Here is a 139,135-nt window from a genome sequence, read left to right on the forward strand (position 1 = left end):
AGCCTCATACAATGACATTAAAAATTCCCTGTCTGCCTCAGAAATCCTTCTCATCCTAAGATAGCATTTGCTTGTTTTCTCACCTGCATCCCAGAGGAGGCTGATGGTTGTACCTGCTGATCACAGGATGACTAATACTCTGGTCCTTTCCCCCTTCTGTCATTTCCAATGTATAGCTTTAGTTATTCTGGCACATAGCAGAAATTGTCATGTTAATCTCAAGAATGGAACCTTTCACTCAATGCTACCCAGTTTCATCTTCTTGCTATTATCCTCAAGGTCATCCAATGCTTCCATCATGATATCTCTTTTGTCTACTAAGTTCCTCAGTTTTGTTTCTCCAGCTAATTTCATCTGCACACTCCTTCGCAATTTTATTCCTAATCCTTGTCTTCTCCAGACTTCAGTAGTAATTTCCCATGTGGTATCATCTTTCTGAAGTCCAAAATAAATGAGGTTTGACACGAGTTGGATTTTTTCCCTCTCTAGAAAGCTGGTTTTCTTCCTCCAAGGAAAGTACCTGGCAGGTCCATTTTGGCAAGGTTGGACTGCATTTGGCTTGCTTAACTCAAGGGCTGTAATTATTTTTACCTTCATAACTTCCTTTGGTCCTTTGAAAAATAGGTCTACACAGATACAGATATCTGCACAGTGGTTAAACAAAAAAAAAAAAAAAAAAGAAAAAGCAACAACAACAAAAAAAAGCAGAATAATTTTAAAAGCAGAAGACAATTGAAAACAAAACAAATTATTTTCAAACTGGATCAGGGTATTTCTCTCTCTCTCTCTCTCTCTCTCTCTTTTGTTTTTAATCTTTACTCTTTTGGTTATTGCTTCATCCCTCTTTCCCACCCTCTAAGTCTGAGGAATCCTTATGATGATTCAACATAGATAAATAATTTCCCACTTCTCTCTAAATAATACTCCACACTGTTATCCTGGCACTGCTGTAAAACCTTCAGAGGTTCACAAAAGAGCCCTTAAGCAGATAGACATTGTTCATCCAAGAAGGCTGCTGGAGAGGGCCAGTTTTGAGGGGTATGCATTGTTGGTCAGGAAAGGGCGAAGGGAGGTGGCTTATCTGCATACAGCAGGTATTCCCATCTCCTTTGAAACAGTGGGAATCCACATGCTTCATATGAGCCAGGAGTGTGTTCTCACAAATAATGACTTGCATTAATAATGTTGTCAGCCCCCAAGTGCTGGTGGCCTCTTTCCAGGTGCTAGTGACTGAATTCAAAAGGGCTGATTCACATAAGGACTGGAAAATAAAAATCAAGAGGCTTATCAGAAGCTTTACCAACCCTCTTCAGTAAACTCATTAAGCTAGCCAAAGGAAAATGTTTTAAATCCTAGCTGCCACTGGAGTCATGTAAAATCAACAACACAGAGGTGAACAGGATTCAAAAAACCAAGAGTATGTACCCTGAAAGGGACAAACAGGATGAAACGCCCTAGCCCTGAAACTAATGCATCCATGCGTTAATTAATTAAACCCTAAATTCCAGACAAGACCCAGAGGGCATCACCCACTGGTGAATGCCCCATTCATGTGTAATGCTGTGCTGGGCAATGAGGACTGAAAGATAAACCTTCAAGGTAAACTCTGCAGTATAACCGCTGCACTCTTGTGCATCCTGCCAGCACAAGCTCTCCTTACTCTGCCATATGAAAGATCTTAAATCATTCCCCACCAGAAGAAATGGATGATGAAAAATTACCTTGCTCATTTGCAAACAGCACCTATTTCTGCTGAATTTTGTCATGATTTTCTTTAGCTCACATGATCATTCTCTCTGTCTGAGTCTCTCCTAAGAGCCATTAAGCCAGATTCAATACGGTTTGGCAGAGGAACACAAGTCTCAAAGATACTAAGCTCTGAACAGTTAAAAGACCCTACTGGGGCAGAGGGTTGGACTAGATGATGTCCAGAGGTCACTTCCAACCTCTACCATTCTGTGATTCTGTGTAGAAAGCTGGATGGGTGAAGAAGGGCCTTTTAATGTCTTAATGGACAAAACACTAGAAGACTTGCATCAAGATTCAGTCTTGAGAAAGGAATCTGCAAAAGAATAAGCTTCCTTGTTTGCACAGTGTATTGGAAATTAATAACTGGCTATGAATTGTGAATATTAATTTATGTAAGACTATTAATTATAGTATTAATATTCAAAATTTCAGGAAAATTCACAGAATCTCAGAATTTCTTAGGGCGGAAAAGACCTTCGAGTCCAGTCATTAGTTTCACACTGACAAGTCCTTGACTAAACCAAATCCCTCAGCACAGCATCTCACCACTAGGAATCGCTAGGGTTGGGAAGGACCACCAGCATCATCCAGTTCAACCTTCATCCCAGCATCCTTCATCACTAGACCATAGCTTCAAGATCCACATCCACTCTCTTTTTAAACACTGCCAGGGATGGTGACTCCACCACCTCCCTGGGCAGCCTGTTCCAGTGCCTGACCACCTGCTCAGTGAGGAACTTCCTCCCAACAGCCAACCTAAACCTTCCCTGACACAACTTGATTCCCTGAGATTCTTTGGATTTTCTCTCAAAAGGAAGTAGTTGCACAGAATGAAACAATTTAAACAACCAGAAACTGGTAAACAGTAACATGAAAACAGGAAAAATTCTAACTATGCTATGGAGTCTTGGCATTCACTCCAGCAGATGTACTCACAATGGTTTTTGGTCCCTGAGTAAGTCTCCTGTATCAAAGATGCTTTCAAACTCGTGAATGATGATCCTAGGGTAAAACACAAAATATTCCAGGCAGAGAGAAGAGATGCTGCTGAGCTGCTAGTGCTAGTTGCATACACATGGCTACCTTGATTCCTGGTTAGCAAGCCACAAATGCGGAACAGCAGAGAGGTTCAGTGCAGAAAGGATGAATGCAGAAAGGTGGTTTCTAAATTACTCCTCTTTAAATACTTCAGTTTGAAAATCAAACTGGTCAATAGGCACTAGCACCTGGCCAATGAATTGACAGAAACAGAATCAGCCTGGTTGGAAGAGACCTCCAAGATCATCCAGTCCAACCTATCACTCAGCCCTGTCCAATCAACTAGACCACAGCACTAAATGCCTCAGCCAGTCTTCTCGAACACTTCCAGGGATGTTGACGCCACCACCTCCCTGGGCAGCTCATTCCAATGCCAATCACTCTCTGGCAACAACTTCCTCCTAACACCCAGCCTACATCTCCCCCGGCATAACTTGAGACTGTGTTCCCTTGTTCTGTTGCTGGTTGCCTGGCAAAAGAGACCAACCCCCACCTGGCTACAGCTTCCCTTCAGGTAGTTGCAGACAGCAATTAGGTCAATCCTAAGCCTCCTCTTCTGCAGGCTGCACACCCCCAGCTCCCTCAGCCTCTCGTCACAGGGCTGTGTCCCAGGCCTCTCACCAGCTTCGTTGCCCTTCTCCGGACACGCTCCACGTCACTACTTCTGCCTTTTTATACCCATATGTATATAGAGTTTTAAGTTGGATACTATAGGACAGAGAACCATTTTCCACAAACCCTCATGTAAAAGATTCACTGGGTTGCCAAAAATTTTGCTGTCAAAATACTCCATGGAAATGTGCTGATGGAGTTGCCACAAGTTTGGTCTTCAGACTAGAGACTTCATGACACAGACATTTCACTGGACTTGAAGTGAATCTTATCCTTAATTCCTAGCTTCAGCCTATTTCAGTCCTCCTTGCAGCCAGAAGGTGCACAAAAGACCCTACCATTGAAAGAAAAATGTCTCTGTATCCATGCTATATGGCTCAATCCTAGAATCATAGAATCAGCCAGGTTGGAAAAGGCTTCCAACATCATCCAGTCCAACCTAGCACCCAGCCCTATTCAGTCAACTAGACCATGGCACTAAGTGCCTCAGCCAGGCTTTGCTTCAACACCTCCAGGGACAGCGACTCCACCACCTCCCTGGGCAGCCCATTCCAATGGCAAATCATTCTCTCTGTAAAGAAAGTCCTGGAGTCAAATGAAAACAAATGGGCCCTGATTTACCTAAATGCTACCCTGACTGCTGCTAGTTCTTCTCAGCTTCCCACAGACACCTTACTTTTTCTACCTGCCCTTTTTCCTAAATAAGTATTGGCAAAATCACACTTAATTTCAAGAGCTACTTAACATCTTGGTGAAAGGAAAATCTTAAAGAATTCACATCTGTATCCTGCAATGCTTACAGTAAATATCCTTGAGGCTTTTCTGCACTGAAATGGGGTAATACAAGCCAGAACACCTCTGACATTTGTAAATATTTGCTCACACTAGCATAGGCATTGCTTTAATACAGGGAAAAAAGCAGATCAGCCCCTTAAGGCAGGCTCATTTGCTATTTGCATACAAGTAATAGTCCAGTTTGACTAAGCTATGCAGCTTTCCAGCACTTTCATGTTAGTGTGACTGCATCCAGGCTAAGGGTGGCTGATAAAACAGCATAAAATCACTTTTCTAAATGAACAATTAGAAATGGACACAAAATTTGCATACAGATAGCAAGCTAGGGAGACATGAAACCCTTCTCCCTTTTGGGTTATCCTTGTACAGCAAGAAAATGAAAATTGTTTCTAATGCTTGTACAATTCTATAGGCAGGCGAAGTGGTATAAAGGTACTACCAAAAATGCAGGTATCAGTGTTAAGATTGTGGTACATAAATTAAGGGGAAAAACACTTTGTCATGTCAGGTGTTGTGTAAAGCAAGAGCCATCCTGAGAGCCGAAGTGGAGAGGCACTCATTGGAGTGAAGCTGGATTCTGTTTCTACTCTGATAATTTCCTTCCTTATTCAAAGAGATTGTTTCTGCCTCTCATTTGCATAAGCACTTTGCTCATTAACATGCTGCAAAAGGAAAAAAAAATGAGCAGGGGGTGGGGAGAAGGAATAGACCACTGATAGAATAAAATCCATTTCAAACCAGGGAAGCAAGAAGATCACATCAACCTCAGGATGATAAAAGCTGAGGTCAGTTAAGGCCATGCCACTACACTGTCAAAATCACTCAGAAATAAAAGGAGATGGAGCTGTTGCTCATTTGTCATTCTCCTATACACACAACTGTCTCTTCTCTCTAGCTCTCCTTCCCTCTCCTGATACCCCTTACCACTTTCTCTCTGTGCTGCTGCCTCATTTAAGCCAGAGCCATTTGGCCCAGTTCTGCTCTCATCCCAGCTGGTTTCCATGTGCTGAGTCCCTGCTCATCTCCCCCATCAGAAAAAGAACCATCCTGCTAGGCTTACTGGTCTTAAAGGACAAACCCACAGCTGGTGTAAAGTGGAGCTGAGGATCCACACCCAATATAGCTCCCACAGGGTGGCACAAAAGAGGCAGTTTGATCTGAAACAGCCGCTCTGCTGTGGTATTGTGCCAGATTTGTCACTGCAATGGCAAGTGTGCCCAAGGCAGTAGAAGACAACAGAAGCTTCTGCCTGATGCTGCAGGCAGGACACATGGACAGCTCACACTCTCAGCCAGTGGATATTGGCTCATGTCACTGGCTTGAGACAACATCTGGCTTCCTCACTCTTGCTCCTTGCCACTGGCTCTCTCCTATTACAAGGACAGCTTGCTGCTAACATGGCTTCAGCCCAGGAAATAACTCCATTTTCAGGGCTGGCCAGGCTCAGGCTGAACAGCAAGGAAGCAATAAAGGAAGAAGAGGGAAAAAAATGAATCATAGACTCTTTTTTGTTGGAAAAGATCTTTAACATCGAGTCCAACTTCTACCAAGACTGATGTTAAAACATGTCTTTTAAACATCTCCAGGGATTGGGATTCAACCTGGGGAACCTGTTTGAGTGTTTGATAACTCTTTCAGTGAAATTACTTCTGATATCCAATCTAAATCTCCTTTGGTGAGCTTGAGGCTATTTCCTCTCATTCTATCAATTGCTACTAGGGAGAAAAGACCAATGCCTATCTGGTTCCAGCCTCCTATCAGGGAGTTGCTGAGAGTGGGAAGGTCTCCCCTCAGCTCCTTTTCTCCAGACTAAACTCCACTTTCCTCAGCTGCTCCTCATAAGACCCTTTCTCCAGACTCTTCACCAATAATAATAAATAGGTAAATGGGATAACACACCCTGTAGTGCTGGAAAGGACATCACAAGATCATATTCCTTTCCAGTGTCTTAACCATTCTTGCCACACTTGTGTAACTGTGCTAGTTTGAAGCTAACTGGGATATTTTGGTGAGAAGAATTAGATTATAGGCCATGAAAAGGAAAAATTGGTGATGTCTACTGCACTCAGAGGCTTGCTGAGATGTGTGAAAACAAGAACACAAACACAGATAACAGAGTTGATCTCTGGCTCTGGCTGCCTCACTTCTCTCCCTAACCTGCTGTTTGTGTAACTAATCCTTCTGCTTCCTACCCCCCCTTGCTGACCCTCCAAACTCACCTTGAATGTAAGGCAAAGTCTGGGGTAAGGTAGAGGGGTGAAAGAAGGTGGAAGGGTGGTTGGGAGCCCATTCTGGAGACTCTGGTTTCTGGGAGGGCTGTTGTGATGCTGTATTACTTTTTAACTTGTGTATTTCTGTCTATAGCTGTATGTATTGTAAATACCTGCTTGTCTATTGTGCTGAGCTGTAAAGATAAAGCTTCAATCTTAGATTCCATCTTGGCTGAGTCTATTCTGGGTGATTTCATAAGAGTGTGGGGGTGTAGGGGGTGGGTAACACCCAAACTGTCACAGTAACCATGTTAAGAAAACACCAGCATGGAGATTGCTCTCTACCTACCCTACCTACCCAATCTACTACAAGGAGTCTCTGCCCTTATCATTGGAGAAACTATGCCAGCACATCTCTCCTGTAATAACAATCTGCTATTTTTCTGTCCTTATTAATAGGACAGGGAGAAGATGAATGTCTTTGGATTTACAGCACCTTTCATCATTTTGGGTAATGATTTCCACTAGTGTTGACATGTATTAACAGAATAAGATTGCTAATTGTAGTTTAGACAGGACTAATTGGTCAGATAAGTGCAATTGACAGCAAATACTTGAGAGAGAAACACATAATCATATATAGTTTACATTAGACTATTAAAAGGAGTACCAAAGTGCTAGTGTGTTAGACAGTACATAGTGAGAAAATACTCATAAACACTTTAGAATCATAGAATCAACCAGGTTGGAAGAGACATCCAAGATCATCCAGTCCAACCTAGCACCCAGCTCTATCCAACCAGCTCTCCTTACAGGGCTGTGTTCCAGGCCCCTCACCAGCTTCATGGCCCTTCTCTGGACAGATTCCAATATCTCAACATCTCTCTTGAATTGAGAAGCCCAGAACTGGACACAGCACTCAAGGTGTATATAAATGATGCATATAGAGGATGGGGAGCCTAAAACTACTGTTACCTCTCCTCTCTGCCTTTCCTACATGTTTTGGGCCCTTTATTCTTCTGCTGGAATCACAGGCTGGTAGGGATTGCAAGGGGCCTCTGAGGATGATCTAGTCCAACCTCCCTGCTAAAGCAGGATCCCTTAGAGAAAACCACGCAGAAACACATCCAGGCAGGTTTTGGATGCCTCTGGACAAGGAGACACCACAGCGTCCCTGAGCAGCCTGTTCCAGTGCATTGCCACCCTCAAAAATGAAGATTTTTTTTTTCCTTACAGTTACAAGGAACTCAGCAAGCGAGACAAGTCAGGTGAATGCTCTTGATCTGATATCTCATCAATTTTTCGATCATAATAGGAATGAAGAAAGATCCCACTCCAACCACCACAAAGCAGCAACTTCTAGAATTCAGCAAAAATCTCCAATACAGGTAGACTTCCAAATTGTGTGAATAATGGCTTCCTGTCACACACAGAAACGTAACATTTCAATGGTTAAGTCAGGAGATACTCAAAAGAATGTGGCTCACATCTTTGAGACTCACACTATTAGCCTAAACATAGCAGTGATGGTTCCCACCTCTAAGTGCTTTACAAGTCAGAGCAAACAAAATTTGGCTCAGTTGTCAGCATGTCACCTATACACTCTCCAAACCTTGCAACTTTGAGCCTAGATTGCAGAAAAATGGTGATTTTGGCCTTCAACTAACTAACATAGTCCACACAAGGTGTGAAACGACAGAAAAATATTCACCTCCAGTATTGTTATCTCAACTATGCTCTGTGGTAGGTGTGATTAGGCCAGCACTGCATCATTAAAAGTGTAACAGCATGTACAGACATGCTGATGTTAGCTTTTAATGAACAACAAAGCCAGCACAACATGGAGCTGACTGACAGCCAAGCATCCCAGGGAATCATAGAATCATAGGATCAAGCAGGTTGGAAGACACCTCCAAGATCATCCACTCCAACCTAGCATCCAGCCCTGGCCAAGCAACCAGACCATGGCACTAAGTGCCTCAGCCAGACTTTGCTTGAACACCTCCAGGGATGGAGACTCCACCACCTCCCTGGGCAGCCCATTCCAATGCAAATCACTCTCTCTGCCAACAACTTCCTCCTAACACCCAGCCTAGACCTCCCACACCACAATTTGAGACTCTGTCCCCTTGTTCTGCTGTTGGTTGCCTGGCAGAAGAGACCAACCCCACCTGGCTACAGTCTCCCTTCAGGTTGTTGTAGACAGCAATGAGGTCACCCCTGAGCCTCCTCTTCTCCAGCCTAAACACCCCCAGCTCCCTCAGCCTCTCCTCACAGGGCTGTGCTCCAGGCCCCTCACCAGCTGTGTTGCCCTTCTCTGGACACGTTCCAGTATCTCAACATCTCTCTTGAATTGAGGAGCCCAGAAGTGGACACAATACTCAAGGTGTGGCCTGACCAGTGTTGAGTACAGGGGAAGAATAAACTCCCTTGTCCTACTGACCACACTCTTCCTGGTCCAGGCCAGGATGCCATTGGGCTCTCTTGGGCACACTGCTGGCTCATGTTCAGCTACTATTTGCCAGTACCCCCAGGTCCCTTTCTTCCTGGCTTCTCTCCAGCCACTCTGTCCTCAGCCTGTAGCATGCCCTAAAACATCCAGACAGACATGCATCAGTTAAAATGCCTCAGGCTCCTGGGTGATGACTAAAAGCTAAGATATTCACCTTCCCATCTCTGTATTGAGAAGACAGCACTGAAGACTATGCTGTACTATGACTGTTGATGTTAAAGAGAGTATGGCAATGAGCAGAGCTAACTATGCAGCAGTCAGATCCCTGTGGACAGAGAGAAACTTTGCAACTTTCAGATAAACTGATGCAAGAGAACAAGGGGACACCAGTCTCAAGTTGTGCTGGGGGAGGTCTAGGCTGGATGTTGGGCAGAAATTCTTCACAGAGACAATGATTTGCCTTTGGAATGGGCTGCCCATGGAGGTGGTGGAGTTGCTGTCCTTGGAGGTGTTCAAGAAAAGCCTAGAGGAGGCACTTAGTGCCATGGTCTGGTTGATTGGACAGGGCTGGGTGCTAGGTTGGACTGGATAATCTTGGAGGTCTCTTCCAACTTAGCTGATTCTGTGAACTTCTCATGGCTTTGGAAACCGATGCCCACATCATTCAACTGGGCAAAGCTCCACTGGGCTCAACAGAGTTACATTATTTGCAGCGAAAACCCAGCCTGTGCTGGAGGATTAAAGAGAGATATTTATTGAGCAATGTGAAGGAAGGAGCATCATCCTCCAGTAGACAAAGAATTACTTCATTTCTATAGGCCACATTATTATGCAAATAATCATCTTTGCTGCCATAAAACATGATGGATCAGGACATAAAATTTAGGTGGCGATGAGCTTAGCATGCTATTTGCTCTAAGTGCAGGTGTAGCTAGTGTGCCTGTGCTTTGTCAAGGCCATGAGGACTGTGCTCATAAGACTTTCTGTGCTGCCCTGCAGCTTTGGTTTTTGGACACTCAGGTTTGTTTTGGAGAGAGTCAGCAGCATGCTATGCTCACAACAGCTGCCTTTAGGCAGCCCTTCACCACAGTGCTGCTGATGTTTCAGACCAGGTGCTTTAAAGATAAGGTAGTGTTTTTATGGGGTGTTGATATTCCCATGTAGTTGACTTTCCCAGTGACCCGGGAAAGGTGCAGCCTCAACACAAGGGGGAACTTCTTTCCTGTAAGGGTCACAGAGCACTGGAACAGGCTGCCCAGATAGGTCATGGGGTCTCCTTCTCTGGAGACTTTCAAGGCCTTTCTGGATGTGTTCCTCTGTGATCTGTGTTAGATAGTATTGTCCTGCTCCAGCAGGGGGGCTGGACTCGATGATCTCCTTGGATCCCTTCCACCCCCTAACATCCTGTGAGCCTGTGAATGAACTGAGTTGTTTTACTAGACACTACCAGTTGTGCCGGAGATGCTGCCTAAATCTTCAGAAGTATTCAATTGTAGAGAAATTTTATTTGGCATGTAGTCAATAGTTCTGTGAAAGAATAGAGTATTGCCCAGCAACATCCCTAGAGGCACCTGGCACATGTAACAGAGGCTGGGGATAATAAAAAAACCCTCCCCAACATGGGTTTTCAGAATGCTAATCAGGTTTACATTTTACTGGAGGAAAAAACAATGCTTTCTGGTTTGGTCTGTTTCCCAGAGTTGTTCACAGAGCCATGGAATCATTAAGGCTGAAAAAGACCTTTAACACCATCGAGTCCAACTGTAACCCAACTATCATGACCACGAAACCATATCCTGAAGCACCATATCTACATGCTTCTTAACCACCTCCAGGGATGACAGCTCCACCACTTCCCGGGCAGCCTGTTCCAACGCCTGACGACCCTCTCAGTAAAGAAATTCTTCCTAATATCTCATGGCAGAACTTAAACCCACTTCCTCTCATTCTATCACTAGTTACTTGGGAGACCAACATCCACTTCTCTACGAGCCCCTTTCAGGTAGTTATAGAGAGCAGTAAGATTTCCCCTTAGACTTTTCCTCTCCAGACAGCCCAGCTGCTTCTCATATGACTTGCCCTCCAAACCCTTCACCAGTCTCATTGCTCTTCTCTGGACGTGCTACAGGACCTCAATGTCTTTCCTGTACTGTAGTGCCCAGAACTGAACAGAGTACTCAAGCTGTGGCCTCACAAGGACCAAGTACAAGGGCACAGTCACTTCTCTACTCCTGCTGGACCCACTGGTTTTGATGCAGAGCACGATGCCATTAGCCTTCTTGGCCACCTAAGCACACTGCTGGCTCATGTTGAGCCCTCAGATCCTTTTATACTGGGCTGCTTTCCAGTCACTCTTCTCCAAGCCTGTAGCATTGCTTGGGGTTGTTGTGGCCAAAGTACAGGACCCAGCACTTGGTCCTGTTAAATCTCTTTCTGTCAACTTCAGCCCATCAATTTAACCTGTCCATATCCCTCCTACCCTCAACCAGATCAGTGTTCCCACTCAATGTTGTCTGCAAGCTTGCTAATAGTGTCCTTGATCCTCTCATCCAAATCATTAATAAAGATATTAAACAGAACTGGCTCCAGTACTGAGCCCTAAAGGACACCATATGTGACTGGCCATCAGCTGGATTTAACTCCATTTGTCACAGCTCTTTGAGTCTAGCCCTCCAGGCAGATTTTAGTCCAGCAAAGACTCCACCTGTCTATGGCATAGGCCACAAGTTTCTAATGGAGAATGCTGTAGGAGACAGCATCAAAGGCTTTACTGAAGTCCAAGTAGACAACATCCACATCCTTTTTGTCATCCACTAGGCAGATCATGTGGTCATAGAAGGAGATGAAGTTGGTCAAAGCAGGACCTGCCTTCCATGCACTCATGCTGGCTGGGCCTGATTCCACCATTATCCTGCACTCAAGATGGACCAACCACTCTATAATCTTCCTTGGTACTTATGTGGGATAAAGGGATAGAGAACGTAGATTGTGGAAACCTAGTTAAATCATGAACTATGCGAGCACTGATATAAAGCATCATCAACCAGATAAACACAAAGGAGGTGGGTTAAGCTTGAGAGGGTCTTGAAGCACTCTCATGGAGAAGAAGAATACTACATTCAAAGATGAGAACATTGGAAACTCCAGCCAAGAATGTGGTCCACAACTGATGCCAGGTGGATGAAAGGTAGAGAGGTCAGACTGAGGAAGACATTGTCCTTCCTCCCAAAGACCCCAAAAGACAACCACCATATGGCAATGAGCATGTGTAAAGAGGTGGGACAGTATGGAAATGAGTTCCAAGAACTGATTGTAATAACTCCACCTATTCCTAGAACTATTTGTAATAACCCTACCCCTGTACTGAATATGTCTGGTTTTGTATCATAAATATTTCACCTGAACAAGGTGAGGTGTGCAAGGGCTTTGGAGGATGACCTCCCCTTGTCACCCAGCACTGATCAAACATGCCTTACCTTATAACACTTTGCGTGTTGTGAGGTCTCATTTTCCCTAAGTCCGTACTGAGGTCAGGCTGACAGGCATGGAGCTTCCTGGATTCTTCTTTCAGCTCTTTTTGTAGATGGGGGTTGCACTGACAATCCTCCAATCATCTGGCACCTCCCCTGTTAACCAGGACAGACGATAGATGATGGAGAACAGTTTGGCAAGCTGCTCTGCCAGCTCCCTCAGCACTCTTGGGTGAATCCCATCTGGCCCCACAGACTTGTGAGTGTTCAGGTGGCGTAACAAATCCTTAACTGCTTCCACCTGAATTATGGGGAGATGCTGCTGCTTTTCATCCCTATCAGAATCTGACTGTTAAAGACTGAGGCAAAGGAGGCATTAAGTACCTCATCCTTTTCTTCACCCCTGTTAGCAATGTTCCTCCCCTGCATCCAATAAAGGTGGACATTTTCCTTGGTTTACTTTTTGTTGATAATGTATTTGTAAAAACCCTTTTTGTAGCCAGGTGGGGGTTGGTCTCTTCTGCCAGGCAACCAGCAACAGAACAAGGGGACACAGTCTCAAGTTCTGCCAGGAAAGGTCTAGGCTGGATGTTAGGAGGAACTTGTTGGCAGAGAGAGTGATTGGCATTGGAATGGGCTGCCCAAGGAGGTGGTGGAGTCGCTGTCCCTGGAGGTGTTGAAGCAAAGCCTGGGTGAGGCATTTAGTGCCATGGTCTAGTTGATTGGTCCAGGCTGGCTGCTAGGTTGGACTGGATGAACTTGGAGGTCTCTTCCAACCTGTTTGATTCTATGATCCTTTGCAACAGCAGGCAGGTTGAGTTCTAGCTGGTTTTCTACCTTTCTGGTGTCCTCTCTGCTTGGCCAAGCTAGATCCCTGCACTCTTCTTGAATTGCCTGCCCCTCTTTCCAAAGGTGGTAAACTATTTTTTTCTATTTTTTTTCCCTGAGCCTCTGCAAGAGTTTCTTGTTCATCCAGGTCTGTTCAGGCACTGAGACACACAGAATCTGTTAGATGGCTACAACAAATTAATTGAGAAGAGTGATGTTGCAGAGGAAGGAATTTATCCTATGTTGGTCAGAAAAACCACAATTTTAGGGATGAGACAAACTCCTCAAGTGGAGCTAAACAGTATGGAGTACCTGTTCAATGTGCTCAACAATGTCTGACACAGTTAGCCCATAAACTATCAACCCCTGGAGGCCAGAAGCACATCCCAAAGAAATACTTGCTCTGTATTTGCCTGTTTTTCATATGCTTCCTGGAAAAGTCTGCTACCAGCTTATTTATCTGTTTGGGTTTTTTCCTGTTCAGAGATACCTTATTTTAGTATGTTGTGCTTCAATTTGTCCCATTTCAGGTCCTTAGCTGAAGGACCTGGACAAATTGGCCTGTGCTTAAATGAATGATTGCTGTTGTGTCTTGAAAAGACAATTCCTGAAGAGTCTCTGGTTTATTGCTAGATTAGTTGTAGCTAAAAAATAATGAAGTCACTTTTGTTCATAGCTTTCTAAAATACCTGGATCAAGTCACAAGAACATACTTACTGACATTCCCAGAGCATAGCAGCTTTAGGGTTTATAGAGTTGGTACCAGTTTCCAAAGAGCATCGCGTACATACACATCAACTCTTGCCCAGCTGCAATATCTCGCAAGTGTGAATCTGTTGGAGGGTAGGAGAGCCCTGCAGAGGGACCTTGACAGGCTGTATGGGTGGGCAAAGGCCAAAGGGATGAGATTTAACAAGGCCAAGTGCAAGGTTGTGCACTTGGCCACAACAATCCCAAGCAACACTACAGGCTGGAGACAGAGTGGCTGAAGAGCAGCCAGGAATAAAGGGACCTGAGGGTACTGGTAAAGAGTAGCTGAAGATGAGCCAGCAGTGTGCCCAGGTGACCAGGAGAGCCAATGGCATCCTGGCCTGTATCAGGAAGAGTGTGGCCAGTAGGACAAGGGAGGTTATTCTTCCCCTGGACTCAGAACTGCTCAGGCCACACCTTGAGTGCTGTGTCCAGTTCTGGGCTCCTCAATTCAAGAGAGATGTTGAGATACTGGAAGGTGTCCAGAGAAGGGCAACGAAGCTGGTGAGGGGCCTGGAGCACAGCCCTGTGAGGAGAGGCTGAGGAAGCTGGGCTAAGTGCCTCATCCAGACTTTTTTAACACCACCAGGGACAGCAACTCCACCACCTCCCTGGGCAGCCCATTCCAATGCCAATCACTCTCTCTGCCTGTGGGAAGCTTTCTCCTGCAACGAGGTATGGAATGTAAACATCAGGCCCTGTGATGGGAAGTGTCCTTGAGTCTTACTGATTCCCAGGGGTCTAAGCTGGGAACCATGAGCAACCCACGCACAGCTGTCAGGGGGTGGAATCTGCCAGCCCCCGGGGCGGACGCAGCCCCAAGGGGGGCTGACCCTGGCCAGCCCCCCTGGGTGGTACTCACAGGTTGTTTACCACAGGTAACCTATCTCTGCCTTACACATAACTTGAGGTCAATCTGTACTGTCCACTTCTGCCAGCCCCAGGCTGGCTGGAAACACCTCCTCGGAGACACTATATAAGCCATTGCACTACCCTAATAAAGTTGTACTGATGCACAGATGCCTAGAAGCTGCTGTCTCGAGTCGTCAGTACCCCGATCTCGCCTCTCGCCAGCCTCCGTACCCCAACATCTGCCAACAACTTCCTCCTAACATCCAGCCTAGACCTCCTCTGGCACAACTTGAGACTGTGTCCCCTTGTTCTCTTGCTGGTTGCTTTGCAGAAGAGACCAACCCCCACCTGGCTACAGCCTCCCTTCAGGGAGTTGCAGACATCAGTGAGGTCTGCCTTGAGCCACCTCTTCTTCAGGCTAAACAAACGCATCTCTCTCAGCCTTTCCTCACAGCCCCCTCACCAGCTTTGTTGTCCTTCTCTGGACACCTTCCAGTATCTCAACATCTCTCTTGAATTGAGGAGCCCAGAACTGGACACAGAACTCAAGGTGTGGCCTGAGCAGTTCTGAGTCCAGGGGAAGAATAACCTCCCTTGTCCTACTGGCCACACTGATACTGATCCAGGCCAGGATGTCATTGGCTCTCCTGCCCACTTGGGCACACTGCTGGCTCATTTTCAGCCTATCTACCAGTACCCCCAGATCCCTTTCTGCCTGGATGCTCTCCAGACACTCTGTCCCCATGCAGACATTGAAGAAGCTTAAAAAAATATTTCCCATTGGTTCCTTTTCTTTGTTCCCTGGGGAGGTCCTTTCCATTTCTAACTTGTGTTGTGGTTTGATGCTCACTGGGCAGTGCCTCAAGGCATCCAGGGAAGTAATCTTTCTAACAAAATATTCCCTTCTGGATACAGAAGGTGTCAGAAATTTAAAGAATAAGACAGAAAAGGAGAAGGAAAAAAAAAAAAAAAAAAAAAGAAAGGAAGAGAATAATCTCAAAATCAACTTTCAACTGGTAAAGAACAGAAAGGTCAGGTTCTTCTCAGCATAGCCAGTATTTGCTTTCATATTCACACCTCATTTCTTCACATCAAGAATAAGAAGTGAAAAACTAGTCTCATGGACCAACAAGCGTCACCTGCCATGGAAGAAGTTTCTGGGATAGGAGTCCAAATCTCTGAGCCAAGACAGTTGGGTTACCAACTGCATCTGTCACTGACTTGTAAATCACCTTCCCTAGCAATGTCATGAGTTTTCAAGCTCTGAGACAGATTCAGCAATGCTTAGCAAGCTCATGAAGCAAATGCTAGTTGCAGGAAGCAGAACTAAGAGCTTGGGATGGCTTCAGCATCCAGCTCCATCAAGCAATGCACCTCTAGAATCTCAGTACCTTTTTATAACCTTCTGGAAAGGCGTGGTTAAACAGCTCTGGGCAGCAAGAGAGACAGAAGGAGCAGCAAACTGGTTAGAGCATAAGTTCCTGCAGGTCTCAAGGCAGTGACTCTGCGAGTTATCTTCTGATTTTTGCCCAAGGCTTCCAGTTTCAAATGGAAACTATGAAGAGCAACTTTTTCTGGAAATCAGACACGGAGTGCCTCAAGTTAGAGATGTGCTGCCTCCACCCACCCACCACCTCTAAATGAAAATGTCAGCCTTAATTCATGAACAGTTTTTTTAAATCCTTTGATGGAAAGGACTTGAAAAGCAGCAGGTATTATCACAAGCGCTCAGCGCCGGTATCAGGCGTCTGGCTATTTTATGAGCGTGCGGCGCTCTCCCGCATCCACCCCTCCCTGGGAAGTTAGAATCTATCTCTGGGGCAGGCTGATATTTGCACTTTGTTGGCACCCAATAAATAATAATCCAAATATTTGCACACATGGAATATTTTGTGGCATTATAGAGCTGACAGACCCTGATTATTCGGGAGCTGCTTTGTGCACAGAGCTCCCATTGGTTTCAAAGTAAGTGCAGAGTTCAGAAAAGCTGCAGCGTAAGACCCATGACATTTATGTTTATGAAATAGGAGAGACCTTATCATTCACTGGTTCTGTAGTCACAAAGCCAGAATAGCTGATGAGGGGCCTTTGCTGCTATCTTCAGTATAATCACAGTGTACACAAGTGAAGTGACTTGGCAAGCCTTAAGCGAGCTAGGGAAAACAAAAGGAGATTAGCAAAGGGTGCTGCAAGGCAGGAGAAGGGCACTGGCAGAGATGGTCAGTAGAGGCCCCAGCTGGAGGAGCTGTGGGGGATGGGATACCTAAGAGAACACTGGCAGTGATGTCATGGGGAAGCCCTACTCCGCTGGGAGATGTTAGGAGGCTATAAGTCAGGAGAAGGCACTGGAAGAGCTTCTATGAGGCTTTGGATGCAAACAGCAGGACTGCCTTGTGGGGGGCACTGACACAGCCAGTGTAGAAGCTAGCAGAGCTCGTATGCCATCTGCTGCTATGCTCTTAACTGCTATTAGTCACTGAGCATCACGAGCATGAAATTTCCTTATTTGCTGAAAAGGAAGGAGAAAAGCCTAGAATGTGGCTTAACTTTGATTAAGCACCAACAAATTTGGGACAATTTAAACAAGAGGGATTCCAAACATCTCATTGAAGCATGCTGCAAAATTCCTTCCTTGCCTGGGGCGAGGTATACACACCGAGTAGACCCCATTATACTTCTTCTTCCACAGCACTTTTGTCAGCAAGATAAGGGGAAAGCATTTGCATGTGGTTAGGAAAGGAGCTATGGATTTGCTAAACGGATTTGTATCCTGTTCGGTTCGAGTGATATGGTTCAGCACGTTCCAAAAGAGATGGAAGTAGACAGTAGTACGAATAGAAACAGCTTTCTCAATTATGCTAGTTAAGATAGATGTTGGCAGACTTATTAATCCTCATGCTTCAGGGCTTTTGCCGATCAGGAAGAAACATCCTACACCTTGTCATGGAGTAATGCCACACAATGAGAATTGATGTCTCCTGCTCACCCACTAGCTTTGGCTATTTGCTGGGGTAGGACATGGGGCCTCTTGTGACCACAGAAGGGCTGGTTCAGCTCCCAAAACTGCTCTGCTGATATAAAGGCTACCTTCTGGAAAGACAAATGTAAAATGGAGATGTTGATTTTCTGTGAGCACTCACCCTGCAAGCCAGACTTACGCTCCTCCAGCTGAGTGAGGAGGGAAATGGAGGATGGGAGAAAAAGCAACCTAATGTGACTGTCGCCCAGCCACAACACAGTGACATGTTTCTATTTAAACAGCAGGCTAGAGAACTAATGTATTTGCAGATAAAGACTGAAGGCACTGCTTTGAGAAAATTATAATCTCCTTCCTCAGACAGAGAGAGAAGTGAAATGCATCTGCCAGATTATTAGCTGTGAACGATTTGCTCAATCTTACTGAGCACACAGCACATATAGCAAGATTTGGCCACAACGCAGGACCAATCAGCATCCAGCAGTCATATGCAAGCAGCAGGCCAGAAGTTGGTGACAGCCACACCAGCCATCATGAGTGCCAGGCACTGAAAACAAACTCTTCCATGCACATGGGAGTCTAAGGATAAGGTTGGACTATACAGTAAATCTGATCCTGGGGCTATCAGAACTGGATCAAAGGCTCTGCAGCCATGTCAGAGGAACTGATGAGCTGGTCTAAATTTAGTCTGTTGGAAGAAATTTGTCCAGAGCATTTTGATGAGGTAAGTTTGTGCTCAAATAGCTCTCCAGACCTGTCCGCCTTGTCCCTCCATTCGGGATCGGGCTCCCTTTGCCTGGCAGCAAGGCATGGAGTGAGGCAAGTGGGAATTCAGGCTTTCTCAACTAACCAAATCCCAGCCGAGCCAGTAAAGGAAGCTGTTCTCTCTTCATGACCATACATTATAGCCATTGTTAGTCAGTCATTGTAAAGTGCTCTTGGAGCAGTGGCAGATGTCCTATTACACCGAGAAAAGTAAGACACCTGGGTTCGTTACCACCTAATTAGGTTCTCCATGTGATTAACTACTTGTGCTGCAGACAAAGAAGCAAACTACCCAAATGAATGCCAACAGAAGACAAGCTGGCATGGCAGCAGCAGGCACCTGACAGGCACAGGCAGATCTGTAACTCATCTGGCTTCCTGATGGATAGGGAAGGATGTTTAGTAAAAGTTGTATAACTATAATCAGAAACTCTGATAGCTTATGTCTCGTCTGAGTCACAGCTAGGTGCTTTGTGACTTCCACAGACCTGTGTCATCTCGCACACAGAATCCATCTTGATACCTACTTCTGGCCTATCTGACCTACCTAAACCTTTATGACTCCTTGGCTGCTTCTATACACCTCAACGTCTCTGTCTCAGAGCCACCTTCACCTTCCCAGAAGGAGACATTTCACTATATCTTTCTCTACACCTCTTACAGGCTCACAGGATGTTATGAGTTGGAAGGGACCCAAGGAAATCGTCGAGCCCAACCTCCCTGCCAGAGCAGGACAATACTATCTAACACAGATCACACAGGAACACATCCAGACAGGCCTTGAAAGGCTCCAGAGAAGAAGACCCCACAACCTCTCTGGGAAGCCTGTTCCAGTGCTCTGTGACCCTTACAGGAAAGAAGTTCGCCCTTGTGTTGAGGTGGAACCTCTTTTGCTGCAATTTACACCCATTGCTCCTTATCCTATCCCAGGGAGCAAGTGAGCTGAGCCTGTCCCCCACTCCTGGCCAGCCTTCAGGGTACTTATAAACATTTATCAAATCCCCTCTCAGTCTTCTCTTTTCCAGACTAAACATCCTCAGGTCCCTCAGCCTCTACTCATAAGCCATGCCCTCCAGTCCCCTAATCATCCTCATAGCCCTCTGCTGGACCCTCTCCAGCAGATCCCTTTCCCTCTTAAACTGGGGAACCCAAAATGGAACACAGTATTCAAGATGGGGCCTCACCAGGGCAGAGTAGAGGGGGAGGGGAACCTCCCTTGATCTGCTGGATGCAGCAGATCTCTCCTCTAAGCCTGTGCTGTCCGTCTGCAAAAGACTGTTTTTTTTTACCTTTGTCCACTAAGAAAATCTTCCGTTGCAGAAGTCCATTTGGCTAGTCCTGAGATTTGGCTGTCTTGCTCTTCCTCCCATTGCATTAAAGTCAGCAAGGTAACAAAGGAAGTCTGTAAAAGCATCTCTCTTTGTTGAGAGCCTCCAAGGCAGCTACAGCTGAGGCTGCAATATTCCTGCACAACCCTGAAGGCAGCAGGCTGGATTTCCTCTTGAGTGCCTGATCCAGCCCAAATACAGATCCACATTCAAACTGTCTGAAGCCTCCAATCAATCAGTGAATTGCACTGAATGCCCTTAGGAAAAAAAAAAAAACAAAAAAAAAAAAACACAAGGATCTTTGATGAGGCTTTGCTGCTAGCAACCAATCCAAATCCATTAGCTTTCACATCTGGAGTTCCAATGAACAATAAAAATGAACTAGATGGCCTCAATCTTGTCCTCATTTTTCAGCATCACAATAACCTGGCTCCACTAAACACAATTCAGCATGATTGCCTGACTCTGCTCAGACTTTGGGGATACCCAGAACCACTCTAGCTGCCAGAGAAGGTCAGGACAGAGAGTGCTTTGGCAAATCTCTGCTTGTTTGTGCACCTATGCATATTAAGGAAACATAAGATGGACTGGAAATGGACAGGATGCTCCAGGGTAGGATCAGGGGTATTGGCAGAGCTTTAGGATAGAAATCCACTTGGTATTTTCTCACTCATACATGGGCATCTGTGCAGGACTATCTCTTTTACAATGAAGCCAGCTCTCACCCAATTTCAGCCATCTTTTGAAGAGTAATTGTTACTTCCTCGCCTGTGAACACTGCTGCTATTCGCTCATAAGATCACTCAAGCCTGTATCTCAACCCCTTCACAACGGAGGGCCTTATCTGCGTGTGAGGAAGGAGGGCTTGCTCTGCCTCTGGCAGGGAGGAGTCAGCTCATTCTAGGTGATCTGAAATGTGAGGACGCAGCAACACAGCAGATGAAGGCTGGGATGATTGTGTGATTTGTGCTCTGATGAAAGCTATTCCAACACCTGCTGGACCACACAGGCCTGGACTAGTCCCAGTGCTGCAAAGAGACCAGCATGACCCTGCAGCTGCCAAGCCAGTTGCCTGGCACGTGGTCTAGAGTACCAGCTTTTAGATGCTTCTCTTGGTTTCTCCAGGAGCTTCCTATACTGCAAATAGTTATTCTGGCTAACATTTTTTTAGTTGCATTTCTGAGGTGATATTGGTGACAAAGTGAGGTGGAGAATCTGATGGCAGCCATTATATGAGGGACTCATGTCCTTCCACTGCTGTGTGAGCAACCAGCCCTGACTCAAGATCATAGAACCATTAGGGCTAAGATCATCAAGTCCAACTGCCAACCCAACACTGCTTTGACCTAAGATCATAGAACCATCAAGGCTGAAAAAGCCTTCTAAGATTATCAACTTGAACTACTAACCCAACTCTGCACTGACTGAAGATCACAGAATCATCAAGGCTGAAAACAACTTCTAAGATTATCAACTTGAACTACTAACCCAACTCTGGCTGACTTAAGATCATAGAATCATTAAGGCTGAAAACGACTTCTAAGATCAAGTCCAACTGTCAACCCAACACTGCCATGGCCATTAAACCATGTCCCAAAGTGCCATGTCTACCTGTTTTTTGAGCACATCCAGGGATGGTGACTCCACCATCTCCCTGGGCAGCCTGCTCCATTACCTGACCACTCTTTCTGTAAATAACTTTTTCCTAATACTCAAAGATTTACCTGGTTTGGGACAGTTTTACTTGCAATTACCTTGCAATTACACTCAAACCCTCCTAGAGCCCTCTCTCTTGTATTTGAAGGGCGGCTGGTAGAGGCAGAGGCTTTTTTCTCCTTCCTTATTTCATACTGCAGCCCTGGTCTAGGCTCTCTAACCTCACCACTCTTTCCTTGATTTTTACAAAGAAGGAGCCCCATGCTGAGACCTCTGCTTGAAACCATCAACAGCATCTGCTAATGGGCAGCCTAATAGTAATTTAATGGGCCTGGTAAAGCTAATAGATTTATAGAGAAAATATGAGCATCAGTAGCCAAAAAGGAGTGCTCAAAAGCAGGCAAAACTGGCAAGGTATTTTCCACTTGGCCTCAAGTAGCTAAAGCAGTGCCTGCAGCCAGGCAGGAGCTTTGCTAGCTTTCCAAAGCTACTACACACTCCTGGGAAAGAGATTTCATTCAAGAATGACACTGTCTGCCTGCTCTTCAAGGTCACATGAAGGATTCCCAGGTGGCTTGTAAACAGCTCTGCCAGGTGCTGCTACCTCTGGAGTGGTGCAGACCTGACAGGAACGAGGTCAACCTCCTCTAGGCTGAGAAGCAGGTCACTGCTGGAGTCACCACTTTTAATAGACTCAACAGTGCAAAGAATTGTCTGTTGAGGCCTCATCCCACAGACTTCTCTTTCCCAAACTAGCAGAGTCTACCTACTGGATTTATCTGATCCTGCCAGAATTTATACTAAATCTTTTAATACTTATTTTCCTCACGTGTAGCCAATGTTTTATGAGACCCACTAACTTCTGCTCAGCAAACAGACTATATATTTTTAAGGGTATTGTGTCTAGCTGGACATAGCATATAAATTCCCTTTGCCACCCAGGTGCCCACTTTTACTTGTAGAGCCACTGTGGAGTTAAGACTGGTTCATCTCTCCCTGGAGCTCCTCTAAAGACCCTTATCACTCTGCACATATGCTGCCTGTGCAGGATGCCCACGCTTAGAAGTAAAAGCTGAGCTGAAATGAGTCAGGTTATTGTCAGATGATCTTGCTGTTTTGGTGACAGTGTTAGTGGCACTGCCAGAATAAGGATATGTATGATCTTCACAGACATGTCTGGAAGATATCTGGGGTCAAGAAAAGAGCCATATGGTTCAGCTTGAGGACAGCCTGCCCTGGTGCTAGGAGATGGGATGTCTTGGCACTGCAGACTGCCTGGGCTATTATTCAAGCGGTGTGTGCAGCAGTGGCAAGAGATATGCTCACACCACACCAGCACATCCATCTGAAACATGAACCAGAATTTGCCAGACTGTCAGGTACTCTTTCAGTGCAGCATCATGGTTATTATTCACACGTATAACCTTGACTCTCCACCTGCTCCCCCATCCCAGTCCATCCCAGGGCCAGCCCTCTTCCAAAATGAGACATGTGAAAGGCAGGCTGTGCTTCCTCTCACCTTTCCCTGCCCAGTGGCTCTTCATCCTCTCTCCAGGCAAGTTCAGTAGCACTGCAGAACCATCTGTCCAGAAATAGTGTGGCCTCACGCACTCTGATCCTGGAACAGGTACAAGTAAAGACATGAGATAAGGATACCATCCCTCACAGCATAAAGCATTTTTCACTCCTTTTCATCACAACGTGAAATTTCTGAAAGACAGGTCCAAGCCCTCAGCAACATCAAATTGATTTCCACATGGGGACTTATTGACAAGAGAGAAGAAAAAAAATCTCTCTCCTTTTGCTGCATCCTAAAAGCTCACCAAGTCCTTATCCAAGAGGTGTGGAAACACAGCGATGGTGTGACAGATGTGACAGCTTGGCCTGCTACTAACAAGCATGCACACTGGAGGTGATTGCATTTCCCTTGGTATCTAAATTTAGTGAACTGCCCTCTGGTTAAAATAACATTTTACTGCTTTAAGGAGTGAAAGCTGGAGCCCCCATTTCAAGAAGGATGTGGACATTCTGTAGCATGTCCAAAGAAGGGCCACTGGGATGCTCAGAGGGCTGGAGCAGCTCAGCTGTGAGGACAGACTGAAAGAGTTGGGGCTGTTCAGGCTGGAGAAGAGGAGGCTCCCAGGTGACCTTCTTGTGGCCTTCCAGGATCTGAAGGGGGCCTCCAAAAAAGCTGGGGAGGGACTTTTTAGGCTATGAGGGAGTGACAGGACTAGGGGGAATGGAACAAAGCTGGAGGTGTGGAGATTCAGAGTGGATGTGAGGAGGAAGTTGTTGAGCATGAGAGTGGTGAGAGGCTGGAATGGGTTGCCCAGGAAGGTAGTTGTGGCCCCATGGCTGGAGGTGTTTGTGCTAGTTTGAAGCAAGCTGGAATGTTTTGGTACAAGAACTAGATAACAGGCAGTGAAATGAAAACAATTGATGTCAACTTCTCTCACAGTCTCGCTGAGAGCTCTGGGAAGAAGAAAGACTTTTTCTCCATTTTGTCTCTCACTCTTGCTTTTGCCTTAGACCTGATCACATCTCATTAACCCTGCTCCTACTAACCTTGCTCCCTAACCTCTTGGCTGCACCTCTCTTCTTCCTGAGAACTGGGGTAAGGTTGAGAGGGACCGGGGGGAGGTGTTGGGGTGGTTTGAGAGCCCCTCCTGGGGACTCAGGTTTCTTGGAGGGGAGTTGTGCTTTTGTATTGTTTATCCTTTGTATATTTCTGTATATAATTGTATATAACTGTATATATTGTAAATAGCTGCTTGTAAATTCTGCTAGCTGTAAATAAATTGCTTCATCTATATTCCCAGGGTCCGTCTGAGTTAGCTGGGGCAAATACAAAAGTGTGGGGGGGCGGGGTAACCCCCAAACCATCACATTTTTTTTAATTGGCTTTCTCAACGTGGGGCTAGAGATATATGGGAGTGATTGGAAATTAGCTCTGGGAATTAAGATGAAGCTAATCAAGCAGCTATTGTATTTGGTTGGTGCATTGCTCTGGTCTGGTTTTGTTTTCTTGGCATTTAGTTGGTTAAAAGGTCAAATTGTTGCTTATTTCATTGATCTGGCTTATAATAAGGCTAAAGCTAAGGTTTCAGATATGTTCTGGAGCTGGGGTGATTTGATTCTTGGTTATGCTGGTTTTAATATCTCTGAGAATATTACCAAGGACATTACAGGAGCTCTGGTCAATAATGTGACAATCAATGGAAATTCTGCTTTAAATATGGCTCTAATGAGAGTTAATATTTGCGTCATGATTTTAATATTCATATTAATTTTGGCATTATTGGTGAAAAATTCAAAACCAGTTTCTGTAAGAGCTAGGAAAAATTCTGTGTCTCAGAAGCAGTCTCTTTCACAGCAAAACAAGGGAACACAGTTATCGGCTTCCCCCTTGCCAGCCTCTGCCCCTCCTTCTCCAAGTGCTGGGAACACAGCCAATGTTCCCGCCACTAACGTAAACAATGATAAGGATAACCAAAACAATGGGCAGAGTTTAGCAGGAGCCCCAGGAGCACAGGCAAATACCCAAAATCAGAATGTTCCTAGCAAAAATGATAACACCTCAGGGTTGGCAGGCATCCCAGGAGGACAGGCAAATAATCCCACTAATGCTAATGCTAGTAACGCCAGCCTAGTCAGTCCAAATCCTGGGGCAAATACAAAGTGTGGGAGGGGTGGGGTAACCCCCAAACCATCACAGTGTTTAAGGCCAGGCTGGCTGAGGCTGTGGGCAGCCTGCTCTAGGGTAGGGTGTCCCTGGGCATGGCAGGGGGGTTGGAACTAGATGATCCTTGTGACCCCCTCCAACCCTGACTGATTCTAGGACTCTATGTTAAACTGGGGGTTTGGGGTTTGCTACTGACTTCAGCAGGCTACTTGCACCCGATTTCATCTTAGTGTTCTTGCAGATGTGATTTTGAGTTGCCGTTGTTAATATGAAATACATTGACCAAAGCAGATCCTACAGAGAGGATCACAGAGCCTGTGACTGACCAAGAGACCACTTGGACATCAATGTTTGAGGGAATACACCTCTTGTTGTAATGGTTTGGGTGTTATCTCCCCCTCCCCCCCCCCCCCCCCCCCCCACTTAGAAAATCACCCAGACTAGACTCAGCCAATCTGGAAATTGGAGAATGAAGCTTTGTATTTACAGCTTAGCACAATATACAAGCAGGTATTTATGAAATATACTAGTTAAAAAGAAATACAGAAACACAACAGCCCTCCCAGAAACCTGAGTCCCCAGGAGGGGCTCCCAGCCACCCTTCTACCTTCTCCTCACCTCTGTACCTTACCCTGGCCTTCACCTTATGCTCAAGGTGAGTTTGGAGGGTCTGCCAGGGGGGTTAGAAAGCAGAAGGATTAGTCACACGAATGGCAAGTCAGGTTAGAGAGAAGTTCATGCAGCCCCAGAGACAGAGACAGACTCTGTTATCTTTGTGTTTTTCTTCTTATCCATCTCAGCAAGCCTATGAGTGCAGCAGCCATCACCATTGTTTCCTTTTCACAGCCTATCATCTAATTCGTCTCACTAAAAGATCCCAGCTAGGCTCAAACTGGCACAGTTCTATACCTGTAATGCCCAACCCCAGTCAGCCTCTGCTGCACCCAGCTCAGGTGGAGTCAAGGCCCAGAGGACAAGCATCTGGAAGACAGGGAGCTGGCCTTCAGCAGCAAAGGCGAACACGGCACCAAGGGTGCACTTCTCCCGTGGAGAACCAGAGGCTACCTTTGCCTTGGCAACCATAAAGAAGACCAGGATTCATAACTGTAGGAGCTCCCTGCAGCCAGGAGTTTGAATAATTCACTTCCCAGCAAGAGCCATCAATCCTTTCTCCGCAAGCCCTTCCACCACCTCGTAAGATGTATGAAGGGAAGGCAGGAGGCATTTTTATTATTTTTATTTAGTTTGTGGATGTTTAGTGTTTCTGGCTATGGGCTATATTCAGTCCTCATGTGCATGGTATTCTCAAGACCTTTATCAGTTAACTATCCTTGCTTTAATTCCCCTCCCCCCCCCCCCCCTTCTCGCCCTTCCTTTTACCTCCTTATAAATTACAACATTCAGGCCTTTGCTGGCGGTAGAGAGCACTACATTGTTCTGGAATAAAATGGACTTTATTCCATTATAATGACTCCACTTCCAAAGGGGAGTAGTTATACTGGAATAAAAGTATTTTTTATGCTCCAGTCTGAAGCATAATTCAATCATAAATTACATCAGGAAAAAAAAAATAAAGCATTATAATAAAATGGCAGTTTGTGCATTGATTAAAGTGAAAACACTCTTCAGTCTGGAATATTCCACATATAAAGTGAAGTTAGTGTGCAATAAGCAGGGGGGTGATTTTTTTACAGCACACTAACTATCCTTCTTCCATTCCCTGATGGATTCCCTGCCAGAAAACACAAGTGCCTTTAGGAGAGGCAAGTTTGAAAGTGGAATAAACTATTGTACATTAATGTGCGCTAGGGCGATTCGTAAGGGAGCGTGAGGAAGTCACCAGCCAGCTGAAAATCTGCCACTAGCTGCTCCCCAAGTGACGCCCTCAGGGAAGATCAGGCAAGTCCCAAGGCTGGGACAGCTCTAGTGGAACATAATTCTTCATGGAGCAAAGCTGGAGATGGGTAGGTTCAGGCTGGCCGTGAGGAGGAAGTTGTTCAGCAGGAGAGTGGTGAGAGGCTGGAATGGGTTGCCCAGGGAGGTGGTTGAGGTCCCATCCCTGGAGGTGTTTAAGGCCAGGCTGGATGAGGCTGTGGGCAGCCTGCTCTAGGGTGGGGTGTCCCTGGGCATGGCAGGGGGGGCTGGAACTAGATGATCCTTGTGGTGCCTTCCAACCCTGACTGATTCTATGATTTCATGTTTTCCCAAGGCAGGAGGTTTTTCTAGGCCCATTGATCCTCACAATCAGGGTCTTGAAACAAGTCATGGGGCCTTGAGGAGTGAGGAATTTGAAGCTGTTTTGTTGTTGGGAATAAGGTTGTGTTGCCAGGGGATTTGCACTGCTGCTACCATCCCTCCTAACCCTGCATCAGGATGCAGAATATGTTTCAGGTCCCCCAGAGCAGCTGACCAGCCAACTCAATGAAGATAGAGCTTTGTATCTGCTCTGATACCCCAGAAGGCTCGAGCAGCTAACATCACACATATACAGCCAGGGGCTATACTTTGGGCAGTTTCTGTTCACTTCTCTTGTCAGACATTAACACAGCGTTTGTTCCCAGCACCAGTTTGTATCAGCCAAGAGCTCTTGATCAGACTTTAATGTAGCCCATAAAGCAATCGTTTGCAGGGAGCAAGGGAAGTGATCTCCTGGCTAGGAGACTTCCCAGGGAGTCTGTCGTTCTCTTTGATTCTGTTTTATATTTTTCTTTGTATGAATTTACAGACTATGAGTGTTAAAGAGTATCCACATTTGCTAGTTTCACCTAAAGAACAGAAATGTGCTATAAACGCTCCTCAGCTGATTTCCACTGAGATCTGCTAGACAATTATATCAGATATACTCAGCAGGGAACCAGGTGCCAAGCCCAGCTCTGCCAGGGAGGCACTGCCTGCTGCTCTCACAGCTGGAGAAAGAATGGGTTTGAGCACAGGAGAAAGCAAAGATCCTTCCAAGAATGGTCCTCTTTGGTTCCTAACAACACCGGAGTAAAATTTACATGTGGTCCAAATGCTTCTCAGCTGATTTCAACTAAGATCTGCTAGACAATTCGATAACATCTGAGTAAAATTTACATGTGGTCCAAATGCTTCTCAGCTGATTTCCACTGAGATCTGCTAGACAATTGTATCAGATATACTCAACAGGGTATCAGGTGCCAAGCCCACCTATGCCAGGGAGGCACTGCCTGCTGCTCTCACAGCTGGAGAAAGAATGGGTTTGAGCACAAGAGAATGTAAAGATCTTTCCAAGAATACTCCCCTTTGGTTCCTAACAACATCTGAGTAAAATTTACACGTGGTTCAAACGCTCCTCAGCTGATTTCTACTAAGATCTGCTAGGCAATTATATCAGATAGCAGGGAATCAGGTGCCAAGCCCACCTCTGCCAGGGAGGCACTGCCTGCTGCTCTCACAGCTGGAGAAAGAATGGGCCCAAGTGCAGGAGAAAATCAAGATCCTTCCAAGAATGGTACTGTTAGGTGCATAACAACATCTGAGTAACATTTATGCGTGGTTCAAAAATAGAATGGCCTTTCATTTGGGAAGCCTGAACATGCAAGACTTCTGTTACCCAAGACCTGGGCTTCCCACTAGAGCCCTGTCATTGCCTCAATCCTGCATCCCTCCATCTCTCACAGGTCAGGGCTTCCCGAAGCAGTTCTGCATTTTTTTGCTCAGAATACTAAATCACTTCCATACTGAGAGCTGACCTCAGCTGTGTCTCCACTGGTAAAAAAAATACCCCTCAAAATCTAATTACTTAACACATTTTCACTAATGTGATGTTCAAGTATCACTCAATGCCTCATACAGAGAAATGACATTCCAACACTTTAGCTACTCATAGCTAATATTAAGGTGCCTTGACAAAACAGCATATTCAGAAACACCACTACCCTTAATGTATGCTAAAGGGAACATTGCACAGACTTGGTAAGTAAGTGAGTGGTTGGACTGAAGGACCTTAAAGGTCTTTTTTTCCATCAAAGTGATTCTGTGGTTCTATGACTGCCTTTGAGATTGTGTTAGAACAGAAATCAAACTTCCATGGATTTCAGGAGGAGGCAGACACCCAGAAGACTGTGAGAAATCTCAGCTTCAAGGCATGGGCAAACAGAATCTTATGAATTTCTGTGTTATTGCCCTCTATGTTGAAAAGTAATTTAAGCTTTGCTAACTTCTTCTGCATTGAACGGGGTCAGGAGAGCTCACACATTTTCCTGCCAAAGCTCAGCTGTCAGGATGGTGACATTTAATAAAGGGTGGAGGGGACAGGGTGGTTAACACATTCAGCTTCCAAAATGGGTTCTCAAAAGCTTATGATCTTAAAGGTCTTTTCCAACCTTAATGATTTTATGATCTTTCTCATTCCCAGCATGTGATTTCTGGCATGGAGCACAAAATAAAATGTAACTCATGGAAACAGGACAGGGCTCCACAGGCAGATCAGCCTAAGGCCATAAATAGGTTTTTATAGTACTCAGACCAAAAGTTGAATCCCACACTACACACTGACTTGCTCACCACACTACTCAAGCCCCTTATCAAAAGGTTAGGGTGAAGCATTAAGTGAACATGGAATTTGAGATGTGGATTGTATCAACAATTACAATCTGGATCATAATTTAATTATAAATTAAATTTGAGTTAACAAAACAAAACAAACCCAAACCAAGCACCATAATAAAAGGGTGATTTGTGTGTTGATTGAAGTGAAAACATGCAGTCATTAGCCTGTGTTTAAATCTTGTTAGCTGTGAGAAGAGCTGCCTGTTGCAATAAACCTGGTGAGTGCCTGGGGGGATCTAACACTTCTCTAGGTGTTTGTTTAAAGCAGAGTTGTGCCATCAGGACAGCTGCTGCCCTCCAGGTCATCAACAATGGAGGTCAGACAGGAGAGTGGTATTTATTGCTAATAATAATCATCATTCCCACTGCACATTCTGCAATGTCTTGTAGACATCTGTTTTCATAGAATCATGGAATTGTTGTAGTTGGAAAAGATCTCTAAGATCATCAGGTCCAGCTGTCAACCTAATACCACCATGTCCATTAAATTATATCCCAGAGTGCCAGGTCTACACAGTTTTTTAATACCTCTGGGAAAGGTGACTCCCTCACCTCCCAAGGCCACCTATTCAAATGTGTGGCCTCACCAATGCTGGGTATAGAGCCATGATCATTTCTCTGTTCCTGATTTCTTTGCACTGTGGTACAAGCCAGGGTATCTTTTGCCTTCTAGGCCAACTGTTTGACATTCAGCCAGCCATGGACCAACACGCCCAGGTCTTTATCTGCTCTCTTTCTCAAGACCACAAGCACTGCATGTGGTTGTTGTAACCCAAGTGCATGACTTGGATTTACTGAACCTCATACAACCGACCTCAGTCCATTGATCAAGCCTGTTTGGATCCCTATGCAGAGCCTTCCTATATCTGAGGAGATCAATGCTCCCATCTAATTTGGTGTCATCTTCTCACAGGGCAAGACCTAGCACAAGATGGCTGGTAACAGCTCTCCAGCTGGACCTGGCACCATTGATCACCACTCTTTGAACTCTATCTTGTAAGATAGAGTTCAGAGCAGAGCGAAGGAGAAGCAAAAGGAAGCAATGTTCCTGAATGAAGTGGAACAAATTGTTTACATTTTGGCTTTCTCTCCCTCTCAGCAAACCAATGAATGATATAGACTTCATCATTATTTTCCTTTTTTACAATCAATGATCTAATTTCCCTCGTTATAATATTCCAAATAGCCTTAAACCAGCACAAGAACATTGAGGGATGCAGAAAGCCATATGTGCTCCTGACTCATGCCTCACAACCCTGGCAACTTCTTGTCATAGAATCAAGCAGGTTGGAAGAGACCTCCAAGATCATCCAGTCCAACCTAGCACCCAGCCCTGTGCAGTATGTGTCGTGGACAGGGCAGAGAGCTCAAAAGCAGGTCTTATGCATCCTAGACCTTCCTCACACTCACTGTTAAAACAACACACCTCCCTCCCACACAGTGCTGTACATCTTTCCTCACAGGAAGGCTTTCTCACCTCACTGGGTTCAGGAGCTTGTGACTTCCTTGAACATTTTGAATAACCTTCTCAGATAACCTTGATGGGACACACAAAAGCTCCTTGCAGGCCTTTCTTTCTCGTGTATTTCATAGCTCTCCAGAACCAGGCACAATGTGTTCCCATATTATAAGAGAATAATTGCTTTTCCCCAGCTCACACCCATACTATTTTTTTCCCTCCTCTGCTTTACAAACTGCTCTTGCAGAGAAATATGTCCCTGCACGAGAGCATTAGATCGAATTTTTAGATCAAATTATCCTTCTGCTCTGTAATAGTCTCTGTAATTACTCCCTGCAACTTTGCTTTTGCTGGTGATCTCAACCATCAGGCAATTTTCACACATCTCACCAATAGAATTCAAGTACAAGCAAATATTAGAGTGAGTGTGAATTTGTTTTTATTTATAAATTACTTAACACAGAAAAAAAAGAGAGAGAGAGAGAGGAAAAAAAAAGCTCTGAGCACTTAACAAATTACTGACTTGAAATAGATGTTGCAAAACTTCCTGTGCTATACTAATGTGGTGATGTTCCTGTACAGACTGCTCTTGGTGAACCTGTGTTAGCAGTGAGGCTGGAGCAGACGGTCTCCAGAAGTTCCTTCCACCCCATACCATGCTGTGATTCTGTGTTCCACAGTGTAAGGATGCATACAGAAGACTTGAGTTTTCAATGCAGATTCCTCAGCCCCTCATAAGCTTAGGCACAGAATCAAGATGCCTACCAGAGAAAGCCAAGCTCAGTATTTCATAGAATCACAGAATGACAGAGGTTGGAAGAGATCTCCAGGGACTATCTAGTCCAACCCCGCTACTCTCACAGGTTCACCTAGATCTGGTTGGACAGGAGCACATCCTGATGGGTCTTGAAAGCCTCCAGAGAAGGAGACTCCACAACCTCTCTGGACAGTGTGGTCCAGTGCTCTGGTACCCTCAAAGTAAAGAAGCTGTTTGTTACACTCATAGGATCACAGGATGTTAGGGGCTGGAAGGGACCCAAGGAGATCATCGAGTCCAACCCCCCTGCCAGACCAGGACAGTACTATTCTAACACAGGTCACAGAGGAACACATCCAGACAGGCCTTGAAAGTCTCCAGAGAAGGAGATGTCACAACCTCTTTGGGAAGCCTATTCCCATGCTCTTTGACCCTTACAGTAAAGAAGTTCCTCCTTGTGTTGAGGCAGAACCTCTTGTGCTGCAATTTACACCCATTGCTCCTTGTCCTATCCCAGGCAGCAAGTGAGCAGAGCCTGTCCCCCTTCTCCTGGCCAGCCCTCAGATACTTATAAAACATTTATCAAATCCCCTCTCAGTCTTCTTTTCTTCAGACTAAAAAGCCCCAGACCCTACAGCCTCAAGTGTATTCTCCTACTCTCTAGTTTGTACCTGTTGCCCCTTGTCCTATTACTGAGCACCACTGAAAAGAGCCCAGCCTTCCTTTAGATATTTTTATGCATTTATAAGATGATAGAATCACAGAATCAACCAGGTTGGAGGAGACCTGCAAGATCATCCACTCCAACCTAGCACCCAGCCCTGGCCAAGCAACTAGACCATGGCACTAAGTGCCTCACACAGGCTTCTCTTGAACACCCCCAGGGATGATGACTCCACCACCTCCCTGGGCAGCCCATTCGAATGCCAATCACTCTCTCTGACAACAACTTCCTCCTAACATCCAGCCTAGACCTCCCCCACAACAACTTGAGACTGTGCTGTTCTGTTGCTGGTTACCTGGCAGAGGAGACCAACCCCACCTGGCTACAGCCTCCCTTCAGGTAGTTGTAGACAGCAATGAGGTCAGCCCTGAGCCTACTATTCTCCTGGCTAAATACCCCCATCTCCCACAGCCTCTCCTCACAGGGCTGTGTTCCAGGTCCCTCACCAGCTTTGTTGCCCTTCTCTCGACACCTAGAATCCTCAACCTGTTCTACCCTTGGCAGGCCTAAGAATAGGCCAGAACTGCTCTCTCCAACCCCATTTTAGGCCTATAAGATCTCAGCAGGCTGCATGATGCAGCTCGACATTCCCTGCCAGCTAGAAGCCATATCCCACACAGATGCCATGAGATAAGAAACTACATGATCTGCCCAGAGAAAAGAAGTGAAGGGAGGAAAGACAGGGAGGGAAAGAGAAAGGTATCACCCAGGCACTTACTTAATAAGCTGTGATGCCAGAAAATGGAATGGAATAACAATATTACAACATCCTGGCACGGGTCTTGGTCTCTATAGTTTTCTTAGTGGACCCTGAGAGCCCTCAAACTATGCCACATTGCAGTGGGAAGACTAAACTGGCAGGAAAATGGCAGTACCTGTGTTTTCTGGGGGACAAGAATACTGGCTTGCAAGTAGGAAAAACTCAAGACCACCACAAAAGACTAAAATGCACAGGGTTTTGGGGTTTTGGTTTTTTGGTTTTGTGTTTATTTTTCTTTCTGATCAGGATTTTCCCAAGCCCAAGGTGAGCAGGAGCATAGATGTCTTAAATGGACTTCCCTTACGATCAACAACAAGCATCTTTCATTGCTTCATCCTTCATTGTCATGCAGTCCTTCATTATGGATTATTGCAGTTTGTCTGAGATTTGAACTGAGAAGTCATGGGGAGGTTGTAAGAAGCAGGGGTTTTGGCTAAGGGAAGAATCTCAGCAGTAAACTTTGCTGATGTTTAACATGAAAAAGAGATCGTGCTTGGTCACTTCTGGCAAGGCTTCTTCCAGCAACCAAGTTTCAGAACAAATCAGATTGTGAAATCTCCATTCTTAGAGGTTTTAAAGACTCAACTTGACACAGCTGTGTCTGACCTAATCAAGTGTTGGGCAGAGGTCTCAGGGAAGCTGGGTTATGATACCGCCAGAGGATCCTTCCAATTAGCCTTTCTGCATTTCTGTAGCAAAGGTATAGCCACATACAGGTTTCGTTCTCCATATAAATAGAAGAAGTATGGCTGAGTCTGCCTTGCTCACCAGACTTCCAAAGTAAAATCATAGGTTCAGAGATTAAATTGTGTGGGAAGGGACCACTGGAGATCATTTATAGAATCATAGAATCAGTCAGGGTTGGAAAAGACCACAAGGATCATCGAGTTCCAACCCCCCTGCCATGCCCAGGGACACCCTACCCTAGAGCAGGCTGCCCACAACCTCATCCAGCCTGGCCTTAAACACCTTCAGGGATGGGACCTCAAACAGCTCCCTGGGCAACCCATTCCACACTCTCACCACTCTCATGCTGAACAACTTCCTCCTCACATACAGTCTGAACCTACCCATCTCCAGCTTTGCTCCATTCCCCCTAGTCCTGTCACTCCCTGATAGCCTAAAAGGTCCCTTCCCAGGTTTTTTGTAGGTCCCCTTCAGCTACTGGAAGGCTACACTAAGGTCACCTGGGAGTCTTCTCTTCTCCAGACTGAACAGCCCCAACTCTTTTAAATCTGTCTTCATAGCAGAGGTGCTCCAGCAAAGCAAGGCCATCTTAAATCAGGTAACACCTCAACACACAGTGAAGACATCAGATACTATTTCCAAAGGCCCACCAGAAGCAACTAAGCAAGCCACCTTTATTCAGAAGGTTTAATTATGCTACTACCTGAGGGGTGGTTGTGGCCAGGAGGAGGTTGCTCTCTTCTCTCAGGTGGCCAGCACCAGAACGAGAGGACACAGCCTCAGGCTGCAGCAGGGGAAATTTAGGCTTGAGGTGAGGAGAAAGTTCTTCACTGAGAGAGTCATTGGACACTGGAATGGGCTGCCCGGGGAGGTGGTGGAGTCGCTGTCCCTGGAGCTGTTCAAGGCAAGATTGGATGTGGCACTTGGTGCCATGGTCTAGCCTTGAGCTCTGTGGTAAAGGGTTGGACTTGATGATCTATGAGGTGTCTTCCAACCCTGATAATACTGTGATACTGTGATAAACTGACTGCCAAACATGATGTTGCTAAAGGAGAACACCATCCCCCTGAAATATTTTTTAGGATCCCACAAATGAAAAAAAAAAAAAAATTAAAAAGAACTGCCATAGTTCTACTTCTAAGGGGACCCTCTGTGGTCATCAAGTATTAAAAACAGAGCTGGAAGGTATTTAGAAAGATATCTAGAATCTCCCTCTGTCCAGGGTCTGAATTCCCTGTAACCATGAACAGTTTAGGGAGAAATTGTCCTTTGAGCCCTGTGGAGACAGAGATGCCAATGGTACATACAAGCAGCCTCTCCAGTGCTTCATCCTCCCTCCTATCATAACGCTTCCTGGTGTTTAGAGTCATAGAATCAACCAGGTTGGAAGAGACCTCCAAGATCATCCAGTCCAACCTAGCACCCAGGCCTAGCCAGTCAACTAGACCATGGCACTAAGTGCCTCAGCCAGGCTTTGCTTCAACACCTCCAGGGACGTGACTCCACCACCTCCCTGGGCAGCCCATTCCAATGCCAATCACTCTCTCTGCCAACAACTTCCTCCTAACATCCAGCCTAGACCTCCCCTGGGGGCACAACTTGAGGGTGTGTGCCCTTGTTCTCTTTCTGGCTGTCCATGAGAAGAGACCAACCCCCACCTGGCTACAGCCTCCCTTCAGGTAGTTGTAGACAGCAACGAGGTCTGCTCTGAGCCTCCTCTTCTCCAGGCTGCACACCCCCAGCTCCCTCAGCCTCTCCTCACAGGGCTGTGCTCCAGGCCCCTCACCAGCTTCATTACCCTTCTCTGGACACATTCCAGTATCTCAACATCTCTCTTGAATTGAGGAGCCCAGAACTGGACACAGCACTCAAGGTGTGGCCTGACCAGTGCTGAGTACAGGGGAAGAATAACCTCCCTTGTCCTACTGGCCACACTGATACTGATCCAGGCCAGGATGCCATTGGCTCTCCTGGCCACCTGGGCACACTGCTGCCTCATCTTCAGCTACTACCTACCAGTATCCTCAGCTCCCTTTTTTCCTGGCTGCTCTCCAGCCACTCTGTCCCCAGCCTGTAGTGCTGCTTGGGGTTATTGTGGCCAAAGTGCAGAACCCTGCACTTGGCCTTGTTAAATCTCATCCCATTGGCCTCTGCCACCCATCCAGCCTGGCAAGATCCCTTCGCAGGGCTCTGTTGCCCTCCAACAGCTCCACAGCTGCTCCTAGCTTGGTGTCATCTGCAAACTTACTGATGCTGGACTCAATTGCCTGGTCCTGATGTTGAACAGGACCGGGCCTAGCACTGATACTTGGGGAGCACCACTAGTGACAGCTGCCAACCGGATGTGGCACCATTCAGCACCACTCTCTGGGCCCAGCCTTTGAAGTTAGCCTCACCTCCTGTGGTACAAAGGAATGGCATCTTTCCCTCTTCTTCACATGTCTTTGGTAGGTTACTGTCACATTCATCTGCTTGCCCTGCAAGGCAGGGCCACAGCCTCACAGAAACCTGTACAGCATCTAACACAACTGGGCACAAATCAGAGTTTTTTCCCTTTGTATAATATTTGTAGGACTCAACCTACACCAGTGGATGCATTGACCCTGTAAAGTAGGAAAGTGTCATCTCAGAGATCAGAAAATGAAGCAGAAAGATAGGCCACATAGCAGCATGCCAAAGTTCACACACAAAGCCTGTGCCATGCCTGGGAATCAGGTCTTAATCGAGCATCTTAATGTTCTCACCTCTCCTTTTGGCACTGCTGAGATATGAAATAATAATAATAATCACTAAATGTGCCCAGACACTAAGAAGATCATCACCTTAATGCAGGTAATAAGAGTAGCCAGCATCTGTGTAATGCAGAATCAGAATGGTTTATGATGGGGAGAACAAGATGTAGTTTTGAGTTTAAAAGCAATTAAAATTTCCTACCTGAGTTTTGCTTAATGTACTTCCAAAGCCACATTCATCTGCTTGCAAATGCGTGACCCTAGGAGTTCAGGTTTCAATGCAACAGAAGGGCATAGGCAACCGAATGACAGCTACTGAACGGCATCTCATCTGGATCCAAAAGCGCACAGAAAGGGAAACACTCATTATTCCAGAGGCTCAAAGACAATTTCGATCCATTTTAACTCTAACAGTTCCCCCTGTGGCCTCTTTAAACCTACTGAATTGGAGCAAAGTAGTGTAAGCGGCAGAGTTTCATCTTCAAAGGTGCAGTGAAAATATCCAGGTTGACAAGAGGGCTCAGTTCAGGAGGTTTTGAGGGGTTTCACCGTGGACTTTTAACGATGCTCTTCTGCAGCACCTTTTATCCAAGTCTGACTGATGTCTCACCACATTGCTTCTGTGAATGGTGTATTATTGTCTCCATTTAATTAAGAGGGAAACTGAGGCACTGATAAAGGGAGTGATTTGTTTGGAGTCTCACAGAGCACGAGTAAAAGAGCTAAGATTGTATATGAGCTCTCTTGATGTTTTAGGTTGCCCTACCCATTTTTCCTCCCTGTCCTGTTCCTGCTCACCTCTTCAGTAACAGTCCCCTCCCTAAGTCCTGAGCTGTCAGGAACTCTGGGGGATGCAAGAGATGTGCCGAGCTGGGCAGTGATGACAGCAAGACAAGTAGCAACCCTGCCTGCTCTTTCAGAGCAGTTCTAAGCACATATAGATAAATCTCACTGGCCCAGATGAGAAATCATAACTCAAACAGCCCTATCCTTAGTCTAGCAGTCATCATTTGCAAAGGTATACAATGAAGTGAAAGGAAAATTCCTCTTCCCTCTCCTGTTGCTCTAGTGCTGCACAGTGCAACAGCTGTGCTGCAGAAGTGTATTACTTACCCTGAAGTCAAGAAAAAAAAACATTTCTGAGGTCTAGACTGGAAGTTTGAGTCATAGTGGAAGCTCTTGGCATTCACTGTGCACCTCTACAGAACTATTTTCTTATCCCACAATCACACTCAGGTTGCAGCATCGCAGAATCATTAAGGTTGGAAAAGTCCTCTGAGATCCTCAAGTCCAACTACCAAGCCACCACCACCATGCCCACTAAACCATATCCTGAAGTACCATGTCTACATGTTTTTTTAACCCTGTCATACAAATGCCCTATTTATGCACATATGTGTGTGTGTATATATATTTATATACATGTTCCTGCCTATGTATGTGAGTATATATATATATATATATATATATATTGTTTCATCTGGTCATGACTGGCAAGAGTGCAACAGATGCGAAAATAAATATTGATTTGACTCTCCAGAGAACAGTCAAGGAGCAGCTCTGAGAACAGAGATTTACTGCTACCACCCACATAGGGTCTTCTGCTTAATACCCTGACATGCTTATTCAAATCTCAACGCTGTAAACTATGGTAAGATCAACATGTTGAAGTCCATATATCCCCCATGCCTGATGAGGCAGAAGCCAGCAGTCCTCCAGACATAGACTCATAGAATAGATCAGGTTGGAAGAGACTTCCAACATCATCCAGTCCAACCTAACACCCAGCCCTGTCCAATCAAGTAGACCATGGCACTAAGTGCCTTATCCAGTCTGTTCTTGAACACCTCCAGGGACGGTGACTCCACTACCTCCCTGGGCAGCCCACTCCAAAGGCAAATCACTCTCTCTGGTAAGATCTTCCTCCTAAGAGGTTACATTATTTTCTCTGTTGCTCGGTGCCCCACTTGCAGAAAATGATGGTTGCTATTTCAGATAGGACCAGTTCAGAGTTATTTCTGATTGCACTTGAACATATCGACATGCCTGCCCATGGGGAAAAGCGAGTGGAAGGAATATACCCTCAATTTACCTTTATCCCATTGTTCTCCTCATAGCATGTGAGGGATATAACTATCTTTAGGATGACAAGGGCCTGTAGTGGAGCCTGTACGGTACTTTCAGTACGGGAACTGATAAGATGTGACAGTATCCTTTTGAAGACATTCCAGGGCAGAGGCTGGGCAGCTCTAGCAAAAGAGCTCTGAAGAAACTGGATCTAAGCTGAGGTGAAGCAGAGGGTTAGAGTAGGGACAGTCTCATTGAAGTGGGCTGCCAAGTAGGGCATTATGGAGATCATAGGATCATAGAATGCTAGGGGCTAGAAAGGACCTATAGTGATCATCTAGTCCAATCCCCTTGCTAAAGCAGGTTTATCTGAAGCAAGTTGCACAGGAGCATATCCAGGCAAGTTTGAAAAGTCTTCAGGGAAAGAGACTCCACAAACTCTCTTGGCAGCTCAGTCCAGTGCTCTGACACGCTCAAGGTACAGAAGTTTCAAGTGAAACCTTCTAGTTTGTACTCGTTGCCCCTTCTCCCACCACTGGGCACTACTGAGAAGAGCCCAATGCTATTCTGATGACCTCTCCCCTTTAGATATTGATAAGCATCAATAAGACCCCCTCTTTTCCAGGCTAAAGAGGCCCAGGTCTCTCAGCCTGTCCTTGTATTAGAGATGTTTCAATGCCCTCATCATCCTCACTGCCCTCCATTGAGCTCTCTCCAGTAGTTCCCTTCTGCTATGATAGTGGCACAGTCTTAATAGACATCTAATGTAGAGGTGATTTGGAGGATTAAAGCCAGGAATTTACTCTTTCATTTTCATTACTGCAAAGATGAAAGCAGATGTCTCCAGCAGGGAATTCAGGAAGCAATTGCATAAATGTTTTGCAACCCACTAACAGGAAGCACAAATTAAAAGGTCATGTTTGAAAAGTACCTCTGTTTTTGTTTTGCTTCCTTAAGCAAAGCCAAACTCAAAGAGACTTTGATCCTATTCCAAGGTGTCCCACACAGGACTGCTTCTGAGGTAAGTCCAATTCCCTCACAAAGCTGGATGGGAGGTGGTGCCAGTGGACTGCTAAGACACTCCAGCTGCACTGGCACACTGTTTTGTGGTTAGACTCAATTTGTTAAACAGGATCCCTACACTGTCATAATTAATGCAGATGCTATGGGGTTTGGGGTTTTATAAGTGGCAGATGCCTGTTCTTTTGGAACAAGAGGACCTGAGTTATATCACTGGTGCTGCAATGAAAAGAGAAGTCACCATAGAATCACAGAATCATAGAATCAAGCAGGTTGGAAGAGACCTCCAAGATCATCCAGTCCAACCTAGCATCCAGCCCTAGACAATCAACTAGACTATGCCATTAAGTGCCTCAGCCAGGCTTTGATTCAACAGCTCCAGGGACACCACCTCCCTGGGCAGCCCATTCCAATGCCAATCACTCTCTCTGACAACAACTTCCTCCTAACATTCAGCCTAGATGTCCCCTGGCACAACTTGAGACTCTGTCCCCTTGTTCTGTTGCTGGTTGCCTGGCAGAAGAGACCAACCCCCACCTGGCTACAGCCTCCTTTCAGGTATTTGTAGACAGCAATGAGGTCACCTCTGAGCCTCCTCTTCTGCAAGCTGCACATCCCCAGCTCCCTCAGCCTCTAGAGACAACCAAAAATTATTCCTACAACTGTGAATTCATTGAATTACTTAACACTCTCACACAGAACTGCGGAGTTTAATAATGCTAATGGAGTACTTTGAGATCCAGATACAGAACTAAAGGAGGAAAATGCTCATTATGTTCACCCACTGTCATCCACAGGTTTCAAAATACATTGCAGTCCTTCAATAACCATCAGAATGCCCCACTAAGTCGGTGTTATTGCAATCATAAATGCTGGGAGACTGACTCTGCTCTCACTCACATGGATTCAGTCACAATATCACACCCCAGTCAGAGGACTATCTCCTGTATTTCAGATTTATGGGAACATCATGGCTTAGAAACTTCATTTCAGTGGTACCCAGTGATCAGACAAGGGAAACAGGCACACTCTAGAACACAGGAGGTTCCACCTAAACAAAAGGAAAAATTTATTTCTGTGAGGATACTGGAGCAGGCTGCCAAGAGAGGTTGTGAATCATAGAATCATAGAATCAACCAGGTTGGAAGAGACCTCCAAGATCATCCAGTCCAACCTATCACCCAGCCCTATCCAATCAACTAGACCATGGCACTAAGTGCCTCATCCAGTCTTTTCTTGAAGACCCCCAGGGACGGTGCCTCCACCACCTCCCTGGGCAGCCCATTCCAATGCCAATCACTCTCTCTGTGAAGAACTTCCTCCTAACATCCAGCCTATACCTACCCTGGCACAACTTGAGACTGTGTCCCCTTGTTCTATTGCTGGTTACCCGGGAGAAGAGGCCACCCCCCACCTGGCTACAATGTCCCTTCAGGTAGTTGTAGACAGTAATAAGAAGTTTCCTTCTAAGAAGACTTTCCAATTTTGCCTGGATGTGTCCCTGTGCAACCTGATTTTGGTGAACCTGATTTAGCAGAGGGGTTGGACTAGATGATTCCCAGAAGTCCTTTCCAACCCCTGCCATTCTGTGATTCGAGAAAATAAGCCAGGTTTGGACATAAGGGACTGGATTAGAGGACTGTAACATTGCTTCATGTACATAGCAAGTCTGGCCCACCAACTGCATTGCCTTCGTGATGTTTTGCAACACAGTTCCTGACTCAAAGGAGAAATTTGGTAACTTTAGGCACACCTATGAGTTTCTTTCAGGTAAGACCTTGAGAGCTGATCCTGAAGCTCCCATTTTAAGGCAGAACCAACCTATTTACGTCACTGCAAATGACAGCAAAATCCAAACAACTTGTTCAAAACCACACAGTAAAACTGCTCAGAGTGAAAGTTGAGAGTCCTTATCTTTAACCAGCAGAAAACTCTTCCCTCTCCGTGCTTTTGGACTCCTGAGAGCATGTTAGGCAACATGGTGCATAGCTGTAGGCAGGGATGGGGAGCCAAGGATTCAATTTCTGAAAGTGATGAGAGGTCCCTTGTCAAAACACCTCAGAGGATGGCCTCAGTGTTCATTTCTATCAAACGAGGAAAAGAAAGCTCTGCTTTAGATGTTGCTTTGAGATTCCCAGATAAAACACATTTTCTAGCTCTGATTTTTTATTAAAAAATTCATAGCATCATTTTCCCTCTTGCCCTCATTCCACTAACCAAAATTCAAGGTCTTGTGGGTTATTCTAGGGGAATCTGGAGTTGGGGGGGGGGGAAGTCTTTTATGACATCTTGTTTATGTTCAAAGAATGCATGGAGTCTTGTTTTTTTCCATGCAGGAGAAATCAAATAAGCTGGAGACAGTTTCTTTGCTTACATCATCAAACTCTCTAAGCTTTTCTTTAGGGTCAGGCTACCAGCTGCTTAAACAGACTGTGCTTCAACTCTTTTCCTCCTCCCTGTTTGTGTAAAGATTTATTCTCTCTCTCTGTTTCTTTCACATCTATACACACTCTCCCTATATTTTCATCACCCACTGAAGTTGTCTTCTCTGCATGGCTAAAGTTTTTGCATGGCCTCTGGCTTGGATAACAGCTTGCTATCAGTTTATAAGAGCAATTAACCTTTTATCTACAAAAATGAAACTTATCCCAAGCTAAAAAGTGTTGGTGATCCTCTGCAGTAACCAAAGCTACATGATGCTCTGCTTCTGAGACTCAATAATATGAACTCATCACTTGAATTGTTGTGAACCTTCCGAGGGGATATTATTCTCCACAGTTCATATATTTCTTTCCATTTCTCTGGCTCAGGGAATTTGTCTGAGGTGCTCTATACTATCACTCCTCTGTTAGCTTGGAGAGAATGCTTTTCCTCCCAACAACATAGCTTTTTCTTTCTAGTCAATCATGGGCAAAGGAAAGACACAGTTAAAGAGAGCAAGCTTGAAGTTACTTAGATTTATTTAATGCAAAGTAGCTGAGAATGGAGCAGAAGCCAAAAGACTCAAGATCCAAGAATTTCAGAGGCACAAGGAAGAAAATCACATTGAGGTTCCATTACAACTTACTGGGACTGTATAGTTAAGATTGTGAATTTTAAAGGGAGAATCACAGAGGAAAAAGTGAGGAAGGGAAAGCAGATAAAAGCTGATAGAAGCAGGAAGATTTTTCTGGGAATCACGGAAGAGGCATTGGGGGAAAAGAATGAGTGAAAGCAACATGAAAGAAACAAAAGTTGAAAGGTGAGATAGATGAAGACAAAGATGAAGACAATGAAGATGAAAAGAATGGGAAAAAAAAAGAAGAAAGAATAGGAGAAAGGAAAAAAGGTTAAAAGAAAATGAGAAGGAAAAAAAGAAACAGGGAAAAATAAGGAACAGGGGAAAAAAAAGGAACATGAAAGAAAAAAGGGAACAGGAAAGAAAAAAGGGAACAGGGGAAAAAAAGGGAACGGGAAAAAAAAGGAACAGGGGAAAAAAAAGGGAACAGGGGAAAAAAAAGGGAACAGGGAAAAAAAAAAGGGAACAGGGGGAAAAAAAAGGGAACAGGGGAAAAAAAAGGGAACAGGGGAAAAAAAAGGGAACAGAGCACTGGAACAGGCTCCCCAGAGAGGTTGTGGGGTCTCCTTCTCTGGAGACTTTCAAGGCCTGTCTGATTGTGTTCCTCTGTGATCTGTGTTAGATGGTGGTGTCCTGCTCTGGCAGGGGGGTTAGACTTGATGATCTCTTTGAGTAATTTCCAACCCCCTAATATCCTGTGATCCTGTGAAAAAAAGGAAAGAAAACAGAAGAAAAGGGGGGAAAGAGAAAAATAAAAGGAAAAAATAAAATAAAACCAAAGTGGGACACGGAATCAAAAATAGAGAGAGAAAATAACTCAGTGGATACAAAAAGAATAGAAACAAAGAAAACAATTTTTACCCTAACGGGTAATAGCTTCAAATTCTGCTTCCTACCTTGAAGTAAAATAATAATTAAACAAATGTTTAGATAGACTTTTGAAGTTAGTTTTGGATTAGGACTGAGCTCTGAGATACTCCTGCTCCTCAGAACTGGCGGCTAAATACGGAGGCAGTGACTGCACTGACCCTTCTTGCAGCGCAATAAAAAATTGCTGTGTCCAAGAGCACCATCAAGTGGTGATGGAAAGACCATATTAGAGCAGCTAAAAACGGCTCTTTTTGACGCAGTAAGTTGGCTTGACGGAAAACTACCCGGAACAATTTATTTCCTTGAAGCATACTTCACACAGAGAATCCTGCGTCTCACTAAGGCTGAGAGCTAAGAGCAGATAAAGGTCTGCCTAGCTGCAGTACTGCACACACGGCACATGGATGGGGGTCCTGACTGCAGGTGGAGAGAAACAAGACAGGAGCAGGCAGAGAGGAAACAGAAGGGGCAGTGACTGAGCAAGGAAGCAGTGGTAGTGGGGAATGGAGAGCTAAGGAGCAATCAGAAGGTGCCTGGGGTCAAGTGTGACGGTGAGGTGGAAGGGTGGGAACTGCAGTCAAGTGTGATGGAGAGGTGGAAGGGTGGGAAGGAGCAACAACTGGAGAAGGCATGAGTGTGTCATTGATGGAAACTGGTACAATTACACTCTGTTGCAGGTCACAGCATTGTAGGAGTTGGAAAAGACTCCAGAGATCATCTAGTTCAACCCTTCAAAAGCAGGTTCATCTACAACAGGTTGCACAGTAATACGTTCAAGTGGGTTTTGAAGTTCTCCAGAAGAGGAAACTCAACAACCTCTCTGGGCACCCTGGCATGGTGCTCCGACAGCCTCAAAGGAAAGAGATCTTTCCTTAAGTGCAGGTGAAACCTCCTGTGTTCTAGTTTGTACTCACTGACCCTTGTGTTACCATTGGGCACCACTGAAAAGAGCCCATCCCGATCCTTCTGACCTCTACTCTTGGCACAGAATTTGAGGAAAATAAATCAGAAAAGCACCTCAAATCTGGACACTTCATTTGGGAATTACCTCTCCTCAACACCAATCAATAGGTGAACAATGCAAGCAATAACTGTAAACAGGTCAGAGTGTGAAGAGTTAGTGATGAACATCCTGTGATTCTCACTAAGGAGTGGATGAGGCAAAGGCAGATTGTGTATGTGTGTGCCTGGGATGCTGGAGCATGAAGCTGGTGGGAAATATTGATGAGGAAGTCTTGACTAGCGCAAATGAGAGATCTCAATACAACGTGGCTCTAGGAGAAGCATACAGAAAATTGTTCCCTGGACTTACCTGACAGTTTCACTCACAGAACTCAAAATGTTTTAAAAAAGCAGCTCAGCATTACCCTTTTTATTTTACACCTTGTGAAACAGAGACATGGAGAAAAAAAGGCCTTTGCTCAGGAAGCATAATGAAGAGTATAATGTCAGTGCCTTGAGTTCTGCGATGAATACCCTGCAAAACGATCCATGCTGCTTCCACACAAGGAAGAGGAAGAGCAGCTCACCCAGGCACAGACAGTTCCTTGTGTGCAGCTTGCAGAGGTAGGAAGTTACAGTGGAGCTGAGATTTGGTCAAGTCCAAGCATACAAACAAGAGAGATGAAAGGGTAAGCTGAAGGAGATGTGAGAGCTGAGTGGCAATGTCAGCCTGACAGCTAGCACTGGCAGCAGCAAGGCAGCAGTGCTAATGATGGGACTATTCTGTAAGGCAGAGAAGAGGAAAGAGGACTCAAAGAGCAGCAGCTGGTTAGGCACAATTCACACCAGGAGGTAAAACAGACAGAGAACACCTGAGGAGGATTCTTCATCAATAGTACTGTGAACCATGGGGAGGTCACAGGGGAAAAATGAAAAAAGGAGGAAGGTAGGGGTTCAGGAGGGAGGGAAAGGTGGAAGGGTTTCAGGAACGAAAGAAGGGTGGGTTCAGAAAGGAAGGGTGGGTTTCAGGAAGGGTTTCAGGAAGGAAGAAGAGTTTCAGGAAGGGTGGGTTTCAGGAAGGATTTCAGGAAAGAAGGGTGGGTTTCAGGAAGGGTTTCAGGAAAGAAGGATGGGTTTCAGGAAGGGTTTCAGGAAGGAAGAAGAGTTTCAGGAAGGGTGGGTTTCAGGAAGAGTTTCAGGAAGGAAGAAGAGTTTCAGGAAGGGTGGGTTTCAGGAAGGAAGAAGGAAGTGTTTCAGGAAGGGTGGGTTTCAGGAAGGATTTCAGGAAGGAAGAAGAGTTTCAGGAAGGGTGGGTTTCAGGAAGGAAGAAGGAAGTGTTTCAGGAAGGGTGGGTTTCAGGAAGGATTTCAGGAAGGAAGAAGAGTTTCAGGAAGGGTGGGTTTCAGGAAGGGTTTCAGGAAGGAAGAAGAGTTTTAGGAAGGGTGGGTTTCAGGAAGGGTTTCAGGAAAGAAGGGTGGATTTCAGGAAGGGTTTCAGGAAGGAAGAAGAGTTTCAGGAAGGATTTCAGGAAAGAAGGGTGGATTTCAGGAAGGGTTTCAGGAAGGAAGAAGAGTTTTAGGAAGGGTGGGTTTCAGGAAGGGTTTCAGGAAGGAAGAGAGGGTTTCAGGAGGGATTTCAGGAAGGAAGGAAGGGTTTCAGGAGGGAAGGAAGGAAGAAAATATCCTGCCACTGAAGCACCGGTATGATCGTTACAAGGTTTTGGTTTGGTTTTGTTTGTTTTTTAAAGGCTCTTCCTCAAATGGCTCCCATTTAGTTATGTCTTCCTAGACTGTCTTTGGGCCTATCCCTTACTTTAGCAAGAAAAAAAAACAAAGCCCTGGTGGAACTTTGCTGTCTCAGCAACAGAGGAGTTCGGCTGTGGTGACCTGTGGGATAACAGAGATTTCTCTGAAGCACTATGAGGCACAGAGGACTTTTTGCTTGTCTCATTAACCAGAACACCTTTGTAGCTTCCAGCTGTCTCAGAGCTGTGCTGAAGTAGGAAAGAGAAGCAAATAGATGTATCCAGGATATGCTTGCATATGACAGACAAAGAAAGGGGAGAGATATTTTCTCCAAAGCCTGCTTAAAATGCAATAATTAAAGAATCAAATAATTCCTCAAATCAGACTCCAGACTCTAAACTTCTTGTTTGCCTATATTCTACCTCTTCCCATCATGCCTGCTCCATGCAGTAGCAGTAATTCTCCTTTCTCTCCTCTTCTGTGTGATTTAATCAATAATTTACTATTATTAAAATGAAAAGGCTGAGGGAGCCACCTTATAATTTCACAGCCAAAAGACCCAAAACAACAGTAATTGTACTCCTAATCACTTTTTATCTTGCTAGACAAAGTCTGAGCTCATGTGAAAATGTTGTGTGCTTGTTCCTGACTGTATCTGAATGTGATGAGAAGGGATGAGGAAACGCAGCACATTCTCATGAGCATTAGAGGGAGCTCATATGAGGCACGGCAGAAATGAAGAGGTCTCAGCTTTCAGAAGTCCCTTTTGAGAGCTTATTGGAGAAGCTATAGCAGAACTGACTGCTGCTGACTCCTGTTAATACCCCATGCTGAATATTAATGATAAACATAATAAAATATGTATATAGTGTAATAGGAATAAAAACGTGAGTGTAGCACCACAGATTTATAATACTGCTTTATGTACACATTCAGACAGCTGAGTAGCTCTGGTGAACATGGAGCCTGCTGCAAGGAATGAAAACAAGCTCTCTGCACTAGATACTTATTCATGCTTATGCCAGACTGTTCCCTACTCTGCTGCATAACTTTCATGTTCCTTTCCTTTCTAGTTCCCAGTGTGGCTGCACTGTCCAGACAAGCTTAATAGTTTCATAGGATCAGCCAGATTGGAAGAGACTTCCAAGATCATCCAGTCCAACCTAGCACCCAGCCCTGGCCAATCAACTCCACCACCTCCCTGGGCAGCCCATTCCAATGCCAATCACTCTCTCTGGCAACGACTTCCTCCTAACATCCAGCCTAGACCTCCCCCGGCACAACTTGACAATGTGTCCCCTTGTTCTGTTGCTGGTTGCCTGGCAGAAGAGACCAACCCCCACATGGCTACAGCCTCCCTACAGGTAGTTGTAGACAGCAATGAGGTCACCCCTGAGCCTCTTCTTCATATGTAGAGTTGCTCTGGCACCTGGAAGTAGTTGAAGACGAGGAGAAGGGATGAAGAGTAGGATTGCTAGTGTCAGTGACTCTATCCTACAAAGTTTCATTATCAACCAATCAATGACCTGTCTCTCCAGTAAATTGCTTGCTTCCACTTTTGCCCTACAGCTGGGTACGTCATAGCCTTTTCACCATCACGGATCTGCACAGAGCTGTTCCTGAGAGTTAAGGATCCTCCACAGCACCAGAGAGATGTTTCACTATTCATAATGTATTAAATGGGAATATGTCTTCTTCTAAGTCATAAATAGACAAGGATGACTATGTTCATTAGAGAAAAGTCTGAAAGGACCCCAGACTTTTGAAAGTCAAGATGGTGTGGTAGCCACCTTCTCCTGTGGTACATCACCCTGTGAATGTGGTTTCCAGCAGGGACCACATCAGGTTTTCTGGCTGTTGTGCAAAATCCCTAGCCATTTGATTGTTTGTTGGTTTGGGGTTTTGATGTTGGCTTTTTGTTTTGTTCTGTTGGCAGTTGTATCAGTTGGTCCAACAAAAGAATTTGCCTTTTTCTATGAACTACCTATCTTATTTTACATAACGTCCTACCTTCTTTCTCCATTCTGGTCCTTTTCTGACACTCTCCTTCCATATACTTCATACTTCATCCATCCTTTCTCCTCCTTTCACTAACTTGCATTGCCAGGACTGAAGAGCACTGTCTATTTTGCGTGGCCTTAGAAGTAGCAATGTTTCCAGTTAGGACTCATTAGATTTGAAAAGAACCCTTTTCTGACAGGTAACTGTCCGGCCTCAGACACTGCAATAACAAATGTACCATGCAGAGTTCCTCTGTAGGCTGGACTGGAGTCACTTGATTTGTGACAGCATTTTCTCTGCAGGTGTGCTGGTTTAAGGCTAATTGGAATATTCTAATGAGAGAAATTAGGCCATTGGTTGTAAAACAAAAATAATGATAGACTCTTTATCATTCATTGGTTTGCTAAAAGGGATAAAAAGCCAAAGTATAAACAATTTGTGCCCTCTTGGCCTCAGAGCCCTTGTTGTTTTCATTTCTACTCTAATATCACAGTGTCACAGTATCATCAGGGTTGGAAGAGATCTCACAGATCATCAAGTCCAACCCTTTACCACAGAGCTCAAGGCTAGACCATGGCACCAAGTGCCACGTCCAATCCTGCCTTGAACAGCCCCAGGGACGGTGACTCCACCACCTCCCCGGGCAGCCCATTCCAGTGTCCAATGACTCTCTCAGTGAAGAACTTTCTCCTCACCTCGAGCCTAAATTTCCCCTGGCACAGCCTGAGGCTGTGTCCTCTCATTCTGGTGCTGGCCACCTGAGAGAAGAGAGCAACCTCCTCCTGGCCACAACCTCCCTTCAGGTAGTTGTAGACAGCAATAAGGTCACCCCTGAGCCTCCTCTTCTCCAGGCTAACCAATCCCAGCTCCCTCAGCCTCTCCTCATAGGGCTGTGCTCAAGGCCTCTCACCAGCCTCGTTGCCCTTCTCTGGACATGCTCAAGCATCTCAATGTCCCTCCTAAACTGAGGGGCCCAGAACTGAACACAGTACTCAAGATGTGGTCTAACCAGTGCAGAGTACAGGGGCAGAATGACCTCCCTGCTCCTGCTGACCACACCATAGTAAGCTTTGCTGATTGTTTATCTGTCTGGGAGAGAGAGAGATGGTGGTTTTGAGTCCCTTCTGAGCAGCTGCTTTGTCTGGGAGGGAGATTGGATTTCTGTATTATTTGTAGATTGTATATAACTGTAAATACTTGTAAATACATTGTGTATATATGCTTGTAAACTCTGCTTTGCTGTAAATAGAGCTCTATCTTACTTCCAAGCTGTCTGTGCTGGTTTGAGAAATTTTGATAGTGGGGGGAGGGGGGGGTTTCTTAACCTACCACTTTTTACAGCAAGGGAAATAGGATTTTAAGTACTCTTAGAAGAGAACAAGGTAGCAAGCAGAATGCTTTCCACGGTGTTTCTCTCTCTCACCCAGCTACGTCCTATCTCTTCTTCCCTAGCACACCAGACTCTCAGGTTGCTTGCAAGGTCAACTGTTTGCACACTACTCTTGTTATCCATACCTTAGCCTTTCCCACCAAGGACAAAGTGAATGAGAGAGATTTGGGAGTCAAATCATATGCCATATAGAAACATAGATGTATAAAACAAGAAGAAAATGTTCACTCACACCAGTTCTGGGCTCCTCAATTCAAAAGAGAAGTTGAGGGATTGAAATATGTCCAGAGAAGGGCAACAAAGCTGGTGAAAGGCCTGGAGCACAGTCCTGTGAGGAGAGGCTGAGGGAGCTGGGGGTGTGCAGCCTGGAGAAGAGAAGGCTCAGGGCAGACCTCATTGCTGTCTACGACTACCTGAAGGGAGGCTGTAGCCAGATGGGGGTTGGTCTCTTCTGCAGGCAACCAGCAACAGAACAAGGGGACAAAGTCTCAAGGTGTGCCAGGGGAGGTCTAGGCTGGATGTTAGGAGGAAGTTTTTGACAGAGAGAGTGACTTACATTGGAATGAGCTGCCCAGGGAGGTGGTGGAGTCACCATCCCTGGAGGTGTTAAAGAAAAGCCTGGCTGAGGCACTTAGTGCCATGGTCTAGTTGATTGACCAGGGCTGGGTGCTGGGTTTGACTGGATGATCTTGGAGATCTCTTCCAACCTGCTTGATTCTATCATTCTGTGAAAAGAGACATAGTTCTAAAGTGTTGCAACCTCCACAATTGCCATCTCTAGGGGAAAGTCTCAGAAAAAGAAGGTCCTTGAGAACGGGTTTGATGATTCCAGACAGCAGCTGCAGGTACTGCCACAAGCCTCCTGAATGAGCCAGGACAACTCATTTCACTCTCCACTCTTCTTCTCCTTTCACTTATCTCATGATTTCTGGAAACAGTAATAGCCTCAAGAAGGATAAATGAGAACTGTTTGGCAAAGCCTGCAGAGTACTAGTAAAAGTAATGATTATGGTAATAACATAATGCAGGCAAAATATCTTACCATGTGTTTACAAATAACAACATTATCATTTAAGGTACTTGAGGCATTCCCTGCCCTGGATGGTGAACTCATTCATCAGATGGGCTGTCTCCTGGGGTCTGACCTGAACTGCTGAGCAGCTTCAGCTTGGAATTAACCACCCTCTGGGATTTAAAGCTCTTGAAATTATTTAAAGTGCTTGCAAGGAAATCCATTGTGCCTATCAAACAGTTCCCCAGAGACAGTAGGAGCAGGGGAAAAAATTCTTCCTGTGGAGAGTCTGACAATGATCTTGAGAAAGCACGGTGGGAAACAAACAAGTCCTCACCTAAACACAGTTAGAATTGTCTGTTTCCATTTTCTACTCTGATCTTCAGCACCTTTGCATGCTACCTCTCCAAAGAGCTGTCAGCAGAGGTAGCACACAAGGGAGACATGGGTTTTTAAATGTCTGTCCACACACTTGGCTGACTCAGCACTCTTAGAGTAATATTGTTCTGAACAACTCGTAGGTCCAGACTATCTCATTTAGACTGAAACAAAGAAGGGGCAATAAGACAAGCAGCTGAACTGGCAAGTCTTTGAGGCATGGCACCACCAGCACAATGAAGGCAGTGATCAGCAACTGCAGTGTATTCCACCAACTCAGCTGTTTTCAAACCCATCTGTTGCTCTGTACCCTCACGTCAGCCAAGTAAATGTGTTCATTGAAAGAAGAATCACACAATGGTATGGGTTGAAAGAGACCTCTGGAGATCATCTAGTCCAACCCTCCTGCCAATGCAGGTATGCCTAGTGCAGGTTGCACCGTAGTATCTCCAGGAAGGCTTGGAAAGTCTCCAGAGAAGGAGAATCCACAACCTCTCTGGGCAGCCTGGTCCAATGCTTTCCTCAAAGGAAAGAAGTCCTTTCTTAAGCTTTAGTGAAGCTTCCTGTATTCTAATTGCCCGTTGTCCTATCACTGGCTACCACTGGGAAGAGCCCAGCCCCAGCTTCATGACCTCCAGACTTATTATAAGCATTGACAAGATCCCCTCGCAGTCTTCTCTTTGTCAAGCAAAATAATCCAATGTCTCTCAGTCTCTCCTACTAAGACAGATGCTCAAATCCCCTCATCATCTTGGTGGCTCTCTCCTGGACTGCCATCAGTAGCACCCTGTCCTTCCTGAACTGGGATTTCCAGAACTGGACACAGTACTTTTAGCAGGGCCTTGCCAGGGCAGAGTAGAAGAGAAGAACCACCTTCCTCAATCTGCTGGCCACAATCTTTTTAATGTACCCTACAACACTGCTGGCCTTCTTGGCCACAAGGGCGTATTGCTGGCTCACGGTGACAGCAATAAGTTATTGCATCATATTGAGTGAGTATGAGTTATGTAAACTTTATTCTTTAAATTGCTTTATCGATCTCTGGGTTGACTCAGTGCAAGTCCCTTCTTTTGTTTAGGCTGTTTTGCTTAGCCCTCCAACAGGAAAGTCACCCAAGAACACCTGGAGAAACAAAAGAAGCAGTTTATCTAACTGGCCGTCAAATCAGCTGCCCTCAAGTCGTACAAGTTTTGTGTGCAACCCAGGTGATAGAAAAACAAGCCTTGCCATTAATTAGCAAAGAAGAATTCTAACTGCAAGAGCAGGTGAGTTTGGCATCTAAGCTGGTAAGATCAGACAAGTTCGATAGAAAATCTATGCACACAACATATACCCAGCGGGATACACACCGAGAGGCCCCAGAACACAAGATGGAAGAATTTCCATCATCAAAGCAGAACATCACAGGCAGCTGCGGGCAGCCTGAGGGCAGGACACAGTTGCTAAGCAACTCTTTCCTGGGTTGGATGTCACATACACTCCCAACCCCAACAGCCAGGCACAGAGAGGATATTTTACATTTAGGATTCAATAGGAAGCTAGCAACTGAAGGAGTTGTTTTCCCGTGCTCTCCTTAGCACCTTCTGTTCTTCTCTTCAAGGAACTCCAAGAACTCTCTAACCAATAGTCCACTTCCAAAAAGATGACTGGCCTGTAGTTGAAAGTGGCATTTGACTGAACCAGTTGCCCATGGCATATATATTGACAAAAGAGATGTGCAACTTTCCCGGTGGTGTAGACATTGCTGTAATGTTTGACATGTGTGCCCAGCAGCGAGTTCAGAAATAGATAAGAAAGTGACTGAGGGCATGATTAGAGATAGCCAGAAAAGATAGTTCCCCTCCTTACCCACTCCTTAAAAGAACTGTAGGCTTTAGCTTTTCTCTTTTTCTGAGAAATCAATTTTTATTAAGATGAAACAGAGTAAAATGATGAAAAGTTCCACAGAATAGCCAATCAGAATATCAATTATCCAAGCCTGACCATATCTGATGAAGCCATAGGCTTGCTTTACCCAAATTTGGGAAAAGCATAGGCCTTGCACAAGGCAGGCACAAGCTAAGTGTGTGTACCTTGTTTACCACAGGAGAAAAACATGCCTGGGCAAGCCAGTACATGCATAAACTTATTTCTGGCCCATCAGGCCTACCACGACACCTTCAAAATCATATGAGCCATCAGGTTGGGGAAGCCTTGGTGGTTTCAAGCTTCCAAGGAGAGTTTTCACTCTACTTTCCAATATTGCTCTCTAAATTCACCTGAGTTACTAGAAAAGGTAAAGCTATCCAACATTTTGCTACAATCCACATACTGTAGTCGCTCTTTGTCTTCCACATTTACACTTTTCCAGTACAAAAAGCACTTGCATTTGTCTGGCCATGGATTTTCTCTGTGTGCTTGCTATTGCTTACAGTTCCATTAACTACGATCTTTAACTATTTTCCAAGTACTTCATTATTTTGCTGAGGACAGAAATCAAGCCAAAAAGATGTTTACTTACAGGATCACTTCTTTTCTGAAGGTCACTCACTTTTCTTAAGGCTTTCAGTATCTTCTCAAATCTCCCTGCTTTTTCAGAAATAATTGCTAGTATTGCAGCCAAATTAACATTAAGTATCCTAGCACAGACATATGCACAGCTGTTTGCCTGTAAGGCAGCTTTGCAGTCTTTCCAGGCCTGAGAAGGCTTTCTGATAAACTCCACCCTGCCACAGAACTCTCTTGCATTTTTTCCATTGAAGCCAAAACTATTGTCCTACTGGACCTGACTGCATCCCCCTCCTCTCAAACTTCTTAGGGTTTGAGATTCCTGCAAAAAATGGACCATCTCCTGTGGTCACCTGTCAGCTCTGTTGTGAGCCTTTCACAGTATCACAGTATCATCAGGGTTGGAAGAGACCTCACAGATCATCAAGTCCAACCCTTTACCACAGAGCTCAACAGAGACTGCTTGATGATCCCAGCTGGATCTGAGCAGGAATGGATGGGTCCTCAAGGACTAAAGCGTACTGATAGAGTGTCTTGTCCAGAAGACCCTAAAATACCTCTTGTTGCAAGCCTCCCATATATGTTCTTTAATACCTATTTTACAACTTCTCCTTTCCATTTTCAAATTGTTCTTTTTTTTTCCCTCTTCATCTTGTTCCACATGCTTTGGGGTGCATGACAATCTCAGCCATTTTTAAGCCATCGTTAATTTCTTTCCCATCCTCATTTACTAATAGCCTGCACTTTCTCCCTACTGCTACTTTCCCCTCTCTGATCTGCTTGTAAAGGCATTCCATATTCTACTTTAACCCGTTCATTTCATTCTATTTCTCATCTGTCAAGCCAGACCTAATCCCTCTGATGGCATGTTTTATCAGCTAGGAATTCATCTCGTTTCTTTCTATTATGCAGCATTATCTCAGCTGCCTCACTGAAATCTAAGCATAACAGATCTCCTGCACTTGCTTTTATCATCTAAGGCTCTGACTCACCAAGGTAATGCCACCAGGCTCACCTGAATTGTTTCACTGAGGTCAGGCACTGAAAGTTAGAGGGATAGTCTCAAGCCCATTTTTCAGCAAGGAGAGTTAAAAGCTCACTTGCTGCTTCTCTGTGGAAAGAAAAAAATTACCTATGGAGGGAACAAGGACAGAGGAAAAAGCTTCAAAGGGGAATTTCCTCTATGTTCTTAATCAAGATATGTCATGCTTGTCCCCCACTCCATCTCCTGCTGAGAGAGGAAATAAGGGAATCTGCGCAGAAGACCTGCTTATGCTGTAAGGTCTGTTGAGATCCCAGAGGAAGGGCATAAACTAGAGACAACAGATACAAGGGCTACTTGCAGATATCAGCTCCATCCTTCTGGCACCTCCCCCTGTTACTGCTGTTCTCAAACACAAATACTCAGCGAAACAAATCCCAAAACCAAATCCCTGTCACTTGAATGGAGCACTCTCTCCAAAGGTTCTAATCCACAAGATGTCCTCCACTGGTTATGGGGAAGGAAGGGGTTGGAACTGTGTGCATATGTCAACGATATTGAGAAACAGCCCTGCAGGAGGATTAATTATGTGATCTGGAGCAAAGAGAGTGTTTGAAAATCTCCACCACTCTCCTGCCCTCTCCCCGCTTCACTCTCTCATTTGGAAACTCTCAGATGCTTCGCTCTCTCTGGATGTTTTGATAAGGCCTTTTCTTGTTTCTTTCCTGCCCCAAGCAAATATGATTTGATTTGGCTTTCTTTTCCTCCCCTCTCTGGTTTGAGGTATGCACTGGTGGTTATCTGTTCAATTCCATCTCCCTGCTTGTTCATTTTCTATACAATTCCTTTACACGCCCTCCCTTCAGCCAAATGTGGTTTGTTTGGGTTTTTCTTTTTTAATCTACCTTGTATTTTAAGTTGTCTTTATATTGTTAGCCTTTGGGTTTACGAGACTGTGTTTTCAATACTTTCCCATTCTCTCTATGCCCCTTCTCCAGCTCATACTAGGGGACAGCTTTGCATTCTTTTATATCAACTCCATAATTGGTTTGCAGAAAGTTTTAGCATCTTTATTAGAGATATGTCAGAACCAATACCACAGGCTTGACTCCCCAGCGATAGGAAGTGAAGAACTACCAAGGCAACGAGAATCATTTATCACTTGTGAGGGCAGATTGAAGCTACCACCTCCAAAAAAATGGTTTGAAATTATGAGGTTGCCTTCCCCTCTATAATGAACTGAAATGAATGTCCGGACAGCAGAAATGCTTCCAGATCTAAGCTCTAGTTTGGGATGGGCAACATTAAGTAGGCTGGGATATTCCTTTAGACATGGCAATACCTCCACAAGCTCACATGCTCATGAAAAGTGGACTCTTGAGTTATGTGGACGTGGCTTGTCTGACCAAAAAACATTTCAACCCCTACTTTCAACCCAGCACAGAAGCTGGCACTCCCCAAACTTTCTTACATCTAACTGATCACCAGCTCAGAAGTCCACAATTTAGAATATTGCATTAAGCAGCTGCATACAGTCTTTTAATACATGGCTCCATGATTGGTGTCACCACCAGAAATTTGGGTTCTTTGACAATGGCATGATCTGTACAGCACCAGGGTTGTTGACCCTGTGGTTTGGGTGTTCCCTGCCCCCCCACACTTTGAAAATCACCCAGACTAGACTCAGCCAGCTCTGGGAATTTGAATGAAGCTTATATTTACAGCTTAGCACAATATACAAGCAGGTATTTACAGTATATGCAGTTATAGACAGAAATAGACAAGGTAAAACAGATACACAACAGCCCTCCCAGAAACCTGAGTCCCCAGGAGGGGCTCCCAACTGCCCTTCCACCTTCTCCCACTCCTCTACCTTACCCCAGATGTTGCCTTGTGCCCAAGAAAGAATGGAGGGTTGGCCAGTTGGGGTTAGGAAGCAAGTGGATTAGTCAGTGAGATGGAGGATGAGATTAGAGAGAAATGCAGCCCAGAGCCCAGGCAGTGCCTGAATGCCCTATCTATGTTTGGATTCTTGCTCTTATACATCTCAGCAAGCCTGTGAGTGAAGTAGACATCACCATTGTTTCTCTTTCACAGCCTGTGATCTAATTCTTCTCACCAAAACATTCTAGCACAACACCAAACAGAAGACACCGCTCCCAAAGGGGGAAGTGGGTCTTTGTGGAGAAGATTGCAGGACTAGTTGACAGGGCTTTAAATGGGATGTGAAAGGGGAGGGAGATAAAGTCATCAGACTTCCATATGGCAAGGTGTGGGAGGACACATCAGTGTGGGAGCAATAGGGGGCTAGTAAGGGCTCTCAACCTGCTCCCCAAAAGCATGCTGGGGACAAAATAATGCAGTCAAATTCTTGCAGAGATGAGCCAGATCCCCTTCAGGTAGTAGCCAGCAACAGGAAAACATCAGGTGGTAGTGACGACATGAGGGGTAGAGATAGGTTGATAGATACAAAGATGCCTGAGCATACATAGGTGGGATCTGACCCTAGGATTGGAGTACAGACTGAGAAAAGAGTTCCCAAACATTAGGGTAAGGGAAAATCAGTCAGCAGGTCATCTCCAATAGAGGCACAACTGAAATGCATCTACACTAATGTAAGGAGCACGGGGAGCCAACAAGAAGAATTGCAAATCTATGCAGGTCTACAGGGTTATGATGTAACTGAGACATGGTGGGATGGAACTCATGAATGGGCCTTTGGGATAGATGGTTATAGACTCTTCAGAAGGGAGAAGGGGAGAGGGTGTTGCGTTCTACATCAATGACAAACTGGAGTCCATAGAGCTCTACCTGGGGATGTGTAATGCAAAAACAGAGAGCTTATGGGTAAAGGGAAGGCAAGGGAAGGTGACATCATAGTAGGAGTCTGCTACAGACCTCCTGATCAGGAAGGGAAAGCAGGTGAGGCCCTTTAAAAACAAATAGCAGAAGCTTCACACTCACAGGCCCTGGTCCTTACAGGGGACTTGAACTACCCTGATATCTGTTGGAATGACAACATAGCAGAGCACCAGCAATCTAAGAGGTTCCTGGAATGCACTGATGATAACTTTCTCCTCCAAGTAGTAGAGGAACCCACAGGAAAAAGTGCTATGCTGGACCTAGTACTCACCAACAAGGAGGGGCTGGTGGGTGAAGAGAAGCTGAAGGGTAGCCGTGGCTGCAGCAACCATAAAATGTTGGAGTTTAAGATCCTCAAGGCATCAAGAAAGGTGCATAGCAAACTGGCTGCTCTGGACTTCAGAAGAGCAGACTTCAACCTCTCCAGGAACCTCCTTGGCAGAGTACCATGGGAAGAAATACTCTTGAAGGAAAGGGTGTCCAGGAAAGCTGGTCAGTGTTCAAGGATCACCTCCTCCAGGCCCAGGAGCAATGCATCCCAAAAAAAGACAAAGGCAGGAGGCCTGCATGGATGAATAGAGAGCTCCTGGGCACACTCAGATGCAAGAAGAAAGCCTACAGAGAGTGGCAGCAAGGACAGGGAACCTGGGGTGAATACAAAGAAATTGTTTGTGCAACCAGAGCTCAGGTTAGGAAAGCTGTTTAGAAAGTGCCATTTAACACCTTTGCCAGTGACATGGACAGAGGAATCGAGTGCACTCTCAGCAAGTTCGCAGGTGACACCAAGCTGTGTGGCACATTCGACCTGCTAGAGGGCAGGGATGCCATCCAGAGGGACCTGGAGAGGTGGGCCCAGGCCAACCTCATGACATTCAACAAGGTCAAATGTAAGGTCCTGCACCTGGGTCGGCACAATCCCAAGCACAGATCCAGGCTGGGTGGTGAATGGCTGAGAGCAGCCCTGAGGAAAAGGTCCTGGGTCGATGAAAAGCTCAACATGAGCCTGCAGTGTGAGTGTAGCCCAGACAGCAACAGTGTGGCCAGCAGGGCAAGGGAGAGGATTCTGCCCCTTTATTCTGCTCTCGTCAGACCCCACCTGGAGTACTGTGTGCAGTTCTGGAGCCCCCAACACAAGAAGGACATTGAACTGATGGAGTGAGTCCAGAGGAGGCCAAGAAGATGCTCAGAGGGCTGGAGCACCTCTGCTATGAGGACAGGCTACAAGAGTTGCAGCTCTTCAGCCTTGAGAAGAGAAGGCTTCAAGGAGACCTTATAGTGGCCTTCCAGTATCTGAAGGGGGTCTACAGGAAGGCTGGGGAGGGACTACTGACAAAGTCTTGTAATGACAGGATGAGGAGTAATGGGTTTAAACTGATGGAGGGGGGATTTAAACAGGATGTTAGGAAAGGGTTCTTTACAGTGAGGGTGGTGAGACACTGGAACAAGTTGCCCAGAGAGGTTGTGGATGCTCCCTCCCTGGAGGTGTCCAAAGCCAGATTGGATGAGGCCCTGAGCAACCTGTTCTAGCGGGAAGTGTCCCTGCCTATGGCATGAGGTTGGAACTGGATGATCTTTCAGGTCCCTTCCAACGTAAACCATTTTATTATTCTATGATTTCTGGGATTTTAAAGCTCTTGCAAAAGAAAATTGCTGGCCACTCATGTATGAGTGTCTCTGATTAAATATTTCTTCGCCAGCAGTGTCTTTTCCCTCAGTATTTTCCTTAAGTAATAACAACAATAATACCAAACAAACCAAAACAAAGAAAACTCAAGCCCACAAGCATTAAACCAACAAAACAACACCCCAAACCAACCACAAACAAACAAACCTCTTATGTTTCGATTCTGAAGTACCTGACAGCTTTGTCATTATTTCCTAGCAGTTTGATCTGTTTTTTCTCAGTTTGGGACTTCTTTTATTTCCTTCCCAATGTGTGTGTGACTACTATATAAAATATCTCCTTATTTAGGTTTTGTCACACTTCAGTACTGAGAGTTTATTGTTTGCTACAGGTGCAATTGTTATATTCATGTCAAAATGATCTGTTTCTTTGCCTCATTTAACTCCAATGTACTCCAGCTGGGATAAAGCAGAATCCACAATATCGTTGTCCCCAAAGTAGCACTTTAGATTCTTGACAAATCCAAACCAAACTCATTGTGTGGATATGTCTAAAGAGAGTTACTTTGGTCATCAACTGGTCCTTCTCCAGCTACACTCTAAGAATGCTTCTGGCTCAAGGATGCTCCATGCCAAGGAATGTGCCCAGTTTTGGACACTAATTTCTTAAAAAGGAGTTATTATTCTCCTCTGTCATGAATATAAACTTTTGTGTCTGCTACATAGCTGCTTCTTTTTCTTGAGATTCGCTTAAGAGAGTTTCAGGCTTTGCCTTAGGATCATAGAATCAACCAGGTTGGAAGAGACCTCCAAGATCATCCAGTCCAACCTAGCACCCAGCCCCACCCAATCAACTAGACCATGGCACTAAGTGCCTCAGGCTTTGCTTCAACACCTCCAGGGACGTTGACTCCAGCACCTCCCGGGGCAGCCCATTCCAATGCCAATCACTCTCTTTGCCAACAACTTCCTCCTAACATCCAGCCTAGACCCCCCCTGGCACAAATTAAGACTGTGTCCCTTTGTTCTATTGCTGGTTGCCTTGAAGTCATCTGCCTTTCTCCAGTCCTGTTCCTATGTTTCATCCATCAGCTCTTGCACCCACAGTAAAAGGAATTGCACCTCCATGAAGCTGACAATTGGAATTTTTAATAGTACTAAAATAATTTAGTCCATACCACAGGTAATTTTATTAAGAGTCAATATTTTCTACCCTAAATGACAGATTTATTACAGCACATTATTTTTATTATTGAGTATAATCATATCCTCATGCTACTGAATTCCCCTGGGCATCCACAGCACTCTAGCAGTAATAAATATCCAATGCACACAGGACAAAAGAAAATTCTACTAAGGTGAATTTAAGGTTGTGGGCACATATCAGTGGTTTGAGTGCATATTGCCTCTCAAGAACATTGGAGTTAACAAGTTGTTTGCGAGCAACAGCACAAAACAGTTCTCGTTTACTGCACGCTTCTGTCCTACATCATAGAATCAACCAGGTTGAAAGAGGCCTCCAAGATCATGCAGTCCAACCTAGCACCCAGCCCTAGCCAGTCATAAGACTTATGTCATAAGGGTTTATTTCAGCTATTCTCTTATCTCACTGATGGACGTATTTATGGAAGAAGATAATAGAATTGTTTCAGTTGGAAAAGACCTCTAAGATCATTGAGTCCAACCATCAACCTAACACCACCATACCTACTAAACCATGTCCCCAAGTGCCATGTTGACTTCTTCTTTTGAGCAATTCCAACACCTTTCTGTGCTTTCCTGTAGCAGTTAGTACAAGTCAGACCTAGTTAGAATCATAGAATCAAACAGGTTGGAAGAGACCTCCAAGTTCATCCAGTCCAACCTATCCCCCAGCCTAAGTGCCTCAAGCCAGGCTTTGCTTCCACACCTCCAGGGATGGTGACTCCACCACCTCCCTGGGCAGCCCACTCCAATGGCAAATCACTCTCTCTGTGATGAACTTCCTTTTAACATCCAGCCTATGCTTCATCCAGCACAGCTTGAGACTGTGTCCCCTTGTTCTGTTGCTGGTTGTCTGGGAGAAGACACCAACCCCCACCTGGCTACAGCCTCCCTTCAGGTAGTTGTAGGCAGCAATGAGGTCTGCCCTGAGACTCCTCTTCTCCAGGCTGCACACCCCCAGCTCCCTCAGCCTCTCCTCACAGGGCTGTGTTCCAGGCCCCTCACCAGCTTTGTCACCCTTCTTTGGACACGTTCCAGCACCTCAATATCTCTCTTGAATTGAGGAGGCCAGAATTGAGAAGCCCAGTTGATGATAAGCTTACTGTGCAAACTCTATTTAATTTTATGAGATAGTGGAATGACTTAATTTAAGAGCAGAAGAGTAACTTAAGCAAGAATATGTCAGGAGCCACTTGTTCAGATGAGCAGATTGAGAGCACCAAGAGTGGCAGCAGACAGTTATTGGGCACTGAGGGAATTTAAATGGGCCAGTCAAGCCTTGGGTCATCTCCATCTCAGTCTGACAGCACTTGTGAAGAGAAGCAAAGGGACTCCACTACTTGGCATGAGGATTGTGTATGGCATAGCTGGAGCTGCTACACGGACTCGTCTAATTTTATTTCTGGGCAATGTCGTCCCTCCAAATGAACAGAGGAGTTGTGCAATTGATCAGAATGTACATATCTGTGATTAAAGTGTTATGGTACCTATGTCCATTTAGTCTCTGCAGTATCATTTGGACCTAAATGGCAACAGCCCTGTCTCCCTGCATGTATCTTTATGCAGCATCCTCATGGTCAGCCAATTGAAGCTAGGACAAGAAACAGCACATGCTGTGTTTCCTCTAAGCTATGCACATCCTTATCAGCCAGTTGACAGCCCGCATTGGGGTAGCAACACTTCAGCTCTCACTTCATCTTCTCTCCCAGTGAGGGCACTCATTTAAATTTGTCTCCACAGTCCAGCCTCCAGTTTTCCTGGTACTCAGAGGAATTTTGTATTTCTTTGAATTACCAATCCTGTTAGGAAATTTTAAATTATCACAGTATCACAGTATCAACAAGGTTGGAAATGACCTCACAGATCATCAAGTCCAACCCGTTACCACAGAGCTCAAGGCTAGACCATGGCACCAAGTGCCACGTCCAATCCTGCCTTGAACAGCTCCAGGGATGGCGACTCCACCACCTCCCTGGGCAGCCCATTCCAGTGTCCAATGACTCTCTCAGTGAAGAACTTTCTCCTCACCTCAAGCCTAAATTTCCCCTGACATAGCTTGAGGCTGTGTCCTCTCATTCTGGTGCTGGCCACCTGAGAGAAGAGAGCAACCTCCCCCTGGCCACAACCTCCCCTCAGGTAGTTGTAGAAAGCAATAAGGTCTCCCCTGAGCCTCCTCTTCTCCAGGCTAAACAATCCCAGCTCCCTCAGCCTCTCTCGTAGGGCTGTGCTCAAGACTTCTCACCAGCCTCGTCGCCCTTCTCTGGACACGCTCAAGCATCTCAGTGTCCTTCCTAAACTGGGGGGCCCAGAACTGAACACAGTACTCAAAGTGTGATCTAACCAGTGCAGAGTACAGGGGCTGATGCTAGAGAAGATCAGAACTGACAGGTCACCATGCAAGCAGACAAAGTTATTGCCTGCCTCTTGTTTCTTAAGGAAGCCAGAGTACAAAAAAACAACCCTGGAAACTGAAAAAAATTGCTATTAAGGTGAACCAGTCAAACAGAGCTCCTGTGCAGCTTGAACAGCATTCTTACAGAAAAAAGAAAAACAAAATACCACGTTTCACCATTTCCCTTTCATTGAAGAGTTTTAAAGCTATGCACCAGAGAGTACAAAACTGTTTGTTATCTACTACAAATAATAACCATGCTGCTTTGTTACCACATTAACCTTTGGTCTTCTTCAGGTAAAAAACTTAAATCTCACAATCAGGGAAGATGAGGTTTATCTGTGGAGGCAGGACAGTGCAGCATGCAGGAGCACTAAAACAGCAGGGCATGAGGTGGAATTGTCAAACTTAACCTCACAGGCTGCTAAATACCTTCTAGAGCAGCTGCCTGACCTCGGCATCCGGCAAGGTCAGAACTCTACGCTGCACAGGGAAAGACTTGCCTTCACCATGCAGTTTGTGTAAATGAGGATTTGTGTGCTGTGTATGACTGTAAATAAAGTAATAAAGCTCTCTGCTTCAGCTTAGAATTTTCTGGTTCTTTACAGTTACCAATGGACTAAAACTACTCACAGCTAAGTTCAGCTCTGTTTTCCCTTATGCCAAGGGCTCTCCACAGGAGAAAAGGGACAAAGAACTTCAATGGTTCTGCTAGGAACTTGGTCTTGTCTCTCCAGTTTCCTAATAATTTGTACTGCTTTTTAAAATGCTTGTGTGGTCATAGAGTCATAGAATCAACCAGGTTGGAAGAGACCTCCAGAATCATCCTGTCCAACCTATCCAATCAACTATACCATGTTACCTCTTCTCCCACTTTTTGAGAAAGAAACCCCAACAAAAGAAACAATTCTTTTCTAGCTGAGTTGAAATATTTCTGCCAAGATCTGCACAGCTTCTGGGGTTCAGGGTGTGCTGGTTTGAAGTTAGCTAGAATGTTTTGTTGAGAAGAATTAGATCACAGGCTGTGAAAGAGAAGCGATGGTGATGTCTACTTCACTCACAGGCTTGCTGAGATGTATAAGAGCAAGAATCCAAACATAGATAAGGCATTCAGGCACTGCCTGGGCTCTGGGCTGCATTTCTCTGTAACCTCACCCTCCATCTCTCTGATTAATCCATTTGCTTCCTAACCCCCCCTGGCCAACCCTCCATTCTTCCTTGGGGCATGAGGCAACATCTAGGGTAAGGTTGAGAGGGGTGGGAGAAGGTGGAAGGATGGTTGGGAGCCTCTCCTGGGGACTCAGGTTTCTGGGAGGGCTGTTGTGTTTCTGTATTTCTGTGTATAACTGTATATACTGTAAATATCTGCTTGTATATTGTGCTAAGCTGTAAATATAAGCGTCATTCAAATTCCCAGAGCTGGCTGAGTCTAGTCTGGGTGATTTACAAAGTGTGTGTGTGGGTTACACCCAAACCATCACACGGGGCTACTGTTCTTCCCCTTGGGTCACACTCTTTGGCTGGCCTACCTCTCCCATGATGTGATATCTGGTGGGAGGACACCTACAGCCTTGTTTCAGGCAGGACACTTTATGCTTTTGTGACATGCATTATAAAGTAGCATGGAAACAAACAAAACCAACCAACCAAAAAAACCCCACACCATCAAACACAAATCCAACATCTTTCTCTTTGCAGATCAGCATAAGGACATCTGGAACTCTAATTCTTTGTGTTAAGCAGTCCTGATCTTATGAGAAAAGGAGAATTAAAATTTTAACTTATTTGTTAGTAGACCTAGGCCAGACATTTAAAAATATTTAATATTTTACACCATCATCTGTGAATTCAGTGGGATTTGGGCAGCTAAGAAAATAAGGTCCTTTGAGGAGCTAAGTCATAAAGAGCTTTGAGATCCTTGACTGAAAGAAGCTCTAAGTAGTACAAAGAATCATTGGCTACACAGGCAGGAATTGTCATTATCATCTTATTTTGCAATAGCAAACCCCTGTATAACAGTTCAACACATTAGGCATTAAGGGAGAGAGATAAGATATTCCTAAAATAGGAAGCTTCCTTTAGTAAGACTCTGCAAATTGCTGAGCTGATGGAGAAATTCCTATCTTCTTAATGCCTTTTGTATTGGATCTTTGGCCCAATAGTGTATTATTCCTCAGAATAGAACTAGGGGAAAAGAAAAAAAGAGATTCTGCAGTAATGAGTGTTCAGCTGTGTAGTGTTGGTGACCAAAAGCACTGCACAATACACCAGAACACAACCCATATGAAGGGGTTGGAGCTGACTTTGGGGCTGGCTAGAGCAGCAAGTCTCTGCATCAATCTCCTTGTAGCTCCTGCAAGCTTAGCGCAGTTCCATAAAGCCAACAAAGAGATAGGAGGAGGAGAAAGAAGTGTTACAAGACAGAAAGCAAGAGGAGGACATTTGAATTTCATAAGACAGGTTAACCCCGCAGGGCTGAGTGAAGCAAAAACAACTTACTCTGAATAAACATGATATGGAAATTGCAGAGATAGAGTTGAGCATGAATTTTATCTGGGAAACTACAGCACAAGTTGGTGTGAGATGCCATCAGGATGGAATTGTGAAAACTGAAGGCAAGAGAAGTGATCCTACCAGCAATATCTGAAGCTCAGACTCCCTGTTCCCAGAACCCAAACTTTTTGCTATGAGAGGTAATGGGTAGAGATGCCCATTGTCCAGAATCAGCTCCTATTGCAGCTCTCTTGCTAAACCACCAGGCTGAAAAGTCTTTAGGGAGCACATTACATGTTCTCTTTTGCCATCTCCCATATCCTGTCCCTGCACTGTCAATTTCCAGTTGACATATGCTGAAATGGTGGCAAGGAATGGGACAACAGTTAAACAGCAGTGACTGCTGTGGGCCAGTGTTTGGCTCTACATCCCAGGCTTCTCTCCCTGGTTAGCAGGGGTGCAGAAAATTACCAACTCTAGATACTTCATTCTCTCTCAAGAGCAGAAAAAATGGTAAGGGATAACACACACACACACAGACACACCACAGAAGCAGGCATACTCTGTGATGAAGCTTCATGCCCTTGTCCCAAGCTGTCCTCCTTAGCATGACTGATCATCCCAGACAAAAAGGAGTCAATTTACACCCATTCTGAGTGTATAAAGGTGTTTGACATATGAGCTCCAGAGAGCCTAGCTGATGTGATTTAGGATGTTACCTCTCTCCAGCTGTCTGCCCTGTCCCTCTGCCAGAAGTTACTGCCCCAACAGCAGGTAAAGCTGAAGAAACATGTGCCTGCACCTTGAACGTTCTGGCTCAGGCTGGTGTATTAGCATAAACTACCAATGAAGGGTGGGTTTGTGCTAATACATCAGATGAAAGCTGCAGCCACTGGAGCACAGGCATATGTCTCATTCTGCCAACTTCCCAGTCATTTCCAGCAAAGAAGCAGAAAGGACAGAAGAGGGTATTAAAGTCATGCGTGCTGGATGTAGCTAGTCATATATATACAGTACTCTGATGAACACACTCTTTTCAAGTCCATTTTCTTAAAGCCTGGTAATCTGCAGACCCACTGATGCACAGCCTGGACAATGACTATCAAGATTTGTAAGACAAGCAATCAATGCTAAGGAGTGCACTTAAAATAGCATGGCTACAAGCCTGCTTGGGGCAGGGAGGGAAGGGTGACATCAGTTACCTCCCTCACACACCTCTTCAACTGCCTGGGAGAATGCCACCAGCTCATACCCCGGCTCAGCGTCCTCAAGGGAAGTTGAGAAGTCATCCACCAAACAAAACCTTTTTAGAATTCTTAAAGATTCACTAAGGGGGGGGGGGGGGAGATAAATAAATGCAGGGGTGGGGGGAAAAAAAGGCATAAAAATCTGGTCAGCTTGTTCTAATATCCATTTCTGCTATCAGTGTCAGTGACACATGTTTATGCTAATCGTTCCTTTATCTCATACAATATAGCACTTGCTTTTTACATGAAAATTGTTTGTGCTTTGGAAAATCCTCTAATGCACTGATTTGCTTTGCTTTCTCTTGTCTACTCTTCACTCTTCTTGTTTGTTTTGTGCTTCTATCTCTTGCTTGTGATCTCTCTGTATGCTGAAAATCCAGTACAAATATTTGGCGGGGGGGAAGCAGCTCGTTTTTGCTTTCGAGCAGAAAATTTTCTTCTGCCTCTCAGAGCATCTATTTTGGCTTGTATTTAATTTTCTTCTTTTTTTTTTTTTTTAATAATTCATGAGTGTATATATAGACAGAGATCAGATCTTTCCTTCTTTAGCTTCCACAGTGGTGGGTGCTTTATAAAAGTCAATGTAGAATCGACATTAATCCATTTCTGACACACTCATCTTTTATAAGAAGATATACCAATTATGCCTTTTTTGTGTGTACAATGGGCACAAAACTTCTTTTTAATTTAAGGACTCTTAGGATTGCCTGTTCTAGTACTTCAAGAGGTCTTAGGCTGAGGATTGGACTCAAGAGTGTTTGAGGTCCTTTCCAACCAAAACAATTTGATGACTCTATGCCTGAGGCAGTCCTGAACTGGAGACCACAAAAGACATGAATAAGGTGAATAGCATATTCCTTCTAAAATATTCTAGCTCAGGCTTAAAGACTAAACTATAGAGAAGAAAGATGGCATCCTAGAGCTCTTCTTTTCCAGAGCAAATTTATCAACCCATACAGAGTGCTACATTTCCTTGCCAATGCAGTTAGAGCCCAATGCTTTTGAACTGCCATATTCACACCAGTTCAGACTTGGGGAATCTCAGATTAGATCATTATAGGAATTAAGTTTTGAATGCTCAGCTACATACCAGAATCATAGAATCAACCAGGTGGGAAGAGACATCTAAGATCATCCACTCCAACCTAGCACCCAGCCCTAAACAATCAACTAGACCATGGCACTAAGTGCCTCAGCCAGGCTTTGCTTCAATACCTCCAGGGACAGCAACTCCACCACCTCCCTGGGCAGCCCATTCCAATGCCAATCACTCTCTCTGGCAACAACTTCCTCCTAACATCCAGCCTAGACCTCCCCTGGCACAAATTGAGACTGTGTCCCCTTGTTCTCTTGCTGCTTGCCTGGCAGAAGAGACGAACCCCCACATGACTACAGCCTCCCTTCAGGTAGTTGTGACAGCAATGAGGTCTGCCCTGAGACTCCTCTTCTCCAGGCTTCACATCCCCAGCTCCCTCAGCCTCTCCTCCCAGGGCTGTGCTCCAGGCCCCTCACCAGCTTTGTTGCCCTTCTCTGGACATGTTCCAGTATCTCAACATCTCTCTTGAATTGAGGAGCCCAGAACTGGACACAGGGCTCAAGGTGTGTCCTGACCAGTGAAGAGTATAGGGGCAGAATAACCTCCCTGCTGGCCTATGATTCTATCTGCTGCTATACAAAGCATTTGTTTGTTTGGATGACAGAAGCCCCATGGCTTTGCCAGTTTGGATTGGAAGTAGAGGACTTTGAGGCCACCCTGGGGGTTTTCAGGCAGAGCAACTCTGAAGCTAGAGCTATAAATTTAATCACTGTTTATTGATGTGGTGATGTTGGGTGTATTGATGTATTTTATTGCTAAGTGGTGCATTCTCCCCATGTTCTTTCCCCCTTGAGCAGATTAACTGCAAATTCCAAAGTGCTGTCCAGCAGACAGGCATGTCATACTGTTTTCAGTTTCCTTGCCTCCCACATAAAAGAGCAGCTGTGAATGTCAGCTGAAGCTGATTTCTCCTGCACAATGGCCTATCATTTCTGTAAAAATAAATAAATAAGTGGCAATCATTCATTTTTTTTTTCATGGATATAAACACCCTGGGTCAAACTCAAAGTGACTGAAATGATATTGCATTTTAGCTCTGGTTGATAAGTAGTTGTAATTTACAGGCCAATAGAACGGGGTAGATAGAAAAGCAACTACCAAGTAGAATTAAGATAAAGAACCTCCCACTCTCACTTTGTCTTATGCCTTTCACTGAGCTGCCTTCGCTTCTGCATCATTTATTTCCTGACTGTACTCTCTTGCAAGTTACACTAAGTTGCTGCCAGGTAACATACAGCACCATTTATATCACCTTTGAGCAATGCCCAATTACAGAGCAAGATGCTAGAGACACTGATTCAGTCCAAAACACACAATCACAGCAAATTCTGCAGGGAGAACAAGCACAAGATTAAGTTGTTATAAAAAAACATAGAAATTAAAAGAGCAATTAAAAGCACAAAGTGTCACCAATGTACAGCTGTCCCTTAACAGTAAGTGTCTGACTATCACAAGAAAGGGTCTAAACATCTAAAAATATTCCTTACACTTGTTCTCTGCACACAAGTTTTAGGCTTGCCCAAGTGTGTGCAAAATGTGGTGCAGTTGCTTCAGAAGGACTGTAGAACATCAAAGCTCATCAGCATAGAATCAGTCAGGGTTGGAAGGGACCACAAGGATCATCTAATTCCAACCCCTGCAATGGGCAAGGGACACCCTGCCCTAGAGCAGGCTGGCCAGAGTGCCATCCAGCCTGGCCTTAAACACCTCCATGGATGGGGCCTCAACCACCATTCTGGGCAACCCATTCCAGGCTCTCACCACTCTCATGCTGAACAACTTCCTCCTCACGGCCTGTCTGAATCTTCCCACCTTCAGCTTCACTCCATTCCCCATAGTCCTCTCACTCCCTTGTAGCCTAAAAAGTCCCTCCCCAGCTTTTTTGGAGGCCTCCTTCAGATACTGGATGGCCACAAGAAGGTCACCTCACAGCCTCCTCTTCTCCAAACTCAACAGCCCCAACTCCTTCAGTCTGTCCTCATAGCAGAGCTGCTCCAGCCCGCTGAGCATTCTCATGGCCCTTCTCCGGACACACTCCAGCATCTCCACATCCCTCTTGTAATAGGGGCTCCAGAGCTGGTTGCAGTACTCCAGGTGGGTGCAGTAGAGGGGGAGAATCACTTCCCTCAACCCGCTGACCACACTTCTTCTCATGCAGCCCAGGCTCTTGTTGGCCCTCTGTGCTTCAAGTGCACACTGCTGGCTCATGTTGAGCTTCTCGTCCACCAGCACCAGCAAGATGCATTGATTTCCAGTTCCAGAGAAAAACTTGTTTAGTACTCATGTTTTATGCTGCTCTTTTGCACAGGTCTGAAGAGCTCTGAAAGATCAGAGTATAATAGATTTGAGTAGCAAGGATTTTCTAGAATGCATAGTGCCTTGCAGTGGCCATTGTCTGGAACTCTTCTCCCCTCACAGACTTCATTTAAGAGTGGTTTTGGGCATCATGTCTGTTATCCTTTTGTTGGTCACCATAGTATGGTAGTACTGTAAAACCTTGTGAAGGCAAGTACTTCGGAGCCATGCCACTATCAGAACTTGAATTCAAGTGCCTAATTGCCATACAGTAGCTCTTATTGGATATACATATTCTTTAGAGTTGATGCTGAGCATTTTCCACTGAAAATTAGTACTGTTTTGAAAGTCAATATATATTTATGTGTGTACATGTATACATGTGTATGTATATTGGAATGGGCTGCCCGTGGAGGTGGTGGAGTGGCTGTTCCTGGAGGTGTTGAAGAAAAGCCTGGCTGAGGCACTTAGTGCCATGGTCTAGTTGATTGGACAGAGCTGGGTGCTAAGTTGGAATGGATGAGCTTGGAGGTCTCTTCCAACCTGGTTAATCCTATGTGTATGTACATATCTATTCAATGATCTGGACAAGGAGGTTGAGTGTATCTTCAGTAAGTTTGCAGAAGACACTCAGCTGGAAGGGACTTGTGATCTGCTGAAAGGTGGGAACCTGGTCAGGCTGGATCAATAGGCCCAGGTCAGTTGTATGAGATTCAACAAGGCCAGTCACTTGGAACACAACAACCCTGTGAACATTCCAGGCTTCAGGAAGAGTAGATGGAAATCTGCCCAGCAGAGAAAGACATGAGGATGTTGACCCACATCTGGCTGAACATGACAAGTAATGTGCCTAGATGGCCAAGGAGTCCAACAGAATCCTGATCTGTATCAGCAATAGTGTGGCCAGCAGGATCAGAGAAGTGACTGCCCCTCTGTACTCAGCACTGCAGAGCCCACATCTTGAGTACTGGTTTCAATATGGGACCCTCACTACAAGGAAGACATTGCGGTGCTGCCGTGAGTCCGTAGAAGGGCAAGGAAGCTGGTGAAGGGTCTGAGGAACAGGGTTTTTGAGGAACAGCTGAAGTAACTGCTGTTGTTTAGTCTGGAGAAAAAGAGGTTTAAGGAAACCTGAGAGGACCTCCTGAAAGGAGGTTGTAGTGAGGTGGATGTCAGTCTTTTTTCTCTAGTAACAAGTCAGAGGACAAGAGGAAACAGCCTGAAGTTTTACCAGGGGAGGCTTAGGTTGGCTATTAGAAGAAACTTCTTCCCTGAAAGGGTTCTTAAACCCTGGAACAGGCTCCCATGGGAGGTGGTTGAATCCCCATCCCTGGAGGTGTCTCAAAGATGCAGAAATGTGGAGCTGAGTGACAAGTTTTAGCACCAGATTTGGTAGAGTTGGTTAGACTCAATGATCTTAAAGGTCTTTTCCAACTGAAATGATTCAATGATCTCCAAACAGCCATGTTGGCAATGGCAGAAATACAGAATCATAGAATCAACCAGGTTGGAAGAGACTTCCAAGCTCATCCAGTCCAACCTATCACCCAGCCCTGTCCAATCAACTAAACCATGGCACTAAGTGCCTCATCCAGGCTTCTCTTCAACACCTCCAGGGACGGTGACTCCACCACCTCCCCAAGCAGTCCATTCCAATGGCAAATCATTCTGTGAAGAACTTCCTCCTAACATCCAGCCTATGTTAGCATATACAAGATACAGGTTTATGATTTCTGGAAGCCTAATGTTAAACCTTCTTGCATTGTACCTACTGCAACGTTTTGTCCCTTCCCTCCTACTGGAGACTGAGAAGATTGTCAGTTGGGGAAAGCCCATTAACAACATGGAGCTTCCCATTCACACTGATGCTCAGTATTATTAACTACCTTTTCACTGGAAGGCTGGAGACCTTCTCCTTAACAGACCTCAGTCTAAGAACACCACATCCTGAGGACTTACTCGTAGCATACAAGTGGCAGAATAGCACAGAGGCTATATCCAGTGTATGTATAACACTTCCCATATTTCAGATTGTCTTGGGTTCAAATGCAGGTTCTCAGAGACTCTTATAAATTTAATATACCCAATGACAATTTATAGAATTTACAGAGTGCCCTCCCCTCTTCCCCCTCCTTTTCCCAAAAGACACAGAGAGAGATAAAGGTAGGGACACCCAAATAAATCAATCTCACTCGATTTGGAAGTTAAAAAGGAAAAGTTTAACAATAACTTAGAAAAGGTATGGGAGGTAGGGGAGTTTACAAAGGGTAAGGAAGGGAAAACAGCAAAATACAAACAGGGATGGATACAACCCAAGTAGTGTGATGGTGTCTCTGCCTCGTGGCTGCCACGTGGTGTGCTGGTATGCAGTATCAGTGTGTGTGTGTGAAGAGTGAACGCAGGAAAAAGAGCGTGAGGAGCAAGAAGTGCCCCTCTTTTATACCGCAGGAAGTGGGGGGAGTGGGCTAACCATCACCTGGAGGGTGGCCCACCCCTGGGGAGGGGCCAAGACCCCTAGGGTCAGGTTCAGGGTCACTCCCGCAGGAGTGTTAACCCTATACACAGATGAGTGGCTTTCAAGCTGTGGTCTGCAGTCCTCTAGAACTGTGCTCTCTTTTAGTCTCTGATGGACACTGCAAGGCTCTACACACAGGAATTTCCTAGAGGTATCTGCACATCCCTTCAAAAGTATAAGGGATCAGCAAATGGGAGAGGAGGGGGAAAATCTGTCCAGTAAAATCATCGTTTAAGGCCAAACACATCCATGATGAGAGTAGGGAAGAAAAGCTCCATGTGATCCCAGGCATTCCCATACACAAAGTACTGCTATCAGCAAGGGCTAAGACCCCATCAGCCTCCTCCTTCCCCTTTCCTCCTGTAAATCCACATCTGATTAAAAATATTAATTAACTGTCAAACCCTCCCCCACTCTATGTCAGTTAAATCCATTTTATGTCCATTTTATCTATCCATCCAGATGCTTTAATTAGTCTCCATGATTGCAATTCGTCAGCACTTCCTAGGAGTAAAACACATCAGCAGTCTTCTGCCTCTCTTGATGCACAATTTACACAATATCTCACCTAATGTTTCTCTGAGCCCAACTCCTGTTTGGGCTTAACCACAAGGAAAATACCAATAATAATTAGAATCATAGAATAGAATAATAGAATTAGTCAAGGTTGGAAGAGACCACAAGGATCACCTAGTTCCAATCCCCCTGCCATGGCCAGGGATACCCTACCTTAGATCAGGCTGGCCACAGCCTCATCCAGCCTGGCTTTAAACACCTGTTCAACATCTTTGTCAGTGCCATGGACAGAGACACTGAGTACACCCTCCACAAGTCTGCTGATGACACCAAGCTGTGTGGTGCAGCAGACACTCTGGAGGATAGGGATGACATCCAGAGGGACCTGGACAGGCTGGAGAGGTGGGCACAAGCCAACCTCAGGAAGTTCAACAAGACCAAATGCAGGGTCCTGCATCTGGACCTTGCTAATGTTAAGCACAAATCCAGGCTGGGCAGTGAGTGGCTGGAGAGCAGCCCTGAGGAGAGGGACTTGGGGGTGCTGCTGGACAAGAAGCTCAACATGAGCCAGCAGTGTGCACTTGCAGCCCAGAGGGTCAACCAGATCCTGGGCTGCATTAGGAGAAGTGTGGCCAGCAGGTCGAAGGAAGTGATTCTCCCCCTCTACTCCACTCTGCTGAGACCCCACCTGGAGTACTGCATCCAGTTCTGGAGCCCCCATTACAAGAGGGATGTGGAGATGCTGGAGCATGTCCAGAGAAGGGCCACAAGGATGATCAAAGAAGTGGAGCATCTCTGCTATGAGGACAGACTGAAGGAGTTGGGGCTGGAGAAGAGGAGGCTGCGAGGTGACCTTCTTCTGCCCTTCCAGTATCTGAAAGGGGCCTACTAGAAAAAAGCTGGGGAGGGATATTTTAGGCTGTCAGGGAGTGACAGGACTAGGGGCAATGGAGCAAAGCTGGATGTGGGGAGATTCAGGCTGGAGGTGAGGAGGAAGTTGTTTAGCATGAGAGTGTTGAGAGGCTGGAATGGGTTGCCTAGAGAGGTGTTTAAGGCCCCATGCCTGGAGGTGTTTAAGGCCAGGCTGGGTGAGGCTGTGGCCAGCCTGCTCTAGGGCAGGGTGTCCCTTGCCCATTTCAGGGGAGGCTGGGACTAGATGATCCTTGTGGTTCCTTCCAACTCTGACTGATTCTATGATTCTATGACTTCCAGGGATGTGGCTTCAACCACCTCTATGGACAACGCATTCCAGGCTCTCACTATTCTCATGGTGAAGAACTTCCTCCTTACATCCAATCTGAACCTACTCACTTCCAGATTTGCTCCATAATTAGTTGTGCTAGAATGTTTTGGTGTGAAGAATTAGATTACAGACTGTGAAAAGGAAACAATGGTGATGTTTACTTCACTCATAGGCTTGCTGAGAAGTACAAGAACAAGAACATAAATATAGATAACAGAATGGCTCTCTGGGATTTGTGGGCTGCATGAACTTCTCTCTGTAACCTGCTGTCTGTGTGACTAATCCGTCTGCTTCCTAACCCCCCTGGCCAACCCTCCAATCTTCCTCGGGCATAAGGCAAGATCTGGTGTAAGGTAGAGGGGTGGAAAGTTGAAGGGTGGTTGAGAGCCCCTCCTGCAGACACTGGTTTCTGGGAGGGCTATTGTGTTTCTGTACTACCTTTTAACTTGTATATTTCTGTCTATAACTGTATGTACTGTAGATACCTGCTTGTATATTGTGCTAAGCTGTAAATATAAGCTTCATTCAATTTCCAGAGTCTAGTCTGGGTGATTTTCCAAAGTGTGGGGGAGGCAGGTAACACCCAAACCATCACATTAGTATGAAGGGAACTGTCTTTCCATTTCTAGCTTGAAAAAAAAAAAAAGGTTAATATTGTGTCTTCATAATCCACAATACAATGATTAAGTAGTGCCATTTTTGTCTCCTGATTCTGTAATGTAATGACTTAGTGCCACAGGGACACACACATTATCTCTCCTGTTTGTAAATGTTTAGTAGTTTATAAATACATCATGGCCTTACTATGCAACCTCATGATCTCTCTGAACCCAAAGGAAAAAAAAAAGTTTAAAATTAATAATGAATGATAAAAGTTGGGGGGAAAAAAATTTATTCAGGCTTCATTAAATGATAAAATCCATCAGGAGCCGAGGGCAAGGACAGGGGCAGGGACTCAGTTAATTTGTGAGAGTAACGTAATTTTGAATTGGTGGAATGATAAACCAGTGGAAATTTGTAATACAGTTTTAGTTTGAAGGTCATCCTAAGGAGAAAAGGCCAAGTAGCTACCTGACCTTTTTCACAGGAGAGAGAAAAAATACATTATGCTAGCTTGGCAAAATCCAAAGACTTAGGTGATCTTAGATTCATAGAACCGTAGATTGGTTTGGGTTGGAAGGCACTTCAAAGGTCACCTAGTTCCAAACACCCTGCCTTGGACAAAGACCCTGCACTAGACTAGATATCTTGATGCCTTACCCAATCTGGCCTTAGAACACCTCCAGGGAGGGGGCATCCATGACCTCCCTGGATAACCTGTCCCAGTGTCTCACCATCCTCACTGTAAAGAATTTCTTTCCAATACCTTACCTAAATCTGCCCTCCCCAAGCTTAAATCCATTCCTTCTTGTTCTATCTCAACAAGCCCTTGTAAAAAGTCCCTGCCCAGCTTTCTTATAGGCCCCCTTCAGGTACTGGAAGGCTGCTATAAAGTTTCCCCAAAGCCTTCTTTTCTCCAGGCTGAAAAGCGACAACTCCTGTAGCCTGTCACCACAGGGGAGTTGCTCCAGCCCTCTGATTATCTTTGTGGCCCTCTTCTGGGCCCTCTCCACCAGTTTGGTGTTATTCTTGTGTTGGTGGCACCAGAATTGGGTGCAGTACTCCAGGTGCAGTCTCACGAGAGGATAGTAGAGGGGGAGAATCACTTCTGTCGTCCTGATGGTCACACATTTGATACAGCCCAGGATATAGTTGGCTTCTAGGCTGCAAGGACACACTGCCAGCTCATGCTGAGCTGTGATGACTAAGAAGTCAAGGAGTTCAAATAGCTGAGCTGCCATCAGTCCCACCGCAAGAGAAAACCTCCATGCAAGTCTTCCAGTTTTAAAGGAATTGAGACAGTAATCCAAGAAAATCCCTTGCCATGTCCCATCTTGTTTTGTGCTCCTCACAGCTGCCATAGCATAACATCAACCTAAAAATTAATTCCACAGCAATAAGATGCTTTTGCCATAAAATCTCTCCTGGTAAGCCCCACCTCCACCTCATGTCTCCACGATGATGCATTAGAGCAATACATCATTAATATCCTACTTGGCATCATTGTGCTGTCAGAATCAGACACTTGGCCACTAAGTGTTGGTATGGGCTTCCTAAATTATGCAGACATTTGAATTTCAGGTAGTTCTATCTGTGGTAAGGGGACTTGGCTTTCCTTTACCAGAGAGTCCCAGAATGTTAGACCTTAAAAGATCACTGAGTCCACCCCCCTGCCAAAAGCAAGATCACATAGGGTAACCTGCACAGGAATGCATCCAGGTGGGATTGAAAGCCTCCAGAAAAGGAGACTCCACAACCTCTCTGGGCAGCCTGTTCCAGTGTTCTGTCATCCTCACTGTAAAGAAGTTTCTCCTCGTGTTGAGGTGAAAGTTTCCACGTTCCACTTTGTAGCCATTGCTCCTTGTCTTATTGCTGCTGATCACCCAAAAAAAGATTGGCCCCAGCCACTTGACACTCACTTCTCAGGTATTAATAGACATTGATCAAATCTCCTCTCAAACTTATCCTCTCCAGACTAAACAGCCTCAGGTTTCTCAGTCTCTCTTCATAGAGGAGCTCAAGCTCCCTAATCATCCTTATGGCTCTCTGTTGGACTCTGTTTAGCAAATCCCTGTCTCTCTTGAACTGGGGAGCGCAAAAATGGACACAATCATAGAATCAAAAACGTTGAAAGAGACCTCCAAGATCATCCAGTCCAACCTAGCACCCAGCCCCGGCCAATCAACTAAACCATGGCACTAAGTGCCTCAGCCAGGCTTTGCTTCAACATCTCCAGGGACAGCAACTCCACCACCTCCCTGGGCAGCCCATTCCAATGCCAATTACTCTCTTTGGCAACAACTTCCTCCTAACATCCAGCCTAGACCTCCCCAGCACAACTTGAGACTGTCCCCTTCTTTTCTTGCAGCTTGTCTGGCAGAAGAGACCAACCCCACCTGGCTACAGTCTCTCTTCAGGAGGTTGGAGACAGCAGTGAGGTCACTTCTGAGCCTCCTCTTCTCTGGGCTAAACACCTCCAGCTCCCTCAGCCTCTCCTCACAGGGCTGTGTTCCAGGCCTCTCACCAGCTTTGTTGCCCTTCTCTGAACATGTTCCAGTGTCTCAACATCTCTCTTGAATTGAGGAGCCCAGAACTGGACACAGGACTCAAGGTGTGACCTGACCAGTGCTGAGTACAGAGGAAGAATAACCTCCCTTGTCCTGCTGGCCACACTCTTCCTGATCCAGGCCAGGATGATATTGACTCTCAATCCTCTTCTTTTGTAACTGTGGTTAGTATTCCTTTTCTCAGGGGAGCAGGAGCTTTATATTCCTTAGCTGAAATCTTTAAAAACAGTCTCCTGTCACAAAATGGTGATCTGGCAGAAGTGAGCTGTGCAGTGTCTGCATTAATATATTGACTGAATAAGAAGAATCACCCAGTGTTATCAAAACAACTTTCAGTGTAAATACATGTTGTGCAAAGTACTTCAGGTATTTAAAAAACACTTATGTGGCCATTAAATTAGAAATACTGAATATGTGCTCCACAAATTAAATTGGTAACCCAGCCAGGACTTTCATCCCTCTTTGACAACTTAAAACTTCTGAAATGTCAAAATTGCCTTCAGGACAAAATTTCCATTTCTGTTGTCAGCTGTCATGACATCCCTCAAAAACAGTAGACCATACTGCTCTGATCTCTCTAGGTAAGGAGCTTTTGATTGCTGCTTCCTAACCATTATTCCTACTCTCACATGGAAAGGAAGAACTCACTCAAGACTACTGCATGTCAAAGACTTAGTCAGCCAGCACAGAAAATTCCTTTAACTGGGTCTGAGCCCACACATCCTCTGTGGGTTGCAGCTGAGAAGTAACTCATCCACTTCCATGAATTTAATCTGAGGCAAGACACATGAATAATAAGTCCCTATCTAGATGAACTCTCATCTGGGGCCTTGAGCCAACTGATCTAGTGGAAGGTGTCACTACTCATGGCTGGACAGTTGGAGCTCGATGATCTTTAAAGTCCTTTCCAACCCAAATCATTCTATAATTCTATGATTTTTGTCAAAGAGGATAGTCCTGCCAACTTCTGTTGATGAGCAGCTGAGATCACCATCACCCAAGACTGTGCTGGTTTAATTCTTCACTTGCAGGTAAATTCTAGGCTGCCATTTGATATGTAAAGACAGTTGGTATGTATTGGCAACTGGTATGTAAAGAAGTGCAAGAACATGCATATTGCCCTCAGGATGTGGGTTGGTTTGAGGTGAATTTGAATATTTTAATGAGAAAAAGTGTAGAAACATAGAATCAACCAGGTTGGAAGAGACCTCCAAGATCATCCAGTCCAACCTAGCACCCAGCCCTAAACAAACAACTAGACCATGGCACTAAGTGCCTCAGCCAGGCTTTGCTTCAACACCAACAGGCACAGCAACTCCACCACCTCCCTGGGCAGCCCATTCCAATGCCAATCACTCTCTCTGGTAACAACTTCCTCCTAACATCCAGCCTAGACCTCCCCTGGCACAGCTTGAGACTCTGTCCCCTTGTTCTGTTGCTGCTTGCCTGGCAGAAAAGACCAATCCCACCTGGCTACAGCCTCCCATCAGGTAGTTGTAGACAGCAATGAGGTCACCCCTGAGCCTCCTCTTCTCCAGCCTAAACACCCCCAGCTCCCTCAGCCTCTCCTCACAGGGCTGTGCTCCAGGCCCCTCACCAGCTTTGTCGCCCTTCTCTGGACACGTTCCAGTATCTCAACATCTCTCTTGAATTGAGGAGCCCAGAACTGGACTCAGTACTCAAGGTGTGGCCTGACCTGTGCTGAGTACAGAGGCAGAATAACCTCCCTTGTCTTACTGGTCATACTGTTCCTGAGACAGACCAGGATTAGATCATTGGTTGTGAAAAGAAAATTATGATAAAGTCTGTATCATTCATTGGTTTGCTGAGAAGGATAAAAAGTCAAAATTTAAACAATTTGCCTCTCTTTGATTTAGGATGCATCTTCCTTTCAATTCTCCTTCTCTCTGCTCTGATGTCTTCCTCTAACAGATAACAAAGTAAGCTTTGCTGATTGCTTGTCTGTCTGGGAAAGAAAGGGGAAGAGAAAGAGTGGCTTTGAGCCCCTTCTGGGTTTTTTTAATTTGTCCAGGAGGGAGTTTGGATTTCTGCACTATTTCTAATTTTTATATAATTGTAAGTACTTGTAAATATATTTTTATATATATATATATATATATGCTTGTCAAATTGGCTTTGCTGTAAATATAACTTTATGACAGGCTCACAGGGTGTTAGGAGTTGGAAGGGACTGAAGGAGATCATTGAGCCTAACCTCCCTGCCAGAGCAGGACAATGCTATCTAACACAGATCACACAGGAACACATCCAGACAGGCCTTGAAAGGCTCCAGAGAGACCCCTCTGGGGAGCCTGTTCCAGCGCTCTGGGACCCTCACAGTAAAGAAGTTCACCCTTGTGTTGAGGTAGAACCTCTTGTGCTGCAACTTACACCCATTGCTGCTTGTCCTATCCCAGGCAAAAAGTGAGCAGAACCTGTCCCCCCACTCCTGACCAGCTCTCAGGTGTGTATAAACACTGATTAATTCCCAACTCACTCTTCTCCTCTCCAGACTAAAAAGCCCCAGGTCTCTCAGCCTCTCCTCATAAGCCATGCCCTCCAGTCCCCTAATCAACCTTGTAGCCCTCCACTATAGACCCTCTCCAGCAGATTCCTGTCCCTCTTAGACTGGGGAGCCCAAAACTGAACACATTATTCAAGATGAGGTCTCACCAGGACAGAGTACAGGAGGAGAAGAACCTCCCTTGATCTGCTGGACACACTCTTCTTAATACACAATAAATACAAGCAGCTCAAATAGAAAAGTTATCTTACTTCCAAGCCATGTGAGCAGGTCTGGTACATTTCAATAGTGTGTGTGTGTGAATTTCCTAACCCACCACAGTATTCATCAAGCTCTTTATACAAACCAAGGCTTTCCAACAATGAGAAAGCTGCATTTGAAAGCCCACAAAACAGTAATTACAACCAAACATGGCTAACTACTTTAGAAACATCTCTCACATCTGAATACAACCCCGCTATCTTCCTGCCAGAAAGTTTTTACATTCAGATTCTGGGCTTTTAGAGATCCAAGAGATATATTTATAGTTTCTATAAAATTAAGAGACTCTGTTATGTTAATTCACCACATAGGGGTCCTCAGTCTCAGGAAATGTTACAGGCATTTGCCAACTAACCAAGATTCAAACCCAGTATTTTCCAGCATCTCCCCAAGAATCTGTATGGTGCTGAAACTAAGTACCCCCATGTATTATTTGCACACTCTGCAGATGTTTGCATGGGGTGATTGTGGAGAATTAACAGTGCCTTGGATCCATAAAACCCTGGTCTTATTTATAGACAGTGTCATATTTGGTATATTATGTTTTCTCATAAGCCACCTTTATATACTGAGTTGGTAGGAAACTACCAAAACAGCTTTGAAAACAACAAACACTCAATCATAGGTCAATTTTTCTGCCAATTCAATTTCATGTTTATCTGGGGAAGGAATCTTGGCTTTGGTGGTTTTCAGAGCCAATTTCCTCCCTGACTTGAGTGGTCCCTGAATTTCAGTCATAATATTTTTGTTGTTGCATCTCAGGGAAACTAATTTCTAGCCTTTCCTTTTGGAAACTATTTAATAGCTCAATGAACTTCACTGTAAAGGCTTTCTCATTCTTGTTTCCTCCCATCACAGCTGGCTCTGGCCAACACACATTAACTAATTCCTTCTCCACTTGGCGTTTACACACTTCAAATATTCATAGAAGGCTAAATTTCTCCACGTTCTCATATCACTGCCAGATGCATTAACTTTCTTTTTTGGGCCAAGTTGACTCTACATTTGTTTTTGTACCAAGTCTCTAATCTTTCTAGGTATCTTTTTCATTATTACTATTTAATTTCTGTTAAGTACTGACAGTATGCCAAGTGCCTTTGGTTTGCCAGATGCTGCACAGAGTGGAAAGGTACAGTTTTTCTCCTCTGGAGCAGACAGTCTAAAAGGCAAAGCAAAGATGGGACAGTGTTCTCAGAACTCAGGCTACATTGTTAAGCCTACAATATAGGTGCAACTCTAAAACGAGGTTGAGGAAGAAGTATCTAGGCAAGCTGCTTTTGCAGTCCTAGTAAAATAAAGAGTGGGTTTCCTAATAGAACTAGAAGGAAAGGTTGTCATAATTTCCCAGGATTTTTAAGGAAAAGAAGTAGCATGGAAGTTAAGATGGCTTTAGGGTACAGGACAGGATGCAAACCAAAAAACATTGCAGGAGCGAAACCACTGCCAGCCTTAAATGAACATAGGTCCAGCAAAGGAAGTAGAGGCATGTATGAGGAAAGTACCCTAAGCCCTTTCCTCGGGAATGAAAGCACTGAAATAAATGGCTGGAACCATGACCATAAAGGCAAAAGACAATGCAGGAGGGGACAGGAACTGCAGATGGCCCAATACGAACTAAGCAATCCAAGCTCCCATTCTTTATTGAGAGCACCAGACTCCAAGTTACCAAGCACATACTTTCAATTAGGGTGAGAAGTGTGAAACACATACAGCATACAAGTGATACTTTTCCTTATCATTTAGCTCACCTAAATATTCAAATATGTATAATATTCCCTACTTGCGGTTACTGCAAAAGCATTTTTAGTGCACCCAAGTATTGCAATTTGCATATTCCTCCCAATTCCCTCCTGCTTTGTGCACAGCCCCACAGAAGCTCTTTATCAGAAGGCTCAAGGACAAATTCCTCTGAGCTTCTTCACACACAGCCCTGTGGCTTACTGGCTTCAATACTCAGACCTCACATCCAAGGCTTGATTGTACAAGCTTCCAGGGGCTCATCCCCCTCTCTTTCAGCCAGTTCCCAACATGACAAGGAAAGGGCAATCAAGTGGACAGCCAGTCTGAAAAAGTATGAGAAGCAGCCTCACAAGATCTCAGACCAATCTGGGGAAGCAAATGCAGCCCAAAAGCTGCCAGCATTGAGAAGAGCAGCTTCAGCATCCTGTCCTGCACCCCATCTGCAGTTCGACCTGCCTTGCTAGGACCCATGCAGGAGATATGGATGTGCTATGTAGTCTTTCTTCTAGCTATGGCTATAGTCCACTTGGAGAAGTGGACATCTTTTTTCTCTCCACTGCATAGATTTATGGTCTGCCAAGTACAGACTGTGGCATGTCCCCTTTGAATCTCTTTGACAAGGCTCCTCTCTGTGATAGTTTGAAGCTAGCTGGAATATTTTGGAGAGAAGAATTAGATTATAGGCTGTGAAAAGGAAACAATGGTGATGTCTACTTGTGATGTTTTGGGTGTTAGCCACCCCCCACTCACTTTGGAAATCACCCAGACTAGACTCAGATGGCTTTGGAAAACTTGAATGAAGCTTATATTTACAGCTTAGCAGAATATACAAGCAGATATTTACAGTATATACAGTTATAGACAGAAATATACAAGCAGATATTTACAGTATATACAGTTATAGACAGAAATATACAAGATAAAAGGTAATACAGACACACAACAGCCCTCCCAGAAACATGAGTCCCCAGGAGGGGTTCCCAACTGTCTCTTCACCTCCTCCCCCACCCTCAACCTTACCCCAGTCCAAAGGAAGAATGGAGGTTCAGCCAGGGGTTTAGGAAGTAGAGTGAATTAACCAGAGAGATGACAGAAAGGCTAGAGAGACATGCAGCTCAGAGCTCCCCAGCAGAAGAAGAACAACTCCCTTATCTATGTTTGGATTCTTGTTCTTATAGATCTCAGCAAGCCTACGAGTGAAGTAGACATCAGCACTATTATCTAATCCTTCTCACCAAAACTTTCTAGCTAGCTTCACACTACTGCACTCATAGGCTTGCTGAGATGTATGAAAACAAGAACATAAATACAGATAACAGAGTTGCTCTCTGACTCTAGCTGACTGCGCTTTTCTCCCTAACCTGCTGCCTAATCTTTCTGCTTCCTAATCCTCCTGGCCAATTCTCCAAACTCACTTTGAACACAAGGCAAAGGCAAAGTCTGGGATAAGGTAAAGGGATGGAAAGGAAGTGGAAGGGTGGTTGGGAGCCCCTCCAGGGGACTCTGGTTTCTGGAAGGGCTGTTGTGTTTCTCTATTACTTTTTAGCCTGTCTATTTCTGTCTATAGCTGTAGATATATTGTAAGTACCTGCTTGTACATTGCACCAAGCTCTAAATAGAAAGCTTCATTCTTAATTCCCAGCTTGGCTGAGTCTAGTCTGGGTGATTTCGTAGGAGTGGGGGAGGGGGGGGGGGCAGGTAACATCCACACTGTCACACTCTCTCAAGGTTGTCAGTATTAAGATACCTGGGTTTTGAAGAGCCAAGATAAGAAAACACACTAAAGGGGAATGGAAAGTTTGACTACTGAGAGTAGACTGGAGGCTCCCCCAGTCTGCTTTCCAAAGTCTGAGAAGGAAGAGCTGAGGGGAATGTCAGGGCAAAAATGTACCTCCCTCAGTGAGGCCAGATCCTAGCAGTAGCTCCTAAAAACACCAAAGATTCACTCTGTTGCCAGGGAACAGACTGCATTGTCTCCAACACACCGTATACAACACATACAGAAGTAATTGAGATCTGGAACACTGACACTTACTCCTTGTAAGTGTCCCTCACACATGTATGCACCTCCTCCAAACAAGCAAGCTTCCCAATAACACTTCAAGCTCCTGAATGCTTCTGTGATTATCAACTACATCTCCAATCTTGTTCCACTCATTCCCAGCTGGAAAGAGTACAGATCACATACCACAGTCTTTCATCTTACAAGGGCACACAGTCTCAAGTTGTGCCAGGGCAGGTCTAGGCTGGATGTTAGGAAGAAGTTCTTCACAGAGAGAGTGATTGGCATTGGAATGGGCTGTCCAGGGAGGTGGTGGAGTCACCATTCCTGGAAGTGTTGAAGCAAAGCCTGGCTGAGGCACTTAGTGCCATGGTCTAGTTGACTGGGTAGGGCTGGGTGCTAGGTTGGAGTGGATGATCTTGGAGGTCTCTTCCAACCTGGTTGATTCTGTGATTCTACCACTTCACTCACAGAATCACAGAACAGGCAAGGTTGGAAGAGACCTTTGAGATCATCAAGTCCAAAGCACTCACAATCCCATGACTACTGCTAAGAGTACCACTACATATCTAAGCACCTGTGCTAGTTAGAAGCAAGCTGGAATGTTTTGGTAAAAGAACTTGATAACAGGCAGTGAAATGAAAACATGGTGTCTCCTTCTCTCACAGTTACGCTGAGAACTCTGGGAAGAAGAAAGGCTTTTTCTCCATTTTGTTTCTTCTTCTGCCTTTGCCTTCAGACCTGGTCACATCTCATTAACCTTGCTCCTACTAACCTTGCTTCCTAACCTCTTGGCCGCACCTTTCTTCTTCCTGAGAACTGGGGTAAGGTTGAGAGGGCTGGGGGGAGGTGCTGGGGTGGTTTGAGAGCCCCTCCTGGGGACTCAGGTTTCTGGGAGGGGAGTTGTGCTTTTGTATTGTTTATCCTTTGTATATTTCTGTATATAATTGTATATAACTGTATATATTGTAAATAGCTGCTTGTAAATTCTGCTAGCTGTAAATAAATTGCTTCATCTATATTCCCAGGGTCCGTCTGAGTTAGCTGGGGCAAATACAAAGTGTGGGGGGGCGGGTAAGAGCCCAAACCATCACAGCACCACATCCACATATTTGTTAAATGCTTCCATCACCTCCTTAGACAGCCTATTCTTGAAAGAATGAGGTAGAGACAGTCCCAGGTTGTTCCCATCAGAGAAGGTAGGGAGACATGAAACACTTGTCACATTTATTCAAGCTTTTAAGAAGCTTTTAAGCTCCTAAAAGTGACTTTAAGAGCTCTCCACACACACAAGTACCAAAGTACTGGCCCTCAAGGAAAAGGAATAATACAATAGTACTACACAGATGAGGAAAAGTGTTAAGACTTGAGTTCAGAACAGAAGCATCCCTGACTGCATGAAAGCCAGAGAAACAGCTAGTGCCATTCTATTTCACACACGCACAAAAAAACCACTACTTGCAGGGCACCCTACTCCATTCCTTCCCTACCAGAACCCTACAGGCAAAGAGATAAACTGTTTGTAAATGGCAGCTGCACACCAATTAGCTTCATGCTTTGCAAACAGCATTGCAGACTTGGCGAGGTGTTTCTAAAGGCTCATTAGAGTACTACGTATCTATTCCCATATAATTGATCTGTTCTACTTTAAAGAGGCCATCAGCAAGATATGTGGGCAATTTATTGTAGAGGTAAGAGAGGGCAGGGTAATGGGAATTAACCTCAGATTAGCCGTGTTTACACAACAGGTGTTTTACATTGTGGGCTCTTGGAATGAGACCAGAGGCCACACCGGTTTCCCCTGCCTCCCCATCACCCTGCTTTCCCTGCAAGGTAAGGCAGGCATGGGAGTAAAAGTTCATGAAAGCTAACTTTGTGGCCATGACAGGATCAAGGTAAGCACAAAGAATCATAAAATGGTAGGGTTTGGAAAGGACTTCTGGAGATTGGATGCAACCACCCTGACCAAGCAGGACGACCTACAGCAGGTCACAGAGGAACACATCTAGATGAGTCTTGAGAGACTCTAGGGAAGGAGGCTACATAACCTCTCTGGGCAGCAAGGTCCAGTGCTCAGTCAGCCTTACAGTAAATAAGTTTTTCTCCATGTTGAGGTGTAACATCCTGTGTTCCATTTTGTATCCATTGCCCCCTGTTCTGTCACAGGATATCACTGAAAATACACTAGTGCCTTCCTCTTGATACTCATCCTTCACATAGTTGTAAACATTAGCGGGGTCTCTTCTCAGTTCTTTTCTCCAGACTAAACAGTCCCAGGTCTCTCAGCCTTAATACTCTGCCTCACAGCACAGATACCACCATTTGGGCACAGATTTCTAGTGCTGGATGTCACAGAGCTCCAGGGTAACTGCCTAAAGACATGACCATATGGATATGACCTAAATTAGGTACAATTTGGCTATGGCAGCTTGGCACATCTGAGTAGTAACAAAACTGGCAGATGCTGGTGACAGATATACAAGAGTACTAGAGTAGCTCAGAAACAGCAAGTTCCAAGGCCTCAGAAATCTCTTCCATGCACTGAATATAATATACCATGACAGGAGTAGAAAAAGCAGGCCACATAACAACGACTACCATAATTTGTTATCCTAATATAGACATTAAGAACACCCAGGGCTATTCTAACTACATGCAGAGCACAGAGCACAGCCTCCATCCATATTTCCTGCACCACACTTGTACATTTTGACTCAAACCATCAGCTTGGTGGACCGAAGACTTGAGTGCTGGTGAATTCTCCTGCTTCTGATAAAGTTCTTCCAAAACTCATTAACCTGATGTGCCTTATTTCCACTCCTAGTTTGTCAAATTTCCATTTCCAGATAGATCCCTCCATACCTTTTTGAGTGTTAGAATAAAGAGCTGTTTTATGAAAGACACATTCTTCCCTTGTTGGCTTAATTCCATGATCAAGGCCCATCATTTTGATAAGATAAACAGGTAGAAATTTCAGTGCTTTGTCAGCAGATGATAATATTCCCATCCCTGAATATCTCTTGTAGTTCACTCTGGCATTTTCAGCTTTTGATGTGTGGACCTCAAAACTGAAACAAAATCTGGAATCAACACATCAATATACATCTACTTAACCTATTCTCTTGAAGGCTCTGCAGCAAGGAGCAATATACAATATTCATCTCTGCTAGGCCAGCCAGGAAACTCATGCAAGCATCACACTTTGGAACAGAGTAAGACACTGAAAACCTGGTAAGAAATAAATTTCTCTAAAGAATGTGGGAAATATATCTGAGATCTTGATGAGGACCATACAATTGGCTTATAGTCATGATTCATACAGGTTTTCTCATCTGAATGGTTCTACCACAGTTCTCCTTGCAGAATCACACAGAATGGTAGGGGTTGGAAGGGGCATATGGGGATCATTTAGTCCAATTTCCCTGCCAAAGCAGGTTTGCCTAGAGCAGGTTGCACAGGAACGTGTCCAGGAAGGTTTGGAAAGTCTCCAGAGAAGCAGATTCCAAAACCTCTCTGGGCAGCCTCGTCTAGTGCTCCAGCACCCTCAAAGAAAAAAAAACTTTGTTCTTTAGTTCAAGTGAAACCTCCTGTGTTCTAGTTTGTATCCTCAATATCTCTGTGGTCTTCTGCTGTAATGTAGTTTGCTGTAATCACTAGCACCACTTCACAAACTGACCACAGCACCAAGAGTGCCAGGATTAACATTTGCTAGCATGATCAGGGAGATGAAACACCTCTGAAAATGAAAGATATGGAGGAAGCCTACTTGTCTCCTGCCCTGGTGTCTTCAGTACTCATGTTGAGTTCATTAACACGAGAACTTCGCAGTCATTTACCAAACCAGTCCAGCACACAACAGTTGCCCTAGGCTGTGCCTATCCCACAACCTCTATTTTGTGATGCCTGATTTTGCAGGGTTAATCTTAGTTGTGTTTAGTAATGCATATTGCTCCACAGAATTTGCCTCACTGCCATCAGTTAGCATGCAACCTCTGTAACGCACAAACTTCATAAGCAGCGATTTTATCACTTCTTCCCCACAGACACATTGCTTTGTTATTGTAACAAATAGACTTGTCAATTTCATTATAGGGAGTGGAGAGAAGGTCTTCTAGTTTTAGAATAAAACAGCAAACTGCTTGTGGTGGTTTGGGTGTTATCCACCCTCCTACACTTTAGAAGGTACCCCAGCTAACTCAGCCAGACTCTGGGACTATAAATGAAGCTATTTATTTACAGCTAGCACAATATACAAGCAGGTATTTACAGTATATACAGAAATATACAAGTTAAAAGTAATACAGAAACACAACAGCCCTCCCAGAAACCAGAGTCCCCAGCAGGGGCTCTCAACCACCCCTGCATCTTCCCCCTGCCCTCTCAACCTTACCCCAGTCCTAAGAAGAAAAGAGGTTCAGCCAAGAGGTTAAGAAGCAAGGTTAGTGGCAGTGAGGTTAGGGAGCTGCAGCTGAGTCCAGAAGCCAGCCAGAAAGTGAAGACAAAATGGAGAAAGTGTTATCTAATGTTTACTTTTCTTGTTCCCATACCTCTCAGTGAGACTGTGAGGGAAGGAGACATAACCATTGTTTTCCTTTCACAGACAATTATCTACTTTCTCTCACCAAAACATTCTAGCCTGCTTCAAACTAGCACACTGCTGAAGAGCCCTCATAGAAAAGTATCAAAGGAAAAAACATCATTCTTTAGTTCAAATGAAACCTCCTGTGCTCTAGTTTGTACCTGTCGTCCCTTGTGCTATCACTGACCAGTACTGAAAAGAGCCCAAGCCCAGCTTCCTAACCTCAACCCTTTAGATACATATATGATATTGGTATGGATATGATATTGATATGATCCCCTCTCAGTCTTATCTTTCCCAGGATAAAGAACCCCAGGTCTCTCAGGATATCAGCATGACAGCAAAGAGGACAAACCTGTCAGTGGAGGAAGAAGAGTCCTGCATCTGGGGAAGAATAACAAACTCCACCAGTACAGGCTAGGAGGTGATCTGCTGGAGAGCAGTCTTGTAGAGAGGTCCTGGGGGTCCTGGTGGAGAGCAAGTTAACCATGGCACAGCAATGTGCCCTTGTGGCCAAGAAGGCCAATGGCATCCTGGGCTGTGTTCGGAGTGTGCCCAGGAGATCAAGGAAGACTCTCCTCCTCCTCTACTCTGTCCTGGTGAGACCTCATCTTGAATACTGTGTTCAGTTTTGGGCTCCCCAGTTTAAGAGGGACAGGGATCTGCTGGAGAGGGTCCAGTGGAGGGCTACAAGGATGACTGGGGGACAGGAGGGCATGGCTTATGAGAAGAGGCTGAGGGACCTGGGGCTGTTTAGTCTGGAGAGAAGACTTAGAGGGGATTTGTTAAATGTTTCTAAGTATCTGAGAGGTGGCCAGGAGTGGGGGACAGGCTCTGCTCACTTGCTGCCTGGGATAGGACAAGGAGCAATGGGTGTAAGTTGCAGCACAAGAGGTTCTGCCTCAACACAAGGGGGAACTTCTTTCCTGTAAGGGTCCCAGAGCACCAGAACAGGCTCCCCAGGGAGGTTGTGGAGTCTCCTTCTCTGGAGACTTTCCAGGCCTGTCTAGATGTATTCCTCTGTGATCTGTGTTAGGTAATATTTTCCTGCTCTAGCAGGGAGGTTGGACTCTATGATCTCCTTGGGCCCCTTCCAATCCCTAGCATTCTGTGATCCTGTGATCACTGAGGGCAGACTAAGGAGAGAAGGTGCAGAAACAAACTAAATTGGAAACAAGCTGGAGCCACCAGACAAAGAGCTCTGGGAACAGAATCACAGAAACATCCCGGTTGGAAAAGACCCTCAAGATCATCAAATCCAACCTATAAGACGTCCATGAACTACCAAGATCTGTATTCAAAATATTTTGGACTGCCACACCCATTTATTTTTACTGAGCCATTGCTGCAATTTTTCCTCTATTTTGTACGGTAAAGCTTCTGCACTTTTCTGTTCTTCTGTTTTATTCTTTTAGTCTTTCATTTTGCTTTGCAGTAAACCAAATATTTTCATCTTGGGAAGGCTACATTCTTCCTTCTCCCTGTTCTAGTAACTTTTCACTTAAATATCTGCTATTTTGAAAATTAACTTCATCTAATATAACACTTTTGCCTAAATATGTGTCTCCTGCATAAGTGTACAAAAAATACACTTGTATAATCACAGACTCATAGAATGAGTGGTCTGGGTTGGAAGTGAGCTCCGAAGAGGCTGATTTTGATGCACAGCAATGAAGTGACTTAAAGAGGCAACAGTATAAGAAAGAGATCTCTAGCCACCTTCTCAAAGATGTCATGACTTGCAGTCAAAGTGAGCTAGCAGGACAGCAAAGCAATACAGCAGGGGCTATCAGCTTGGTGATTTTCCACCATACTGGTACCCAATGCTTCTATACTGTGCTAGAAAACTTCCAAAGCAAGAAAATATGGTCAGAGGTGTGCAATCCTTTTTATCTACCCTTTTAAAGTTACTCTGCTATAACATCTTGGTGAAAACTTCTGTGAAAAGCTAAGTCAAGGATCCACACAGGTAATGCAGAAGAAATACATCCATTGGATGGGAACTACTTAAATATTTGATGGTTAATATATTAAATGTTAATTGAATACTACAATGATTTTCTCCCCTGGACAGCACACAATTAACATTTAATTTGTCATAAAATATTTAAAGTTATGAAATATCCGAGGGCAACTTAAATGTCTCTTCCAACGAATTGTCTTGGGACAATGTGTTAAGGGGACAAAAGGTGAGGTTAGCAGTTCAAATTCCTCCAATGATCTGGACAAGAGGCATAGGAAAAGGTTTTAGAGCTGGCACTGTGCAAGCACATGGGTGAAGGACATGAGGGGATACACAGTGGTATCTGATCTCATCTCTCCCAGGTTAAATGAGACCTCGAGTCCTCAGGGCTACAAAGCACTCAGCATGAGAAGTGTTGGAAGGACTACCCATTTCTTAGAGAAAAGCAAATGCTGTGCACTTAGACCAAGCATCTGTCTTAATGTTATTTGTCTCAGAGACACAAGTGAAGGATTGGAGTCTTAACTACTCTGCATTCATTTGCTCCAAGGCATATTGACAAAAATAGGACTCAGATGATCCAGAGCTACTGCTTTTTCTGTGCCCAGTAATTCACTAAACATCAGTGATGGTAATCAGCTTGGGATGTTAAAATCAAGCCAGTTGTTTAGGACCCGAACACAGATCTATCTCATTTGCTGCAGTAGAGTTTCCTAACACTTCAGAAACTCACCTCGCTGTAGCGGTTCATTTAGCAAAAGGGTAGGAAACCTTCACTAAGACTTAAATGTGGAAAGGGACCTTTTAATTAGTGCAGCAATGAATCCTTCAGCAACTTCAGGAAAGCTCAGCCTTAGTAAAACTGAAATAAACCTCAAAAAGTAGAAAAAAAATCATAGAATGGTTTAGGGTGGAAGGGACCTCAGAGATCATCTAGTTCCAACCTCTCACCACAGGCAGGGACGTCTCCCACGAGGTGACATCTCTCACCTAAGGCCTCATCCAACCTAGGCTTAAACACCTTCAGGGAGGGAGCACCCACAACCTCCCCAGGCAACCCATGCCAGTGTTTCACCACCAATCTCACATCAGAGTTTCACTGTGCATCATTCAGGAGATGAAGAGACTTCACATACAAGCAAACCAAAACTCTCTGGAGGTACCTTTAATTAAAGAAGTTACTCTTATTGCTAAGCAATCCTGACAATCCCCAGGACTACATGAGGTCCAGCTATGCAACTTTGTGTGGTTAGGATTTGACTTAGCTTAGGTTTCAAGGCTTTGTAAATCTCACTCCTTAAATGCAGCTTCTTTCCAGTTGCTGACTTTCCTGAGCTCAGACCTTCCACTGACTGTTTTCTCAAAATGTGCTAAATAAACTTCAAACCTTAGGCTTATAACAATGGATTTACTCCTATTTGGACAACTTTAAGTTTCCAGAAGCTCCTCTCATTTGTTGCTCTAGAAAGGTTTGACTAATATGGGAAAAGTTGTATTAGTTCAGTTCACTACTACATGGAATATGGTACTGGGGGAAATAAATCCAGATCTTCATCAAGAGGACAGGCTCACTCCCTCCTCCATGTTCATTTGGTCAGAGCCATGTTGTCATTAGCTATCATGAGGAATCATGGTCAGCAGGAGCAGGGAGGTCATTCTGCCCCTGTACTCTGCACTGGTTAGACCACACCTTGAGTACTGTGTTCAGTTCTGGGCCCCCCAGTTTAGGAAGGACATTGAGATGCTTGAGCATGTCCAGAGAAGGGCAACGAGGCTGGTGAGAGGCCTTGAGCACAGCCCTACGAGGAGAGGCTGAGGGAGCTGGGATTGTTTAGCCTGGAGAAGAGGAGGCTCAGGGGTGACCTTATTGCTGTCTACAACTACCTGAGGGGTGGTTGTGGCCAGGAGGAGGTTGCTCTCTTCTCTCAGGTGGCCAGCACCAGAACAAGAGGACACAGCCTCAGGCTGTGCCAGGGGAAATTTAGGCTGGAGATGAGGAGAAAGTTCTTCACTGAGAGAGTCATTGGACACTGGAATGGGCTGCCCGGGGAGGTGGTGGAGTCGCCATCCCTGGAGTTGTTCAAGGCAAGATTGGATGTGGCACTTGGTGCCATGGTCTAGCCTTGAGCTCTGTGGTGAAGGGTTGGACTTGATGAACTGTGAGGTCTCTTCCAACCCTGATGATACTGTGATACTGTGAATCACTGACATTTTATCCCCCTCTGTGTTTTCCTCTGTTCTCAGACAGAAATGGATTTGCCTATAAGTATACCACATCACAGTATAACTACACGTAAGAAACTGCAAGGCTTACCCATGCAAACTGAGTGACAGATTGCATCTAGATTTCCTCTAGTCCAAAGAGGGTGGTTCTAGGCCCTGCCCACAGGACAAAAGGAGAACCTTCTGCCTGCAGAACTCTCTTTCTGCCTCTGTGTGGCAGAGAAAAGAGAGTTCTAAGAGTACACAAAGTATGCAAAGGTACCTCTATGCTCAGAGAATCAGAGTAAACTTGGATGACAAAATATTGTATACCTGAGGTCATGATCATGACTGACTGCTGGGAGAGATGAATCCGGGCACCTGCTTGGCATCACCAATACAGAAGCTGAACATAAAAACAACTTCAGTCAGCTGAGGAGATGTCTAAAGAAAAAGATTTGACGAAGTCAGTGGTGACTTGCTGACTTCATATATTTAATGGCTCAGCATGTTGGAATCCAGCATTTTGGTCTGACCTCTTTGAAGAAAGGTGATTTTTTAACCATTTGTTTTCCCTTGTACCATAAGCCTTGTCCTGTGGAAGGCCTTGGAAAGTTTTTGCTGGATTTTTTCCCCTCTCATCCTGATTTTGATTGGAATAAGGCTAATTTTATTTCTAGTAGCTGGTGCAATGCTGCATTTTGAAGTTAGCGTGAAAATAACATTGATGAGACACTGATGTTTTAGTTGTTGCTAAGCAGCACTTAGCCTAAGTTAAGGGCTTTTCAGTTTCCCATGCGCTGCAACAAGCAAGTGCACAAGAAGCTGGGAGGGATCATGGCCAAGACAGCTGACCCAGACTAGCCAGAGGGATATCACGTACCATGGAATCACAGAATCACAGATTGGAAAAGGCCTTCAAGATCATGGAGTCCAAACATTAGTTTCACACTGACAAGTCCTTGACTAAACCAAATCCCTCAGCACAACATCTCATCACTAGGAATCTCTATGGTTGGAAAGGACCACCAGGATCATCCAGTCCAACCTTCATCCCAGCAACCTTCATCACTAGACCATAGCCTCAAGCACCACATCCACTCTCCTCTTAAACACCTCCAGGGATGGCAACTCCACTGCCTCCCTGGGCAGCCTGTTCCAGTGACTGACCAAAGAACTTCCTTCCAACAGCCAACCTAAACCTCCCCTGATGCAACTTGAGGCCATTTCCTCTTGTCCTATCATTAGTAATTGGGGAGAAGAGACCAGCTTCAGCCTCACTACAAGGGAGTTGTAGAGGGCAATAAGGTTCCCTCTCAGGCTCCTCTTCTCCAGACTAAACACCCCCAGCTCCCTCAGCTGCTCCTCATAGGTGATGTTTTCCAGACCTCTCCCCAGCCGCATCGCCATTCTCTGCACCTGCTCCAGCACCTCAGTGTCCCTCCTATACTGTGGTGACCAAAACTGGACGCAGTACTCCAGGTGTGGTCTCATGAGTGCTGAGTACAGGGGCATGATCACCTCCCTACTCCTGCTGGTCACACCATTGCTGATCCAGGCCAGGATGCTGTTGGCCTTCTTGGCCACCTGGACACACTGCTGGCTCATGTTCAGCCATCTGACCGCTAACACCCCCAGGTAGTTCTCCACCAGACAGCTCTCCAGACACTCCTCCCCCAGCCTGTAGGATTGCTGGGGATTGTTGTGGCCAAAGTGCATGACCTGGCACTTGGCCTTGTTAAACCTCATTCAATTGGCCGCAGCCCATGGCTCCAGAACATGATGGTCAGTATGTAAACTGAGGGGAGCCGTCTGTGAGGAGCAGATCACTGCCTGGGCAACAGTCCACAGTGGTGAGCAACTGCATTGTGCATCTCTTTTCTTTTCTTGGGTTTTACTTCTTTCTCTTTTTGTTACTTTCCTTTTCATTACAATTGTTATATTTTATTTCTGCTATTAAACTCTTCTTATCTTGACCCATGTGATTTATTTATTTTTTCCCCTAATCCTCCACCCATCCCACAGGGAGGAGTGAGTGAACAGCTGCATGGCGCTTAGTTGCTGGCTGAGGTTAAACCATGATACCTCTTAGTATTCCTAATATCTCCACCATGTCAAATGACACCCAAGCAGAAGAGGCCAGTGAGAGACATTAAAGGTTTTGCAAGGAATGCTTCCATAAGCATCAGATTTTGCTTCTGCAGAATGATTCTGTCCCTTACTGTCACAAAACTATCAAATAAACATAAACATTTTTGGTCATGAAAAGACAAGCAAAAGGACACTCTAGGAGTACTAAAGGACACACCTGATATGTTTTTACAGAGCTGGGTAAAGTAGCTTCAGAGCATTCCTGAGTTAAGTTGGCTCCTCAGGGCCAATCTCAACCTGCCCTGGCACAACCTGAGGCCATCTCCTCTTGGCCCAGTACTCAACAGCAGACCTTGACTCCTCCCAGCTGGCTCCAAGCAGCTGTCAGGGAGCTGCAGAGCCTCACAAGATCTCCCCTCAGCCTCCTCTGCTCCAGCCTCAGCCCTCCCCCAGCTCCCTCAGCTGTTCCTCACAACTACTCCTCAGCCTTCTCTTGCTTCTCCAGACCCTTGCCAGGCTTCGGTGCCCTTCTCTGTGCTCTGGCCCTCAAGCTCCTCCTGGCACTCAGGGGCCCAACCCTGCCCCCAAGCTGCCAGCTGTGACCTCCCCAGTGCCCAGCCCAGGGACACAAGCCCTGCCTTGCTGTAACACATGAATGACAACATGAGCAGACATAGGTGTGGAGAGCACAGGACAGAAGCTAAAATGTTAGGTTCTTTTCCTCATCCTGTCTACCAGCGACATCTTTGATCACATCCTGTGCTTCTCTCTTCCACCACGTCAAATTGCCCCTTCCTCTTTCACTCTGTCCTGAGCCCAAAATGGATTTGCCCAAGCAGGACCTGGTGGCTGCCACTTACCTATCCAGTGGATCTAGCTTTGTGGCTGGTTCCTGTAACACCATAGTATATTAGTGTCATACCTAATTACCATTCTCTGAGGAGTAAGCCCATTAACAAGCTGCACTGAAACCAGATCTGCATACTAATTAGGGAGCTGGCTTGGAGGATATTAATTAGGGGTGACACTTTCAGGGCAAGTTCTACTTTTCTTCTTTGTATCCCATTTGAGACATGGCTGGGAAATGTGAGTACACTACAAATAGAGACAGGATGGGGCATTATGGGGACAGCCTGTTGATGCAGCAGAAGAAGAGAAAAGTTGTAGTAATATTCCTTTTAGAACCTGATACTGTCTCAAGGAACGTTCTAGAAAGCCCTTGAATGTTATTTTCCTCTACCATTCTTTTAACACAGAAATAAAAGATGAGATGCTTTTTTGTTTCCACAGAGATAATCTTTCTGCTGCTTTCTTTCACAGTCTCCTGTGACAAAGGTCTCACATGAATCCAGCAGGCTTGGCAAATGGCTGAAGCCCATGCAAAAGGAGAGTGCAAAAAGGACAGATTAGCCAGATTATGTAGGAGAAAAATTAGAGAGGCTAAGGCCCAGCTAGAACTTAGGCTGCCACCTCTGTGAAGGATAATAAAAAGCACTTTTATAAATGTATCAATGCTAAAAAGAAGGGCAGGAAGAGCCTCCACTCCTTACTGGACAAGGAGAGGAACACTGTAACTGACGACGAGGAAAAGGCTGAGGTCCTGAATGCTTTCTTCACCTCAGTTTTCAACAGCAAGGAGGGAGGAGTTCAGGGCAAGAAGCCTCTTGAACTGGGGGATGGGGTCAGGGAGAGGTGTGCTGCCCTGGAAATTCATGAGGAATTAGTTCAGGACCTGCTGAGCCACCTGGACACCCACAAGTCCATGGGACCAGATGGGATCCATCCCAGGGTGCTGAGAGAGCTGGCAGCTGAGCTGGCCAAGCCACTCTCCATCATTTTCCAGTAGTCCTGCCTCACTGGAGAGGTCCCAGGAGACTGGAAAATGGCCAACATGGTCCTCATCCACAAGAAGGGTCGGATGAAGGAACCTGGGAACTACAGACTCGTCAGCCTGACCTCAGTGCCAGGGAAACTGATGGAGCAGGTTATCCTGGGGGTGATAAGAGTGCACCTGAGGGATGGCAAAGGGCTCAGGTCCAGCCAGCATGGGTTTAGGAAAGGCAGATCCTGCCTCTCCAACCTGATCTCCTTCTATGATCAGGTGACCCGCTTGGTGGATGTAGGGAGGCTGTGGATGTGGTCTATCTGGACTTCAGCAAGGCCTTTGACACTGTCCCCCACAGCAAACTGCTGGCTAAGCTGTCAGCCCGTGGCTTGGATGGCAACACTCTGTGCTGGGTTAGGAACTGGCTGGAGGGCCGGACCCAGAGAGTGGTGGTGAATGGTGCCACATCCAGCTGGCGGCCAGTCACTAGTGGTGTCCCTCAGGGATCTGTGCTGGGCCCCATCCTCTTTAACATCTTCATAGATGATCTGCATGAGGGCATCGAGTCAGTCATCAGCAAGTTTGCAGATGACACCAAGCTGGGGGCAGATGTGACTGGGTTGGAGGGCAGAAGGGCTCTGCAGCAGGACCTTGACCACCTGCACAGATGGGCAGAGTCCAATGGGATGAGGTTCAATAGCTCCAAGCGCAGGGTGCTGCACTTTGGCCACAACAACCCCATGCAGAGATACAGGCTGGGGTTGGAGTGGCTGGAGAGCAGCCAGACAGAGAGGGATCTGGGGGTGCTGATTGATACCTGCCTGAACATGAGCCAGCAGTGTGCCCAGGTGGCCAAGAGATCCAGTGGCATCCTGGCCTGCATCAGGAATGGTGTGGTCAGCAGGAGCAGGGAGGTCATTCTGCCCCTGTACTCTGCACTGGTTAGACCACACCTTGAGTACTGTGTTCAGTTCTGGGCCCCCCAGTTTAGGAGGGACATTGAGATGCTTGAGCGTGTCCAGAGAAGGGCAACGAGGCTGGTGAGAGGCCTTGAGCACAGCCCTACGAGGAGAGGCTGAGGGAGCTGGGATTGTTTAGCCTGGAGAAGAGGAGGCTCAGGGGTGACCTTATTGCTGTCTACAACTACCTGAGGGGTGGTTGTGGCCAGGAGGAGGTTGCTCTCTTCTCTCAGGTGGCCAGCACCAGAATGAGAGGACACAGCCTCAGGCTGCACCAGGGGAAATATAGGCTGGAGGTGAGGAGAAAGTTCTTCACTGAGAGAGTCATTGGACACTGGAATGGGCTGCCCAGGGAGGTGGTGGAGTCGCTGTCCCTGGGGCTGTTCAAGGCAGGATTGGACGTGGCACTTGGTGCCATGGTCTAGCCTTGAGCTCTGTGGTAAAGGATTGGACTTGATGATCTATGAGGTCTCTTCCAACCTTGTTGATACTGTGATACATGTACCCTGGGAAGAAAACAGAGAAGTTGTCTGAGTAGCCAGAGACCAGGTCAGGAAAACAAAATCCCAGATAGTATTAAACCTGGCCAGGGGCATTAAGGGAAGCAAAAAAAGCTCCTGTAGGTATGGCAGTGATGAAAAAAAAGACTAGGAATGAGGTAGGGTTTCTTCAGAAGGAAACTGGGTGCCTGGTCTCCTGAGATAAGGAGAAGGGCACCATACACAACAAATATTTGCTTCATTCATCATCTGTGAGGTCTCAGATTACAGAAAGTAAAAGCAAGAACTTGGAAGATAAAGAACAGTCCACTGTAAGTGAAGATCACGTTTGATACACCTGAAACACCTGAAGGTGCAGAAGTCTATGGGACCTAACAGGAAACATCTGTGGCTCATAAGGGAACTGGTAGATAATGTCGCCAAGGCACTTTCTATCATATCTGTAAAGTGGAAAAGATGAAACACAACCCCCATTCTCAAAAAAGGGGAGGGGGGGGGGGGAAGAAAACCTGGGAAACTACAGGCCAGCCAATCTTACCTCTGTGCCCAGCAAGAACACAGAGAAAATTCTCCTAGAGACTCTGCTAAGGCACGTGAAAAATGAGATGATCAGTGGCAACTAACATAGCTTCCAAGGATCAGCTTTTATGACAGAGTATCAGGTCTGATGGACAAGGGAAAAGCAACTAATGTTCATCTACCTTCACCTGTGCAAAGCATTTGTCACTGCTCCCCAAGACATGCTGGTCTCTAAATTGGAAAGACATAGATTTGATGGGTGGACCACTCAGTGGATAAGGAATTGGCAATGCGCTCAAAGTGATGGTCAATGTCTCATTGTCTAAGTGGAGACAATTGATGAGCAGTTTTCCCTCAAGATTCAGTGCTGGGACTGCTGCTGTTTAACAGCTTTTTTATCAACGAGGACAGCAAGTTTGTCAATAACACCAAGCTGTGTGGTACAGTCAATATGTTGGAGGGAAAGGATGCCATCCATAGGGACCTTGAGAGGTTTGAGAGGTGCCCACCTCACAAAGTTCAACAAAGCCAAGTGCGAGGTCCCACACTTGAGTGGAGGCAATTCCAAGAACAAATACAGGCTGAGTAAAGAATGGATAAAGAGTAGTCCTGAGGAGGACTTGCGGGTGTCGGTTGATGACAAATTCACCATGAGCTGGCAAGGTGCACTTGCAACCCAGAACACAAACCGTATCCTGGGCTACATCAAAAGAAGCATGGCCAGAAGGCTGAAAGAGGTGATTCTTCCCCTCTACTCTGTTCTTGTGAGACCTCACCTGGAGTACTGTGTCCAGATCTGGAGTTCTCAACACAAGAAGGACATGCAACTGTTAGAGCAAGTCCAAAGTAGGGCCACAGTGACAATCAGGAAGGTGGAGCATCTCTGCTATGAAGACAGACTGAGAGAGGTGGGGTTGTTCTTCTTGGAGAAGAGGTGTTTCCAGAGAGAGCTTATAGCATCTCCAGAGAGAACTTAGAGCACCTTCCAATATTTGAAGGGGACCTAGGACCTATAGGATAGTTAGAGAGTGACTTTTTTACAGGGGCATGTAGCCATAGGACAAGTGGTAATGGCTTGAAACTGGAACAATCTAGGTTTAGATTAGACACTAGCAGAAAATTGTTGCCCATCAGGATTGTGAGGTGCTTCAAACAGGTTGCCCAGAGAACTTGTGGAGGCTCCAACCTTGGAAGAGTTCAAATCCAGGTTGGATGGGGCTTCCAACAACCTGGTCTAGCAGGAGGTGTCCCTGCCCTTGGCAAGGGGGCTGGAACTAAATGATTGTTAAAGTTCCTTCCAAACCATGATGGTATGCACCCATGGGTGCCAAGAGAGCTGGAAGAACCTCATTGCTAGATCACTTTCCAACATCATTGCTAAGGCATGAGGATCAGAAGAGAGGCCTGAGGACTGGAAGAAAGTAAATGTCACTCCAGTCTTCAAAAAGGGCAAGAAGGAGGACCCAGGAAACTTTTCACCCGTCAGCTTCACCTTCGTGGCTGGAAAGTTGATGGAGCAACTTATCCACAGCACTGTTTCTAGGCATATCAAGGAGGTTACTGAGAGTAGTCAACATGATTTTATGATAGGGAAGTCATGTTTAACCAACCTGATAGCCTTTAATGAGAACACAACCAAGTAGGCAGATGATGGTGGTGCAGTGGATGTGGTCTGTCTTGATTTCAGTAACGCATCTGACACCATCTCCCACAGCATCCCTGCAGCCAGAGGAAGTGCAATTTGGATGGTTGGGTGGTGAGATGGGTTGAGAACTGGTTGAAGGAAAGAAGTCACAGAGTTGTGACACAGTCGAGTTAGAGGCCTATAGCTAGTAGAGTCCCTCAGGAGTTGGTACTGGGACCAGTGCTATTCAACATCATTGACAACCTGGATGAGGGCACAGAAAACACTGTCAGCAGCTTTGCTGACAGCACAAAACTGGGAGGAGTGGCTGACACACTGGAGGGTGGTGCTACCTTTCAGAAGGACCTGGACAAGCTGGAGAACTGAGTAGGGAGAAGATTAATGAAATAGAGCAAGGACAAGCATCGAGTTTCACACCTGGAAAAGAGCAACTCTATGGACCAGCATAAATTCTATCAAATCCATGATTCTAGGAGGCCTTCTGCTCATCCCACTAAGGCTTTCTTTTGAACTGATTGTCCACTACAATCACTACTTGGTGGGGCACTTAGTGCCATGGTCTAGTTGATTGCATAGGGCTGGGTGCTAGGTTGGACTGGATGATCTTGGAGGTCTCTTCTAACTTGGTTGATTCTATGAAATTGCAGACTGACCTGTTGGAGAGCAGTGAAGGGGAAAAGGACTTGGGAGTCCTGGTGAACCACAGGATGACCATGATCCAGAAAGATGCCCTCATGGCCAAGAAGGCAAATGGCATCTTGGTGTGTATTAGAAGGAGTGCGGATAGCAGGTCAAGAGAGATTCTCCTCCCCCTCTATTCTGCCCTGGTGAGGTATCATCTGGAGTATTCTGTCCAGTTCTGGGCTCCTCAGTTCAAAAAGGACAGGGAACTGCTCAAAAGAGTCCAACACAGAGCTACAAAGATGATGGAGTGGAACGTCCCCCTTATGAAGAAAGGCTGAGGGAGCTGAGGCTCTTTCACTTGGAGAAAAGGAACTAAGGGGTGACCTCATTAATATGTAACAATATCTAAAGAGTGAGTATCTGGAGAATGGAGCCAGGCTATTCTCGGTCCTCTCTAATGACAGGACAAGGGGCATTGGGTGCAAGCTGGAGCACAGGAGGTTCCAGAGAAACACTGTGAGAGTGACAGAATACTGCAACAGGCTGCGCAAGAGAGGTTGTGGAGTCTCCTTCTCTGACGATATTCAGAACCTTCCTGGATACATTCCTGTGTGACCTGCTGTGGGTGACCTTGCTCTGGCAGAGGGGTGTACTGTGTGATCTTCTGAGGCTTCTTCCAACCCTACACATTCTGTGATGCAGTGATTCTTGTCCTGACCTTGACAGTGACAACTACTTGCTGCTTGAGTTCTCATTTCTGTTCAGTGTCTTTAGTCCTGTACAGCACCTTCCTCACACAGCCCTGACCACTGGCTAGTTTCACAGCAGCTAGCTTTTATTTCCTTCTACATCACAACCCTTTACCTACAGCAACCCCAGAGAGTCACCAGAAGAGTAGGTTTGCAACTTACACCAGAAGCTGGAGACAAGTTCCACAGCACTTTACAAATTGCTGAGTTTTATTGTTAAGACCAAAGGTGGAAAAAAAGCAGCAGGAGTGAGAACTTCACAGCAAAGAAAACCCTGTTTGGAAGTGCTCAACACTTCACTGCACAGGTTCATATGCTGTGCTCGTGTACAATTCCCACGTCTGTCAACACATCACTGTGCAAATAATTTAACCTCCTACTACCACCTCACTTACTATATTCTCAATGCATCCCCTGCCATTAGTTTCTGGGCATCTCATAAAATCAGGAAATAAGCAGAAAACTGCTAGACTGGGTCACGTCTGCAGGCCATGCAGTACAGGGTCCTGACTCCCACTGTGATCAGCATAAGAAGCTGCAGAAGAGCTGCGTACAATCCTGCAATTAACAACCTGCCAATAGAGGAAGGTTCCTTCTTAGTGCCACCACCTATTAGTGAACAGATACCTTCAAGAGTGAATTCTGAATCCTGTCGAGTTTCTGACCCCGAAGTTATCATGTGGCAGGGAGGTGCACAGGTCAGTAGCACTGTAAAAATGTACCTGGTTTTCCACTTTGCAAGGGGATGCAGATTTCCTGCACATTTTCATGCTCACATATATGCTTCAGTTCTACTTTGGGTTTTAGGAGGTCATATTCCAGCTCCTGATTTGTAAGAGTGGCATGTTTAAGCTATTGCCACCAGAGATAGTACAAATAAGTGAATAGAGAGGAAGCCTGAGATTTCTTTTCCACATGGGAAAAAAATGGAAATCTACCTGTCATTTCCTTTTAGGAATCACTTACTCTGGATCCTTTGGTTTCCAGAAGCAATAATGCACAGATAACCCTTCTGGGGTCAGCATCTGCTGAGGAAGCCAACCAAACACTCTACTGTTTCCACAATGCTGAAGTCTCTCACCAGATATCAGGACACAAACATAGCAAAGCAATTTCACAAGGAAAGACGAGCCAGGAGGTGAGAATAGCCACAGAGCTCTCTCACAGTAGATACACAGACCTATGTTATCCAAGCAGGGCCAGGACAAGAACAGGTTCTACTGCTCAGTGGTCTCTCAGCCCAGTGATGAATAGCAGAAAAATGAGACTTACCCAGGTTCTGAGCTTCTATAGAAGTCCAGTCAGTTGAGGCAGGCAGAGAAAAGACCACCCAAAACAGCACTACAATGAGGACTGAGATACTGAGAGCCCAAAAGCAGGTCCTTGACCAACAGAGGAGGGTGTATGAGTCAAGGGTCCAGGTGAGACTGCTCAGGGTTATTAAGTCACACAGGTGCACTTAGAGTCTTGATACACAAGGGATTAGCATGGAACCTGGACACAACCCTCTGTGGAAGAAGGGAAACCTTTCTCTCACTGTGCTGAGTGTCTGTTAGATGTCCACAGCACAAGGAAGCTTTCCCAGTTTGATAGATTTCTATAAGACTCAATGGATACAAGCAAATTGAGAGGGATACTAGTGGACAAAGTTAGTTGCATTGCCTTCTACACTGCTTTTTCAGTTGCCCTAAGTACAGTCCTTCATTTCCAAGGAATGTGTGAGGTACTAGGATCCATTTCTGATGCATTCTCTTTCCTCCTCCCTTTTCAACAGGCTGCAGAGCTTGTATCTTAAAGTCTACAGCACATATTTTTATGAGGAGAAGTCAGTGGTGTGACAGACAAGTCTTGACTGCTGTTGGAGTTCAGCTCATCTCAGACTAGCTCCTGTAGAACACCTGCTTCCTTCAAAGACAAAAAAAATAGACCTTAAAGTCAAGGATTTCTCTCCAGCAGAGTGCATCTTGGCTCTGTCTGTGTCTTCAGACACTGATACCTTAGAGGACAGCCTTGAATCACAGAATCACTTCAGTTAGAAAAGACCTTTAAACCACCACGTCTGAGATGAGCTTTGCCTAGCTCCCACACTACAAGCTGTGAATGAAGCCTCAAGCACAATGGAACCATGATTGCCGCTACATGTGGGGCCACAGGAGTCCACATGTACTTAATATGGTACCTTACTGCCAGGCACAGCCTCCAAAGCAAACTGTGAAGGAGCCACAGAGTCCAAAGCCAGGCAGCACACAAAGCATTTGTGCTTCTTTGGAGAACTCACTTTGACTGAGGAATAGACATGGTCTCTGCCAGCTCTTGCCACTGCACATATCCCAGGGGTATGAAACAGTGATGTGTTCAAAGTGAACATCACTGGGCTCTATTCCCAAATTCATCTGAATGCTAGGGTTGATTTCCCTAGTGGTTTCCTGCTTTTGTGCTGGTGAATCATTCTCCCACCAGAGGTGACATGTCCCAGTAGCTTCTGAACATGCTTTGGAAGAGCATATTTTCTGTCTTTAGATTGTGCCAGATGGCATCAAGTGATTAGTGGGTTTAATATAAGAAGCTTCCCAAAGGAGGAAACTCCTAGATCCCACTAGAGGGTCTCCACCACTCCTCTGGTCTTTCCCCTCCCAAACATCAAGTTGCAGTAGCTGAGCTCCTGCTGCACAACTCCTCTTCTACTCTATAAATACACTCTGAACGTTTTTCAGGAACAAAGTGGAAAGCATTTCCAGCAAATGCTTTTAATGTCACTTTGTTTGCCAAGAGATGCTGCCTCCTGCTTTGGTTATCATTATGAGAAAACATCTCTGCTTAAATAGGAAAACAAGTGATGATTTTTCCCTGAGTCACTCATATCTCTCACTAAGCAGCTTCTGCACTCCCTAGCAAAGGGACATGTCCTGTGCTCAACAGAGGAAAATACTTGGAGCCTCCATTTTAAAGGGCATCCCTTTGTAAGCATCCCTTCACCTCCTCAGATAAAATCTGCAGTCCAACATCTGTCTGCCCTCTCTCAGATGAGATCAGATAGACTGTGTTTTTTTCTTTAGTGCTGTAATCCATGCTACCATGCTGTGCTCCCTGCCTCTCTGCTGTGCCCAGACTGCACTCATAAACAGTTTATGGCTTCATATTTCAAGTCAGTAATTTTGGATATATTTCAAGTGAGAGGTACTGAGGGAGAGCACAACTCACTTCATAAGTTTACAGCAGATAGCTGGAAAGATGAGTACCATTGTCTCCTAGAAGTGTTTTGGAACAGTGAACCTTCTCAGTTTCCTTGTAGGTCATTATCCTTGAGGAAACAGTATCTCCCACAGTCCAGTGCACTCTCGCCTATGGTACAAGGCACCAAAAGCTGATGGGTTTCTTCAGATTTTCTGTTTCTGGCAGTTTACTGAGAAGCTTTTCACTTCAGAATAGCCTCTCTGATCAAGTGGTAGCTGCTCAACCCCTACAGACTTTGTTACTCTTGAGAAAACATCTAAGCAAGGGCGAACACCTTTCTTGTGAAGGAGCAGGGTGAGAACCTTACTTGCACAAAGTAGCACCACTATTGCCACACCAACAGGCAGCCTCCAAGGCCATCCTGGGTCTGGCATTTAATAGTCATTTAGCTATGGTGCCTCTTCCCCACTGAGGATTTCAGAGCTTGTCACAACTGAATATCATAGTTTCTCCTGTTAAACAGGCTGATAGCACAGCTCTTACCTTTCTCTCAATCTGCAATGAGTGGTCAACTACAAACTGCCTAAGTGGGCAGCCCATTGCCCCACACAGTGCCCAAGGTCGGAGAGGCTAAAGAGTGCAATAACTCAGAAGGGAAGTGACTACCAATTCAGAATTATGGCACCTCTGTAGATGATTCTTTTACTGTCACACTTGTATCTTTTTAACATATTGAGCCAACATATTTTAGGACAATAGCAACTCCTGTTGTTTACTAGAGCCATTCATAGGGAAGGACTGACCTCACAGCTGAGACCTAAAAGCATTCATCTAGTCATGGCCAAGGAGTTGTAGGCTTTTACTTCACTCCAGCTAGCTCTGCCAAAGGCACCTGCCTGTGCTTTCACTACCAGCTCTGTCCCATGCAACTGGGGCCAATGAAGGATTTGATCATTTCAACACCTCACCTGTCCTTCTTGTGCCAATTCAGTTCACGTAGGTGCCTAGAGATGCCCTTTGCAGCAGCGACAAAGAATGTGGCATGTGGCTTCCAAAACAACTATTGCTCTGAGCAAAGAGAAAAAAAAATAACATCATGTGTAGTAACTCTGAAGGATAGAGACCATCCCCAAAACATGAAGAACATCAGAGGGCCGCAACACCTCCCATATGAGGATAGGCTATAAGAATTGGGACTGCTCAGCCTGGAGAAAAGAAGGCTCCAGAGAGACCTTATAACAGCCATGCAGTACCTGAAGGGGATCTACAAGAAGCCAGAAAGGGACTTTTTACAAGGGCTTGTAGTGATAGGATGAGTGGTAATGGATTTAAGCTGGAAGAGCAGAGATTTAAAATGGGTATTAGGAAGAAACTCTTTACAGTGAGGGTAGTGAGACACTCGAACAGACTGCCCTCTAAGCTGCAGATGACTATGGATGGAACACCTCCCTGGAGCTGTTCAAAGCCAGGTTGGATCAGACCTTGAACAATCCAGTCTAGTGGAAGGTACCCCTGCCCATGGTAGGGTTTTGATAGCAGATGTCTTCAAGGACCGTTCCAACCCAGATCATTCTATGATTCTATGAAGCAAAATGATCTTGAGGATAAAATCTATCTACAGAACCAGGACATATGGTCCACAGCTTCTCCTTTCAGATATCTCTGTGCCACTTTGGAAGCACCATTGGTCTGGACATATCATGTCATGGAACGCTTAAACATCACACATCTGCTTTTTCAAGGAGCCACAGTTTGACCATGGAGAAAATCGTGAGCTTCTGCAGTGGAAAGGGGGACAGCGCAGAATGGGGAAAGGATTATGTGTGTTCTATCTCTTATTCAGAAATTCAAGAGGGAGAAAGAATAGGGGTGCTAATGCTGAGAGCAGTCTCCAGGGCACATGCCATCCAGGTCACCCCACCTTGCTTCGTAGCACCACAATATCTGCCTTCTGTTGTGCTTGTCCTTTGCCCCCTCTCTGTCTTTCAAACTGTAGCTTCTTTCAACAGAGGACAGTTAAGTTTTTTGAAATACAAGGTGTTCATACTTCTCAGGCACACAATCCTGTAGTGCAGACACATTTTCTACAGCATAATATCCTGACAGTCACATCACAGTGAGGATCCTGCAGAAACAGCTTTTTGTGCAAAATATATTTGCTGATGCTGCATGTCACTTTGGATGCAAAGCTGAAGCTTGTCTGTGTTTGTGCAGCCTCTGTGCACCTGGTCATCTTTCTCAGAGCAAGCTGTTGTTCTCATTGTTACTTCATTCCTTTTCTCTGTTTGTGCTCTGCTGCTTCCTCAAAATGGTTGTGTGCCAAGAGTGCCTTGGATAGTGAGATGTGTTCTTCATCATCTGCAACTCCTCAGTGGCTCTCCAGGCCTTGGAAATGGATGAAGAAACACTGAGCCTCTTCACTATTTACTCAAGATGTCTTGCTCTTTGCTTCATCTTTTACTGGTTCTTCCTCCTCCTTGAACTAACCCCCTTCATCTCTGCCTAGGCAGAAGTAATCACTCTGCAGTGCTACTTAACCACAAAACCTATGTGAAGCTAAAGGCTGGCCTGAAGGTGCATAGGTGGCACTAGGGCTAGCTCTTAAGGTCTCTGTTCTCTGGTGAGACCTCACCCAGAGTCATGTCCAACTCTGGGAACCCTAACACAAGAGTGACTTGGACCTGCTGTAGTGGGTCCAGGGGAGGGCCACAAAGATGATCAGAGGGCTGGAACACCTCTCCTATGAACACAGGCTGAAAGAATTTGGGTCATTCAGCCTGGAGAAGAGAAGGCTATGGAGACATAAGCTCAATATCTGAAGGGGGGCTATAAGAAGGCTGGGGAGGGACCATTTAGAAGGGTTTGTAGCAATAGGAGGAGGGGCAATGGTTTTAAAGTGGAGCAGAGCAGATGTAGATAGGACAGAATCACAGAATCACAGAATCACAGAATATTAGGGGTTGGAAGTGACCTTGAAAGATTATCCAGTCCAACCCCCCTGCCACAGCAGGATCACCTATAGTAGATCACACAGGAATGTGGGTTTTGAATATCTCCAGAGGGAAACTCCACAATCCCCCTGGGTAGCCTGTTTCAGTGTTCTGTCACCTTCACAGGGAAGAAATTCTTCTTCATGTCTACATGGAACTTCCTTTGCTTCAACTTGCACCCATTGCCCCTTATCCTGTCATTGGGTATCACCAAGAAGAGCCTGATTGCCCTCTTGGCACTCACCCTTTACATATTTACAAACATTAACAAGATTAATCCTTAGTTTCCTCCTCTCCAAGCTAAAGAGCTCCATCTCCCTCAGTCTCTCCTCATAAGGAAGATGTTCCTCTCCCTTAATCAGTTTTATGGCTCTGCATTGGACTCTCTCAAGCAGTGCCTGTCCTTCTTGAACTGAAGGGCCTAGAACTGAACACAATATTCAAGGCATGGCCTCATTAGGACAGAGTAAAGGGAGAAGAGAACCTCTCTCCACCTACTAACCACAGCCTTTCTAATACACCCCACAGTGGCATTAGCCTTCTTGGCCACAAGAGCACATTGCTGCAAGAATGTAAGTTCTTTACAAGGAGAGCAGTGAAATACTGGAACTGTTACCCAGAGGTGTGTTTGAGATGCCATCACTAGAGACATTCAAGATCAGGCTTGATGCAGCCCTGGACAGCATGATTTAGTTGGAGGTGTCCCTGTTCACTGCAGGTGGTGTTGGACAAGATGACTTTTGAGGATTCCTTCCAACCTAATCTGTGAATTTGTTCTTTTGTCTATCTAGCTAAGAGCTGTAGCACATAAATATTATTGCTCAATGTCATGACCAAACTGCTCCTCAGTGACTTTCCTACTCCTCAGCTCTATTCCAAACTTTTCTACTTCCCTGCCTTACTTTCTTGATGTTACCTGCAGCTATATCTTCTCCTCTCAATCACCAGTTCCTTTGTGCTTACCCTCTGTAGTTTTATGTGCCCACTGTTCCAGTGCCTCAGACAGGTGTGCTGTTCAGCCTTTGCACCTCTCTGCAGCCTACTGCAAGCCTGCTGTGGAGAATAGTGGACGTCAGTCATGGGCAATGCTTTGAGAACATCTGCAGAGGTCACAAAATGAGAATGCTCCTCCTGACCAATAAGCAGCACTGTTTAGGCAGGTGGTACTCAGCTCTTTGCCTGAGCCATCAGACTGTAGGTGTTTGCATGAAACCCAGGATATTTAGATCTATGGGCAGCTTTGGAATGAGTAAAACTTGACAAACCTAGGAGTTTGAGCAGCTAAAAGAGCTGGATTGTAGCTGCAGCTACATGGAAGACTGTCTGCGTCCTAAACAAAAGACCAAAATTTCACCTTAGTCCTGTTCATGAGGATCTAATCATGTGGGCCACAACCATAGAATCATAGAACCACAGAATGCTAGGGTTTGGAAGGGATTTCCAGAGATCACTGAGTCCAAATAGGACCACTTAGGTCACACAGGAACATGTCCAGGCAGGTTTTGAAGATCTCTAGAGAAGGAGACTCCACAACCTCTCTGGGCAGCCTGTTCCAGTGCTCTGTCACTCTCACAGTTAAAAAAAAATCTCATTTTGAGATGGATTTTACTGTGAAAGGGTTTAAATCCATTGGCTCTCAGCCTATCACTGGGCATCACTGAAAAGAGACTGGCTTCATCCTCCTGACAGCCACACTTTAGGTATTTGTAGACATTGATAATATGTCTCTGAATAGCTCCCTGAAGAAACCTCTCTCCTTCTAGACTAACACCACTTGTTAGTCTAGAAGGAGCCAAACCTCTTTCCCTGTCTTCTCTGACACAGAAGGCTGTTTGTAGGATTCAACCTGACACATTTTCCAGCCTTACATCCATTGGCACATATTTGCCCTGATTCTGCCACTGGCTGATGATGTCTCTCCAGCCAAGCAAATACATATCAGCCTTGATAGGATGCCTCTAATAAGTATGATTGGAGTCACTTCCCCACATCTGGGCAGCCAGTAGTGTTTGCTGAGCATATCTGGCAAAGCAGATGCTCCCAGCTCTCAGCAGCTTTGCCTTTTCCTTCAGGTCCCGTCCAGGAGGCATCCATGCTTTCTGCGCTGGCACCAGGAGGGCTGCTGGCAGGAATCTGCTATCTCATGCCCATGTGGCATCTCACTTCAGTCCAAGCCACAGCATCTGAACACCAAAGCTCTGACCTTGAGGCTTTGCAGTTTGATCAAGGTGAAATCTGATCTGCTGTCCTGAGGCCAAGAAATGCCAGGATGGCAGACAGCGGGGAAGAAAAGTCAGCAGAGCTTTTTGCTGTCATCCAAGGTCCTGGGAGAAACCAGACTGCTCCTGTAGGGGTCAGATACTAGGATGAGTAAGAAGAAAAAGCTGCCAAGAAGTTTATTAATTCTGTTAGAAAAGTCAACAGCGAATTATTACAGAGAGATTAAAACCCTGTATAATGACTTAATTTATTGAGAGTTAATGCTCTGGTCCCTCACTGACAAGGAAGGATTGGAGGGAAATGGAATTGTTAAGCACCACAACTGCCCAAGCTAAACTCTTTTCTTTGAGCTCAGAGAGACATGAGCTGCACAGAAGAGAGTTTCATGATGTTACTTGCAACTATGCCTTCACTTCTCAAGTCTGGCTCTCCATCACTCATGTCCTTGTGATTGTCCTCAATAATTTCATGTGCCCCATCTCTTCCAGGTCCCAAAGAGGTGCACTATGCAACCACTGCACCTCTCAGCGACCTACTGCCAATCTGCTGTGGAGAATAGCAGACACCAGATGGACAGCAAAGAGTTGGTAAACACAAATTCATCTCTACTGATGTGTAGATGCATGAAGGAGGATGGGTAGGGCTCTGCCTGAGAACCTGGCATCCTTGCCCAATGCCAGCCATTCCTCAAAGCAGCAATAAAAAGCTGTTCTGTTCAGTGTCTCTGTCATGTTTCCACACATAGATCTCTAAGCACTTCACAGAAGAGAGAACCATTGTTGTCTCAGTTCACTCAGAGAAAGACAGCAACAAGCAACTGATCTCTAAGATTGCCCAGCAGTCCAGGAAGGCAGAGAAGGATTGTCACAGGAAGCCATTAGAGTGCTACCTGCTTCTCTAGATTGCCTGTCTCTTGGTAGAAAGGCAAAGATGAAGCCTCACATCTCACCAAAACACCCAGAGATAAATGGGAACCAATGCAAAATACCAGCAACGGCACAGATTCATAGAAGAGCAGTAAACATGACTAAAGAGTTTGGGGAACAGATTGCCGGGAAGGGAAAGAGAGCTAAATATGTTTAGCTGCCTAGCTATGCCCAGAGGAGCATAGTTAACCTGCTACAAGTATTTGATGGAAGAATAATTGTCCTGGGAGGAATAAAGGTCTTGCAGCTATGAAGAATAGGGTGAAATTAAAAGGGTGGAGATTTAGCCCCTGATGGACACACTCGATAATGGTGATGCTGACCTGCCTCCCTGAGGAGAGCCTGTTGCTTCACTCGTGCAGAGCTGTCCAGGAGACAATCATTTTCTAGCAGAGCTGTGGACTCTCTGGAGATTTTTTCCAGGCCTATTTACTTGCTTTCCATGGAATAACAGAGGTTTCCTGTCTCAGTAGCCTGTCACCAGAGGTCAGGTGGGGCTTTGTTCTGTAAAATCTGATGACAGCTAAGGGATACCTGGTAAATCTGTACCGCTGGAGAGTCTAACCAAACATCCACCTCTAGAAACACAAAGCGAGGGTAATAATGTACCATGCCTCCAGCCCTTGGCTCTAGAGGAAGAGGTATTGGCAATCTTGTTAGCAAAGAGAGGGGTTGAAATCCAGCATTTCTTATCACTAAGGAAATATTGCAAATGGGTGTAAAATGTTGTGATGGTAGAGCTCAGGATAATGCCCTTTGAAAGTGAGGGGAAATAGAGTAGTTGTGAGAAGAGAGTGTTTTAGTGTGTAATGGATGTTTCACTGCATACAGCTGATGAGCATAGGTTTAGCACACTCTAATAGCTTGCAAACCATCATCTGCTGCTGAAAGCAGTGGAATCAAATGGTCTGAGCTTGGCATGAAAGGAAAGTAAGTGCATTGCACTCACCTATGCAATGGTGGAACGCATGTTCTTTGAACATTCATTAATCTGGTCAACTGCTAGGTGCTGCACCTGGGTCACACAACAGCAAGCTTTGCTACAGGCCTGGGGCAGAGTGGATGGACAGCTGCTCAGCAGAGAGTGAGATCACCTGAGAGTGTTGATCAATGGCTGGCTGAACATGAGCCAGCTTGTACCCAGATGGCCAAGAGGGCCAACAGCGTGCTGGCCTGTATCAGTGTGGCCAGTAGGACAAGGGAAGTGATTGTGCCCCTGTACTCAGCATTGATGAGGCCAGATCTTGAGTATTACTTTCAGTCTGGAGATCCTCACTACAAGAAGAAAATTCAGGTTCTAGAGTGTGTCCAGAGAAGGCCAATGAAGCTTGCGAAGAGTGTAGAGAACAGGTCTTATGGGAAGCAGCTGAGGGAACTGGAGATTGTTTAATCTAGAGAACAGGAGGCTGAGGGTAGATCTTGTTGCTCTCTACAACTCCTTAAAAAGAGGTTGGAGTGAGGTGAGTGTTAGTCTTTTCTCCCAGGAATCTAGTGACAGGATGAGAGCAAATGGCCGCAAGTTGCACCAGGGGAGCTTTAAATTGGATATTAGGAAAAACTTCTTTAACGAAAGAGTGGTCAGGCATGGGGATAGGCTGCCCAGGGAAGTGATCAAGTCATCATCCTTGGAAGTGCTCAAGAAATGGCATTCAGGACATGGTTTAGTGGGCATAGTGGTATTGGCCTGATGGTTGGTCTTAATGATCTGAGAGGTCTCTTCCCACCATAACGATTCTATGATTTTATGATTTGCTCAGTAAGGATGCGGAGCTGTACAAAAATTTCTTGTCTAACATGTAAAATTAAGTAACTGTATGAACCAGACAGAGCCAAAGGCATTTATGAGACCAATTATCTGCAGGGCTTTCTTCACAGATTCCCAGCCCTCAGAGTACCTTGAACACCACACTTGCAGGATGAGCTCTGTACCTTTGCTCCTGTCCCCAAATCTAGGGTCCTTTCCATGTGACAGTGGCAAGGGTTGTCATTACCACCGGCTGTTTCCTCCAAGCTGCTCTCTCTGCCCTTCTGGAAGAAGTTACTTTTCCACTTTGCTAATCTTCTGATTCCTCTGTCTACCATCAATACAAAGGAACACAATGATTTGGGGAGAGAATTTCCCATTTTCTACACCTACTTTCCTATCCTTTTAGGTTTATACTCATATTCACAGAAAATCTGCTCTAAGGCTCTGTCTCTTCTGAATTTCCTTTAACTAAAGTATCCAGATCTGAAGTGAATGAACACCAATTGTTGTGTCTGTCTTCACTGGATGTGTAGGGCTTCATATGCCCTCTCATAGAATGATTTGGGTTGGAAAGGATCTTAAAGTCATCTATTTCCATCCCCTCTGCTTTGGCCAGGAATATCTCCTACTAGACCAGGCTGCCCTCAGTAACCTTCAAGAATCTTAAGGGAGTATGCCATGGTACAATCATAGAATCATAGACTCAACCAGATTGGAAGAGACCTCCAAGATCATCCAGGCCAACCTAGCACCTAGCCCCCAGCCCTGGCCAATCAACTACACCATGGCACTAAGTGCCTCAGCCAGGCTTTGCTTCAACACCTCCAGGGAGGATGACTCCACCACCTCCCTGGGCAGCCCATTCCAATGCCAATCATTCTCTCTGACAAGAACTATCTCCTAACATCCAGCCTAGACCTCCCCTGGGGGCACAACTTGAGACTGTGTCCCCTTGTTCTGTTGCTGCTTGCCTGGCAGAAGGGACTAATCCCCAACTGGCTACAGCCTCCCCTCAGGTTCTTGTAGACAGCAATGAAGTCAGCCCTGAGCCTCCTCTTCTCCAGCCTAAACACCCCCAGCTCCCTCAGCCTCTCTTCACAGGGCTGTGCTCCAGGCCCCTCACCAGCTGTGTTGCCCTTCTCTGGACATGTTCCAGTATCTCAACATCTCTCTTGAATTGAGGAGCCCAGAACTGGACGCAGCACTCAAGGTGTGGCCTGACCAGTGTTGAGTACAGCAGAAGAATAACCTCCCTTGTCCTACTGGCCACACTCTTCCATTGGCTCTGTTGCCCACCTGGGCACACTGCTGGCTCATCTTCAGCTACTATCTACCAGCACCCCCAGGTCCCTTTCTGCCTGGACACTCTCCAGCCCCTCTGTCCCCAGCCTGCAGTGCTGCTTGGGGTTGTTGTGACCAAAGTGTAGAACACTGCTCTTGGCCTTGTTAAATCTCATCCCATTGGCTCCTGCCCACCCATCCAGCCTGGCAAGGTCCCTCTGCAGAGCTCTCCTACCCTCCAACAGCTCCACACCTGTTCCTAGCTTGGTGTCATCGGCAAACATATGGATGCTGGACTCAATTCCCCTGGTCCAGGTCATCAATAAAGACACTGAACAGGACTGGGCCCAGCACTGATCCTTGGGGCACACCACTAGTGCCAGCTGCCAACTGGATGTGGCACCATTCGCCACCATTCTCTGGGTCCAGCCCTCCAGACAGTTCTTGACCCATTTCAGTGTTTTGCTTTGCTCTGCTTTACAGTCCTCAGTCTAATATAGACCAAGTTTTACATCAGATAACACAAGAAATGTGAGACTGAAACAGAACTGACTGAGAAACTTCCAGTTTTCATGTCCTGTGGCATCATGAGTGCTTCAAATACCATTTGCAAAACATTAACTGATAGTAAAGGCCACACAGATAGATGCTGTGACCAGAAGAGGCAAAATATTGTTGTGTGTCTCAGCTTTGAGGACATAAGCAACCTAGGACTAGATGACAGAAGTGACTCTTACTCCTCTTAAGAGTTAAGAGTAAAGACAATGCACACTGACTGGAAGTTTAAAGAGAGATTGCTAGAAGAGTTTGCTTGAGAAGGGTGCTGGATGCTACAGCATTGATCTCCTAAGAAGCTCTCAGTGATTCTATCTTCCAGACAGGGCTACAACAACTTGAATTCACTTGAACTTAACAGAACAAGGGGACACAGTCTCGAGTTGTGCCTCCAGGGGAGGTCTAGGCTGGATGTTAGGAGGAAGTTGTTGGCAGAGAGAGTGACTGGCATTGGAATGGGCTGCCCAGGGAGGTGGTGGAGTCACTGTTGCTGGAGGTGTTGAAGGCAAGACTGGATGAGGCACTCAGTGCCATGGTCTAGATGACTGGACAGGGCTGGACTGGATGATCGTGGAGGTCTCTTCCAACCTGGTTGGTTCTATGATTCTATTCCCCACTGCAGTTATGCAAAAGGCAATCAGGTAAAATTGATACATCCACAAACTAAGCCAAGTCCACAGGACCAAATCCATCTGGAATCCTCCACCCCTTCCACCCTTGGCTGGCCTGAGAGCAGGCCAGAACTGCTCCCCCCAACTCCCATCTTAGGCCTACAAGGCCTCAGCAGGCTGCATGGTGCAGCTCAACATTCCCTGCCAGCTAGAAGCCATCTCCCACATGAGATTAGAAGGGACACATTCTGCCCAGAGAAGTGAAGGGAGGAGAGACAGGGAGGCAAAGAGAATGATACTGGCCAGGCACTGGCTTAATAAGCTGTGATACCCAAAAATGGAATGGAATAACAATATTACAACATCCTGAGACACACAGATCTGTCCCCTAGGACAGGTCTTGCTCTCTGTAGCTTTCTTAGAGGTCACTGGCACTCCTCAAACTACGACACTATGACATGATGGCACAGGAATATGTGTGATGGTTTGGGTGTTCCCTGCCCCCACTTTGGAAATCACCCAGACTAGACTCAGCTGGTTCTGGAAATTGAATGAAGCTTCATACTTACAGCTTAGCAGAATATGCAAGCGGGTATTTACAGTATATACAGTTATAGACAGAAATAGACAAGGTAAAAGGTAATACAGAAACACAACAGCCCTCCCAGAAATCTGAGTCCCCAGGAGGGGCTCTCAACCACCCTTTCACTTCCTTTCTACCCTTCTCAGCCTTACCCCAGTCCCAAGGAAGAATGGAGGTTTGGCCAGGGGGTTAGGAAGCAAAGTGGATTAATTAGAGATGGCAGAGAGGCTAGAGAGAGAATAAAATGCCGCTTTGTGCTCCCCAGCAGAAGAAGTGCCTTATCTATGTTTGGATTCTTGTTTTTATACATCTCAGCAAGCCTATGAGTGAGGTTGACATCAGCCTTGTTTTTCTTCTGAAGCCCGTAATGTAGTTCTTCTCACCAAAACATTCTAGCTAGGCTCAAACTAGCACAATATGAGAAACCATCAAGTGGGGTTTAGATCTGGCTTTCAGTACTGCAGCAGTATGTGTGAGAAGCAGGGCTTACCACTTCCTTCTGCTAGATAATAACTGGGATTGGCCTTTCTTCCAAGGACAGGAAGAATGCTGCTTCTCACATGAAGTAACTGTGACAAGCAGAGCCCATCAGGGACCAGTCTTGGGACCAGTCTTGTTCTACACCTTTGTGGGTGCCATGGACAGAGGCACTGAGTGCAGCCTCAGCAAGTTTCCTGACGACACCAAGCTGTGTGGTGCAGCAGACAGGCTGGAGGGAAGGGATCCATCCAGAGGGACCTGGACAGGCTGGAGAAGTGGGCACAAGCCAACCTCATGAGGTTCAACAAGTCCAGGTGCAAGGTCCTGCGTCTGGATCGAGGCAATGCCAAGCACAAATCCAGGCTGGGCAGTGAGTGGCTGGAGAGCAGCCCTGAGGAGAGGGACTTGGAGGTGCTGGTGGACCAGAAGCTCAACATGAGCCAGCAGTGTGCACTTGCAGCCCAGAGGGCCAACCAGATCCTGGGCTGCATCAGAAGTGTGGCCAGCAGGTGGAGGGAGGTGATTCTCCCTCTCTATCTCACCTACTCTGGTGATAGCTTTTCACAGGACATGTTCTCAGACAGTTCTCTATCCTTATTTTCTATCCCTCACGTGGCAGGCAAAACATGATTGAACTTATTTACAGTAACATAAGGCCTTCTAGGTCTGTGTGTGTGTGAGTTTGGTGACCCACCCACAGATACAATATCAGGGCTGGATGCCACGTCCTTCCCCTGCTGCAGTCAAGAAGACATTATTGCTTGGTCAGATCTACTGACCGTGATGCTCCTGCAACCAATTCCTTCTTCATTTCAGGCAGAAGGAGCTTTAATGGCAGGTCCATTGCTAACTTCATTCAGATGGTAAAAGGAGTGGTAAGGTCCTGAGAATAAAATACCTGAGGAGGTAGACGTGAGAAGAAATTTACTTCAGGCAGGGGGTCATGCCAGAAAACTGGAGCCATGCCACCCTTCACAGGGCAGAGCAGCAGCCAGGAAGGCATGTGTGATCAGGATGATGAGGTCTGGAATTCAAGCCTCGTGGTTTCAGGAACATTGGAAACAAGGGCTGGTTGCCCTAAGGAGCTCCAGCAAAGTACCTGATTTCTTCCTTCCCCTCTTTACAATTCTCCCTTCGAGTGCAGGATAGCCTCCCCGCTTCATTTACAGAGCCTGTCACAGGGCCTTCAGACTGGAGGAGCAAGTGTTTCTCTGTAGCATGTCAGCAGCACATGTTTCTGGGAGACTGAAGGGCAGGTGGCACTGCCTTATAAATCATCTAAACATGCCTGGTGTGATAAATGCCTGCTGTATTTTGCATAACATCTGGGACAGCACAGGAGAGACCTTGGGGGTTGGGAGGCAGCAGAAAGTGAACGTTTTCTGAACGCTGTGAATTGACAAAGACAGAGATGGTGTCACCATATGGTCAAAGAAACTGTCAGAGATGCCCACTCTGCCTCCTCTGAGGGGAAAGGCAATGGCTGGGGCATGAATGCAGAGCAGCCAAAGAGTATTTGTTCTGTTTGGTGCTGTCAGGATTTGACAGCGTTAAGGATAGTGTGGTCTTTGTGTGGCAGGATGACAGAGGCAGAGTGAAAGAAGAAGAGGAATTGTGTGGCTTTCAAATAGAGTGTTTGGTTAATTCCCCTGGGCATAAAAGGAGAAAGATCAGGAACAGTAGAAACCAGCATGGGGAAAATAATTTTCATTAATTACTGTGACAGTAACAGGGATCAGGATGAAGAAGGCTTAAAGAAAGACTTTGAAAACCAGTTTGAAGCTTGAGCATGATTTTAGCATCCTAGTTTGACCAAATTATCTGGAACCACCTCCATTTAAATACAATAAGATATTTCTTGTTGCAAAGGACACCTCTTGTTTCAACCCTCCATGCTTCCAGCCCTCATCCTAACACCCAGTTCCCACCACAATTGGAATAGAACCCATCTGGTTGTGCTTTCAGTAGGCATTTGAGAGCATTGCTTAGCATAGCCCGAGGAAGCACTACATCAGTCTTCTTAGCACACCCTGCATAGCTGGATCATTCTTCTTGCTTTTGACACCAGTGCTCCAACCAGTGTATGGAGTTGATTGAATCCCAGGTGCAGCTGGAACCACTAAGGAAAAAGGCATGGAGAAATCCCAAGGAACCATCTATCTCATCCTTGCCATAAGGTAAGATGAACTAGAACAAAACTATGCCTGGCAAATGGCCACCTAATATGCTTTTAAAGAGCTTTCCTGTGATGGACTTTGCACACTCTCCTCAGGCAATCCATTTTGGTCCTTCACATACCATGACCATTTATTTCTAGCCCGAATATTTCTTGCTGCCATTTAACCTTATTATTCCTTGTCCTACCCACCATGGATGAGAAGAACAGTTTATTGTCTTTTTCCTTGCAGCAGCCTTTTATACACTGGAAAACTGTTACCACTATCCCACTTCGGTCTTCTTTTCTGTAGGCTAATTAACTCAAATTCACTCAATATTTTTTCAGGGGTCAAATTTGATTATTACCGTTCTCTAGCCTCTCTGGTCTGACTTCTTTCTTTAAGGGTAGAGCTGGTGAAAGAAAAAAAATAAAAGGCATGCCCACCATGCTTCTCCAAAGAAGTGTTTGGGTTCTCTGTGTTTCTGCTGATCCTCAGTCAGCAGCAGGTTTTTGCTGGATTTCTTGATTTCTCTTGTATCACTCTTTTGTTGCTTCCCAGAGATGTTCACCATAATTCTTGACTATTAATATCTTATATTGCCTGCTAAGCCCTGCATCTTGTAGTGCAGAGGTGGACTATGATTCCATGAGAAGGGCAACAAAATCAGTGAGGAACCTGGAGCAAAGCCCTGTGAGGAGAGGCTGAGGGAGCTGGGGGTGTGCAGCCTGGAGAAGAGGAGGCTCAGGGCTGACCTCATAAAAGATCAGGTTGGTCAGGCAGGACCTGCCCTTCCTAAACCCATATTGGCTGGGCCTGATCCCTGGCCTTATCCCATCTTAAGTCATACTTAAGAATTCTGTGTTGTTGCTTCAGGAAAGTTTTCTCCAGTCCTTGTCCCTGTAGATGATTCAGAATTGGAAGCAGAATATTTGCAAGATGGGCACTTTTAGAAAAGTTGTTTTGCTATGTGTTGTTTGTACCAAAATAGAGCACTATTAGCACTGTAACTTCTTTTTTGACATCAGAACTAATAGAATTCAACAGTAATTGTTCCAAAGTGAAATGCGTTGTAAGGCTTTTAAATCTGCACACATTTGGCATCGTCTTCATAGGCCAGTCTGGGCCCATTATTTCCTGAAACATCAAGAGCACTAAAAGCAAAGATGAACAATGTACCTTTGCTCTTGCTGTCTCTGTTTCCATTGTTGCTGCTTTCATTCAACAGTTTGATATAGGACAGTCTGGACTGGTCAACTGCTGCATGAAGCCAGCAACTGGAGTTGGCGAGGTAAGGCACATATGGTAGATGATGGTCCAGTAGTAAGAGAACTCAGATATGGAGACAGATAGGGCAAATGACTGCAAGGAAAGGAAAGTTGAGATGCATGTTTGATAATACTGTGAGAAACACACAGTCCAGTATCCATACCATGTAGTTTACTCCCTGTAGGGAGCTGTCATAAAGTGCCATGATGCATTTGCTATTAATCTCTACTGCAAGCTGCTTCTGTAGCTTTCCTTCCCACAATGGCTGTGTTCAGCACATATTTTCTCTCAGCTGGACTCAGCTTAGAGGCTTTCAGTGTGTTTGGGGATAAGAGCAAAAGCAGGATGGGCTTTGTAAAAAAAAAAAAAAAAAAAGGCTCTTCATTGCACTTCTTTAGAGTGCTTGCAGAAGTGCTGCTCAGGACTCCCAACACAGAAAAGGAATAGAATAGAACGGAATCATAGAATCAACCAGGTTGGAAGAGACCTCCAAGATCATCCAGTCCAACCTAGCACCCAGCCCTTTTCAATCAACTAGACCATGGTTTCAGTTTCATTACTGGTCATTATTTTCTGAGTTACCTTGGATTCAGGCTCCTTTCCTTTGATTCAGCATCAAACAAGCTTAATAAGTCAACTCCACTTCCAGCTTTGCCAAAGTGAGGCCAATTCCTCCTGCTGAAAAGGAGTGGTATGGAGCAGCTCCTGTAGCCTGTGTCATGTAGAAACATTGAACTGGTCCTACTCCCTACTATTTGCCAGGGAAAGCCAGCACACAAGGCTGCTCATAAGCATTTGAATACAGGGGCACAAGCCAGCTAAAGTGATCCTGTGATAGGAGAGGGCACACACAGAATACAACTCCCCTGCCAAAAGCAGGATCCCCTAGGGTAGTCACGCAGGAATGCATCCAGGTGGATTTTGAAAGTCTCCAGAGAAGACTCCTCAACCTCTCTGGGCATTCAGCTCCAGTACTTCATCACCATCACTGTAAAGGAGTTTCTCCTCATGTAGAGGTGAAACCTTCTATGTTGTATTTTTTAGAACAAGTTTGTATCTATTGTTCCTTGTCTTACTACTGTGCACCACCAAAAAGAGATTGACCCCATCCACTTGACACCCAAACTCCCTGCCAAGGCAGAATCCTCTAGGGCAGTTTGCACATGAATGCATCCAGGCAGGGTTTGAAAGCCTCCAGAGAAGGAGACTCCACAACCTCTCTGGGCAGCCTGTTTCAGTGCTCTGTCACCCTCACAGTAAAGAAGTTTCTCCTCATGTTAAGGTGAAAGCTTCTATGTTCCAATTTGTAGCCATTGTTCCTTGTCTTACTACTCTGCACCACCAAAAAGAGATTGGTTTCATCCACTTGGCACCCACCTCTTAGGTATTTATAGACATTGATCAGATCTCCACTCAATCATCTCCAGACTAACAGCCCCAGGTCTCTCAGTTTCTATTCATGGGTATAATTGTCTTGGTTCTAATTTAGGTTTCCCAGAGACTCAAATATTGTTAATAGAACCAATAACAATTTATAGGATGCCTTTCCCTCTCCCCCCTTCTTTCACAAAGAAAAGGAGTTAGATGTAGAGAGAGGAAAGGTAAAGCACACCCAAATAAATGATCTCACTTCAATTTGGAAGTTAAAAGAAGAAAAGTTAAATAAAAGGTATTTGAGGTAGACAAGTTACAAAGGTACAGGAAGGGAAAACAAGATACAAAATACGTAAATACAACCAGATTTGATGGCAATGGTTTGTCCACCTGGTGGGTGATGGCCACGTGGTAAAACAAAGAGCAGCAGGGAAATGGATGATGATTACTGGCAAGCAGGAGGCAGGGAGAGAGAAAAAGAACAGCAACTCCCCCTGCTTTTATGCATCTTAGGAAGAGGGAGTGGGCTAACCACCACACCTGGTAGTGTTTAGACACACCCCTTGGGAGGGGTCAAGACCACCTGGGGTCAGGGTCAAGACCACTGCCCCAGGTGGGTTAATCCTTTACAATAGAGGAGATGCTCAAAGTTCCCCAATCATCCTTGTGGCTCTCCACTGTACTCCCACTAGCAGTTCCCTGTCTCTTTTGAATAGGGGAGCCCAAAACTGGACATAATACTCCAGGGGAAGAACTTCCCTAGACCTGCTGGACACACTTTTCCTGATGTACCCCAGGATGTCATTTGCCCTCTTGGCCACAGGGGCACATTGCTGGCCCATGTAGAACTTGCTGTCCACCAGGACTCCAAGGTTTTTCTCCAGCAGGGCAACCCTGCCCTGTACTGGTGCCTGCTGTTATTGCTCCTCAGGTGCAGGACCCTGCACTTGTCTATATTGAACTTCATGAGGTTTGCCTTCACGCAGCTCTCCAGCCTGACCAGATCTCATTGGATGGCAGCACAGCCTGAGGGGTGTCAGCCACCCCCCACCCCCCACCCCCAGTTTTGTATCATCAGTGAACTTGCTGAGGGTGCAACCAATGCCTTCATCCAGGTTGTTGATAAAGATATTGAGCAAAACTGGGCCCAGTTTTGATCTCTGGGGAACACTATTGGCCACAGGTCTCCAAGCTGACTGTGCCACCAATTACAACCCTCTGAACTCTGTTGTGGAGCCAGTTTTCAATCCACCTCACAGACCAATCATCTGTGCCACATCTCCTGAGCTTATCTGTGAGGATGTTATGGGAGACAGTACCAAAAACCTTACTAAAGGCAAGGTATGTGACATCCACAGCTCTACCCATTTGGTCACAGTTTCATAGAAGGCTATCAGATTTGTCAAGCAATAGCTTCCCTTGGTAAATCCATGTTGGCTACTCCCTCTAACCACTCCATGTGGTTAGAGATGACCCCCAGAAGGAGCTGCTCCATCACCTTTCCAGGCTGACTGGTCTGCAGTTGCCTGGGTCTTCCATCCTGCCTTTTTTGGAGCCTGTAGTGACATTTGCTCTCTTACAGTCATCAGCACATCTCCTGTTCTCCATGACTTTCCAAAAGTGATGGAGAGAGGCTCAGCAACAGTATCAGCACTCAGAGCTCACAGCTCTCTCAGCACTCACGGAAGCACCTCTCTGGGGCCCATGGATTTGTGTGTTTTCAGCTGGTACAAGAGATCTCTAACCCAGTCCTGGCTGACTAGTGGAGTGACCTCCTCCCTCCAGTTCTGCTCCCTTGCTTCCAGAGACTGAGGTTCCTGAGGGCTGGTCTTGAGAGTAAAGACTGAGGCAAAGAAGGCATTCAGCAACTCTGCCATCTCTGCACCCCTGTTACCATATGTCTGTTGCAGAGGGGGACTCTGACACCTACACCGATTAGGTGGAGGGGAGAAATTAATTAATGCAAGAGGATGTTTATAAAAAATATATATTTATTAACTTCCAATATTTCAACTCTCACCACCCCCAACCACTAAACTTTAATATTAAAAGGATGCTTTTACACAGTTATGAAGACATTATGGGAATAAATATCTACAGAAACTTATTAATAACCAGCAAACATTTCAAACTATATACAGAGAGAGAGTTTTCCCCATGGCTTAATGCCGCCTGGGGTCTTGTACTATTTGCCCAGCAAAGCTGAGCTGAAAGCTGCTCTCTGCTTTATGGCAGAGATAATAGAAATTACAGAGGCATTTCAAGTATTTACTCACAATTCAGATTAATAAGAAATCACCCTCCAGAGCTACATCACAGCCTTTTGCAAGTGTCCAATACTTCAGGATCTCTGCCTGTGGACTTTGAGGCTGGAATCCTCCAGTGTCAGGGGAAATGGCAGTCTCTGACCTTGCTGCTGGCTCCTGCTGGTTGCTCTCTCCAGGGGTACGCAGGCAGGATCTCCAGGTGCAGAGGCAGGATTCTGTGCAGTCTGAGCACGGGTCTAACATTGACTAAAGGCAGGCATACAGCTGCAAGGAAGTGCACAGGCAGGCAAGCAAGCATGTGGCGGAGCTGCAAGTGAGCCTGTGCACCCCTATTTATTAAATGTGGGCTGAGAGTTAATGGTCTCATTGGCCACTAGAATGACCAATCAGGTTGGCAGTCAGCCAAACCTTACCATACTAGGTAAAACCCACAGGCCTGGCCTCCAAATATGGGAATCACATGGGCCCAGCACCAGGCAGGCATGAGCTGGGCACGTGGGGACTTACACAATCAGGTGTCCTGGGCAACTGACTTTATGGCCCCGGTCTGTTGTGCCCCTTTGTGCTCATTTACCCCTGGTGCAGGTAGAGAGACATGTCCAGGCAGAGCAGGCATAAATAAGGTTGCTTTTGGGCCTACAGGCCCTCCACACCAATCTCCCATACCATTCAGCAGTGGGCACACCTCCCTGCTCTTCCTTTTGTCATTCACATACCTGAAAAAGCTGTTCTTTTCTTTCACCTCCCTGGCAAGGCTCAGCTCCAAGAGGGCCTTGGTCTTTCCTGTTACATCTCCACATTCTCTGGCAATATTTCTATAATCCTCCCAACTGACCAAACCTTTTTTCCATATACTGTAAACCTCCTCTTTCTTTTTGACTTTTTCCAAGAGCTCTCTGCTTGTCCATGCAGGTCTCCTGCCTCCTCACTTGAGTTTTTTTCTGAGGGAATACATTTTCCTTGAGCTTGGAGGAGGTAATGTTTGAATATTAACTAGCTCTCTTCCTTCTAGAGCCCTAGCCCATTGGATACTTCTAAGCAGAGTTTTGAGGAGGGCAAAGTTGGCCATCTTGAAGTCCAGAGTTGAAATTTTACTTATCACCCTGCTTCTTCATACTAAATTCTTAATATGTCCTGGTCACTACAACCTTAACATCTACAACCGATCCTTCTTTGTTTGTTTATACAAGGTCTGGCATCATGCTTCTGCTCATTGGTTCTTCAGCTCTCTGCAGCAGAAGTTTGTTCTCAGTGCACTGCAGGAACCTTTTGGACTGTTTATGCTCAGCTGTATCATCTTCCAACTAATATCAGAGCGATTGAAGTCATCCATGAGCACTAGGGCACTTGATCTATAGAAGGCCTCATCAACAGCCTCTTCCTGGTTTGGTGGCCTGTAGCAAACACCCATAACTGTATCATTCATGTTTGCATCTCTCTTGACTCTTACCCATAATCTGTCAATGCTTTCATCATCCTTCCCTGGGTTAAGCTGGGTGAATGTGTTCTAGTTGCTTGCTCACATAGAGAACAACTGCATCACCTCACCTTGTCAGTCTATCCTTCCTGAAAAGTAAGTAGCTGGGACAAGTCAGTCTTAAAATGGGGCAATGTAGTGTGGAATTACAACTGGATGACCACCAAAGAGATAGTTAGGAGCACCTCCAAGGGAACCAGAAAGCATATTCACTCCAGGTGTCATTAACACTTTCCCAGCAGGACTTGTTAGTATTAGTGCCATGGAATAGAGGCATAAAGGCATGCTGTGCCTAGCTGTGAGGCACTTCCAGGCAGATGAACATTTAGCACCTCGAATATATAAATACCTTTGTTATATAACAAGGTTTGAGTTATGCTTCTTACAGCCTTGATGGAAATCGATCACAGCTCAGTCTCTTGGCGAATATCACTGCAGAAGCAAAATAACTCTCTCAAACAGCTGCCAAATCTTCCCATAGGGCATAAGCTCTGGTATTCACCCTTTTTGTCCTCAGTTACTGCAGTCAGCAAGGAGGGCTGATTTCAAGCCTTAACTTGTGCTCTGAAGAGACCAAGAGCACTGCTGGAATCCATCAGCTCTTTCCCAAGCACAAGCTCTTTGCCAGGCTCCCTCTGTGGCAGGTGACATTAACACTTCTCTATATAGCTCTTCAGAAAGGAATGCTTTTTCACAGCCTATTCATTGACATATAGCTCCCATAGCTGATCCTAAACTGCTTCTAACACCATAAACTATACACGTTACAGAGATTAGAGCTGAGCGAATATTTCACTATAAATCATTTATTCAATAAGTTTCATATGTTTAGGGGTTTGGGTTTGGTTTTTTTTCTTCTATTTGTGAACTATCTTCAAACTGAAAGCCAAATTCCCAGATTCATTAGTCAAAATTGCCCATGAATTTCTCCTGCAGATAGTATTTGCCCTGCAGGCCATTCATGGACAGTTTGTTATGAATAGCCTCAATTCAATGCTTGGTTGGTTTAGCTGCAACACTCATGTGGAAGTGTCTCTGTTCTGAATGAAAATTCACTTTCGAATATGAACCGAGACTCACACAGTGAATTTCTCCCTCTGTTCACTCAGCCCTGGTAGGAATCAGCCTATTCGGTCTAACTGTGTGGGTTAAGCTGTCCACATCAACACAATGGGCTGGGAAAAAAAAAGAAAGTGCTTCCCAGTTGAAATTGTTCTGTATAAAAGCAGGCTGAGTATAATCTGCTGGATAGTTGAGAAGTGTCAGAGTTGATGTCCTCAGTCTTCCCTAAAAGGTGACCATCAGATATAAGTGGGAAGATGGCTACATCTACATTGCAGTATCAATTTGTGTAGCACAAGGTTATCTATTCTACTGTCATCCATGAAAAATAGGTGCTCTCTTCTTACTCACTATTATCATAATGAAGTAACACAGGGGACTTTTGAGTCACAGCCAGACCTAGCTCCTTCTTGATAACCTGCTTTCCAGTGGGTTAATCCATTCAGTTTGTTTCCAGACTGTTTGCAATCATCCTTTACCTCTCTGATTCTAGAAAAGAAAGCAGATGAAGTAGAACAGAATGTATTGTATATACTAGTTTGAAGTCTGAGTTACTGTTCAGCAAGCCTGAAGGCTTCTTTCTTTCTGTTATCTGTCTCCAGCAGATGTTCTTTACATCAGATCACTGTGGTTGCAGTCCCTGTTGCTGCCAGTACTGCCAAATCCAGCTGCTACTCATATCGGGACTCTGAACAGCCACCCAGCTGTGCCTGCTGGTCCTGCTTCTCTATTAGCAGCATGTTGGGGCAGCAACACCCTGAAAATCTCAAGGAGGCAACAACAGGGGCTGTGTGTGTCTCTCAGTACTCACTCATGTGTGTTTAGGAAGAGATTTCATAGGTTGATGCAATGCTGCTAATTGTAAGGCTTCTTATTTCTCACTGTAAGGCTTTCTTATGCTTTAATTTCTCCATGCAGTTATTTCATGCTGGAGGAGCAGATCCAAAGGCCTTTTCAGCTGGGATTTTAGATCGATACATTGCCAGGTTGTTGTGGTAGGCCTGATAGGCCCAAAATAGGCTTATACATGTCCTGCCTTACCTAGGCACATTTTTTCTGCTCCACCAGAGAAGCAAGCGTGGGAAACGGACACAAAACCTAGAGCCAGAGAGTCTGACCTGCCCAGGGTCCTGTGGTGTAAGGGACACACACTTAGCTTGTTCCTGCCTAGTGCCAGGCCTGTGCTCTTCCCAAATGAGGGAGAAGTGAGCCTGTGGCTTTGCCTAATGTGGTAAGGTTTGGCTAACTGCCACCCTGATTGGCTCTTCTGTGTCCAAAGGGCGATTAATCTCAGCCCACACTGAAAAAAGGAGACATGCAGGTGAATAATCTGCTTTTACTTCCCTGCTTTGCTGCCCTGCTCTGCCTCCCTGCTCTTTGCCCTGCTCTCTCTGCTGTGCCCAGCCATGCTGCCATTGCACACTGCCTTATTGCTTGCCTGGTACACTCCACTGCCGCCAGTTACCAGGAGCAGACCCTGGGTGTCTGCACACAATTGGCCTGTGTGGCCAGTGTGACATCGTGCTGAGACTGCACAACATCTGCCTTCTGCACCTGAAGGTTCTGCTTAGAATTCCTGGACAGATCATCCAGAAGAAGCCAGGAGAACAAGGTCAGAGTTTGTCTGTGTCCTTTCCCCAGAGGCTGGGAAGATTCAAGCCTCAATGTCCAACAAGACAGAGTCCCCTGAAAGCATTTGGGCACTGTCTGGACTGTGGCTCGCCCCCACAAGGGTAACATTAATAATCCGTGAGTAAATGCTCAATGCCTCTTTGTAATTCTCCATTGCCTTCTGCCATAGAGCAGGAAGAGCTTGAGCCCAGCTACTGGGCAAACAGCGTATTGGCTGCAAGTGGCCTTCTCTTCCAGTTCAGTTAAAGTTGATATATCTTGCTGGTTACATTAGATGTAGATATTATCCATAGAATGTTTCCAAGACCATGTGAGAACCAAAATATTTTTACAATTAATGGTTGGGGGTGGGGAGAGTTCTGAATAGCAAAATTAATAAACAATATTAACTTTGGAAAATGTCATCTCACATCAATTAATTTCCCCTCCACAACACAGCTAGGAGAGAATAGTAAATGTCCCCAGCTGGAGAAAATGTTGACTTTATGTTGAGAAACTCAGAGCCAGAAGAAAATCAACAAGGTGGTCAGGAGAGGGAGGAGGAAAAAAACCAAAAAGAGTGAAATTATGCAAATCCAATAAACAATTGCCAAACCGGAAAGGTTTACAGTTTGTGATGAAAACTATTTCATTTCTTTCCCATGGAAAGCAGACATTTGCTGTGAAAACATTTCATGGACATTTCATTTTGTTTGTTTGGTTTGTTTGTTTTTTTTTGGCCAGAAAGTTTTGAAGGTGGTCTAGTACAGGCTGAATTATAGTTATGCCTGTCTTCAAGCTGCCATGTGAAAGCTATTTGTATTGTTTGTAAGAGAAAAACCCCCTTACAGCGCCTTCAGAATGTATATAAGATAATAAAACCTTCTCTAGACATCTGTTACCTTTAGTTTTGATCAAGTTGAACCTCAGCCTATTGCTGTTCTTGGAGGTGTTCAAGAAAAGCCTGGGTGAGGCACTTAGTGCTATGGTCTAGTTGGCTGGACAGGGCTGAGTGATAGGTTGGACTGGATGATCTTGGAGATCTCTTCCAACCTAGTTGATTCTATGATTCTATTCAAGGCACTGCTGCCATTACCCTCCTCAACACCATTTGCTTTAAATGTCTGCCAGTCCTGTCCTCACCAGTTCTCCTTCTTCTTTGCAGTCCATTTGAAACATTTTGCCATCAAATTGGCATTCCATCTTTGCATCCGCTCCTCTGTACCTGTTTCCTTGCTCAGCTTTCTATTAGCACCTGTGCTAAAGCCTCTTGACTACTCATTCTTTCATCTCTTCCAAAGGGGTTCTGTGGCCAAGGATGCATCTTGCATCTGATCCCTCCTGCAAAGCTGTTTTTGCTATCCTCCAAGTCTCCACTTACATGAGATTTGGCTTTCCAAGGTCATCTCTCAAACAGCTGCGAGTAAATCCAGCATTCCTCTTCTCCAAACATGCAGACATTGCTGAACAGGAAGCCACAAAGGCATGCATTACATATGCCCACTCATTCATCTTACTGAATTGTCAGTCTTCTTGCACCCTTCGGGAGAGAAGACTCTCACCTCCTTCAGAAGCACTGTAATGGACCTTTTCTATCTTTCAAAGTTCCTACTACTTTTATCATGTTAAGAAAGGAACAAGCAAACTAACCAGCAAAGGAAAAAGTAAGCAACACTTCACCTAGTATGGAAATGAACCCCCCTTTTGGTTTACAGCAGCAGCTGTTGAAGAGTGAACAGCAAAGCTGCAGCACAGCAGGGAAGAATGAGAGGGAAAAGCCTGTAGCTGGTTAAAACTACTTTGGAAGGAATTTAGAGAGGTGAAATAATTTACATTTCTAATTCTAAAATTTAATCAAAGTTCATGTAGCTTGCTTTCTGGAACACCTTGAGGGGGGTGCAGAGAGAAAGAGTGGGATGAGGAGAAGGCTGAGTTGCTCTAGGCTTACTTTGCTTCAGTCTTTGGCACTGAAACCAGCAGTTCGCTGGACACCCGACTTCATGGGCTAGGACTGAGGGAGGGCAGTCAGAATGAGGCCATCACAATAAGTGAGGGAGTGGTCAGCAATCTGCGACATTACTTAGATGCACAAAAGTCTATGGGGCCCCAAGGGTGCTGAAGGAGCTGGCAGATGTGCTTGCCAAGCTGCTCTCCATTCTTTACCTGAAGTCCTGGCTAACTGGGGAGGTCCCAGTGGACTGGAGGGTAGCAAATGTGACACCCACCTACAAGAAAGGAAGATCCAGGAAACTACAGACCTGTCAGTCTGATCTCAGTACCAGGGAAGGTTATGGAGCAGGTCATCTCAAGGGCTATTACATGTCATGTAGAGGACAACCTGAAGGGCAGGTCCTACCTGACTAACTTGATTTCCTTCTATGACAAAATGACCTGACTACTGGATGAGGGAAAGGCTGTCGATATTGTCTACCCAGACTACCAAAAAGCCTTTGACACTGTTCCCCACAGAGTTCTCATGGACAAACTGGCTGCTCATGGCTTGGATGAGCACAGCTCTGATGGATAAAGCACTGGCTGGATGAAAGGTCCCAAAGGGCGGTGGTCAATGGAGTTAAATCTAGCTGGCAGCCAGTCACAAGTAATACCCCCAGGGCTCAGCACTGGGCCCACTTCTGTTTAACATTTATATTGACGACCTTGATGAAGACATTGAGTGTGTCATCAGTAAGTTTGCAGATGACACCAAGTTGGGTGGCAGTGTTAATCTGCAGGAGCGCAGGGAAGCTCTACAAAGGGACTTGGATAGGTTGGGTAGATGGGCCAGTGTCAACAGCATCAGCTCTTCAACAAGGCCAAATGCAGGTGCTGCACTTGAGGTCACAACAACATCCAAATGTTACAGGCCTGGAGAAGTGTGGCTGTAAAGCTGTCTGGCAGAAAAGGACCTGGGGGATGTAATTGACAAGCAGCTGAATATGAGCTAGCAGGTGGCAAAGAAAGCCAATGGCATCCTGGCTTGTATTAGAAATGCTGTGGCCAGCAGGGATAGGGAGGTGATGGTCCCCTTGTACTCTCTGCTCTGGTGAGGCCACAGCTCGAGTACTGTGTTCAGTTTTGGGCACCTCAATACAAGAGGGATGTCAAGGTGCTGGAGTGGGTGAAGGGCCTGGAGAATAAATCTTATTAGGAGTAACTGAAGGAGCTGTGGATGTTCAGTTTGCAGAAGAGGATATTGAGGGGAAATCTCATTGCTGTCTACAGCTACCTGAAAGGAGGTTATGGAGAGGTTGGTGCTGGTAATTCTCACAGGTAATTAGTGATAGAACAAGAGGGAATGGCTTCAATCTGTGACTGGGTATGTTTAGACTGGTCATTAGGAACAATTTTTTCATGAGAAGATTGGTCAGGTTTTGGAATGGGTTGTCCAGGGAGATGCTTGAATTACCAACTCTGGATGTGTTTAAAAGTCACTTGGATGTGGTGCTTGGGGATAGGATGAACTGTGCAGAGTAGGGTGATCAGTCGGACTTGGTGACCCTGAGGGTCTTTTCCAACCTGAGCGTTTCTCTGATTCTGTGGGAAGGGTCATAGCTGTGAGTCTTGTCAGAAGCAAATAAAACATATTAACCTGTCCCTTCCACAATATATTGGACATTGTACTAGTTTGAAGTTAGCTAGAATGCTTTGGTGAGAGGGATTAGATCACAGGCTGTGAAAGAGAAACAAATGGTGATGTCTACTTCACTCATAGGCTTGCTGAGATGCAAGAATCCAAACACAAATAAGGCATTTGGGCACTGCCTGGGCTCTGGGCTGCATTTCTCTCTAACCTAACCTACCGTCTCTCTGATTGATCGACTTGCTTCCTAACCCCCCCTGGCTGACCCTCCATTCTTCCTTGGGGCACAAGGCAACACCTGGGGTAAGGTTGAGAGGGGTGGGAGAAGGTGGAAGGGTGGTTGGGAGCCCCTCCTGGGGACTCAGGTTTCTGGGAGGGCTGTTGTGTTTCTGTATTACCTTTTACCTTGTATATAACTATATATACTGTAAATATCTGCTTGTATATTGTGCTAAGCTGTAAATATAAGCGTCACTCAAATTTCCAGAGCTGGCTGACTCTAGTCTGGGTGATTTCCACAGGGGGGGGAGGTGGGTGGGTGACACCCAAACCACCACAGACGTGAGGGGAGAAAAAGCCAGTGGAAGGACTGTCAGGCATTGAAACAGGCTGCCCAGGGAGGTGGTTGAGTCACCATCCCTGAATGTGTTTAAAAGCCATGTAGATGTGGTTATTTGGGATATGGTTTAGCTGTGGACTTGGTGGAGTAGGGTTAACAGTTGGACTCAACAATCTTGAAGGTCTTTTCCAACCCAAATGACTCCATGATTCTATGATTCTGATTTGCAAACAAAACACTTGACACTTTTTATTACCTTGGAAGAAATTGTGCTCTCACTCAGAATCTCAGTTTCTCTCCTTGTACTGCCTGCTGCCTTGGAGCAGCTCAGCACAGCCCCTCACCCAGTGAAGCTCTTCTCCCTGTGAAAGCAGGAGGGTGATGGAGCCTAGCTAGAAGTGTGTCACTACTCAGTCTCCTTCATCTTTCCCCAGGAAAGCTTGAGAATTTTTCCTCTCTTGCATTGGCCTTGGAAGACATAAAGTTTGCACCCAAGGTTGTATGAATGAAGGGTGCAAGGTCCCTCCTACAAAGCAAATGAAAGATTACAAAGCTATTGTACCAGAAAGACAGAAAAACAAGGCACATTGAAGGCAACTCTTTCACTTGATTGTATTTTTCTTCTCTCACCCTTTGCTTTGGAGCTATGTAAGATGATAAGAGCAAGGAGAGATTTCACTTAAATTAGGTTTACAAATAGCCCAGTGAATAGGGAAATGAGCTGCATATGCTGCATGTTAAAGTGTCACCGCCACGCAGCCCGATGCGACTGGGATTTGGAAGGAAGCCGGGAAAGAAGCAGATTAGGTGCAAGAGACTGTCAGTCAGGAGCATGCTGCAACGTTTCTGGGAGTGCAGCTGCCAAAGCGTTTGCTGCTGCTGCCCTCCGACGGTCCATGCCTGCAAGCCACAGCATAGAATCACAGAATCCTCTGTGGTTGGAAAAGACCTTTAAGATCATTGACTCTAAACAACTCGACCAAGTCTGGTGCTAAAACTTGTCACGCAGCTCCACATTTCTGCATCTTTGAAACACCTTCAGGGACAAGGATTCAACCACCTCCCTGGGGAGCCTGATGCAGGGTTTAAGAACCCTTTCAGAGAAGTTTCGTCTAATAGCCAACAAAAACCTCCCCTGGTACAACTTGAGGTTGTTTCCTCTTGTCCTTTGACCTATTACTGGAGGGAAAAGATAGAAGACTGACACCCACCTCACTATGACCTCCTTTCAGGTTTCCTTAAACCTGTTTTTCTCCAAACTAAACAATCCCAGCTCCTTCAGCTGTTCCTCACAAGATGTGCTCTCTAGACCCTTCACCAACTTCATTGTCCTTTTATGGACTCACTGCAGCATATCAATGTCCTTCATGTAGTGAAGGACCCCAAACTGAGCACTATATCCAAGGTACTCACCAGTGCAAAGTACAGGGAGACAATCACTTCCCTGGTCCTGCTGGCCACACTATTCCTGATACAGACCAGGATGCTCTTGGCCGCCTGGGCAGAAGCTGACTTGTGTTCAGCTGGCTGTCAACAAGCACCCCCAGGTCTTTTCCTGCAGGGTAGCTTTCTAGCCACTCTGCCCCAGCCTGGAGTATTCACAGGGTTCCTGTGATCCAAGTGCAAGGCCTGGCACATGGCCTTATTGAATCTTATACAACTGACCTCTGCTCATTCATGCTGCCTGTCCAGGTTCCTCATGGAGCCTTCCTACCTTTGAGCAGATCAGCACTCCCTCCCAGCTTAGTGCCATCTGCAAACTTACTGAAGGAGGCCTAGATCCCCCCATCCCTATTATTGATAAAGATATTAAACAGAACTTGCTCCAAAACTGAGTCCATTTGTGACCAGCAGCCATCTGGATCTCCATTCACCACCAGACTGTGGTGCCAGCCATCCAGCCAGTGTTTTCACACAGCCTCCATCCAAGCCATGAGCAGCCATTTTCTCCAGGAGGATGCAGCAGGAGGCTTTACTAAAGTCCAGGTAAATAACATCTGTTCCAGGCTGCATTGGTGGTTGCATGTCACAGCAGCCAGGCCAGCAGAACTGAGAACCTGCAGAGGTGACCCTGAAAGAAATCATCATTTCCAAAGGTTTTTAGTGCAGTCATGGTCCTGAGAAAAATAAAGAGGGGGAAAAAAAGTCTATTAAAAATGACGACTTGGTGCTCTCTATTTATTCCCTGTCACTGAGATTTATTTTCTGCTCAGTTTTTTCTTTCATTTATTATTTTTCCCCAAAACTGTGGGCTCCATCTGGCAGCTGAGCTCTGATTTTTCATACTTTGCAATAAGAGTGCATGTTGGTAGCTAAAGGTGTTACTTTTTCAGCCTAGGAGACCAAAGCCCTCTGTCCATGGGTGTAGCTACATCGTACAGTCTGTCCTGCAGCATGATGGCTAGCTGCTTCTAAACATTGTGTCCTGACAGCTCAGCTCAGCTCACACTATTTGTATAACTACAACACTCTGTATCAGCTCACAAAGGCAGCTACTCTCCATGCCCTGCCTGACCTCCTTCTAAGCCTGCTGGCAGGGGAGTTCAAGAACACAGCTGGTTGTTTTCATTACTCCTTCGATTTACTATCCTTGATGAATGACAGGTGACATAAAGACTGGTTCATTACCTCTCTCTAGAGGAGGGCTGGGGAAATTTGGATGTAGATTCTCTCATTATTTGGGACATCAGGGGTCGTTACCAACAGAACCCTTCAAGATCATGGAGTCCAATCATTAGTTTCACACTCACAAGTCCTTGACTAAACCAAATCCCTCAGCACAACATCTCATCTCTAGGAATCGCTAGGGCTGGAAAGGACCACCAGCATCATCCAGTCCAACCTTCATCCCAGCAGCCTTCATCACCACACCATAGCCTCAAGCACCACAGACACTCTCCTTTTAAACACCTCCAGGGACGGCAACTCCACCACCTCCCTGGGCAGCCTGTTCCAGTGCCTGACTTCCCACTCAGTAAAGAACTTCCTCCCAACATCCAACCTATACCTCCCCTGAAGCAACTTGAGGTCATTTTCTCTTGTCTTATCATTAGTAATTCAGGAGAAGAGACCAGCTCCACTCATACACAGATTCTGCACCTTGAAGACAGGGCAAATGCAAATAGGCAAGTAGCTACACACACCATTTTCACTACAAGGGGTGCTGCTGTCACTGTTGAATTATGGAGGAGTGGACAAGACTAAGGTGTTCCTTTAAGAGATGGCGAAACAAAGTATTTGAGTGGTGACAAAATGGACTGGACTGAGTGCTGATGGACTCACCACCTTTATAACTTGCCAGCCATCCACCTAAGTTCCTTCAGAGAGTCACACTGAAGCTAACTGGGCCTCACCAAAACACTGAGAAAACTGAGAGTGCAGTAGTAATTGGAAGGAGGCAGAAGATGGGTCAACAGACAAAGGAATGATGAGGGAAAGGCTACAGAGTTGGTAGCTAGAGAGTAAATACAAGGGAACTGGATGAGAGATTTCAGGCTTATAGACTAAAGGGACAGGACAGGAAAAGGTAAGGGACAGGGGAAAGAAAGGAGGAGGGATTAGAAGTAAATGGAATGGTAGAGTTTACTGAGAGGGAACAGACTTACCAGCAGTAGGAAAGGTGAAGCAGAGGATGAGAAATAAGTCTTCTCTGAAGCAAAAAACAAGGCAGTGATGGGTGTGTTGGAGCAGGTATACAGATAGAAGAGGGGAAGAGATGGAGAAAGCTAGAGGGGCCTAGGCAGGAGATTTGAGGGAATAGGACACTGTGGCTTTTGGATCTGGCTTGAAAAGACAGCAGCTTTGAAGATGAGGCATATGAGGAAAGACAGAACAGAGGAAGATGCAACTGCTGTAGCTGCCAGTATGCAGAAGAACTTTACTCACTGTGAAGGCTCTCATCAGCTTCTGAACCAACAGCTGTTTCTACCAGCTCACCTCTAAGCATGCTCTCTCATGGCAAGTAACCAATGTGCTGGGAAGTTAACAGTGCAGCTATCCTGTCAGGAGCAGGTCAGACAGTACAGCTTCTACCTGGCATCCTGAAAGAAAGCTGAGCCACCACACAGTGCACCATTGACAAGGTCCTGACACCGGTGAACAGAGAAGTCTGGCTTTTGTGCTGCTCCGTATAGCAGCAATTCTCCTTCAGCTAGAAAGGCAAGACTTAAAACCCACCAGCTTCTCCCCAAGCAGAGTGGATGGTCCCTATTTCTAGGCCATGTGACATAGACACAGAGATGTGGTGCTAAAGGACAAGGTTTGGCACCGTGCTTTGCAGAGTTAGATAATGGTTGGACTCAGTGATCTTAAGTCTTTTCCAACCCAAACAATTCTATGATTCTATGGCAACCAAAACTCCCAGTTCCTAGAAAGAACACCAGAAGCACGAAACCCATAGCTCCCTTTTTCCTCTGATTAGGAAAAAAAAAAAAAGCCTGTCATCTCATTCAGGAAAGGCCTTGGATTTAGCAGGGTGTCCACAGCCCCCAGGCATAACTGGAAGCATAAAGACTTCTAGCTAGGTGTACAGTAACCACAGCTCGGCCTGTGGGTGTATTACACACCTTTTCTGTGCCTAGGGAACACCTCAGGTAGAGTTTGCTTGAGGCTGGATAAAATCAGATTCTCCTGGCTTTCCTCTCTACTGGACAAAGACTTGTTCTACATCTTTGTGGGTGCCATGGACAGAGGCACTGAGTGCAGCCTCAGCAAGTTTGCAGATGACACCAAGCTGTGTGGTGCAGCAGACAGGCTGGAGGGCAGGGATGGCATCCAGAGGGATCTGGACAGGCTGGAAAGGTGGGCACTAGCCAGCCTCATGAGGTTCAACAAGACCAAGTGCAAGGTCTTGCATCTGCATTGGAGCAATTCCAAGCACAAATCCAGGCTGGGCAGTGAGTGGCTGGAAAGCAGCCTTGAGGAATGGGACTTGGGGGTGCTGCTGGTGGACAAGAAGCTCAACATGAGCCATCAGTGTGCACTTGCAGCCTGGAGGGCCAACCAGAGCCTGGGCTGCATCAGGAGAAGTATGTCCTGCAGGTGGAGGGAGGTGATGCTCCCTCTCTACTCTGCTCTGCTGAGACCCCACCTGGAGTACTGCATCCAGTTCTGGAGCCCCATTACAAGAGGGATGTGGATATGCCAGAGCATGTCAGAGGGCTGGAGCAGCTCTCCTGTGAAGACAGACTGAAGGAGTTGGGGCTGTTGAGTCTGGAGAAGAGGAGGCTCCCAGGTGACCTTCTTGTGGCCTTCCAGGATCTGAAGGAGGCCTACGAAAAAGCTGGGGTGGGACTTTTCAGGCTCTCAGGGAGTGACAGGACTAGGGGGGAATGGAGCAAAGCTGGAGATGGAGAGATTCAGACTGAACATGAGGAGGAAGTTGTTGAGCATGAGAGTGGTGAGAGGCTGAAATGGGTTGCCCAGGGAGGTGGTTGAGGCCCCATGCCCGGAGGTGTTTAAGGCCAGGCTGGATGGGGCTCTGGCCAGGCTGATCTAGGGTAGGGTGCCTCTGCCTATGGCAGGGGGGTTGGAATTAGAAGATACTTGTGGTCCCTTCCAATCTTGACTGATTCTATGGTTCTAAGCGTGACTGGTCACCTGCTTAAAAGAGCTACCATCCCAACAGGAGTGAATGCACCAGGCAATCTTCAAAGCATAGGCTAACACTAAGCAAAATCCTAGTCTCTGGCACAAATAAATTAAGGAGAAGTACAGAGATCTGCATATTCCTAGAATACCATCTCTGAAGCATCTGGCAAAATTAACACCCAGAGCTGGCAATGTGCATCTGAAGAAATATGGAGATTATCCTTAAGAAACAAAGCTCTTGTAAAACAGTCAGTCAGAATCAACACCTTCTCTTTTATTCCTGTGCTTAGTAAGACTGTGGACTCCCAGAGCAGAGACCTTTAGGTTCAAGTTAATCATATTGCACCAAGAGATTAAATATCTTAGAACCTCCTAAGTGGGATCCTGAGGAGGTTGTGCCCACATGTGTGTAGGTGAGATGATTTTTAAGGTCATTCTCAAGCCTGTTCTGTATGATTACATCGATTTTCCTGGTGGGGAATGAAAGTTTCAGAGAGACTAAAGCTATCATTTTCTCTCTCAGACTCCTATGTTCAGATTAACCAATGGGTCTGTCTTTGACATGCTCTTCCAGCATCCAGCTGTTACCCCCCAGGATGGGTGTCTGCATTCCTCCTTACTTCAAGTCATGCAGCAAGTCAGTAACAAGCAGAGAGTGAAACTGAGGTCTGATTATTACCCCAGCAGCACATTTTTCTGGATCACAAGTGCCCAGTGTATTTGTCTTCATTTAATGTATTTTTTTTCCTATCCCCTTGAGTAATTCCCTTCCCTTAGAGGATATAAATCACATACCTACAAAGTAAAGACTTATTTAAAGAGCATTTATATTTCAGCTCAAAAAAGAAAGAGTTTGAATTTAACTCCCTAGTGGCTGAGATGTGACTGGCTGGTCAGTTTAACTTGGCATCAGTATATGAAGTTGTTACATGGCTTCAATACCAGCTGGCTTGCAAACCAGTGTTCAGCACACTGAGGTGCTACTGAGGTTGAACGCTCTCACTGTGAGTTAATTTAATACTACCTTCATTCATTTCACCTAAACCCAACTACATTGAGAGAGTGATTGGCAATGGAATGGGCTGCCCAGAGAGGTGGTGGAGTTGCTGTCCCTGGAGGTGTTGAAGCAAAGCCTGACTGAGGCACTTAGTGCCATGGTCTAGTTGATTGGGCAGGGCTGGGTGCTAGGTTGGACTGGATGATCTTGGAGGTCTTTTCCAACCTGGCTGATTCTATGATTCTATGACTGCTCTCATCCCCAGGTACAAGTACATATACACACCAGGCTTTGCCCCAAGTTAACTCAAACAGTTTAACAACTCTATTTGATTGTATTCCACTGTCAAATGGAGACAACAGTGGTTTCTCTTTACTTCTCTAAGCCACATCATGGTTTCATTTTGTCCCTGATCCTATTGCTGTTAAAGGCTGGGGAGAAGTGCAAGAGTGGAGCCATTCCCAGTGACTTCAACAGCATTGACAGTAGCAGCTACTGGAAAGAAGGTTATAATGAGGCAGGGTCAGTTTCTTCTTCTTAGTAACAACTAACAGGATTAAGAGGAAGTGTCCTCGAGTTGCAAGGTTTAGACTGGATATTAGAAGAAAGTTCTTCTCTGAAAGAGTTCTCCAATACTGGAATAGGCTTCCCAGGAAAGCAGTTGAATCCCCATCCCTGGAGGTGTTCAAAAAAGAAGTATGACAGGTTTAGCACCAGACTTGACAGAGTTAAATAATGGTTGGACTTGATGTTCTTAAAAGTCTTTTCCAACCAAAATGATTCTATGATTTTATAAGTGATAACAATAATCTGCTAGCACACAGTGGAGCATTCTTCCTGTTACATAGAGCTTAGCTACAGAAACACCATCAGAGGCTTTACATGAACAATGAAGAGGGCTTAAAAGAAAATAATACACTGGGAAGACTCACAGTGACCATGTTCTAAACAGCCTAGTGCCTAGTACCTGTTGTCTCCCACTACT

The 139,135-nt window shown here is 45.6% G+C and overlaps 2 long non-coding RNA genes across 3 annotated transcripts in view; both read right to left on the bottom strand.

Annotated features, from left to right (window-relative positions):
- Positions 1–23,094, bottom strand: part of LOC135175660 (uncharacterized) — a 23,767-nt gene extending 673 nt beyond the window's left edge. Inside the window, exons 1-2 of the long non-coding RNA XR_010302427.1 lie at positions 23,002–23,094; positions 1–644 (exon numbers count right to left, since the gene is read on the bottom strand). The exon at positions 1–644 is cut by the window's left edge and continues 673 nt beyond it. This is a non-coding gene — a long non-coding RNA (uncharacterized LOC135175660). The remainder of the gene's footprint in view (positions 645–23,001) is intronic.
- A 29,232-nt stretch (positions 23,095–52,326) lies between these two features.
- LOC135175661 (uncharacterized) lies at positions 52,327–103,037 on the bottom strand. Of its 2 annotated transcripts, none has more exons than XR_010302429.1 (4): positions 102,915–103,037; positions 54,841–54,936; positions 53,839–53,903; positions 52,327–52,460 (listed from the first exon to the last, which is right to left on the bottom strand). It is a non-coding gene; the product is annotated as an uncharacterized LOC135175661 (long non-coding RNA). The 2 variants fall into 2 exon arrangements; XR_010302428.1 differs by having other exon boundaries at positions 53,839–53,906.
- Positions 103,038–139,135: the final 36,098 nt, after the last annotated feature.

Source organism: Pogoniulus pusillus, chromosome 5, assembly GCF_015220805.1.
Source record: "Pogoniulus pusillus isolate bPogPus1 chromosome 5, bPogPus1.pri, whole genome shotgun sequence".
Taxonomy (NCBI): Eukaryota; Metazoa; Chordata; class Aves; order Piciformes; family Lybiidae; genus Pogoniulus; species Pogoniulus pusillus.